Genomic DNA, 107,354 nt, shown 5'->3' with positions numbered 1-107,354 from the left:
GAAAGCCCATAGCTTGACTAGACGGACCTTTGTTGGTGAAGTAATGTCTCTGCTTTTCAATATGCTATCTAGGTTGGTCATAACTTTCCTTCCAAGGAGTAAGTGTCTTTTTAATTTCATGGCTGCAGTCATCATCTGCAGTGATTTTGGAGCCCAAAAAAATAGAATCTGACACTGTTTCCACTGTTTCCCTATCTATTTGCTATGAAGACATGGGACCAGATGCCATGATCTTAGTTTTCTGAATGTTGAGCTTTAAACCAACTTTTTCACTCTCCTCTTTCACTTTCATCAAGAGTCCTGTGGGAAATGGGGAAGTTAGTGAAGGTAAATAAATGAGCTGATTTGACCCAGGTTTTCGAGATCCCAGTCTTGAGTCTAGGGTGGACTGACTGGGGGATGCCTGAAGGCTGTCACAACTGTCCAGGGGAGGGTAGTAAATTCCATTTATACATATTTTAAATTGATATGTAATAAAAGAAATGGAAACGAAAGAAATAAACTAGTTGATTTCAAAGTTACCTTCCTGATCTAAAGCTCTGTGGTTTCATGATTCCATTTGTTCTCCCAATGGGATTGGGAATTATACTTTAGCTACTAGGCCTAGAATAAAAAATTGTATTTGCTGTACTCCCAGTAAATGACTAAATTCTAATTTCCCCTACAGGAGTCCCAGAGAAGGAAATGGTAACCTTCTCCAGTATTCTTGCCTGGAGAATTTCATGGGCAGAGGAGCTGGGCGGGCTACAGTCCACGGGATAGCAGAGAGTTGGACACGACTGAGCAACTAACACTTACTTACAGTAAATGACTCATAAAAGAAGTATTTAGATAAACAGCTACTAAAATTTTTATTACTATTTCCTCCAACATATACTAATAAACCTAGTGTTTTCCCTTACAAAAGCAGACTATAAAAGCAATGCCATACTTTTTTGTAACCTAGAAGCAGCAAAACTCCTCAGACTGCAGACTTAGAAGAACAAGCAATGCTTGCTGTTAAGCTTTTCTTTTTTTTTTAACTTTAATAAATTATTGGACTTTGAAGTTAAAGTCTATAGCGTCAGGCATTCATTTCTAGAAAGGTTTTTATACGATCTTAACAATGCAAAGTAAATTGTACAAAAAAAGAAAAACACTCAGTAAAACATAGGAAGAAAATAAGACCCTGCAAAATGCATTGGGGACATTTATATAATGCAGCAAGAACAGTGATCGAACAGGAATCATCATCTTTCTACTTGTTAAGGCTGATCACCAGCCACCGAAAGACAAACTCCTTAAACATTTGTTCTGCTTTGTTCTAATAATTTTTAAAATTTGTTTCTGTTGAAGATCTATTTTAGGGTTTGCTTTTTAAACTGGATTTTTTTGATTATATGAAAAACACTGACACAGTTCCAGTTCCTAACTATTTAAAAATGTATTAAAGGCTCAGTCTCACTGCCGGTCCTGTGCCCTCCACCCCCTGCCACTCTCTCCCCACAGGCCATTTTTATTAGTTTCTGGTTTTTTCTGCTAGGTTTTGTAGGAAAAAAACAACACAAACAAGAATGCATATATTTTTATTTCCCCTTCTTTTATACATAAAAAGTAGCATTTTAGATAGTGTGTGAGCTTTATTTTTTCCCACAGGACACTACTAGTCTGGAAATCAGTACGTATCAGAATGAAGAATTTGTGCCTCCTCTCTCGTATGGCTGGAGAGGAGCCCACGGAGTGGGTGACCGGTGCCATTCATCCGGCTGTCCCCCTGCAGACATTCAGGTGCTCCCAAACCTTTGCTATTCTCATGCCTCCATGAATAAACTTGTATGTATGTTGTTTCGTATCTGTAGAGGTATGTCTTTAGCAAAGATGCCTAAAGAAGTATTTCTGGGACAAAGAATAAATTCTTTTGTTATTTTGCTGGTTATGGCTAAATTCCCCTCCAGGGGTTGTGAAATTTTGTATATTATGTATGAGAGTCCTTGATTCTCCACAGTCTCACCAACAGTGTTGGTGAAACTTCTGGATTTTTGCCAATCTGATAGGTTAGAATTGATACCTTGATGTGACCTGAATCTGCATCTCTCTTATTGTGAGTGGAGTTGATTATCTTTCATATAGGTAGTGTTAGTCGCTCAGTCGTGTTCGACTTTTTGCGACACCATGGACTGTAGCCTGCCAGGCTCCTCTGTCCGTGGAATTCTCCAGGCAAGAATACTGGAGTGGGTTGCCTTAAAAAAATTTTTTTTAATTAAGTTTATTTTTGAATTGAAGGATAATTGCTTTACAATATTTTGTCGGTTTCTACCAAAAAACATGATAATTTTTAAATTCTGAAGTCATTGTAGACGCTCATGCAGTTCTAAGAAATAATACAGAGAGATCCCTGGACCCGTTACCCAGCTCTCCTCCCTGCGCTCACATGGTGCAAAATTATAGTGCAACGTCACAGCCACCAAACTGACATCCACACCATCAAGTACAGAAGAGTTTCTGATCTTCCTTTTTACATGACGTTTTTTTGTGAGTTGGACAAATTGAGGTAAATACATCCCATTCACTTCTCCCACCAATGACCAAACAACAACAATGAAAGCCTATCGAAAGATTCTGAAAGGTGCGGTAAGGAAGACCAACTCCCCGGGGATCCAGAGAATCAAGTAACTCAGCCATGAATCCTGGGCGTTCTTTACTTGCCTCTTCATTAGATATCCCAGCCTGGGTGCTAAAAAGGTCAGCAACATAACTGACCCATGTATAAAAAGCCCCACAGGAAAAGCTTGCTGTCCTCAGCCTGAGAATCTAGAAGGGCGCAGACCAGCAGGCACCATTCAACCATACTGTCTATTCTTCAGAACAGCACCCCAAGAACAGCCAGGACGCTCCCCACCCCCACTGGGGAGCAGTGGTGGCCAAACCTGTTCCCCACCAGCACCCACCCCCATGCCCTCTGTGGTGAGGAGCCTGTGGGGGGAACTCTGGGGACTCCCCTCCTGTATGTAGCCTAAGACTTCTGCCCCCTTTTCTACTGGGTTTCCAGGTAGGTTATAAAATACACAGGGCTTCCCTGGTGGCTCAGTGGTAAGGAATCCGCCTGCCAATGCAGGAGACACGGGTTCAATCCCTGGTCCAAGGAAGATGCCACATGGGAAGAACAACTAAGCCTGTGTGCCCATAACTATTGAGCCTGAGCTCCAGAGCCTGGGAGCCACGAGGACAGCCCTTGCATGGAAGCTACTGAAGGCCACGCACCCTAGAACCCATGCTCTGCAAAAACAGAAGCCATCGCAATGAGAAGCCCATGCACCACAATGAGAGAGTAGCCTCCACTCACTGCAACTAGAGGAAAAGCCTGCACAGCAACAAAGACCCAGCACAGCCAAAAATAAATACAATTATATAAAAAATAAAGGGATAAGGGGTTGGCCACTATGAGAAGCCCTTGGCAAGCATCTCCCCTACTTGGCTATAGTCCCCTCAGGGGAAGGAACCTGGTCTTATTCACTCTCACGCCACCAGCACAGCCCGGTGCCTGGGACAGAGCAGGTGCTTAATAAATGGCCTAAAATATTGGGATCAGAGAGACTAGAGACTAGGCTGCCAGAAGCTGCTACACAGACTGAAAGACTGCAGTTACCCTATGCCAAATGACATTTATACAAGGTCAAGGGATACAGGAATAAAGGGGCGGTCTGGTTACCATAGCAACCCTGTTCTGCCTGAACAAAAGTACTCGGGGGATTTCGTTAAGACTTCAGAGAAACTAACAGCCGCCATCCGCCATGATGTTTCCTGATTCTAACAACGATGGTGATGGTGGAAGAAGAGAGAAGAGCAGGTAAAGGAAGGGAAGAAGGGGAGGAAAGACTGTAAATGAAGCAAATCCTTGGAAACGAACTAAGTAAACTGGGAATAATGTTCCAGACATATATTAACACCTTCTCTTTGATAAATCAAGCAGGTGTTTTCAGCATCTGCCCTCAAACTCTTTCATCACCATATCTGTGCCTTGAGACATTTATTTTACAGTGGGGATGACTGTCACTTTCCTTGTTAGATTTTTTAATTTAGCAAAAATTATCTTGGCAGTAAATTCTTTGCTGTTTTTTTTGGTTTTATAAACTAATCCATTTTAATTTTTTAAAACTTAGTAAATTTTTTTTTTAATTTATAAATACATTGGATGAAAAGATGAGCTTCTCTATTCAGGTAAATCTGTAGGTGGAACAAAACACATTCTGACAATGACTTTTACTAATAAGGTACCGATCCTACTTAACACAGTTCAGTAAGAGGGTGACGGGTGTGCATTAATGAAGCAATCACTGGTAACGCTGCCGTGGGTTCTGCTCTGTTAGATGGTAAACAGTCTCCCCTGACAGAATCACTCATTCACTGAGCATGGACCTAGACGCTGGGAGCACAGAGATGAACTGACACAGACACCTGGGAGTCTCTGCACACACCTGGGGGACCATGTGCTCAGCTTTGCAAATACAAGAGATCATCTGGTGTATGTGGCTATTTATTTACAACTGAACAAAATGAAAAATCCAGTTCCTTACTCATACCTGCCACGTTTCAAGTGCTGAACCGCCATGCGTGGCTAGTGACTGTCATACAGCAATATCACAGAACACTTCCACATCACAGGATATTCTGCTGGGCAGTGCTGGAAAGTGTCCTAGAAAGTGAATTACTGATCAGAGCAAAGAGACGGGAGGCAGAAAGGAAGGCAGAAAAAGAAGGCTCTTCCAAGAAACTGAGAAGAGAATAAGTGAAGAAGCCACACCCAAAGGGTAGGAGAGAAATAGGAGGAGTTCAGGCCCAGGTGGAGGCTGAAATCCTTCAGCTGTAAGAGAGAAAACTACAGAATCCTTTCCACGAGTTCAGTATTGTAACAGGTGCTTGCCATGTCATCTACTTAAGATCAACAACAAAGCCTGATTCTCACTTGCCATACATTTCTCCTCATGACTATTATCGCCAAGTTATAATTGTGTACTTTCGTCAGTCTACTAATTGTTTACATACATTCTCATGCACAGGGTAGTCACTGACTTCATTTCCTAGCAGAATTAAGGAGCATGGTCTCATTCTTACAATATGATCCAAGACAATTTGTATGAAAAGAATTTCACTCTGAAACTGGAAACTGTCTTAATATAAGCCAAGTTTGTGCGCGGAGTCCAGCACCGTGTTACGTTCTGTATTAGAATTAGTTACTTTTTTTTTTTTAATTTTCTTTCACGTTTACTTTTATTTTTTAACTTTACAATATTGTATTGGTTTTGCCATATATCAACATGAATCCGCCACATGTATACACGTGTTCCTCATCCTGGACCCTCCTCCCTCCTCCCTCCCTGTACCATCCCTCTGGGTCATCCCAGTGCACCAGCCCCAAGCATCCAGTATCGTGCATCGAACCTGGACTGGCGACTGATATGATGGTAACAATAACCCTGTATATGAGACAGCAAAAGAGACACTGATGTATAGAAAATAATTAGTTACTTTAATCATTTGAATGACCCTTGGGTAGTTCCCTCATCCTCCATAGAGACCAAGAAATCGAGGGCCACAGTGGTTTAAAATTTTGCTAAAATTTCCCAGGTGGCTCAGTGGTAAAGAGTCTGCCTGCTAATGCAGGACACACAGGAGACATGAGTTGGATCCCTGGGCTGGAAAGATCCCCTGGAGAAGGAAATGACAACCCCCTCCAGTATTCTTGCCTGGGAAATCCCATGGACAGAGGTGCCTGGCAGGCTACAGTCCATGGGGTCACAAGAGTCAAGACACAACTCAGCAACTGAGCACACACAGCTAATAACAGTGAATCTGTGAATTCAAACTCAATTCAGTCTGATTCCAGAGTCTTCACTTATAACTACCACCTTTCAACAAAGTTCTGCTAAGAGGTAACTGCAAATCAAGGTCCACAGTTGCAGAAAAGCAATTATTTCAACTATCCTTCTAACATGTACTGTTTCCAGCAGAGAAATGCTCTATTTTTGACTTTTTTAAAAACTTATTTTATATTTTAGTATAGCCAATTAACAAGGCTGGGAGTTTCAGGTGCAAGGTAGAGACTCAGCCGTATATATAACATGTATCCATTCTCCCCCAAACCCCCTTCCTATCCAGGCTGCCACATAACATTGAGCAGAGTTCCCTGTGCTCTACAGTACATCCGTGTTAGTTATTCATTGGCTAAGAAATATTCTGTACCTGGAAAAAAGTTGCTCCTTCAAGACACTCCGTTGGCTCTCTAATATTGCATGAGTGAACTATACAACTGATGTCTGCAGAGGGCACAATCGAGCACTTCACTTGACAGGAAGATCCCCTGGAGAAGGGCACAGCAACCCACTCCAGTATTCTTGCCTGGAGAATCCCACGGACAGAGGAGCCTGGCAGGCTACAGTCCATGGGGTTGCAGAGAGTCAGACGTGACTCAGTGACACATAGATTTTCAAGTGTCCCACTCTGTCAGTTTTACAGAGGACAGTAAACTCCTTGAAAGTAGTTAATGTCTGATGCTTCTTGGAGATCTTCCAGAGCACAGACTTCAGCTGTAGGAGTTGGGAAGATTAAATTAGCTATGGAATTCAGGTCCACCAAAATGTATCTTAGGAATGCGCTGAGAAAGACACAAGTTTTACTTTTTTTTTTTTTTTTTTTGCAGTCAATAAGAAATTTACTTGTTTTAAAAAAATCCAAATGCTGGCATTGTCCAGAAAAATTTAACAGGTTTATTTATAATTGTTATAAAGTTGAACTGCTGAAACTTGTTCACTGAAACATTTTGACTTTCATTAATGCTTCATGTCCCCGCATTTATATTAAAAATTCACACACAAATGAAAATGGAAAAACTGCCAATACCTGATTTCTGTCCCCTATTTTCCACTTGCAATCATATACTTAGGTACCTTTTGACCCCATGGAAAAAAAATATCTAACGTTCAGAACTACCAATAACAGGAAGAAGAGAATTTTTTTTTTTTTTTTTTAAAGAATGAAATGTTTCCCATCATAGTGGATTCTTAAGCACGTTCTCCACGTATGCGGCGTGCTAGCTGGATGTCTTTTGGCATAATTGTTACACGTTTGGCATGGATAGCACACAGGTTGGTGTCTTCAAAAAGGCCAACCAGATAGGCCTCACTTGCCTCCTGCAAAGCACCAATAGCTGCACTCTGGAAGCGCAGATCTGTTTTGAAGTCCTGAGCAATTTCCCGCACCAGACGCTGGAAGGGAAGTTTGCGAATCAGAAGTTCAGTGGACTTCTGATAACGTCTAATTTCACGGAGTGCCACAGTACCAGGCCTGTAACGATGAGGTTTCTTCACCCCTCCAGTAGAGGGCGCACTCTTGCGAGCGGCTTTTGTAGCGAGTTGCTTCCTCGGTGCTTTACCACCGGTCGATTTGCGGGCAGTCTGCTTTGTACGAGCCATGGTATAGAGACTTCCTTACTTACCCCCCTTCTCCTTCGGCTGGAGCTCGGCGAGCTAGAGGCGGCGCTGGCGTTGGAGAGCGACGGCGGCGCGGCGGCGGCTGCGAACACCACAAGTTTTACTTTTCAACCCATATATTTTTCTTGTATTAATTTGTGGGTGATACAGGACTATCTTTTCTGAAGTCACTTAAATCAAGTGCACCTTAAGAAGCACCTTTTCTAAAAAAATAACTTTGGTCCAGAATATCTCCACAACCTTAAATCGATACAAGGAAAACCCTTTCTTTTTTCCTTTTCTTTTGCATCTATATGAGATGATGGGTGTTCAACTAAATTTACCGTGGTCATTATTTCATTATGCTGTACAGCATTATTCAGACAGTGCTGTATGTCAATTGTATCTCAATAAAATTGGGGAAAAAATAAAGACAACAAAAAAATAAAACCATTAAATCATCAGAGGACACACTAATACTATAGGTAGGAACCTGGGGCAGACTAAGCAAACTCCATTTTCTGGCTTAGCAGGATTTGAATACCTAAATGATTATGATTTAATGACTGGCTGTGTGATGTTTAGTGACAATATCCCAGTAAGTCACACTATGCATAAAAATTAATAACACTGAGAATTCATTACACAAATAATTCCAATTGACAGAAGTCATGATCTCATGATCTAGTCCCAAATGCAAATCCAGTCTCAAGGTATTTCTGAGATTTGACTGCCTTAAAGATCTTCAGATTTCTGCCTACAACACACCAGCTTACTGAAGTTGTGCAGGGAGAAGAAAGTTATGCCAAAAATGACTTCTTAACTATTCATATTGATACAGTAGATTACTAATTGTATTGATGAACACTATTTAAATATCACTGTGTGTCCTCTGAGGTCCAAGCTATGAGGTCGTGTCTAAATGTATTTAAGTGACCCTGCTGCAAAGGTAGATGTGATCACCTCATGCTTACAGTGTAAATTCTAGTACAACCACAGCATTCAGCAATAGTCCACCTGAAAATCAGGAACACAAACACAACAAAACCCCAGACAACCCCAAAAACAGGTCCTGAGAAAATAATCACATCATCACACAAGGTCTTTAGAACATTATATTTCATAAAAGACAATGATAAAAAAGTACAAACATTTCCATGAGAAGCAAAAAAAAAAAAAAAATGAGAGTACAAGAAATTACTAGCATTTATTTCAGTGCATTTATATAGAAGCCTTTTAGATCTTAATAAATAAAATAATCTTAAGTACACTTCCTTTTTCTGATAAACACTATGACCATTTCAGTTCTCTCATTGGCATATTTGCAAATACAAGATAATACATCTAGAGTACCAGTATTTGTCTGAAAAGTACACAAAGAAATATAACCGAGACAAACAAAGGCCAAATCAAATGACACACAATCTGCTTTGACTTGTACAGAACCTCCAAAATGAAGGAGAATATTGAACTGGTATTTTTCCATTTTGTTTTAAAATGGGTATCAATACCTTGGCTAGGAAAGGAGAATAAGCAAGTTTTAACACATAATTTTGTATTTACATAATATTGCAAATAAGGGTTTATTTTTATGGAACACCTTTTCACAAATTACAAACAGAAATTTATATTTAGACTGAAAAAATATTCATTAAACCCCAGTTTTGGCAAAGACTTAAATGACAATCTGAATGAGAATTGAGACATAATGTTACAGCAAATGTGTACACTTTTTCATTTTCTTTTCTACAAACAGGCCCATTAATCATTCCTACTTTCTCTAGTCGAAAGGCACTGTATAACTTTCCCAGCAGTGCTATAGGGAGCTCGGAATTATGTCTATCTATATACATTTCTTGCCTTTGAGACTAAAAAATACAATGCATAAGTTAACAGAAGACGTTTTCATAATTTTAGAAAGGTTTTAATCTGCTTGACTTGATTTGTTTAGAACGGAAATGTTTTCTTTGACATACCTGGCACTGCACCTAATCGAGTAGGTAATCAACACATGCGCGCTAACAAAGCCACCGAGCTATAAAGACAGTCTGCATTTGTAATGTATTTGTTAATTTTTATGGGACAGAGTTACAGGCTGGCGGCTGTAACTGGTGGCTCGGTTGGTAAAGACACCGTCTGCAAGGCAGGAGATGCAAGAGACCAGGGTTCAATCCCTGGGTTGGGAAGATCCCCTGGGGAAGAAAATGGCAACCTATTCCAGTATTCCTGCCTGGAAATCCCATGGACAGAGGAGCCTGAAGGGCTACAGTTCATGGGGTTGCAAACAGTTGGACACAACTTAGGTCCTAAACCACCACCACCACCAGGGGACAGAGTTCTTTTTATACAGGTAATTGGCAAAGCTCAATCACATATATGCAAACATAAAAGTTACTATTTATATGCAAAAATCAATTTGAGGTCTGCACTTAAAAAGCAAAACAAAGGATAAAAAGCAAACTAATGAGATGGTTTTCACAGGATGCCACACTGTATCCAAAACTAAAAAAAGCAAAATAGTCATGGCCCTCACTTAAAACAAAATTACTAGTAGACTTAATCCAAGAAAATAAGGCAAATCTAGTTGAAGGGAATTCTCTTGAAACTATAAAAATGTGTATCAAAATGAGAAGATTCCAAAATGTGGGCAGCTCCATATTAAAGAGAAAAATATGTTTTCCTAATAAGACTCAGAAACAGCCCCAATTTCCCCCATGACTAAAATATTTAAGTATTATTGGGTTAATTATGCTCCTATGCCCCTACAATCTTGTTAGTGATCAACAAATGTTAACTTTTTCAATCTACTTTCTTTCCTTTCATCAAATTAAAAAACTACATGGGCTTTGAGAGATAGATACACAATTTAAGAACAAACATCTTGCTTTCCAGAAGGTTTGACTTTTCATCAAAAAATGAAAAACAAATATTTTGGAAATATTTCTAAGAAATAAATGTAGAAAATTTGTTTAACAGAGAACTATCAGTTTTCTCAAAGTGTAAGAATTTCAATTATTTTATGGTTTTGTTTGCAGTCATTTGTGTTATCAATATTTGCCACAGAAAATGACAATTTAAAAATTAAACTTACAACCTGAGAGATAAATAACTATATCTGTGTCAGGTGAATAATCCATTTTGTTCCTCGATATTGAAGGTTTGTTTCATAGATATATAATTTTTTGTTTTAATTTGTGAAAATATCTTAAGACATTTTAAAGAATCTTTGGTCAATCATAATTGATAATTTTCAAAGTAAGGATACTGTTTGGTTTTGTTATGAAAATGCCATCCAAATTCAAGATTAAGTAATTGATGTCAGGTAGAGAGACCTGTTTTTAGAGAGGTGTCTTAATAAAGCCAATGTATTTAAATAATTGGTAATGTATCTTAATATAATTCTATTAATTTATGTTTTAGTGAGGAAATTTTAACACCAGAGATGTAATAACTTATAAGTGAAAAAAATACACGCAGTTTGAATGAAACCAGCCAACATTAAAAAGGGTCCCTTCCAAACTTGAAGTTCTATGAGTCTGATAATTAAACTTAAAATCTGCTTTTATCTACTAAGCATTTATCTTCATAAAAATAGAACATTTAATTTTTTATCTAATAGTATAATTCATTTGTATGTTTTAAGTACTACTGGGTTTTCCATAACTCAATCTTTTAAAAAATTGTTTTGCTTTTTTCTTAAATGAAAGTTTTTTTTGGCTCTTCTGAACTGGAAATAATAAAAGTGCTATTCACTGTGAATTAAAAAAGTACAGTGTACAACCACACGCGACCTTGGGAACATTTTTTGAGGCACAAAATCCCTGACACTTACACCAGAGGTACATGAGAGACGGTTAACAAAGAGCTCCTTTATATCGCGTCACATCACAACTTTTAAGATTTTCTTAGTAATACTCATGCAATATGCATAAATAATATGGTTGTGATTTAGCAAAACCTGATGAGATTGCAAGCAAGGAAAAGAAAAAGTAATTCTGGTAGGAAGAAAAGCTATTTAAGTCCTCTCTTCTTACCCTTAAAAACCCTACAGAAGCTGTGACTTCTTCCACAAAAAGCTGAAGGTCTAAAGCTCAAAACTAGTATAACAGTGTATTTATTAGTTGGTTGTCAATTATTGACAGTTCCTTCATTTCACACAAGGTTAACCTTTGTTTAGTGACATAAATTTACAGGGTTTTATTCCATGCAAATAAAAAAGGTTTATAAAAGTCCCATAAAGGCATCACCCGTTACATGCAAAACTGCAACACATCTTATTTTTCAACAATTTGAACACATTAATTTACACCACATATGTACAAAATATGTTTAAATGGAAATAAAGCATTCTCTTGAATTAAATTATAGATTTTAGTATAAAAATTTTCTCTTCGTAGGGAGCTCCTGTAACTGCCAGACTTAACTGCATCTGGTCTCTGCAGTGCTCGCCAGGGGGTGTGTCTCGGTAAAAGATGGGTGGGTGGAAGAAGGCTGACTGTATACAATCCCACAAATAAACACTGAGAACGCAGGCTCTTCTCACCACCCAGAGCACTGTGACGCATCCATTCACTGACCTCCGCTAGGGGCGCACTCCCAGTTTCCGATCCAGCATTGCGGTCTTGCCATGAAAGCTACTTCCTTTAATAGTCTTCGATTGGAGCTAACTCTGGCATGAGGTTTACAGATATATTTGTATACAACCTATCAACCAGTACTTTTGGCGTGTATACTAAATTGTTCAACCCATCGATGTACTGGCGCTCTTTTGAGTATCTGAGTAATTTATACCTACAGCATTAAAGAAAAAAATTAAAAGTAACAGAAACATGTTTCAAAAGAAAAACATGAGAATATGCTCAAGGTCATTCTTACCAGTAAAGCATTTAAAGCTCTTTACAATTTTGGGTTCTTACACATAATTAAAAATCCTTCTACACCACATTCTAAATTAGCATTTTTACTAGTCTTAAAATGCTATCTGAAAAATAATTATTTTGTACTTGTACAACTTAGATATCCTTAAGAAATAAAATGCGTTAGGCTTTATGCTAAGGAAAAACTTTTTACATAAACAATTAACCAGGCTCTTTAATATATAGGTGTGTGTGTGTGTGTGTGTGTAAGTATACATACATGTGTATGTATCTTTTCAAAACAAGCACAAGGACTTCCCTGGTAGCTCAGTGGTGGAGAATCCACCTGCCAATGCAGGAGACACGGGTTTGACCCCTGGTCTGGGAAGATCCCATGTATCGCAGAGCAACTGAGTCCATGTGCCACACGTGCTGACCCGGCATGCCTCAGAGCCCGCGCTCCACAACAGAAGCCACTGCAACTGCAGAGCAGCCCCCACTCGCCACGACTAGGAAAAAGCCCACACAGCACCGGAGACTCAGCACAGCCAAAAATAATAAATAAATAAATAAAACTATTTTAAAAAAAGCAGCACAAGAATGCTTTACTTTTATAAAGAAAAATGATATCAACAGACAATTCCCTTCAAAAGTATTTTTTTTTTTTTGTGGGGAATGTGATGCATTTTCAAAAAGATCTTTCATATGTTAAATAACTTTGAAACCTCGCTATCTAAAGATACTAAACTTACCGTCCTAAGAACTGGACTTCACCTCGATGGTGATGAGGAATAGACTTGTATTTTCCCAGGTCCCCCTCTGGTCTTGTTACATTATATCCAGCATAGTGAACCCTAAGATACAATGTACGGAAAGGAAAATACATTAAGAAATAAAATATAAAAATAATTACTTGAGTTCTATTTAAAATACAACAGAATGCTCGAGTGTACGTGCTGTCAGTAATTTATGAAACAAGAGAAAAACACAACACAGGATTTAGGAACCACAAAGATTTTCCAAAAGAATCCTTTCCTGGGATAGAAAGGAAATTATTAGAAATTCCAATTTTAAGTAATTTGTACCTCAACATACCTATTCCAAAGGTCATCGTCTTCCCCTCCCCAGCCCCAGAAGGCGTTAGGAAAACCATTGATCTTTCTGAACTGTTCCACTGTCAGTCCACTTACACCACCAAAAAACTCTTTATAAGGAAGACTACAAAAGAAAGCAGAAAACAGCATTCTAAAAATGAAATCAAGACAGTGTGCCATATGAAGTTGACTTTTAGATCTTCTACGTGCTTTGCAAAATATACCTCTATTTCCATATAAACAATCATGCTGATTAAATCATATTTTTGGAAATATAAAGCACACCAAGAAACAAAGCATCTTCATATTCTAGTGAAATAGGTACACCTAACTGTGTTACATAAAACACTTGTGGTAACTGAAATTCACTATTTAGTATTGTTACTTTGTAAGACTCAAAACCTAGGGTTCAAAAAATGGTCTATTTTCACACCAAAAGTAAACTTGATCAAATACATCAATAGCTGCTAATGCAATGTTAGATGTTACCAAGCTAATTTCCTAAATTAATTGATCTTTATTAAATATATTATTAGATAGATGAGGATAAATATAAACTAGTAAAAGCAAGTCTAGCATTTAATTTTGAAAAAACTAGCTGCCTATTCCTGCAATGCTCTTCCAAGATACCCTATGAACCCTGGGATTAGTCTGTATGCTAAGTCGCTTCAGTTGCGTCCGACCCTGTGAAACCCTATGGACTGCAGCCCACCAGGCTCCTCTGTACATGGGATCCTCCAGTCAAGAATACTAGAGTGGGTTGCCATGCCCTCCTCCAGGGGATCTTCCCCATCCAGGGATTGAAGCCATGTATCTTCTGTCTCCTGCACTGGCTGGTGGTTTTGTTTTTTTTTTTTTAATTATTTATTTTAATTGGAGGCTAATTACATTACACTACTGTAGTGGTTTCTGCCATACGCTGACATGAATCAGCCACGGGTGTACATGAGTCCCACACCCTGAACCCCCTCCCAGCTCCCTCCCTCCCCATCCCGTCCCTCAGGGTCATCCCAGTGCACCAGCTTTGAGTGCCCTGTTTCATGAACTGAACTTGCACTGGTGATCTATTTCACATATGGTAATATACATGTTTCAATGCTATTCTCTCAAATCATCCCACCCTCAGCTTCTCCCACAGAGTCCAAAAGTCTGTTCTTTGTTTCTCTTTTGCTGTCTTGCATATAGGGTCATCGTTACCATCCATTAACGCCACCTGGGAAGTCCTAGGATTAGTCTAGGTAGATAAGATGACTTTATTCATTAGAAATTAATATTTTCAAACAAAAATTGAGAATTCTTCATTTCTATGACACTCATTACCTTTTATCAAAAATCTTTACTAAAATTTATTAAATTTTAATTTATAAGATTAAATAAAAATCTTTAGTAAAATTTAGTAAAAAAAAAAAAACAGATTTTTTACCAGCTGAGTCACAAAGGAAGCCCAAGAATACTGTAGTGGGTAGCCTATCCCATCTCCAGCGGATCTTCCCGACCCAGGAATTGAACTGAGGTCTCCTGCATTGCAGGCAGATTCTTTACCAACTGAGCTATCAGGAAAGTCTTAGCAAAAATCAATTCCCCTGATTTTAATGTGACTCTAGCAGATTGACCAAAATTGAGTTTCTAGAAGTGCAAAGAATCAGATCCTGAACCAGGGTGATCTTCCCAAGGTAATGCCAGACTTGGATTTCTGATACCATGGTAAAAAGGAGATTTTCTAATAATGACAATGACCAGTTTTAAAAACAAAAAGCACTCTTCTCATTTCTGAGCTGATTTGCCAGGTCCTTATCACAGAGACTTCCTGCTTCTCGAGCTCTGCAGGTCAGGCAGCAGGTGAAATGGTGATGGAGCCGATATCTCCCTGCTCCAAGCTATTTTCTCTCCTCTCCACTTCCGTTAGTCAATAAAATCTGTGATCTCTTTCACAGATCAGGCCTGCTTGCTTAATGTCAATTTAAGTTTACTGTCACAGCTCCAATGATGATATCATTTCAATATATTTCCCATCACAGAACAAAAAAATGTCTCTTAATATTAAAGGCAGGTCAAGAAAACACAGCTTCAAAAGAAGAGAAAATGGGCTGCAGAAGAGAGGGCTTTCCCTGCACTGGAACATCCCTGGAGGAGGGGAACACAGGGGAGCCAGCCTGTGCCCTGCTCCTGCCTGCGCAGCTCAGAGCCTGGGAACTTGCAGAACCCATGGGTGGGTTCTCCTGCTTCCTGAACAAGGATACCAGCGTTCAGAAATGCATGTCCTGGGACAACCAAGCCCTCTAACTGCCAAATGTAAAAGCCAGAAACTGGATCCACACTTCCTTGACCATAGAAACCAGGCTTTCTTTCCTACCACCCCACACTGAAACCTGTGTGTGAGGAAGCACCGGGATAACAAGCGACTCTATGTACCAGCTCCCTGTGAAGGTGGGCTGGAGTGACAGGTATTCTCTAGGCTCCTGGGCCCCCTTAGATCCAGGCACATAACGCTGCTTCCACTTTAATGATATAATTTTGCAGGTATGTTGCACCGCATCTGGCTTCCCAGGTGGCTCAGATGGTAAAGAACCTGCCTGCGAAGGCAGGAGATGGCAGGCTCAGTCCCTGGGTCGGCAAGATCTCCTGGAGGAGGGCCTGGCAACACACTCCAGTATTCTTGCCTGGAGAATTTCATGGACAGAAGAACCTGGCGGGCTACAGCCCATGGGATTGCACAGAGTTGGACATGACTGAGCGCGAACATGTTGTACCGTATCAGGAACACTGCCGTTACTCACATATACATGTATTTATCCAGCTTGGCTGCAAAGTGACGTGGCATTTCTCCACATCCATAATAGTTTCGGTCATTTTCAGGTAGATGATCCACATCGTGGAAGATGACACAGTCCCAGACGCTGTCTTTCATGGCCTCTTTGAAGCCCACGTTGAAGAGCATTGCTCGGTTAAAAGGCTGTGTGCCAGTCTACATGGAGAGAAAAACAGAAATGTACTCAGGCTCTGCCATGACTTTTTTCTGTAGCTTTCTAACTTGTTGAATCATGGTCAAATAGCAAAAATAAACACATCCACATCAAATAGATAAATGCTTTAGGATTATCAAACATAATGTTTGAATTATTACTTTATTTTATACTTTGGTAACACACGAGAAAACACTGTTATTATCAAGTCCACTGGGAGATCATCACATTTATATAATGATGTAATTCATGTTGCTGTTTTACTTCAAATACATCAGGATACAAGTTATTTATGACCAGGAAAAAAAAAAAGCCACTGAAAATAATACAGGTTGCATTTTTTAGTGAAGCTTTCCATATGGTGTCAAGACTAAAAGAAGTGGGAAACAAAGTTAATCAAGAAGCAGGGACCCTTCTCTTACATAATAAGGCCGGGGGAGGGGGGCTAACTCTGTATTGCTTATAATAGACACAAAGGCATTTGTAGAGACAAAAACAACTGGAACTTACTATACAAAACCCAACTACCTTTCTTAAAACTATTTTCCTTTCAGTTAAGTTGCTCAGTTGTGTCCAACTCTTTGCAACCCCATAAACTGGAGCATGCCAGGCCTCCTTGTCCATCACCAACTTCCAGAGCTTGCTCAAACTCATATCTTTCAAATGGGTGATGCCGTTCAACCATCTCATCCTCCATCGTTCCCTTCTCCTCCTACCTTCAATCTTTCCCAGCATCAGGGTCTTTTCTAATGAGTCAGTTCTTCACATCAGGTGGCCAAAGTATTTACTGGAGCTTCAGCTTCAACATCAGTCCTTCATATGAATATTCAGGATTCATTTCCTTTAGGATGGACTGGTTGGATCTCCTTGCAGTCCAAGGGACTCTCAAGAGTCTTCTCCAACACCACAGTTCAAAGGCATCAATTCTTCAGTGCTCAGCTCTCCTTACGGTCCAACTCTCACATCCATACATGACTATTAGAAAAACCACAGCTTTGACTATATGGACCTCTGTGGGCAGAGTAATGTCTCTGCTTTCTGCTTTTTAATATGCTGTCTAGGTTGGTCACAGCTTTTCTTTCAAGAAGTATCTTTTAATTTTATGGCTGCAGTTACCATCTGCAGTGATTTTGGAGCCCCAGAAAATAAAGTCTGGCATTGTCTCCATTGTTTCCCCATCTATTTGCCATGAAGTGATGGGACTGGATACCATGATCTTAGTTTTTTGAATGTTGAGTTTTAAGCCAGCCTTTTCACTCTCCTCTTTCACTTTAATCAAGAGGCTCTTTAGTTTCTCTTCACTTTCTACCATAACAGTGGTGTCATCTGCATATCTGAGGTTATTGATATTTCTCCTGGCAATCTTCATTCCAGCTTGAGCTTCATCCAGCCCATTTCACATGATGTACTCTGAATAGAAGTTAAATAAGCAGGATGACAATATATAGCCTTGACGTACTCCTTTCCCAATTTGGAGCCAGTCTGTTGTTCGATGCTCAGTTCTAATTGTTGCTGCTTGATCTGCATACAGATTTCCCAGGAGGCAGTGAAGGTGGTCTGGTATTCCCATCTCTTTAAGAATCTTCCACAGTTTGTCATGATCCACATAGTAAAAGGCTTTAGCGTGGTCAAAAAGAAGTTGTTGATGTTGTTCTGGAACTTTCATGCTTTTTCGATGATCCAATGGATGTTGGCAATTTGATCTGGTTCCTCTGCCTTTTCTAAATCCAGCTTGAACATCTATCTGGAAGTTCACGGTTCACGTACTGTTGAAGCTTGGCTTGGAAAATTTTGAGCATTACTTTGCTAGCATATGAGATAAATGCAACTGTGCGGTACTTTGAGCATTCTTTGGTATTGCCTTTCCTTGGGATTGGAATGAAAAAGGACCTTTTCCAGTCCTGTGGCCATTGTTGGGTTTTCCAAATTTGCTGGCATACTGAATACAGCACTTTCACAGCATCATCTTCTAGGATCTGAAATAGCTCAACTGAAATTCTATCACCTCCACTAGCTTTGTTGGTAGTAATGCTTCCTAGGGCCCACTTAACTTTGCATTCCAGGATGTCTGGCTCTAGGTGAGTGATCATATTGTGGTTATCTGGGTCATGAAGATCTTTTTTGTACAATTCTTCTGGGTATTCCTGCCACCTCTTCTTAATATCTTCTACTTCTGTTAGGTCCTCACCGTTTTTGTCCTTTATTGAGCCCATGTTTGCATGAAATGTTCCCTTGGTATCTGTAATTTTCTTGAAGAGATCTCTAGTCTTTCCCATTCTGTTGTTTTCCTCTATTTCTTTGCATTGATCACTTAGGCAGGCCTTCTTTTCTCTCCTTGCTATTCTTTGGAACTCTGCATTCAGATGGATATATCTTTCCTTTTCTCCTTTGCCTTTTGCTTCTCTTCTTTTCTCAGCTATTTGTAAGGCCTCCTCAGAAAACCATTTTGCCTTTTTGCATTTTTTTTCCTTGAGTCGGTTTTGATCACTGCCTCCTTTACAATGTCACAATCCTCTGTCCATAGTTCTTCAGGCATTCTATCAGATCTAATCCCTTGAATTTATTTGTCACTTCCACTATATAGTACCCAGGCAAGAGTTTCTATTTTTATTATTCTTGTTTATGATACAGACCAAGAACATTATAAGAGACAAACAAAGTGGGAACTTACCACACAGAATCCAACTTCCTATATTATAACCACTTCCCTTTACTTACGAGGGAAATTATATAAAGGTACATTGACAATAAAAACTTTCATTCTACAGCTAAAGAAAATTAGAGCGAAATTACCTATGCCTTAGCTATATTTGTTAGCAATCATTTCCAAAACTTAAAACAAAAAAAGAATTATGATGGAAGCAAATGAGATACACAATGCAGTCATCACCAGAGTGCTCCCTCAAGAGTGCAAAAGTACTAAGTTTTAGTCCTGAGTCCTGCATTAACTTGAGATAACAGAAATCACTTTATTTTTTAAAGCTTTTCCTCACCAGTAAGATGGAGAGGATAAAAACAAAAGGCAGTTAAATTACAATGTTATTACTGGTACATCCTCGGTTTGAACAAATGACTTTCCTTTAAGATTTTAAAAAATTGTTTTTATTAAATGTAGACCTAATACTTAATGGCTTATAATAAAAATAAGTTCTGTATCTAACCCCCCTTCATCTTTCAAAAGCAATACATTTATATACATCTAGAAGTTTATTCTAGACTCACCTCTATATTTCAAGGTAATGCAAGTTCTGATATCCTCTTGCCTCATTCACTTTTTAGACACTATTGATTTCTTATCATGGTCACTGAGGATTTTTACCTCCACACTCACTGCCCCTCCCTCCACTCTCCCAACAGAGTTATGTCACAAATTTGTGTTTGCATTACTACAACTATGTAAATATTTGTGTAGAATAAATTACGATTCTGTTTTCTTCCTCAAACTGGGATTAATTACTATCTTCACTTTTCTTAACTTAATATATAACTGTTATTATTTTGCACAAAAGCCCCAATAGGCATGCCGTGTTTATTAATAACTGATGCAATCATTCACATACATGAAACCATCTATCACTTCCTCCTCCACCCTCCAAGCTCAGCTCTAGCTCCCAACTGCCCTCACATCTTGCTCCAGTCTGGCCTGGTCTGAGCAGCTGTGGCCATCATCCTGGGCCTCTTCCTGCACCTACATCAGCTGTGTCCTTCACTTGGCTCTGTCAGTTTGTTGAGGAACTTCCTTCAGCAACTTCCTATGTCCGGATCCACAGGGGAAAATTAAATATATATATATATGCTATGTAAATATAGCAATGTATATATATATGGTGTGTGTGTGTGTGTGTGTGTGTGTGTGTGTGTGGACAACCCACTCCAGTATTCTTGCCTGGAGAATCCCATGGACAGAGAAGCTTGAGGGCTGCTGTCTATGGGGTCACACGGAGTCGGACATGACTGAAGTAACTTAGCAGCACATATATATAGATATATATAGACAGAGACAGAGAGAAAGAGAGAGAGGGTTTCCCAGGTGGCTCAGTGGTAAGGAATCCACCTGCCAATGCAGGAGATGGAGATTCCATCCCTGGGTTAGGAAGATACCCTGGAGAAGAAAATGCAACCCACTCTGGTGTTCTTGCCTGGGAATTCCCATGGACAGAGGAGCCATGGGCAGGCTACATTCCACTGGGTTGCAGAGAGTCAGACAGGACTAAGTGACTGAGCACACACACACATATATATGTATGTATGTATATATGTATACGTGTGTGTGTGTGTGTGTGTGTATTTAGCTAATGAATGAATGAAAATGCCATCAGTCTACTTGCACACTTGATTGATATACTGACTGGGTAAAAAACTTCTAGGTAAAAATTACTTTCCCCTAGAGTTTTAAAGGCATGTGGCTCCACAATCATCTAGGTATCAGCACTGCTGAGAAGGTTCATATGATTCTGACACATAATCACGAGCAATTGTTCCTATAGAATGTTTTTGTTATCTTCTAAGTTGTATTAAACAAATTTTAAAGTAATATGTTTTATAGATCTGTATTTTATTCATGGGTACATGTGGACCCTTTTAATCTGAAGACTCATGTCTTTGCTTCTGGGATATTCTTACATTACGTCTTTGTTGTTTTACCCCTCCCATCCCCATTTTTTTTTGCTGTATTTTTCCAGAACTCTGATTAGGAAATACATTCTCATCAACTGATGTGGAACAAATCGCAGCAAAACCGGTGGTTCATCACACCACAGCACTTACGATGCTCAAAGCACTGTGATAGGAAACTCTGACAAAGATCCCTGATCACTGCTCCGTGATGTCTGGACTTCAGCTGGCAGATCCACTTCCAAAATAGCTAAGTCACATGGCCAGTTAAGGTAACGCTAGCAAGTCAATTTTCTCCATGGGGTTGCCTGAGTATCTTCATGACATGGCAGTTGGCTTCCTCAAGCGCAAGAGATCCAAGAGACCACAGCAGAAGCAGCGATGTCCTTTATGACCCAGCTTCGAGAGTCACACACTGTCACTCCTCAGTGTGCTTCCCACGGTCACTGGGGCAGGAGGCCACACGAGGAGGCGGGGCTAGTCAGGGACCACCTTGGAGATGGTCGCCTCTGTGCTGTACTGGTACCTTCTTTCTTAACTTCTCCTGTCTGATTCTAGTTTAAGAGTTATCTTCTTACGTTTGTCTACTGAAAGCTTTGTTTCACTTATCCCATTTTCTTTTCTAACTTTTTCTGATTCTCTCTCTCTCTTTTTTTAATGAAGTCCTGTTTTCATTTCATGGGCTCATTGTCTTTCCTTTACTCTCTGTGGATAGTGATTATGAATTTGTATTTCTATTAATTTCTTTTTTTCAAAAATGTTCTCTCTTCCTTCCACTGTGTCCATTTTCTATAATCCTTTTTGTTAGATTGGCTTTGTCTCCTCTTGTGGGAACTCTTGGCTATCCATCATGGTTGAGAGTAAGGCACTAAAAAGCTAAGGGGAACCTCCACAGAGGTACATGAGATTGTGGCACAGCACTCACACTCACACACACACGCACACACATGCATATGCTTGAGCAAATCCCTAAACCAAACTGAAACAAAAACAGAAGCCCCACTTCTCCTCACTAGTATTCTGTGTGCCCAAAGCTCAGAAAATGGCAACACCCTTGTTCAAGACAAAAATGTTGCATCCTGGTTGACCATTCTCCATCACTCAAAATGCACATCTGATTCAACAGCAAAAGAAGGAAGGGACAGAAATATGTGTACTATCCTTCATATATAACTGGGGGCTCTGAGCTGCTCCCCAAAGGATTGGCTCTTCTAGGCACCAGTCCAGCAGGAAAATAATTCTTCACATTTCCTACATGGTAAAGATGTTACTAGCTCAAAGCCCCACACTATCAAATATACAAGCCTGAATTAATATTGATCAAGGCTGAGATTCAGACTTAAGAGGTTTAGAAAATAAGGATCTTAGCTGCTTTGCAGATTTTTTCATCACATACACAAAGTGATTCAATTGTGTCAGACTCCCAGACGAAAAGCCTTTAAGACACAGGTAGGTATAGGTAACTCATCGTCCACATTATGAAGACTGATTCAAAAAAGGAAACCAGAAGTTGGTAAAACAGGCCTAGAAGCTTGGCTCAGTTGTGTGCTCAGTTGTGTCAAACTCTTTGCGACCCTGTGGACTGTACCCCACCAGGCTCCTCTGTCCGTGGGATCTTCCAGGCAAGAATACTAGAGTAGGTTGCCCTTTCTTTCTCCAGGGGATCTTTCTGAGCCCAGGACTGAACCTGTGTCTCTTATGTGTTCTGCATTGGTAGGCGGATTTTTTACCATCACACCACCTGGGAAGTCCCACATCTACCAAGAAAGTGGCTAAAATTTTTAATTTACTATCAGGTGAAAAAAGTTAATTTTGGTAACATAGGTAGTTGCATTAAAAAGCACATATGCACAATATATTAATACATCATCATATGAGCAGGAAACAGACCTTAAAAGGGTGACTTACATACAGACCAAGTTTAAGTTATATTAAATACCAAGTATTTCCAGGGTGGGAAATGTAGGCAGAAAAGCTAAGAGTGAAAAATATAAAACAAAAAAAGATGGAGAATCACCCATAAAGAAGCTGGGAAAACACACTAAATGGAACCATCTTAGGAAGAGAATTTGAATATTTACTAATATTTCAAAAACAAAAAATCAGAAGCATCTAATATAAACTAGGTCACTTTCTGTCTACTGATAAATAAGGAAATATGCTTTTAGTCAGATTTAGTGAAAAGAAGGAACAATCAGGATAAAGCCAGGTCAACAATGTTAAAACCAAAAGTATCCAAATTACAATGTATTCAAAACATGAACAAAGTGCACCATTTTAGAAACAGTATATAGAAATCAGTGATAAAATTCAGCAAGGACTCTAGTGTTTGGGAAGTGAGATGAGGGAAAGAACAAGGAAGAAATCCAAGATGACACCTTAAGCACAAAACTAGGTGATGACAGAAGGAGAAAGACACAGACGTACAGAGAATATTTCCAAAAGGTTTAGGACCAAAAGAAACTGTAAACATTTGAATCCCCAGACAAAAACATTTACAGAGAAAAAAACGAGCTGATAGTATGAAGAACAGTTACGTGTATATTTCACTTTAATAGGTAAGACTTTAGATTATTAAAAATGATAGAAGCATATCAACTGATAAATGGATTAACCAAATGTGGTATACATAATCCAAAATGGAATCGTATCCAAATATAAAACCAAGGTACTAAGCATCTCTAATCACACAATATCTAAGAGTTTATTAAGTTCTAGTAGACCTAGTTACCATTTTTAAAATTATTCTCACCTGTTCAATGACATAAAAGGCAAATTCCAGCCGCTGTTTTTGGAGCATCGGGATCAGATGCAAGAAAAAAATTGGAAGATGTTCGTGGCGATTGCGGAAAGGAATGAGGACTGCCACCTTTAAAACAAAATAGTCACATACATAAATAAATACAGCAATAAGCCCCAGAGGTAAAAGATTAAAAACTGACTCTTGAAATCCTCTTATGAATTTCCTCACCAGAGATTCAACAGTGAACAAAAACAAACATGGCCCCTGCTTGTGCACCATTTATGCTCCTGTGAACCTCTGGTGGTATAGACGGGCCATCTAAGGATAGCGGTCTTTCTCCCATGAAAACCACAGAAGTCATGGGAAGATTTGAAAGCAGAGATACGACCACCTTTGGTGACAGCAAACACTACTGGAGAGAGCAGACTGGAGAAAACCAAAAACAGACTCAGGGAGCTGGTTAGAAAATAAATGCAAAGTCAAGACAAAAGGTAATGGGAGCTTGAGAAGGACTAGAAGGGTAGTAGCCCATGGATTTTTGAAACATTTAAGAGGCAAAGTACCAGGATTTGTTCATGGATTGGATATATAAGCAGTGAGTGAGAGGGATGTGTCAAGACTAATTCTAGGTTTTTAATTAGATCATAAATAATAACTTTATGGATTTGAAACTGAATTTAGAAGAAATTCCACTTGAATATCTAGTATCTAATATGGCTTATCTGGCCTAGAGATATTATTAACAGACATAGCATGGAAATAAATGAAGTTTGATAATTATATTAATATTTTTCATTTAATAAAAAGGCACAAGATATTGTAAATCAATTATAGTTCAATAAAAGGATGCTAAACAAATAATAAATTCCAAAATCATGAGATTTTCAAAGAGTATGAGTCAAAATATGTCTAATAACAATGCTTATGTGTCATTCTATATTCTGAGTTTTTTAATAAAGCCTAATAAACTGGTTAAAGAGAAAATCGGGGATTTATTAAAACTTCAACTATACCAAATACATTTTACTAATGAATGAACAGATGCAAATAATTGACAGTACATAGGTTTAAGATCTAATCCTACTTGCAGAATCATGACATAACATTAGAGTCATAGAAAATAGTAATGTTTACCTGTGCATTTTACATTACCAGGATCATACATGAGATAAAATTTCAGATTATTAAAATAGTTTTATTTTAAAAGAGAACAAAAGATGGTTTCAGAAAATTGAAGACATCTGAACTAAACACTACACCACTAATTTTTCCTTAATGATGACAAAGACAGTGGAAAAAGAAAGAGACCTATGTCTGCTGGAAGCTAACATTTTCATGTCCACACTGTGCCAGGCTTGGTATGTGGCAGGAACTAAAGAGGTTCTGGCCTATCTGCCAGCTGCACGTTGGGCCCCATTCTCCTTTGGTTTGCTCCATAAGGAATCTCTTGGCTTATCAGCCTAAGGACCACGAGGCTGCCAGAGCAACTCGGAACCCAGAGCTAGGGGGTCCCTTCAGTTCCACACACAATGGTCACTGCTCGTACTGGGTGCTCCCTACTGACCCAGGACTTGCTGATGGGCCTCAGGATCGACTGCTAACATATTTACAGAATTCCCAAATCTGCACAACTCACAGAGCAGTTTAGGAGCCCCTAGGTTTACTCCCAGGACAGGAAACTGTTATGAAAGGTAAAAGGAGAAAAAGGAGGTGGATGGTTGAGTACCGACCTCTACCACTGACCTTATCTGATATGTATCAGTGCAGTAACTTCTTTGGGATTTCCTGGTGGCTCAGATGGTAAAGAATCTGCATGTAATGCAGGAGACCCGATTTCTAGCAAATTAGGCTTGAGCTTGCCCTTTTTGGTTTTGAATTTGGCCACAGGTTGGCAGCCTATGATATAAATGGGCTATAAAAGCAGTTAAGGTAAATTACAGATATGGCTGCAGTCCATGAAGTCGCAGAGTCGGACACAACTGAGCGACTGAACTGAACAGATATTTAAGGAAGGAGTAGTGGTGTTAGTCGCTCAGTCGTGTCCGACTCTGCGACCCCACGAACTGTAGCCTGCCAGGCTCCTCTGTCCAGGAGGATGAATTCTCCAGACAAGAATACTGGAGTGGGTTGCCATTCCCTTCTCCAGAGGACCTTTCAAACCCAGGGATCAAACCCGGGTCTCCTGTGTTGCAGGCAAATTCTTCACCATCTGAGATACAGGGAAGTCCTATATTTAAGGAAAGAAGCTATTTTAAAAATGTAGAGTCAAATTAAAGACAGCTCGTATTAATTAAGTACAATTAGGCTGAGTAATCAATTGAACGTAAGAATAGACAAAGGTAGTCATGGCCCCTAACACAGTAATTTCTCCAACAGAACATTTAAAATACTGAGTTTTTTTCTTTCTTAATCTTATGTGGAAACTGAGAGTTTATAAGAGGAATAAATGCCCCATTGTCATGGCAAATTCAAAGTTAAACTGACATTTTTATAACAAATACATGCCTGTATTTTAATGAGGCAGATATTAAAGATTTTGAGTATGCCTGAAATTTTTATTAAAACAAAGCTAAACAGCATCTAAAGATTCATTTGGTATGTCCCTTCCTGTGGCTTGGAATGACTCTCAATAGTTTATAGCTCACTTTCTAGAAAAAGAAGCTCTCGGTATGCAGCGGTAATTTATTTCGAAGTTTGATAGCCTTTGTTTCAGGAGATTCTTCCTTACATGTGCCCTAATTTGCTGCTGGAGCCACTTTCCTGTTGATGCATCTCCACTGGAGATGGAGAACATCTGATTATCATCTTCAGAAAAACAAGTCATCTTCGTGAATCTCTCCACATCTCTTTAAAACTGCTAAACTTGCTGAATTTATGCACCCATTTTTCTTCCCTGCTCATTTTCTCCTACACTCACCATGAAGAGATCATCAAGAAAAATGTTGACTACATACATTGTCCCCACCAAGATTTTGTTCTACTTTCAGACTTTAAGCACACCTCCCGCTACAGGGTCCCTAAATGACTTGGCTTCCGATTTGCCTACCTTAAGGGAGCACTAGCTGTCTGCGACCAACTGAGACGGAACAGAGCAGAAGCTGGCAAGCCTTCACTCAGAATGTCTGAGGAAGGAGCTCAACAATCTTCATTTTTACCAAACACCCCAGGGAGCTCTGGAGCAGGGTCAAGACCCATTTTTGAGGAACCTCAGACTAGAAACACAATTCTAGGCCTCCGACCAGATAAGCCCAACAAGCAGCTGCCTGGTTTTTTAAAGCCTTCAGGTTTTAGACCCGAGTGGTTCGGGCCTCCACCTGGACCCTGAATAGAACACAGGTAACGTCATAGGTAAACACTTTAATGATCTGAAAAGCATTACCTTCCCCCTCTTTCAACCTCCCTTTTAGAAACCACCTTGCCTCCATAAGGCATCTGTCCTATGCTAAACCTTCAGTGGGGACCTGTGGTGTTCAGAATACCTAGGAAGTGCTGAAATCACTAGTTTTAGCAGATCTCAGTTCCAATTAACTGGCCATCAACAAACTGAGTTTTTTTTTTTTTTTTTCCTTAAAGACAACTTAGTTGTTTTCTTTAAAAAAAAAAAAAAAAACAATAAAAGATCCTCAAGTATTAAGAATCAACTTGGCAGCAGATGTTTCACATAAATCTAGTTGCGTCTTCTCTCTCACCTCAGTTCCAAGATTAAACTGGGACATTATCAGAATGTAAACAGGGGGTGGGGTCGGGGGGAAGGTTATTTGATTAAAAATGGCAAGTACAAGTCATCTCTGAGCTATCTCCAAATTTCCTCCCATACCTTGAGCTGCATAGCTCAGAAGCTGAGACTAGACATAACTCTAATAAGACCAACAGTACCATATAGTTCTTGAACAAAAATAAGCTAATTTTTAGAACCCTGAATTAGCTGGCTCCTGAAACTCCACTTTCAATAGTGTTACCTACCCATCCACTGGAGTTTACTAAAATCTGTAAGTAGGAGCTACCTATGTGTGATACATACCTCTCTCCCAGAAAATGAGAAAAAAACAAACCCTAAAACACTTTAAAATGCAACATCTGATATAGACCACTAGAGATAGGACAAAATACTCAATTCTTCTGACCCCAAGTCATCCTATGATACCACACAATGCACACCTGTATTAACACATCTGAGGACCAACCTCCACGCTTTCCCACAGCCTCTGTGACTGAGGACACTTTTTCCATTAGCATTCAACATGCATACTCATCACCCAAATAAGAAAAATAATTTATTTTGCCCAGGACATTTTAAAAAGTAGTTATTATGTAAATTGGGCCATATTTTATATACAAACATGATAAAATCAATCATGAAATTCATTTATTATCTGAATCTGCTCTGGAAAACAGCATAAGGCAACTGTAAAACAGAATGTATTGCCAACATTTGTACTGGAATCCATTTCAGCAGTTTTACAACTTTTTTGAGGGAAAAAAAATTATTTAATAATTTATAACAAGGCATTTATCTGTCTCATAAACTCAACTCAGCAAAGCTGGGTTTAGTGCTTACCTTACACAAGAGACTGGTATCTACATTAGGGAAGCCAACATGAATTACACAGATCCCCAACACCCCCAAACACAAAGGATTCAAGGCCAGTTAAGTCAGACAGCTTTCATCAAAAGCCTAACAGCATACAACTCTCCTTCCCAGGAGTGATTATCGTTTTTTGGTACCAAAGGAGAAATATTTTAACAAAATACTAATATTTAAAAGAAGAACTGAAAAATGTTCCCAGATTAAGGCTACATCACAGCCCTTCAGGATATAACATCCAATTTAATCATACATCTGATTTAATCATATGCAGTTTTCACTTGAATTGCATAAATGCTACGTTCTATTCAAACATAACAACATTACATGGGCATGCACTTATTAACCAGTTTCACAGTGTTGAGAGCAATTCTGACTTAAACCACGGTTTTCTTTTTTTTTTTTAAGCAGCAGGGGCAGGCTGACTCCCTCACAGTTTTTCAAACACAACATTAAAAGTAGGATTTTGACATATCAAAAAGATGAAAAGCTTACACTCTGCTTTCTGAAATAGAGGCAGAAAAGGGCCCAAAGTTGTTTTGTGTGTCCTGCAGTGACCGCCAAGCAGCCTCTTTAGAATCCTGGGACTCAGGAACCCCAATGCTAGACCCAACTGGAAACCACTGGCTCCAGGCCTCAGTGGGGATATGTCTGCAGGTGTCAGTAACCATCAGGTGCAACAGTGGGAGGCAAAGAAATCATTGCCTCTCTTCCAAACAGAACAGAGCAAACATTTGTTTCCCAAGCCCGTCTCAAGTGAGGAACTTATCAGCAGGATCTCTGAGAGACTGAACACAGGAGCCTGGTATTTGCATAAGCACAAATGTAGCTCATCTTCACAGGTAACACAAACTAACCCACATTTGAACTGTCAATACTTAAACACTAAACACAAAATTGTCTTGATTTATCAAGCCAAAGGGATTTCACTACATATTCTGAATTGAAAACACTTTTCTCGAATGCACAGTAATAGTCACATAATTTATGAAAAAATGGACCTCACCTTCCACCTGGCTTTACAGTCTTTAGGCCTCCAGTGACCTCCCGGCTCAATATCTAAATCCTTGGAGAAGAGCTGATGAATTTCATCAAAACTGACTTCACTTACATTGACATTGAGGAATCCCCCTAGAAGGTCAAAAAGGTGAAGAACCACTTAAATATGAAGTCAGACAAACAACAATCAGCAGTGTGCTGGCACAGCGTACTTGCTGGCATAGTACCCTTTAGTCCTGTTTTCACCATTTAATTGTTAATACCACCTTTCAGTGTTACTGTGGATGATAAATCATACGGTTACCCTACTATCTTTGGCAAATCAGCCAAAGAAAACCAAAGCACTTAAGCTTTTTACTTTTGAAGAGTTGACTCATTGGAAAAGACTCTGATGCTGGGAGGGATTGGGGGCAGGAGGAGAAGGGGACGACAGAGGACAAGATGGCTGGATGGCATTGCCGACTTGATGGACATGAGTTTGAGTGAACTCCGGGAGTTGGTGATGGACTGGGAGGCCTGGCGTGCTGCGATTCATGGGGTCGCAAAGAGTCGGACACGACTGAGTGACTGAATTGAATTGAATTGAATATGATGAATATTATAGTATTCTTTAGTAAGTGTTTGCAGTCATGACAGTATAGCTTATCATTTCAATTTATTCAACTATTTAAAAACCATTTTTAATTTCAACATAATCAGCATAGAAGACATGAACGCCCAGTATATAAGAGTTAATTAAGCAGTTAGTTTGGGAGCTGAATCCTAGCTTCTATGTCTTAGGGAAATTACCTAACTTCTTTGCGCCTCAGTTTTCTTATTTGTAAAAAAAGATCTGCTTCCCACTGTGGTCATATCCCATTAGATGCTGGGCACAAAGGTACACAGGCAGGAAATTTAGCTGTTACTACTGTCATCCAGATTACTGACATTCCTTAAGAGAGAATCTGCAAACACAATTCAACAAATTTATTTTGAGCACCTACCATGCATTACCTTGACATGCAAAATGAAAACTATAAACTTCTAAGATGTTCCTGGTCTGCTAGGCACTCTCTCTTCGAGATAACAAATAAATGATATTCCTGGAGCTGTTTTACTAATAGTTTTTCTAACATATATCATGGGAAAAGGAATGACTCTTGCATGGGAAACCATTTCCATTAACTCAATCAATACCAACCAAGAACTACGGATGTATACATGTATCTATTCTTCCCCAAATTTCCCTCCCATCCAAACAGCACATAATACTGAACAGAGTTCCCTGTGCTATATGGTAGGTCCTTGTTGGTTATCCATTTTAAATACAGCAGTGTGTACATGTCCATCCCAAACTCCCTAACTGTTCTTTCTCTCCATCCTCCCCCCTGGCAACCATGCATGGATGGTTGAGTCCCTTTGCTGTCCACCTGAAATTATCACAACACTGTTAATCAGCTATACCCCCAATACAAAATAAAAAGTTACAAAAAATAAACTTAAAAAAACAAACAATAACTAAGGACTAACGACTACGTTCTTTCACCTCCTTGTCTCATAAAACGCAAACCAACAAATATTGAGGCTTCCTATTTCAAGGTATCTGAGCTCAGTGGCCATGATTCCACACATGCAGTCCACCAGCCCTCTGTATCCATGAGGCTGGCTGAAATCTGTGAATGCAGAACCTAATGTGGAGGGCCGACAGAGTAAGGGAAGGACTTGAGCATCCTCATACTTTGGCCCTTGATCCAATGCCCCTCAGACACCGAGGGACAACTGAAAAACACGCGGTCGCTCTTCAAGAGACCCCCTTTCCTTTCCTCCTGCTACTTTCTATTCTGTAAGATTTCACAGCCGCCCATCTTCCCATCTCCCTCCTCATCCTAACTAGGCAGGAACATAGTCACTACCATTAAGCACTTAGGCATTACTTGTTTCATTTTGTTGTGTGCATTCTCAGTCATGTCTGATTCTATGCAACCCCATGGACTACAGTCCACCAGGCTCCTCTGTCCACGGGATTTTCCAGGCAAGATACTGGAGTGAATTGCTATTTCCTACTCCAGGGGATCTTCCCCACCCAGGGACTGAACCAGCATCTCTTGCATCTCCTGCATTGGCAGGCATACTAGAGAGAAGTATTTCAAAATGCAAATGGCTTTGCTACATAGAGTAAGCCAGGAAAAAATCTGAAATCTTCTCGTCTGTTCCTCTAACCTGTGCTGTCTTTTATAACCAACTACCCACCCTTTCCTGTGACAAGATATGCAAAGTAGCTAATCTTAGAAAGGTCAGATTTACCTAATCTATGAATTTGCAGAGAAAGGACAGATCAAACATAAGATCCATCAGTCGACATGAGCACAGACTCTTATGACTCAGCTGACAGAAACAGAATCTATTAACTGTAATCAGATAAAATTCACACAAGTAAATCTGATGCATTTCTTGGTATGCATGATTCCCCAAATGAGAGTAATTAGACTAAATAAGCATTCATATAAGGAACCGAAGTTGGTATTCTTTACGCACTGCTAAGCCAATTTTTTTGCCTTTTGCCCAGCTTTCTAGCTTCAACAGCTGCAATCACCATTATGGTTAGCAGTTTGCTCCAGCACCATTTGTAGTTTGATTTTCATTTTGAACACACGTCTGCCAGCAAATTAAGAGGTGGGCCTTATATCTTTATCCTCAGTGGGGGAGGGGGCTCCAGTGCCCATCACTTAGCAATCTCTGATGTCTGAGGCACCCGAAGTTCACCTTCTTCCCCCCAGTAGCCCCCCATTCACATTCTTCAGAGACCCTCAGCATCTTTTCTATGTGCTTATTGCTCTTTGCTCTGAAATCTTAATATCTTACGGGCTGAAGGCCAAACATGACCCAGTGGCATGAGGCTGTCATGCCAGGAGTAAAAGCAACCTCACTACTCGGGGGTGGGGATGAAGGGGTGGGGGACAGGCTCCAGGACAGATACCACCACCACTGAGAACAGCAAGAGTGTGATCAGAAAGAGAGAAGGAAAAATAAACACTGATTAGTGGAGGTGGGGTGGGGTGGGTTGATGAGAAAAACCAACTTCTGTTTCTCTGAAAACACAGCCATTTCTTTCCGAGTCGCTGCCTGTGCGTTTCACAGTGTGATAACCCTGCTCACACCCGGAGTCTGGACATTTAGATAAGAACTTGAGTGCAGGATGCCCATCACTCAAGCGCCTACTCCGCTTTTCCTGGGGAAGCTTCTCAGATAAACACTCAAGAGTTAAGCCTCCACCCCAATCACCTTGTAAGTGACAGGTGTGTGTTGTCCCGCTACCCATCCGCTGGCTGGTGACCTGGGGGGAGGGCACCCCCACCCCCCAGCTCCCTGGGCCCTGGCCCCCCCTGGAATCTGTGAGTAAATCTTGAGACTCTACTTCCTTCTTGTGGTGTACTGAAACTGCACCTTCCATCAAATGACCCCCAGGCTCTACGTCCCCCAAGTGGGAGCTCGGATGCTAAGGGAGCCACCTGCCAACCAGTATGGGTAGCGGGTGCCCCCTCATTCAGCAGGTCATCATCTGCATGTTATTAATACACCAGCTCCAGCTGCTCAATACACTTGAGAAGGAGGATCGGATGGTGGGTACGGTTGGGGCCCCATACTCCCAGATGCCTAGGAGCTGCAAACAGCTCTGTAACTTCCTCCTCCAGATTGTTCAGTCTCTTGGGGAAGGAACCACTGCTGGCTGGAGGTCGGCTCCGGAGCTCTGAGTTGCTGTGTGTCGCCGATGGCAGAGAAACCCCCTGGCAGAGAAACCCCCTACCCGTGCTGAACTGCTGGTGCTGTGCCGGGTCAGCTTCCCCAGCAGAGCCCGGCCAGCAGCCCCCAGGCTGCAGCACCTGCTTCCCTTTATTCTCTGAATGAGACCCCACCTGGCGTTGGCTGTGGAGGTGATCGGCTACAACCACCTGTGGAAGTCTGGGTGCTGGATGGTAGGGCTCTGCCTCTGTCTCTGGGCAGGGGTGGAGGCATGGGCTCTGAGGCTGTAGGAGCCAAGGAGAGCTCCCTGGAGCCAGAGCGGGGAGCTCTGTGTTGGGACCAGCTACGGGGCCCCGCGTGTTGGGTCAGGACTGGATGCTGAGCTTGGAGAGCTGCTCTAACCCTTGAGGTGGGCAGCTCTACCAGGGCCTTCACGGCACCCAGGAGGCAAGTGCATCATTCGTTGTTGAAAGAGGGGTCCCACGCCCTGGGCACCAGCTCCTCCCAAGTCCCCAGAGGAGGTGAAAAAACTACTAGAGGGACTTCCCTGGTGGTTGGGTGGCTAAGACTCCACACTCCCATTGTATAGAGGATCTGGGTTCAATCCCTGGTCAGGGAACTAGATCCCACATGCCGCAACTAACACCCGGCACAGTCAAATAAATAAATACTAAAAAAAAACTACTGGAAACTTGTAAGAGCCTCATGGTCTGGGCATTACTGGTGGCATATGCACATAGCAAGTTATGAAGGCTACGTACTCGCTGCGTGGAGCTTTCCCAAATGTGTCTGTTAATGCTGTACTGGTCGAGGTGGGTCCCGACCCCTCGGTGGTCAACTGGGACCCCCTGGAATGGGAGGTGGCAGCACAGGAGTTGGGGAAGAGGTGACCTCTGCCCCAGGCGTTCCTTGTTACTATGCAGCATATACCAAAACGTCCAGCGATGGCCAGTGTGAGTGAGGCGCGGAGACACCTAGCTGTCCCATGATAGAAACGCAAGGGTTTGTTTTTGTTTTCTTTTTTAGGAAAATTCATTCAAAGCGAGAGGGAGAAGGTCACCAATTGGCTCTTTGAAGTCTTTGGAACTGGTTCTGGGCTCTGTTTATGGAGAAAGTGACCCTTCCAAGCCTATAGAGACAGAAGTAAGCAGCTCGGCCTCCCTCATGAGATGAGTGACAGGCTCCGTACTGGAGCTCCAGAGATCCAGGTCCCTGGTGACCTCACCTCGGGACAGCTGGACACAGGTTAGACGCCTGTGTCCAGGTGCTCTTCAGGAGACGGTGGTCCCATCCCGGAGGACGCTGCTGTCATGGCTTGCCGCGCTACCCCCAGAAGCAGAGCCCAGGATCCCACAGCTGAGCTCTGAGAGTGACAGCCACCAAGACCCTGCCCTAGGGACCCTGCAGGTCCCTGAACTTGTCCCTTCCTCTGGGGGATGACCACCTGTTCTCTAATTATCCAGTGGGATGTTCTCATTGACACTGGAGGCCAAACTGCATTGCTTCCCTGGAACTGAAGTGAAGGGTACCCTGTTATGAGGCATAACAAGTAGGACAACAGATGTCACTACTGACACCGTCTTTCTTAACAACCTCCTGGTGGTGGCCATCTACCCCGACCCTTTCCTGGCACAGGTATGGCTGCTCTGACCACACTCATGGAGTCCTAGGTCCCAGACCTGGTCCCAAGGAGTATAATCCCCGCCATCTTGGGTCTCACGGCACAGACATCCTGGGTCTTGCAGTGCAGCCATCTGGGGAGGACCCCTGAATTCTCCTCCTTCCCTCCACTTCCCTGCACCCAGTTTTCATACCAGGGCCCTTCAGTCTCCCTGGGAACACCCGCATCACTGAACAGAACCTCCCAATTCTTTTTCTGCCCCCTCACGTCAAAGCCTGAGACATTCATGCCATTATACTGGGAGTAGGTCAGCTACCTCCCTCAATGGGACTGAGGTGACTCAAGGTGCCACCGCTCTGGGCACAAAACAACACATCATTACAGCAAACCCCAACCTGTGAGCTGCCTCGGCCGAGCACACCGCACAGAGCCCAGCCTTCAGGCGGCAGTGAGATTCTCCAGCACAAATGGCGCACTCACTGGCCCGGGAAGAAGGTGTGTGCATGTAAGGGGCACCCCCTCTGTGTGTATGTCAGTTATTCCACACAAACTTTAGACAAACGTTCAAAAGATGGCCCAACAGGTACTAGTATTCCACAATCTCGCCTGAGTTTTTAAAATCAAATACCTACCCTAACGTTATCCATGGGCTTTATTTTTTTGGCTGGACTCCAAATAATGGAGTGGGTGGCTACAGACGGGACTGCAAACTGGCCTTTGTCTACTGATACTGCCAATGGCATTTCTGCTTTGTGTGCTGGGTGACCAACACCCTTGCCAATGGCCTTTAATATCTCCACCATTCACACAGTGTCCGTGATCTGCCCTGAAGATTAATAATGCTGAGGCATCACGGGATCAACTGTGATGAGAAAAACAACCTTTGTTTTCCTGAGCTGCTGCCTCGGCATTTCATGGTATGATAACCCTGCTCACATCCTGAGTCTGGACGTTCAGATAAGGGGTTGAGTTTGGGATTCCTGCCAAAAAACTCCCACTTTGCTTTTCCAGAGACCCCTTTAATAACAACCACTTAGAACTAAGGACAAGAAAACTCACTGACCTCTGCCCCAACCACCTTATCAGCAACAGATCCCTGGTACCTGCTCTCAACCTCCGGGGATGGCAGACCGCCCTTCCACCAGCTCTCTGTGCCCCTGCCAGTTTCTGGGATCTGTGAGTAATAAACCTTGTGACTGCTTCCTGTGTGAAGTGTATTGAAACGGCACCTTGAATCAAAACAATCCTGTGGGTCCCACTTCCCCAGAGCAGAAGCTCAGATGCTGAGGGAGCTCCCCACCAACCACTTGTCAGGGGCTTCTGCCCCTTTATTCAAACAGGTCATAATCTACCTATTATTAACTTCATACACCAGCCCCAGCTACTCAACACGTGGTATCAGAAAAAAAAACAAAAACTTATTCCTGTGCACAGAAAGTGAAGGAAAAGGGACATGTTATAGAAAGTGGCCAGGAAGAGGCACAGCGCAGGTGAGTGCGTGGTGACACAGTTTCCAAACTACCCCTGGTGGAAAGAACCTCACAGGTGAGCCTGTGGTGGGACCCCAAGTCCCTCCTCTCACGGTACCCACCGAGGCTACTCTCATCTCCTTACATACTGGGTGCCCCTCCAGGTTTCACTCAACAAAGTGTTCCACCCTGCAACACTATTGGTGGGAATGTCAACTGGTATAATTACCACAGAGAACCACAGAGTAAAAGTGTTAGTCCCTCAGTCGTGTCCGACTCTCTGAGACCCCCTGGACGGTAGCCTACCAGGCTCCTCTAACCTTGGGCTTTCCCAGACAAGAACACTGGAGTGGGTAGCCATTTCTTCCTCCAGGGGATCTTCCCAACCTAGGGATCAAAGCCACATCTCCTACACTGGCTGAGAAGTTTCCCATATACTGTTCTTCAATGTCTCTTCTAGACTATCACCCCAACTCTTCATTTTAAGTGAAACACTATTCTTCTCAAACCGTGCTCACTGCTTACTCTCTGAGATCCACAAGGTTGGGGTGAGGCAAATAAGAAAGTACACTGCAGATTGATACCTACACTTCATAAAAAATCACTACTTTCTTTTTTCATAAATTGACCTCCTTTGAAGTTTCTGGCTTTTAGCCAAACTACCTTCCAAAATGCAGCCACGTTCACCGACATTCACCTCCTTCCCTGGACATCCTCCTGGCAACACCCAACTCTGAATTCACACCCTGAGCCCCACCGTCAGCTAGAATGCCTGGCAGCGTCAGTGGTGACAGCCAGCCAGTCCTGGCTCTAAGTTCTCTCTGCTGTCTCCCCATTTTTTCTGTCTCCCCAGTCTCCTAAAAAAGCAGTAGCTAATTTTGGTGGAGTGGCTAAGGATCACCAGGCCTGCCTGTTGAGAAAGAAGGTCTTGGGCCCATTCTCAGTTCCTGTGTCAGTAAGTGGGTCACATTTGTGGGCAGCCAGCTTTACACGTCAACACATTTCAGGGCTTGCACCACTGCCCACTGTTGAGTCCTGCCTCCCAGAGGAAGAATCTAGAACGTCTCTCCCAACCTCTCAGCAGAGAGCAGCAGTCAAGTGATGAGATGCACCTGATGGTGACGCTGGAGCAGATGTGACAGTGACGGCAGAAGCTTCTGGTGTCGGGGGCCCCAGGAGCGGCACTTCTGGTCCCCAGACCTACGCAGGCGTAGCAGGAGCTGCGATCCCAGCCAAGTGGTGGCGGGAGATGCTTCCCAAAGTGGTCTGGGCCTTGCTCTGGCTGTTCAGCCTCTGAACCGAACTCTGCAGCCACTCAGGTTTTCTGCAGCTGCCTGATATCTCTTTATGGATTCCCCTTCCTCTTTAACCAAATCAAGTTACGTCCTGTGGTTGGCAACCCAGAAACCTTTCTTTATGGCTCTGAGCTTTGGCTTAGAGCAGGGGTCCCCCCAACCTCTGGGATCTAATGCCTGATGATCTGAGGTGGAGCTGATGTAATAATGGAAATAAGTGCACAATAAATGTAGTGCACTTGAATCATCCTGAAACCACCCCCCCACCATTCCATGGAAAAACTGTCTTCCACAAAACCGGCCTCTGGTGCCCAAAAGGTTGGGGACTGCTGGCTTAGAGGCCTGCATTTTTAACCCTCCTCCTCACTGCTTCTGGCACACATTGACCATCTCTGGACCACACCTGGAGCAACACAGCTCCATGAGTTTCACCCAATCACAGCACACCCGTGGAGAAACGGGCTGAGTATTTGTGGTCCTAGCCTCCAAATTCACATGGCAAAATCCTAACCCCAAATGTGACGGTGTTAGGAGGCGGGGCCTTTGGGGAGTGATTACATCATGAGGATGATGCCCTCGTGAATGGGATTAGTGCCCTTATAGAAGAGACCCCAGAGAGACCCCTCACCCCTTCCACCACATGACGACAAGCAAGAAGACAGCCATCGATGAACCAGCAATCAGGCTCTCATCAGATATCAAACCTGCTGACACCCTGAACTCAGATGTCCAACCATCGAAACTGCGAGAAATAAACACCTGCTGTTTAAGTCACCCAGTCTATGGTATTTTTGCTTTAGCAGCCCAAACAGACCAAGACACACCCAGACACTCACAGACACTGTTATTTCCCCTTCCTTCCTGACCGGCCACATCTGATCAACAATTTCCCATGCTCAAATTCATCACCTGAAAAACACCACTCAAATTCTTCCCCCTAGAAAATCAAGTAAGCACACAGATTAAACTCATTATTGAGGTAACAGTACCCAATTGATTGCCTTAAACAGAATAAGCTTCCAACAGAAACCAGTCACATTATCTGTAGCTTCTGACCACCCCTGTGGGGGGAGGGCTCTCTTGGCTAACAGGTAAGTCAGCACCTTTTAATGCATGATTTATTGACTCCACTTTGCATTCCCTACAACTACTTTTTAAATATTTACTTCTCACAGTTCAAGCTGCCCAGTCCTTCGTGGCCGCCCCCTCATATGCACGTGGTCTCTACTCTATTGGGAACATAGACGCAACAGGGCTGAGCCCCCTGGACTTTTCTCCCCCTCATCTCCAAATGGGTCTCACTCCTGCTTGGAGGAGGCGGTGCTCCTACTAGTCCCTACCAGCCCTTCCACAGGAGCACATTCTGCCTGTCACTTTCTCCAGGATCCGGGCTCCCTGGACACCTCCCTTCTCCTCCCTTCACTCGCATCTCAGTGTGTCCACAGCGTCCTCCCCCGCAGCGCTTAAAACTCACTTAAGTCCATCTCTTCCTAAATCGTTCTTCCCCTGACACCACCTCATCCACAGACTCCTTCTCCCCAGTCTCCTTCCCTTTCCCACAAAACTTCTTTTTGGTCGTGACCTGAGGCGTGTAAGGATCTTAGTTCCCTGACCAGGGGTTGAACTTGAACCCCGCTGCATGGAAGCGCTGAGTTCTAACCAATGGACAGCCAGGGAAGTCCTGAACTTCTTTGTTTTAAACCAACTCGTTTTTACACGCTTCTGGGTCAGGATATCTGGCCTTCTAAGGACAGGATACCTGGCTTCTCATGTCACCACCCCACTGAAATCATGCTGACTATGGTCCCATGAGTGTAAGACGTGCCCAGTTCAACAGCCTCTCACAGACACTCCCTTTACTGCTCTGAGATATGGGACAAGGCAGAGCCCTCTCCTTGTCCTTCGGGACACATCCACTGACCCCCCAGTCCCTGGCTTCTTTCCCCTCTTTGCTGACCCCTCAGGCTCTGATGCTCTCCAAGGGCCCACTCATATGCAGCCTTCTTCCAGGCTCACTTGCTACCACCTCCAGCCCAGATCTCCCTGAAAAAATTCAGGCCCCAAAGTCTCCTGAGCTTTCAACAGAACAAGCCCAACACCAAACTCATTCACTTCCCCGTTCTCCCAAGTGTGAGGTTTATCCTGCAATCCGCCTTTCAGTTAACCACCACTGAGCCAAAACCTAGAAATCAACCCTGATCCCTCAGTTGGTCACCACATCGGACCAAAAGCATCTCCTCTTCAGCACCACTGCCCGGCACGTACCGCAGCCTCCAGGCCGTGCAGGTAGCTCCATGTGGCTCTTCCAGACCCTGGTACTTCCCCACTCTTTCTGAAGTCCTGTCCTAGCCCCACCATGTATCTACTGAAAGCAGGTAAAGGTTACATTTCCCAAAGTGGTGTTTCCCGCTTTGTTTTACCCTTTTCTGTCCCTGGATTCTTGGAAAACCATGCACCTTTAGAGATGCACCCCTGGCTGGAAGTCAACCCTCTGCACACACACTCAGGGCTCTGCTCCCCCAACGCCCACCTCATGGATGCCCAGTGATTCATGGGACCCAGGCAGCCCTCAGACTGGTGAGTCCTTAACACAGTGGCTCAGATGGTAAAGAATCTGCCTGCAATGCAGAAGACCCTGGGTTGGGAAGATCCCCTGGGGAAGGGAATGGCTATCCACTCCAGTATTCTTGCCTGGAGAATTCCATGGACAGAGGAGCCAGGCGGGCTACAGTCCATGGTGTCGTGAAGGGTCAGACACGACTGAGTGACCGACACTAGGACTATTTCACCTTGCTGTGCGGCCTTACCTCCTACACGTCCCACAACACACCCACCCCGGTCATAGCCGACCACTCCCCACTCTCAGGATACAGAGCCTCCTGTGCCTGCAAACTGCCCCTTCAGCTATCTGCTAAACCATCCTGCAAGACCCACTTTCAGCGTGCCCCCTCTCTCTGAAGTCTCTCTTTCCTTACAGAAGCAACTGCTGTCTCCCTTTTGTCACAACCCCTTCTCTGGGTGTGTCGCCTGCTCAGCTGGCAGGCACGTACTCAGCCGTGCTTCTCCCCACCAGCCCCCCTGAACAATAGAGGCCCTGCTGCAGGCGGCTCATGACTCTGCAATGGCTCCCATGGCTTTTGTCTTCGATAAACACAGGCATGACGGTTTGTTACCATAAGCATTACTCGAGCTTGTCTGAAGTTTATTTGCTTATCTTTTCCCTCTCTGCTGATTTTTCATTTGAACTATTTAAACTCATCTCAAAAAGTCCTTGTGGCTTTTGTTGTGGTCCTAAGGCTAGCAACCATAGAAACTATCAACGTTAAACCACAAAGGCAACTATTCCAAAAACACTAGGACGAAATGCATTAAGGGGTCACTATAGAGGCACTGTCTTTGAATAGGAATTGAATGACAGGAAATCCACAGGTAAGTCTGTCTTCATTTTAATGCAGAGTGCACAGCTGACATCTTCCATCACTAACCTCACACAGAAAAATCAAAGCATCCATACTAAGCATTATTTTTCAGCTCCAGATAAAGTGAATATTATTAATACGGAGTCCTTGCTCAGGTGCTCAGTCGTGTCTGACTCTGTGACCGCAAGGACTGTAGCCCGCCAGGCTCCCCTCTGTCCACGGGATTTTCCAAGCAAGAGCACTGGAGTGTGTAGCCATTTCCCTCTTCAGGTGAGTACAGAGAGTCTCCCGCAAATTTAATAAAGCTGAAAGTGGATTTGCCCTCTAGAGAATCTATAAACCCTAACAATAAAGAAGGATTCATTCACATTGTATAAATAATATCTAAAATAGATTTCATAATGTAATTGACTGAATGTGAAATAAATGCTGAAACCCATGCAGTCAACTGTACGTGAACTGGAGAAGTTCACTCTTTACCTTTATGGTAATCAGTGCCAGAAAAATCAAAAACGTTACAGCCAGATAATCAAACACCAATTTTAAGCCCTAACCTTATTTTCAGTCATTACAGGGAAATTCAGTATCATTCTTACGTGAATGGTTTTCATCTAAGTAGATCATCTTTTGACACAGCCTCTCCTTAACAAGGCTTCCCTGATGGCTCAGACGGTAAAGCGTCTGCCTATAATGCAGGAGACCCGGGTTTGATCCCTGGATTGGGAAGATCCTCTGGAGAAGGAAATGGCACCCCACTCCAGTACTATTGCCTGGAAAATCCCATGGACAGAGGAGCCTAGTAGGCTACAGTCTATGGGGTCGCAAAGAGTTGGACACGACTGAGCAACTTCACTTCACTTCACTTCTCCTTTACTATTATTTGGGGGAGGTATGGAATTCAATCACTTTGTGTGACATTATGACAAGATTTTTCTAATTAGGTATTTTCTTTTCTCTGTCATTGATGGGAAAAAAATCTGCTAATTTAAAAAAAATTTAAGGATGCATAGATATGTAAAAATAAATGCCTTCACTCTATACATTTCTCCTAGGTTTCTTACTCCCCTGATTATTGTAAAATCTGGCTCCATCATTCAAGGAAATGAGGAAAAGGAGAGGGAATAGCAAATTAACAACCACCAAGCTTCAGGTGCTGTGCTTCTCTTTATCCTCACGAAGTTGACATATGATTCCAGATTTTACAGACAAGCAAACAGGCTCGACTGTGCAGCGGTCACACAGCTAGTGAGGGGGTCTCTGCAGTGGCTCACACCAGCCCTCTTGGCAGAAGCCTCAATGTGGTGGCTGCGCCCATGGCCCCCTCCTCAGGAGTTTCTGCATGTGACCATGTTTCTATTAAACATCCCATCATGCTGGCCACAGCTAACGGACAAGGGATTGGAGCTGGACCCAAAGCCGGCAGAGCCCTGAGGAGTCCTTCTGTGAAAAGGTGGTTGGACAAATTGATGTGATCCTCTTCTTCAAAAGAATGTAAGACTGATGGAAGCAGAGGGAACGAGCAGGAGAACCAAGACATTCTGCGAAAGGCAGGGAGGGCAGCTGTGACACCATCCTTCAAGCCCGTGACAGGAGCATTCACGAGTTATGGCGCTGGGGGACAGGGCGGGGAGAGGACGGGGGACAGGACGGCCTGGCCGGAAGATGCTCTGAACAAGACTTCAATTAGCACCCACAAAGCACTAATTAAGAAAGTGGCAGCTAAACCAAGAACAGAAAGACTTCCTAAAACTCTCAACCCCTGAATATGCAAATTATGAAAATGAAATTATTGTAATCAATATTTCAACAGAGCATCACCCAGTAGTTTCAGTACTGCACAGACAGAAACATTCATTTTTAGAAGGCCTAAACTGCAATGACAAAGTTGACAAACATACAGGCACAAAAACCACACCTTCAGTCCCTACTATGGGGCAGTAAAGGAGGTTACTGGAGAAGGCAACAGCACCCTACTCCAGTTCTCTTGCCTGGAAAATCCCATGGATGGAGGAGCCTAGTAGGCTGCAATCCATGGGGTCACTAAGAGTCGGACACGACTGAGCGACTTCACTTTCACTTTTCTCTTTCATGCACTGGAGAAGGAAATGGCAACCCACTCCAGTATTCTTGCCTGAAGAATCCCAGGGACAGGGGAGTCTGGTGGGCTGCCGTCTATGGGGTTGCACAGAGTCGGAAACCCACCGCAACGAGAAGCCCAAGCTCTGCAGCTACAGTAGCCCCCGCTCACCGCAACTTGAGAAAAGCCCTCACAGCAACAAAAACCCAGCACAGCCAAAAATAATTAAAAAAAAAAACAAAAAAACACTGAGGCCTCACATCCAATTAATAAAAATCAGAAACTTAGGGGTTGGGCCCAAGAATTACGAAAGCTCCCCAAGCTATAGCACAGCCAAGATTGATTCCAGATTAGTGGGTCTGTGGCCCAAGGATCACCAACATCAACGTGACCTGGCAGCTTGTTAGAAATGAGACTTCTCAGACCCCACTCCACATCTACTGACCAAAACTCTGAAGGTTGGGCACAGAAATGTGCACTTTACAAGACTGTCCAGAGATTCTGATGCACCCTAAAGTGTGAGAACCATGGCCTTAGATGACAATAAAAGGTGACTCTTACTTTTAATTATAGTTATATAATATCTATCAAAAATATACTGAAAAATCCTACAAATACGCCAGGCTAACTTCCTCAATAAAGAAAAGTTATAGAAAGACATAAAAAACACACTTACTTAGGACATTAAAAATAAGCAATTCAAAATAATGTTTACTTAAATTTTAACTATATAAAGATCAAGATACTAACTTATATGTATGAAGTATGCTTAAAATCGGGGCGGGGGGAGGTGCAGACACAAACAATGAAAAACTGCAAATAATAGCTCCATGGCTTCTGACTGATTATAGAGCTTTTTTTTTTTTTTAATGATAATGTATTATCTTTGTAATTTTGAAAAAAAGACATATTTAAAATACAGTATCTTGACCTTATATTATACACAAAAATATAAAACAAAATTATTAGAAGTAAATAAGAGTGTATTTGTATGGCTTTTGGGTAACAAGGAAAGCTTTCTTGAGACCAAAAAAAGTGAAAGCCTTAATGTGATTGATACACTTAGAAACATAATTTTAAAATAAATAACTCCATAAACAAAATGAAAAGACAAGCCAATTACAACACAAATAGCAGAGAGTAGGACACCGCTAGAATATATAAAGAACTCCCACGGATCCACACAAAAATCTAACCAACCAATACGGAACCAATACAGCAGTTACTGAGTCACAGGAGAGAAAACTCAAAACTACTCACAAACACAGGAAAAGTCACCCAAGGCTGCTAGTATTGAAGAAAGTAAACACTTAGACAAGATACCCTTTTAAATTTATCATAATAGCAAAAAGTGTTTTATCCATAAGAAAGGCAAAAATCTTAAAAGTCCATCAGTATCAGAGTAATGCATTCGTGCTTTGCTCCTGGGGATATCAATGGGGATAGCTGCTGGGGAGTGCAACCTTGCCAGCCAGCCCAGCAATTATACTTCTAGGCACATGGAAATGCCTGATGCTGTCCTTATAGTGCTGCTTTGTGATACCAAAATATTAGAAACAAACTAAATTTTCATCAGCAGAGAGAAAGGTAAGTGAAATATCATACATTTATTCAAAAATATACTATACAGTGGGCTTCCCCAGTGGCTCGGTGGTAAACAATCCATCTGCAAGGCAGGAGACACAGGAGATGCAAGTTTGATCCCGGGGTCGGGAAGATCCACTGGAGAAGGACATGGCAACCCACTCCAGTGTTCTTGCCTGGGAAATCCCACAGACAGAGGAATCTGAAGGGCTACAGTCCATGGGATCGGCCACAAATGAGCACATCCCTACACAGTTCACTTTTTTATACTGCACCATAGTTAATGACAATAAATAGATCTCTATGTATCAACATGGACAGTTCTCAAAAAATAACTAAGAAAGCAAGTTACAGAAAAAAATGCAATTTTAAAACCACTTATATAAATTCTTAAAGCCTTTGAAATATTTTAATTTTCTATCCATATAAAAGATATTAAAATCACTCTAAGAGTAATTTTAAGAATATACATGAAACTCACAACAGAGGTTATTTCTGGGTAAGTGAAAAGCTTTTCTTCAGTTTTTCAATCCTGCTCCCCCCTACAAAAAATTGCTCTGCACCCCTCAAAAGTCAAATATAATTACATGCTACACGATATGAACATGAGCACCCTGATAATGACCTGAGGGTGGTGTCCTCAAACCATGTGAATTTTATTATGTTATTATAATACAAGCACATAGCTGAAGTGAAAACGAGATGAAACTTACGCATGTAAGGCAGTTTTTCTGGGCAGGGGAGGTATGGTGAATATGTGAAGTTTTCCGGAAGATATGTTGTTGTTTGAACAAGATAATCACTTGAATTATTGCCTTCAGGATAATCTTAGAGAGAGAGAGAAAAAAAAAGTTACGACCAAAAAATTGCCTTTTGCTTTGCTCCTAGTATGAAATATGTCGCTGTCACTGTGTAAACACTACACTCTGCGATCCACAGCAGCACTTAAAAGCCAATTATCTAGAAAGAACTAGGGAAAAGCAAACTACACCCGCCGGGACTGCTCTCCCGTTCACCCTTCACGGCTGCCAGAAGGGACCTCTCAGCATGATTTCCCAGGGGACACTGGGACGAGGCTGGAGCGGAGCGGCCAGATCCGCGCGTGTGCACACACAGCAGACTCATTTGCCACCAGCAGAGAACACCTGCTCCCATCCCTCTCCGAGCTGAGGCAGATGCAAAAGGGGAGTGAAAGTGTACCAGGGGTGCGAGAGCGTGGGCTCAGCAGTGTGGTGCACGGGCTTAGTTGCCCTGTGGCATATGGGACCTTCCCCGACCAGGGATCGAACGGTGTCCCCTGCACTGGCAGGGAGATTCTCAACCCCCTGGCCAAAGAAGCCACCACAATGAGAAGCCTGTGCACCACAAGAGAGAGTAGCCCCTGCCTGCCACAACTAGAGAAAGCCCACGTGCAGCAGTGAAGACCCAGCACGGCCAAAAATAAAATACAACTGTATATATGTGTATTAACATATATATAAAGAAAGTGCTCCAGGGGGATCATCTCCACTATCAGGCAGCCCAGGGTGCTCTGGACACCCACATGGCCACAGCACGCTGCATTTGCAGCCACAGAGAGCAGACGGTAGGAGTAATGTTTTCTCACTGCCTCACACTTAAGAAACTGAGATTTACCCACTCAACTGACTTCTGCAATACAGCCCAATTAAAAGTCTTAAATTAGTCATACCCAACGCGTGGGCTGCAGTTTCTGGAGCACCCTGGAGCTATTATTACATTAGGTCTATTATTTTTAGAGTCAGCAAATTATGGAACACAGAGGTACTGGTTTAGAGTGCCAAGATCAAGTACTGAGTTCAAATCCTGCACCAACATGCACTAGCTTGGTGGCACAAAGCAAGGGAAGAAAAGTTTCTCTTCTGCACCTGCCTCGTGTCAGATTTCAGAAAGATAAGTGTACAAAGTGCTCAGAACAACCCCAAGTCCATATGCATATTCAGGAACTTCAGCTAGGAGTGACTGCTTTAGAAATGAGCCCCTCAACCTGCAACAATCAAGAGCCTTAGGAATTTTTTAACTTGGAACCGAGGAGATCACATCTCAGTCCCTTTCTGGAACAAAGTTCTGAGAAATTCTGAGATGCAAATCTGGGAACCATGACCTGATAGCTTCCTGCTATGTAAGAGGAAGCTGGTGTAAGAAAATGAGACCAGCACCCAGTCAATAAGAGACGAGAAATGGAAACGGCTGATTACACCAGTCTGTCTTCTGGATCACAAACTTTGTACCCACAGGAAATGAAGTTCCAGCAGCCACTCTGGAGAAGATGAAGACTTTACTTCAGACCTCAGTAATCTGCTCTAATGAAAAACGCATTCCTATAAGAAGTGGCCAGCAAGAAGAGTTAGGAAAAGGGAAAACGGACGTATGACTTAAAAGGGCGGTCTGCCTACCAGCGACCAGCAAGCACAAGACTGAGGGTCAAAATCACAGGCTTCAGATCAGATGAGATCAGTCGCTCAGTCATGTCCGACTCTTTGCGACCCCATGAATCGCAGCACACCAGGCCTCCCTGTCCATCACCAACTCCCGGAGTTCACTCAGACTCACGTCCATCGAGTCAGTGATGCCATCCAGCCATCTCATCCTCTGTCGTCCCCTTCTCCTCCTGCCCCCAATCCCTCCCAGCATCAGAGTCTTTTCCAATGAGTCAACTCTTCGCATGAGGTGGCCAAAGTACTGGAGTTTCAGCTTTAGCATCATTCCTTCCAAAGAAATCCCAGGGCTGATCTCCTTCAGAATGGACTGGTTGGATCTCCTTGCAGTCCAAGGGACTCTCAAGAGTCTTCTCCAACACCACAGTTCAAAAGCATCAATTCTTCGGCACTCAGCCTTCTTCACAGTCCAACTCTCACATCCATATATGACCACAGGAAAAACCATAGCCTTGACTAGACGAATCTTTGTTGGCAAAGTAATGTCTCTGCTTTTGAATATGCTATCTAGGTTGGTCATAACTTTCCTTCCAAGGAGTAAGCATCTTTTAATTTCATGGCTGCAGTCACCATCTGTAGTGATTTTGCAGCCCCCAAAAATAAAGTCTGACCGTTTCCACTGTTTCCCCATCTATTTCCCATGAAGTGGTGGGACTGGATGCCATGATCTTCGTTTTCTGAATGTTGAGCTTTAAGCCAACTTTTTCACTCTCCACTTTCACTTTCATCAAGAGGCTTTTTAGTTCCTCTTCACAGGCTTATTGAACTGCAAAAGTTAAACCTCACCGCAGACTCCTGGAAATTGAATGTGAAGCACATGAGAAGAATCAAAGAAACTTAAATACCTCTGGTCCATGTCATGACCTAACAAACATTCATGCATCATCAAAATACAATAGATGAAGGGAATTCCCTGGTGGTCCAGTGGTTAAGATTTCTTGCTTTCACTGCCAAGGGCCCAGGTTCAATCCCTGGTCAGGGAACAAAGATCCTGCAAGCCACAGGTGTGACCAATAAATAAATAACAAAGCAAACTGAAGACATTCTTTAAAAAAAAATACAGTAGATGGAGATGCAGCCTGGGAGCCAGGAAGACACTTTGGAGCAAAGACACACACCCTTCAGGCCTACCTGCTGGAAGGGGCCCTGCAGACCAGAGCCCCTTATAAATAAGTGGCAATTCCTCATGAATTTGCAACTTGTCAGTCAGGTTTGAAGGTAAGTGTATTACCAGAAAACCTCAACGTGACAAATAGGGCCCAGTGACAGTACAGTGGCTAAGACCTATTCCACCAGAAAGTGAGAAAGCCTCAGTAACAAAGTCCTCCCCCACTCATGCCTTTCTCCAAGGAAGCCTGCAGAGCGTTTGGTAAGGAAAGCCCTCTAAGACAGAGGGCAGAGGGGTTCAGTGGACATTACCAGTTTTTATGCCAATACATGCAGGGACAGACAAAAACCACAGAAACAAACCCCTCTAGGAGACCACATCTGTGTCTCATCCATAGATACCTGAAAGATTTAAAGATATGAAGTTCCAGATGTTCAAGCTGATTTTAAAAAAGGCAGAGGAACCAGAGATCAAATTGCCAATATCCGCTGGATCATCGAAAAAGCAAGAGAGTTCCAGAAAAACATCTATTTCTGCTTTATTGACTATGCCAAAGCCTTTGACTGTGTGGATCACAATCAACTGTGGAAAATTCTGAAAGAGATGGGAATACCAGACCACCTGACCTGCCTCTTGAGAAACCTGTATGCAGGTCAGGAAGCAACAGTTAGAACTGGACATGGAACAACAGACTGGTTCCAAATAGGAAAAGGAGTACGTCACGGCTGTATATTGTTACCCTGCTTATTTAACTTCTATGCAGAGTACATCATGAGAAATGTTGGGCTAGAAGAAGCACAAGCTGGAATCAAGATTGCCGGGAGAAATATCAATAACCTCAGATATGCAGATGACACCACCCTTATGGCAGAAAGTGAAGAGGAACTCAAAAGCCTCTTGATGAAAGTGAAACAGGAGAGTGAAAAAGTTGGGTTAAAGCTCAACATTCAGAAAATGAAGATCATGGCATCTGGTCCCATCACTTCATGGGAAATAGATGGGGAAACAGCAGAAACAGTGTCAGACTTTATTTTTGGGGGCTCCAAAATCACTACATACAGATGGTGATTGCAGCCATGAAATTAAAAGACGCTTACTCCTTGGAAGGGAAGTTATGACCAACCTAGACAGCATATTCAAAAGCAGAGACATTACTTTGCCAACAAAGGTCTGTCTAGTCAAAGCTATGGTTTTTCCAGTGGTCACATATGGATGTGAGAGTTGGACTGTGAAGAAAGCTGAGCGCCAAAGAATTGATGCTTTTGAACTGTGGTGTTGGAGAAGACTCTTGAGAGTCCCTTGGACTGCAAGGAGATCCAACCAGTCCATTCTGAAGGAGATCAGTCCTAAGTGTTCTTTGGAAGGACTGATGCTAAAGCTGAAACTCCAGTACTTTGGCCACCTCATGCGAAGAGTTGACTCACTGGAAAAGACTGTGATGCTGGGAGGGATTGGGGGCAGGAGGAGAAGGGGACGACAGAGGATGAGATGGCTGGATGGCATCACTGACTCAATGGACAGGAGTCTGGGTGAACTCTGGGAGTTGGTGATGGACAGGGAGGCCTGGTGTGCTGCAATTCATGGGGTCACAAAGAGTCGGACACGACTGAGCGACTGAACTGAACTGAAGCATGACATAAGTGTGAGTGCCAAGTCACTTCAATCATGTCTGTCTTTCTAAGACCCATGGATTGTAGCCTGCCAGGCTCCTCTGTCCATGGGATTCTCCAGGGAACAATTTTAGAATGGGTTGCCATTTCCTTCTCCAGGAGATCTTCCCAACATACAGGGAACAAACTCTCACCTCCTGCAATGGCAGGCAGGTTCTTTACCACTAGCATCACCTGGGAAGCTTCAAAATAAGTGTCAGGAAGTCCAATAAAGTTCTGATTCTTTTCTCAAAATCCTTTAAAAACTATAGATATATGTATCAGATTTCTAGTAAAAACAAACAAACAAACTCTTCTCCTTTTACTGGGGACTCAAACTATAAACTATGCCAGCCACGCATCTACTCTGTACTGTGCATTTGTAGGAGCTGAAAATAGAAGATAAATAAGCTTGTCCCTGGGAGTCCACTGCCTTTCTGTGGTCCAAAGGCCCATTTTCTTATAATCCCGAAGAAGACAAGTATTAACACACAGTCCTAAAGTAATTTCTTAATGTCGTATAAATTTAAATAAGAGCATTTTCTTACTATACATAATTTATTAATTCTTGTCATTAAAGCCTGGGCCCCCTCTCTTAGCCACAGACTCTGATTCTAAACCCACATCCAAGTCACAAAGGTTTAAAGCTCTCCAGACCTCTCTGCAAAACAGACTGTTAACACGGCTCCCTTTGGGGAGTCTCGTGTCAACGGGAGGGCTGGAGGATTGTTTTCACTGTTTATTTTCAGGCTAAAATGACTGAATTTGTCACGAAAGAAACCATGGATCACTTTTATCAGTTTATAAAGAATCAATTTTAAAAAACCCTCAGAGACATGCAGTATCATTATATTTTATCCTTTAAATACAAAGTTTTTTAGCTAAAACATGTGACTCTTGGCAACGTCCTTATAAATGATCACAAGACCTCAACTCATTGTCAGGCTAATAAAAATGTCTGTACCCTTCAGTAACGCATCCAGCGGTAGTTACGTCATCCCAGTGTGTTGTGAATATAAGAACTATGCACCCCCTTGCCATATGTCTATAAATCTCTTTTAATTGAAATCAAATTGCCTTTGATTTCTAGCATCTAACACAGCATCTACAAAACAGAAGATACTCACTACAAAAGAATACTTCACAACTGATAATGAGGCCAACAATGATTTAAACTCTGGGAGACTATGATGTAATAAACCCACAAAACTGTTATTCCTACCAAAGTGCTGAGGCCCATGTAGCACACCCCCAGCTCAAAACCCAGGAGCTTTAAAAGATGACGCATGACAGATGCTCCAGAGGCCGATCTACCACAACCGCTGTAAAATGCAGACATTATTTCATCTAATGAACGGATGAAAACACAGTGAGACTTGGGCCCCTGCCTTCTTCCTCCCTTTCAGAGCTACACCGGAAAAAAAAGGAACCCAGAATGAAAACTGTTAGACAAACCCCTCCGTGGCTCTCACTGGATCTTAAGAGAACAGGCCAAATGAGCCCTCTCTAGGGCTTTGTTTCCCCTGCGGCTGAAAGCAGGTAACAGAAACCCAGTCAGCGTTCTGGCCTGTTTACTGCTTGCCGGGTCAGGCTGGCCAAGTCCGAGGGCCTCCATCCACGCACCCGCCGAATGAGGAAGTGTGCCGGCTTATTTCTAACAAGCCTACTGGCTCTAACAGCACGTGACCTTTGTCATCTGTTCTGATAACTGCTCACTGAATAATACATTTTGTTTTCTTAATTTGACTGACTCCATGAGCTACAAGGCAAGGTACCATTTGATTATAAAAGTACATGATTTCTTTACAAAAATTTTATATAAATCTCTTTACACTTGATGCTTCAGAATGTCAGGCACATGGTTAAAAAGTCCTATTTGGAATCAAAAGTACTTAGAAATATCACAATTTGCCACTACGTGTTAAATATTATGCTTTTTGCTAACTAGTTTTATTGGCATATAACACTGTATTAGTTTAAGGTGTACCACATAAGGATTTGATACTTGGATATATTGTGAAATGATTACTACCAGGCTAATTAATTAACATCCATCACATGGTTACACATTTTTTTCTTGTGATGAGAATTTTAAAGATCTAATCTAAGTGATAAATTTTCAATGAGTCAATACATATTTCTCAACTCTTCCCTGGAGCCCAATCAGTCCTTTGTACACCTTACTGACCACTGTCTCCTTTGGGGCAGATTTTATCTGTACCTGCACAGAAATAAATCACTGAATTATAAGTAGCTATTTACAGTTCCATCTCTCCCAGAAGCCTAGAGATCTTCCATAAAATGAAGATCTTTTATTCTTTTTTTGGGGGGTGGGAGGTGGGGGAGGTAGGAATGCTTTATTTTTGAATTGTACTATCTGCCTTTTGGGCTTTCCTGGTGACTCAGTGGTAAAGAATCCCCATGCCAATTCAGGAGATTTGGATTCAATCTCTGAGTCAGGAAGATCCCCAGGAGAAGGAAACGGCATCCCACTCCATGATTCTTGCCCAGGATCCCAAGGACAGAGGAACCTAGCAGGCTATAGTCCATAGGGTCGCAAAAGAGTTGGACATGACTTACAATAATATCTGCCTTTTACAGTGAATGCTACATGCCAGATTTTCATTTTAGTCTTATAATTCTATGAAACAAGGTAAATGAAAAAGCTGGGCATAAAGAACTTGCAGAATCTTTTAAATATTCACAGGTTAGTTGGTATAAGAACAAGTACTAGATCCAGAATCCTTTGATCCTTAAACCAGAGAATATCAGCAGTCGGGAAGACAAGCTCTCGCCCTGGTTGACCAGTTACAAGCTGTGCAGCCTTGGGTTGGTCACTTCATCTGGGCTCTGTTGTCTCAGATGTATAATAATGGGGTTGAAGCAAGTGATCTCTAATGGTCCTTCTAGATCTAAAGTTTCAAGATTATTTCCCCTAGAAAAAGTAATGTGGCAATGTGGGAGAAAGACCATGCTGTTGGAAAGCACAGTTTTGAAAGGATGTTTTTCTTCATGTTGTATCTCCAATATCTAGCTGAGTATTAACTATACTAGCTGCTCAATATAAATGAACACGGCAGTGCTTCATAGTTACCTATTCAAACTCCACTTTCCCTTTATTAGTAGGTAAAATGAAAGTGTTAGTTACTCAGTCGTGTCTGAATCTTTGTAATCCCATGGACTGTAGACTGCCAGGCTCCTCTGTCCATGGAATTTTCCAGGCAAAAATACTAGACTGGGTTGCCATTCCCTTCTCCAAGGGATCTTCCCAACCCGCATCTCCTGCATTGCAGGTAGATTCTTTACTGTCTGAGCCACCAGGGACAGAATCCCAATTTCATTCAGAGCACCAGAAGCCCAGCTCAAAGACTATCATCCCCAGTCGCCCTCACAATTAAGTGTGTCACTTTGCTGACAAAGGTCTATATAGTAAAAACTATGGTTTTTCCAGTGGTCATGTACAGATGTGAGAGTTGGACCATAAAGAAGGCTGGGCACTGAAGACTCGATGCTTTTGAACTGTGGTGTTGGAGAAGACTCCTTAGAGTTTCTTGCTTGGACTGCAACAAGATCAGACAAGTCAATCCTAAAGGAAATCAACCCTGAATATTCACTGAAAGGACTGAAGCTGATGGATGCTGAAGCTCCAATACTTAGGCTACCTGATGCAAAGAGCCAATTCATTGGGAAAGACTCTAATGCTGGGAAAGACTGAAGGCAAGAGGAGAAGAGGGAGGCAGAGGATGAGACAGTTAGATAGCACCACTGACTCAGTGGACATGAATCAGAAAATTCCAGGAGATAGTAAAGGACAGGGAAGCCTGGCATGCTGCAGTCCATGGGGTCGCAGAGTCAGACACGACTAAGCAACTGAACAATGAGACATGAGTGGATTACCATGTGGGACTTCTGGGAAGGACCTTTACCAAGGGGGGACTCTGTTTCTTTTCCCTTTCTTCCACTGCTCCTTCTAATGACCCAAGAGCAAACATGAAGCCCGGAGACCCCCAGCGCCTTAGCCTGTGAAACATGACAGAGCAGAAGGGGGAAAGTGTGTGAAGAGTTTCTCAACAAGAGGAAGTTATCCAACCTCCAGATCTGATTTACACAAGAACATAAGCCTCGTGTTTAAACCACTGCAGTCAGCTTTCTTTTACAACCAAACCCAATTCCTAACTGACAATGACAGTCTCCCGAGAAGAGCTGCACCATCAGTAAAGGAACCAACTGAAAGGCTTCCAAAGGTTCATAAAAAGCAAACTTTAACCAAAGGACACATTGGTTGTTTGGTCTTCACTGAAACTCTGATTCAGTGAGGGGAGGAGGGAATTTCTTTTCAGTTGTGACGTATTGCAGTTGGGGTTGGAGGTGGGGTTCATCTTGCTGAAATAACTAATTCTCCTAATGAAGCACAATATTCACACATGTAACTTATTCACACCCTGGGAAAAGAACCTGATTATACACAGATTTTATAAGCACTCACTTACACAAATACAGTAACCTAAAGATGCTTAATACTTCTGTTCAGTTGAACGAACTTCTAATGAACACTTTAACAACCAACTTATTCAACCAGGACAAATCCCAGTGAAGCTTTTAAAATGTTTCAACTTCTCTAAAATTGACCTATTATTCAGAAGACTAATTCAGGCAGAAGACCAGTTCATGAGACTTTCGCTGTACTATTAAAATACCAACTCAGATGAGACCATCCTTCTGAAGGAAATTTCTTTAAAGTTAAAAGAAGAAAATTAAGAGTGATTAAAAAACATTGATTGGTGGCATCATAACACAAATTAGGCAAATAACTAGAATAGATTTTGTAGAAGCATGTGTGACACTGAAATTAAGAATCAATATGCAACAGTCTTGACATCTGCCGCTGCTAAGTCACTTCAGTCGTATTCGACTCTGTGTGACCCCATAGACGTCAACCCACCAGGCTCTCCTGCCCCTGGGATTCTCCAGGCAAGAACACTGGAGTGGATTGCCATTTCCTTCTCCAATGCATGAAAGTGAAAAAGTGAAAGTGAAGTCGCTCAGTCGTGTCCGACTCTTAGCGACCCCATGGACTACAGCCTACCAGGCTCCTCCATCCATGGGATTTTCCAGGCAAGAGTACTGGAGTGGGGTGCCATTGCCTTCTCCGCTTGAGATCTGAGACGGGTCTAAATCTATTACCCACCTTAACATACATTTTAAGAAAATGTACCTATGACTGGGAGGGACAGGGACTTCCTATTAGCAAGTTAGGTGTGTGTGTGTGATTTATAGTGACACAATGAATGAAGAACTGATGACATAAGTTGAATCTTGAATTTTAACTGCTTAAAATAAGAATACAGTGGATGCAACAACTGACAATCAGCCGCATCTAATACAGCTTCCAGAGACAATGTGGAAAACACTGCTACAAGGAGCACACGCATTCTTCCACAACAGTTGAACCTACTCACATTAGCTCTACCATCATTAAATCATGAGTTGCGCCTATTACTTAGGCTTTAACTTCCTGTGATTCTGATGGAGACCCTTCTTCTAAGTTATATTTTAAAAAGGCAAGAGCAGCTACTGATTTCCAATGTTATATGATTTCTTCCTTTCGCTCCTAAAAAGGCCACACAATGATCAACACTCTTCTGTAACTGAAACAAGTATTTTCTACACAAAGTTGGCAGATCATCTTAGGAATTAAAATGGGCATGAAAAAAGATGGCAGCATGGCTAAGATGCATAAATGACTCTCTTTGTGATTAATTTGTCTTTACTATGGAAGGTGAATTGAAAAATACAAGTTATCTTTCATATTTTGCTTATGCTTTCAAGAATTAACCTAAGTGTCTTTATACAAAACCCCATCACCTTGGCGATCACACCTCTGATGTCCTAGAATACTTGACAGTCCTGATAGTGAAGGAGCCTCCTGGAGCACTCTGGAGACCTTCCTCATTAACAGGAAGTTACTTGGAGGCAGGACAAAGATGAAGAGATTAGGTTTACTAGTTTATGATGACAAGGCTAAGAAGCAGAAGTGAAGCAAAATTAAAACCGGAAGCAGCCTTACCTGTGCCGTTGAGCGTGGTGTTTTTATTTGTGTACAGCCTGATCATATGTCCTATTGTCTTCACATTTTCTCTTAACATTATTCCTCGAGCTTGTACCATAAAGAGATATGTGTTGGCTATAAAAGATGAAAAAAAAAAAAAAAAGAAAGATGACATGACTCAATTAGCTTTTTTAAATTAAAAAAATAATATTCAGAATTGAGGAACTGCTCAATAGACCCGAACTGATTCAATTAGTACATCAAATGGGCAAACAAATATAAAATTACTATTTCCCATTATCGAAAACTCACAAAAACAAACTCCTTTTAAAAAACAATCAAATGAAAAATTAAAAGTAGTAATATCCATCCGTCAACTAGAATGAGACTAAATGGAACAATCCAAAATATCATAATTCCTTTATCCACATATGATTTTCTACTACAAAATATACTCAGGAATTTCAGAAAGGCATTCTTTACCACATTCAACCACATAATCCTAAAATTCATTTTCTCTAATTCTATATTAATACCCTCGAACCAAGGACTCCACAGAGATAAGAATTCCCTCATGAATCATAAACATATGTCACAAATCACTATGTCTAGTCTGGATACAGATCTTTCAAATTCTCAGTGTTGGGGGCACACGCAGGATGATCTAGAATCACAATCTCTTTTGGCAATTTCTCTTGATTACTTGAAATTTTACACTCTCAATCAAAAACCTACCTACCAGGATTGTAAAAGCAGACAGAATCAAAATCAACGTGGCAGCGCTATTTACAATAGCCAGAACATGGAAGCAACCTAGATGTCCAATGATAGAGGTACAGCTAAAGAAGATATGGTACCTATACACAATGGAATATAACTCAACCATCAAAAGGAACACATGTGAGTCGGCTGTAGTGAGGTGGATGAACCTAGAACCTGTTACACAGAGTGAAGGCAGTCACAAAAACAAGTCATCTATTATCATCTATAATATCATCTATTAAAGCATTCATATGGAATCTAATGGAGAAGGAAATGGAAACCCACTCCAGTATTCTTGCCTGGAAAATTCCATGGACAGAGGAACCTGGCGGGCTACAATCCATGGGGTTGCAAAGAGTTGGCCACGACTAGCACATCAGCATGCAATCTAGAAACAGTACAGATGAACCTATTTACAGAGAAGAAATGGAGACACAGATGTAGAGAGTGGACTGTGGACACAGCGGGAGAAGAGGTGGGACAAATGGAGAGAGCAGCACTGACACGTGCACATCACCACGTGGAAAAGACAACTAGCCTGGCGCTCGATGACGACCGAGAAGGGCGGGATGGTACATACATAATCACAACTGATTCACATTCATGTATAGCAGAGACCTCCACAATGCTGTAAAGCAATTGTCCTTCAATAGAAAAAAAAATTTTAAGTACATCATTAGTGGTCTCATTTTAATTAAAAAAAAAATCAATGTGGCATTTTCAAGTTGTTAATTTCAATCTCCAAGGTAAGTGCTTTAACCTCTGGGAGAAACTGGTAATTGGACAAAGATTACAAGAGTCATTGCCTTTTGAGATGCCAGGCCTCCTCAGAAAAGCACGGAAGTCGCAGGACCCTTTCTTCCTTGGTCCTGGTTCTGCTAGTGCTGGGCGTAACTCTGGACAGCACACCAGATCTCAGTTCCCTCACCTAAAAATGGCAGTACACACCAGGTTTCTCGGAAGCCCCTTCTACACTAAATGCTCCAGGCATAAAGCTAAAAATCATAAGCTCCATTCAGACAACAGGAGGCGGCTCATTTTCACAGCAAAACCAAGAAACTGCAAGGCTTGGTTAATGACTCTTTCAATTTTAAGATAAGCTGTCTCTCAACACACTAATGGCACTCTCAAAAAATGAATGCTGAGTGAAAAGATAAAAAATGCCAACTCATTTTCTGGGCCCAGTTCTGCTTCTTTGTGATGGCACAGGGAGATGAGCAAAATGTTTGCTACCTCCTTTCTCCTTTTATTGAAATTTGAACTTGCTCGAAGTACAAATGAGCAGAGAATAAATAGAACAGAGAAGTGGAGTAAAATCACACTTTTTTTTTCACCTTTAATCCATAAGAGAGAAATGCAGGTTTCACATAAGCTCCAGCTCAATCGTTTTTAGGCGCCTGTCCAGAACCTGCCTGCCAATGCAGGACATGTAAGACATGGGTTCGATCCTTGCGTCAGGAAGATCCCATGGAGAAGGGCATGGCAACCCACTCCAGTATTCTTGCCTGGAGAATCCCATGGACACAGTCCACGGGGTTGCCAAGAGTCAGACATAACTGAGCCACTTAGCACACACGCACCACACCCTCTCTGGAGATCAGTCCTATAATTAGATCTAACTTGTTTAGGCTTGAGTTTATTAAACCAGGCTTATAAACCCCACAAGTTTCTATTAATTTTTGTTTTTTTAGTGGACTTTCAAAGACAGATGAGACAAAGTGAAAAATGAAACTAAAGAGAACAGCCAACCAAAAATGTGGGAAAATGTTCAAGAAAAGCCAAAGTAACATTAGCAATTCTACCTAAACCAAGATTTCAACTGAAACGACACAGAGAAAAAAAATGAAATGGATTATGAGTACCTACTGTACAATTATCTTGGATCATTTAATCCTAAAATTATATATGAAATTTGTTATCAGTGGTGTAAATAGCCTATACTATTTGTTATGCACCAAACTTGGCGGAGGGGAGACCTGGAGAAGGAGGACTGAGTCAAGAGTAATTAGGCCAAGACCAGTACTGGGAGAAACAATACTGCCCCAAACAAGGATATACAAAGTAAGAATACATGTGTGTCCTGGAAACAGAATTTCCACAAACTACAGTTTTTTCTTTTAATTAACAAACCTACTCTAACAGAGAAAACTGCTTGAATCTTGTGTGCTTAGTCGCTCAGTCGTGTCCAACTCTTTGCAACCCCATGGACTACTGCCCGCCAGGCTCCTCTGTCCATGGGATTCTCCAGGCAAGAATACTGGAGTGCGTTGCCATGCCTTCCTCCAGGGGATCTTCCCCACCCAGGAATCAAATCCGAATCCTGAAACCAAGTCAAATTTAAGAAACAAGGACAATAACCAGCATAGAAAAGGACAATCAAAGTCAACTTTTCCTAAAAACTTTCAAAATATCAGGTAACCAAACTGTTAAAAAAAAAAAAAAGATTACTGATGGCACCTGCGACAAGGGTGATTTACCAACATCATGTATTTACTCTGCGTTAGACAGATGGAGAAAAAATAAAGGTGAGACACCAAGCTCTCCAAACGGAAAACATATTAGTTTATTTTCAATCATTCACAGCTAATTGAGTTACATTCCTTAGGTTAATGGTCCTCATGGGTTTAATCCCTAAAGATCAAAACCCATTAAGGAATGAAGCTGTATTTAAATAGAGGCATTGTTAACAGGAGGAAGGCCATGTGTCAAAGTGTTTCAAGGCATAAGAAACCAGCATGGAATAATCCAGACTGACTACCAAACATCATAAAACTATAGTAACCCACACTCAGGTAATTCTACATGCCTGCTAATAATCATTATTGTAAAATAGAATGTCTTATTGGCAAGCCAGGAAATACTTGTCTAAAATTTCTATTCCAGGGACTACCCTGGTGGTCAGGTAGTGAAGACTCTGTGCTTCCACTCCAGGGGGCTATGGGTTCAAACCCTGGTAGGGGAATAAAGAAGCCCAAATGCTGCAAAAAATAGTTTTTTTTTTAAAAAAAGAGATTTTTCTATTCCATCTTACAAGCAACTACATTTCAGAAAATAGGGAATTTTTTCCCATGCTTGCCCTTTGGTCTCAAGACAACTCGAAAGAACACTAAAAACCAGTACTGCTTCATTAAAATGATGTTACGTTCTCTAATTTAGTTCATTTGCTATTTGCCTCTGCATTGTGAGACATAAATTTCACTTATTTACCTAGTCTGTCTTCCAGGGGTTGGAGAGGAAGCTATACCCTAAGGGGAAAAAAACTTCAAAAATCAACAGTTTACAATAGCTTGTAGGCATCTTACCCTGGGTTTATGAGGAAAGAGATTTATGAACATGCCTCATTCTCAACTTGAGAAAACTAGGGAATGTATCTGCTATAAAGTTGTGTCTCCACACCCTTTTCCACATGCAGCTTCGCTCCTTCAAAGCACAGAACAGATTCAAGTCCAGGAGCTCTGTAGTCTGCAGTAATCTGGCAAAGGCTTCCTAGGCTTTGAAGGACTCAAATACAACATCCCTCTGATCTCAACATCCTTGTTCCTGACTGCCACAATCTCCAGGTCCTTTAACAAACCAGAAGTCAACTGCACAGCTGATTCTGAGAGGGAGACTGTGTTGTTAGACATTCTCACACACAGTGCTAGAGCTAAGAAGCGGAGAAGGCAATGGCACCCCACTCCAGTACTCTTGCCTGGAAAACCCCATGGACGGAGGAGCCTGGTAGACTGCAGTCCATGGGGTCACGAAGAGTCAGACATGACTGAGCGACTTCACTTTCACTTTTCACTTTCATGCATTGGAGAAGGAAATGGCAACCCACTCCAGTGTTTTTGCCTGGAGAATCCCAGGGACAGAGGAGCCTGGTGGGCTGCCGTCTATGGGGTCACACAGAGTCGGACACGACTGAAGCGACTTAGCAGAAGCAGCAGCAGAGCTAAGAAGAGTGGGGTACAAATACAATTGGGAGAAACGTTCATACAAAAGTAAAAGTGGGAACCATGGCGATGAATTACCACAGGAAAAATTATCTAGAAAGGAGATAAGAAGGTGGAGTTCAGACCGCAAATAGAAGATATAAAACTAAAAGACCTCAAGATGAATGAATCTGAGCTGAAACATGGTGAAGAAGCCACTGGACAAACGAAAAAGGGAATGGTCAACCATGACAAATGTCAATACAGAGGAGAAGAAGACAGACAATAAGGAAAAAAGAAAAAAGCTTAAAAATGAAAAGCTAATACCTAGCACTTACTCTAATGGGTAGCTTTGCTGCTGCTGCTGCTAAGTCACTTCAGTCATGTCCGACTCTGTACGACCCCATAGACGGCAGCCCACCAGGCTCCCCCATCCCCAGGATTCTCCAGGCAAGAACACTGGAGTGGGTGGCCATTTCCTTCTCCAATGCATGAAAGTGAAAAGTGAAAGTGAAGTCGCTCAGTCACGTCTGACTCTTCTCGACCCCATGGACTGCAGCCCACCAGGCTCCTCCATCCATGGGATTTTCTAGAAGTTCTTTATATAAACTAATTGACAACCCTGTAAGGTAGGTAGTAATATTCCCATTTTACAGATAAGGAAAATGGAGTTAAGTGATTTGCTCAAGGTCATACAGTAATTTATTAGCAAGTGGTGGAAGTCGGATTCACCCCCAGCAGATAGCTCCAGCAACCCAACTCTTCATCACCATCCCAGTCAGCCCTTTAAAATAATATTAGAGGGACTTCCCTGGTGGTCCAGTACTAAGATTCTGCTCTCCCAATGCAGGGGCGCCTGGGTTCAATCCCTGGTCAAGGAACTAGTTCCTACACGCTGCAACAAAGATTGAAGATCCCAGATGCCACAACTAAGACCCGATGCAGCCAAATAAACAAATGTTTTTTAAAACAAATAAACAAAAGTGCTATTAGATCCTGGTCAACTTTCAAGAGAGCAGTTTCACCCAAATAATGGGGAAAAAAAGAAATTAGTAGAGAGTTGAGTGGACAGAGTGAAAGCAGTCTGGTGTCAGAACAGGGAAGTGAGAGCAGGTCAAGGGGCGTTTCCTTGGGCAGGAGGGACCTCAGCATGACCTGAGTAGAGCAAGGAAAGAAGGACTTTAAAGTGAAGGCTCTAAGTGAGTAAGAGGAAAGAGGGAGAAGAACGTCTCCACCGATGGGACGGCACAAGCAGAGGCTCTGGGAGGCACAGCTGCAGAGGACACTCGGGATAAGCCATCCAACTTGAGGGCGCCGGCAGCAATGGACAGTACGTTGTAACGGTCCCAGTAGGAAAACGGTGTGAAGAAACAGAAAGGCGAGGAGAGGACAGATGAGAAGTAACATTAACGGGGACTTCTCTGGTGGGCCAGTGGCTAAGACTCTGTGTTTCCAATGCAGGGGACCTGGGTTTGATCCCTGGTCAGGGAACTAGTTCCCACATGCCACAACCGAGAGTTCACATGCAACAACTAAAATAAATAATTTTTTTAAGTACTTCCCTATGACCAGTTAACTACATCATTCTCAACATTAAAAAAAGAAGTAGTAGTAACTCAGAAATCATCCCAGGGTGTGGAATGTTGGAGGGCGTGGGTTTCTAAAGAGAAGGGAAATGAATTAACATGAATTGAGTACCTCCATTCATCAGGCACTGAGCTAAATGCTATGTATTACACTTCATTTAATTCTTCTGTAGCAGGTTGAACAGAGACCCCCCAAAAGATGTGTGCACATCCTAATTCCCAGAACCTGCAAAGGTTATCTTATTTGGAAAAGGAGTCTTTGTAGATGTGATTAAGTTAAGGATCTCGAGATGAGGAGATCATCCTGGATTATCTGGGTTGGGCCTAAATCCAATGAAAGTGCACACACAAGAGAAAGGCAGAGTGAGACTTCTATACACACACACACACACACACACACGCACGAGAAAGTGAGGACGAAGGCAGATTAGAGTGGCCAGAAAGCAGCCTAGGAAGCCAAGGACTGCCAACAGGTACCCAAAGCTAGAGACAGCGGAGGGTCTTTCAGAGCTTTCAGAGGCTGCACAGCTCTGCCGACTCCTTGATTTTGAACTTCTGGCCAACGAACCTGAGGGAATGCATTCCTGCTTTAAGCCACTCAGACTGCAGTAATTTGTATCTCAGCCCTAGGAAACAAATATACCATCTCAGGATACAGGCACAACTTTCCGCATTGTAAGACCAGAAAACTGACTTCCCTGGTGGTCAAGTGGTTAAGAATTCACCCTCCAATGCAGGGACATGGGTTCAATCCCTGGTCTGGGAAGATCCCACATGCCTCAGAGTAACTAAGCCCGTGCACCATAACCACTGAGCCCACGTGCAGCAGCTACTGAATTGCACTACAAGCCACAACTGGCTCAGATGGTAAAGCATCTGCCTGCAATGCAGGAGACCCAGGTTCGATCCCTGGGCCGGGAAGATCCCTGGAGAAGGAAATGGCAACCCACTCAAATACTCTTGCCTGGAAAATGCCATGGAAGGAGGGGCCTGGTGGGCTACAGTCCATGGGGTCGCTAAGAGTTGGAGATGACTAAGCGACTTATCTTTCACTGTCACCACATTGCACTGCAATGAAAGATCTCACATGATGCAAAGACCCCACATGCTGCAACCAAGACCTGACGCAGGCAGATAAATATTTTTAAAAAGAGATCAAAAAACAACAGAAGTTACACAGGTAGAATTTTAAAAACTCAAGATTCAAGGACTGCTCTAAGTGACTCTGAGGCAGCAATCTGGTAGAAGCAATGATTGGAAGTCCTACAGGAGAGAGAGAGACTAAGAAAAAGAAAACTCTTCAATGCAAAAAGTTATGAGGGAAGTGACAACAGAGGGGGTTAACAGACTGCAACCAATGCAAGGAGGATATCAGTAGCAATACTTCAAAGTCACAGGAGAGAAAATGGTTTCCCATATAATCTACAGAACAACATAATGAAATAAACAACATGGAAAAAAGCAAACCACTTCATATTTTTGTTGTTGTTCAGTCGCTAAGTCATGTCCAACTCTTGGTGACCCCATGGACTGCAGCCCACCACACTCCCCATCCTTCACTATCTCCCCGTTTGCTCAAATTCATGTCTGTTGAGTCAAAGATGCTGTCTAAGCATCTCAACCTCTGCTACCCTCTTCTCCTTTTGCCTTCAATCTTTCCCAGTATCAGGGTTTCTTCCGGTCGACTCTTCACACCAAGTAGCCAAAGCATTGGAACTTCATCAGTTCTTCCAATGAATATTCAGGGTTGATTTCCCTTAGGATTGATTGGTTTGATCTCCTTGCTGTCCAAGAGACTCTCAAGAGTCTTCTCCAGCACCACAATTTGAAAGCATCAGTTCTCTGGCGTTCAGCCTTTAGAGCCCAGCTACATATATACATCCCTTGACAGTAACCACAGACACTTGAATCATGTATTCTATGAACTTCTAAGAACTCACAATAACCTTTCAAACATCTATTTCACATGCCTGTAAGTTTTCTTCCTTCCACATCTAGCCCCTTGTTCAACAAGTTCCCAGAAATTACTCGTCTGAGTCTGTAAGAGCTAAATATATTATCTCTAATAATAATGCCATAAACTCCAGGATGATGACATATGAAAAAGAGTTCATTCTTTGCCTAGAACCAAAGCATTGCTTAAGTTAAAAACAAAACATAACAGACTTCTAGGCTTTGCCAGGCTGCAAAACAAATGATTCCCTTTATGTCAAAGCACTATTTAAACAGACTCTTCTACCATGGTGATAATAATTCAAAGTCAAGTATGGGCTCAAGAAAATCTGCAGAGCAAGTAATTACTAGCCTATAATATCCTCCTCCCCATCCTTCCAGTAAATCACAGACTAATAAGTAGAATGAAAGAATTCTGTGCTCAGAATCCCATTTTATCAAGCAATCATGAATACACTGATCACATACAGCCCAGATCTATTTCAGATCTTAGCCAACAGCTCAAGCTTTGCTGATGTAGGCACCAAAAAGTAACAAGAAAATTCTTTCCAACAGGTGTTTTTTTACCACTTCCACTCTGCAGTTTAACAGCTTTGAGTTATTTGAGGATGACTTTTTCTAACAGTCTTATTAAAGATGTTCAAGGTGGAGACATGTGTTTATTTACAATAAATTTGTGTTGAATAGCCACCAACTGCCAAGCAGTATCAGCAGCTAAGGAGCCATGGGACCCCTCTGTAAAAACCAAAATCCTAAGAAAGGGCAAACTGCCTAAAACATTGGAATTACTTCTACAACAACCAGATGACCAGCTCAGCCTGGTTTAAACTTAGCTGAAAATTCAAAAACTAGACTCTGAACACATGACCTAACACATGACAGCTTTCAGCACTGTCCTTTGTTAATTCATTGTTACTCACTTAAACATATGGCTTCTTTAAAGCGTGACTGAAGCCTAAAGAGTCAAGAGTCATAAACCACATGGGAGAAAAGTAGAATCAGGCAGAAATGAGGGAACCAGGAAAGGAAAAATGCAGGCAATTACATTTTTAATCTAATCAGTAAGGAAACTTACCTAATGAAATTACAGACTAAAGGACGAACCCATAAATAAACACACCCAGGAAACATTGTAAATCTGCTGAAAATAAATGATTTCAGAATGCATTTAAAGTGAATGAAATGAACCACTACCAACTTGAGAATGCTATTGTAATGAAGAGGACATAAAAGGGAGACCTATGTGAACTATATGCTTTATAATTATCCACAATTTCCCTGTGTTTTCAAAATTAAAATACCGTTCATAATCTCAACTTACTTATTCATAAAAGGAGAATGACTCTAAAACAAGCAGGAGAGAAGGGAACACAGCATGGAAAATCAATTTCAATGATTTCCAAAGCCAGAGCATACTTTCAAATTAAAAAACAAGGCATCTTTTAATTCTCTACCACCGGTCCTCTTGAGACAAATGAAAATGAAGTCTGAGTTCTCTTCCTCCAAGTCAAGCTGGACATTGCACTATGATTAGAAGTCATAATATCTGAGCCATTGACTTAATTACCAAGAAGGCAATACATAAAACATGATTTCAGTAAAGAATTGTTAACACTAGCAAGCCTCAAATACTTAAAAAGAGATAATATTTCAATCAAGGTGTGATGTACAGTGACAAACTTCACAGAGCTGCTTAACTATGAACATGTTATAAAGAGATTTTTATAAGTCTTTTGTTTTGAAATTATTTCCACTGGCTAACATGTAGGGCCATCAGTTCAGTTCAGTTGCTCAGTCGTGTCCGACTCTTTGTGACCCCATGGACTGCAGCACCCCTGGCCTCCCTGTCCATCACCAACTCCTGGAGTTCACGCAAACTCATGTCCATGGAGTCAGTGATGTAATCCAACCATCTCATCCTCTGTCGTCCCCTTCTCCCACCTTCAATCTTTCCCAGCATCAGGGTCTTTTCAAATGAGTCAGCTCTTCACATCAGGTGGCCAAAGTATTGGAGTTTCAGTTTTAGTCCTTCCAATGAAAATTCAGGACTGATTTCCTTTAGGATGGACTGGTTGGATCTCCTTGCAGTCCAAAGGACTCTCAAGAGTCTTCTCCAACACCAGAGTTCAAAAGCATCAATTCTTGGTGCTCAGCTTTCTTTATAGTCCAATTCTCACATCCATACATGACTACTGGAAAAACCATAGCCTTGACTAGACGGACCTTTGTTGGCAAAGTAATGTCTCTGCTTTTTAATATGCTGTCTAGGTTGGTCATAACTTTTCTTCCAAGGAGCAAGTGTCTTAATTTCAAGGCTGCAGTCACCATCTGCAGTGATTTTGGAGCCCAAAAAATAAAGTCTTTCACTGTTTCCCCATCTATTTGCCATGAAGTGATGGGACCAGATGCTATGATCTTCATTTTCTGAATGTCGAGCTTTAAGCCAACTTTTTCACTCTCCTGTTTCACTTTCATCAAGAGGCTCTTTAGTTCTTCTTCACTTTCTGCCATGAGGGTGGTGTCATCTGCAGATTTGAGGTTATTGATATTTCTCCCAGCAATCTTGATTCCAGCTTGTGCTTCTTCTAGCCCAGCATTTCTCATGATGTACTATTTATATTGATCCTATTAAGTGAATTACAATGTATCTAATAATTAAAAACAGTAACAAATTCAGGATCAACCTATAGCTCAATCACACAGTGGGTTCATAAAGAAACAATGTGGTCGCACAGAGTCAGACATGACCGAAGCGACTTAGCAGTAGCAGCAGCAGCACACAACTAAGATCTAATGCAGCCAAATAAATAATTTTTTAAAAAATCAATCAGGATCCCAATTAGATTCTCTAATGATAAGACCTGGGTTGCCTTAAATAAGGCTTGAGCACCTTCGTGTTTGAAAACCACTGCTTGTAGTAATTCTCTAAACATTACTAACATTTATAACAGGTAAAAAAATAGAAGTCTCCTTTCACAGTTTAACTTGTATAAATACATCTTCTTTTACACAGCTTCCTAATTTATGCGCAATTCATTCAGACAATGAAAAATCTATGTTTCATCCTTAAAGAATATACAACATAAAGACTGCATTGAGAGCCAAAGACATTTACTAACTTGACTATTTAATCATGAAAACCAAAATGTAAGTAAAAAGTCATATCTATTAACCCTCTGGAGGAAAAAAAATTAATTACAATTTAGATTTAAAAGCACTAAGTTATGTTTTCCTCAACATTTTGCCATGCCACATAGCCAAAAATAAAACATTTCATAATTTCAATTTACTTATTCATGAAAGGAAAATGCCTCTAAAACAAGGAGAGAAGGGGACAGAGCATAGAAAATGAATTTCAAAGATTTCCACAGCCAGAGCATACTTTCAAACCAACAAACAAGGATAAACATCCTTTCTTGCCTACTTTTAACTGAGGAGGGTTTTTGCTGTGGCTTAAACCAAACACCATTAAGTTCTGCTACAACCAAAAACAAGTATGCCCATGAAACACAACAAATCAAGTTGGCCCAATGTAGGACATACACACTACAGAAAAATAAAATTGGAATGCTACCTGAAATTCTCCGATGGGTCTAAGACATGAGGAAAAAATACCTAATAATAACTGGAGTAAAACTCTTGATTTCCCAGTGGCATGTTAATGGCCTTGTAGGTATTCTCAGCAAACCTACTTTTAACCTTCAACTGACCCAATCTTCAACTCTTCAACTAATCACAATATTACCCATATATTATTCTGTTATTATCCTGAGAAAAGGCAGAAACAGAAAGATCTTTTATATACTCAATCACTGGGTCTTTCGGGAATTAAGAAAAAATGATTCAGAAGAAAAAGGAGAAAGGAGAGAAGGGAGAAGGAGCTGGGGGCAGGCTGCTCTGATGGAACTGGCCAAGGGCAGTCCAAGAGCACTCAGTTTGGTCTCAAGTGGCGAGGGAAATGGGCCAGAGGGAGAAAACTGGAAATACACAAGGTCTGCGGGGCTCTCCACTGGCCAGGAATGCCCAAGCAGGACCTAGGAAATCCAAGTTCTAGAACAATCTCTCAGAAATGGATACAGCAGGGGAAGGAAAGGTGGGATGAACTGAAAGAGCAGCACTGAAACAAATACATTACCACACGTAAAACAGACAGGAGTGGAAAGTTGCTGTGTGACAGGGAGCTCAACCTGGTGCTCTGCGACAACCAGGAGGGGTGGGACAGGGCGGGAGGAGGGAGGGAGGTTCAAGAGGGAGGGGACGCATGTACACTTATGGCTGACTCACACTGCTGTAGGGCAGAAACCAACACAACATTGTAAAGCAATTATCTGCCAATTACAAAAGAAAACTTACTCATAAAACACTAACATGGAGAATGGTGTGAAGCACTGTCAGACTTCAATAAATTCATTTTCCCTTTAAAACTACCTGATTCCTCACAAGGTCATAGAATTGAGGTTCACTTCTGCTGCAACAATACAGCTGAGTTAACATATAGGCTCAAGAATGGTGGCCAGAAAATAAAAATAAAATAATAAAAGAATGGCAACCTGATGGAGGTAAGCAATTTCTGAGACGGCTCCCCAGCCGATGACTGTGCACTGGCCCAAGATGACTCTTTTCTGACAAAGACAATATGGCCAAAGTGATGGGGTTGTAAATACCCAGTGGAGAGGCTCCGGGGCAAGGAACTGAGTGAGGTCTCCAGCCAACTACCTGCAAAGAGCCGAGGTTCTCAGTGCAACCACCCTCAGGGGGCAGAATCCTGCCCGAATGCACACGGCTGAACCTGGAAGTGGATGCTTCCCCAGTGGAGCCTCCAACCACAGCCCTGACCTACGCTCTGTAGGCTGAACCAGAGCCATCCAGCCAAATCACACCCAGATTCCTGGCCACAGAAACTAGGAGATAACACGTTTGTTTTTTTAAGCCCCTAAATTTGGAAGTGATTCCCTGGTGGCTCAGTGATAAAGAATCCGCCTGCCAATTCAGGAGACGTGGGTTCAGTCCCTGAGTTGGGAAGATCTCCTGGAGAAAGAAATGGAAACTCACTCCAGTATTCTTTCCTGGAGAATCCCATGGACAGATGAACCTCCACGGAGTCACGGAGGAGTCAGACACGACTCACAGCGACCAAACAACAGACAACACACTGACGGACCCTGGCATCTTCACTCTTCCTCATCTCCTGCCAGCCCCTCCATATTCTCCCGAGGGGTCTAACATCCAACACCAGGATGATACTGATGGGTGGGCTGGGGAGAGAAGGAACTAGAGCAGCCACACCAAGAGAAGTGATTAATTGGAAAGACTCAGTCACTCAACAGCTCTTCACTAAGCCTCCAGTATGTGCCAGGGCAGAAAACAAATCTCTGAAGCTGGTTGAGCAAACACGTTACTCTATACTAAGATTTGTTCACAAGAACAGAGCCCCTCTAAGCAGCTCAGACACCCACCTTATCAGATATGAATGTCCTCGGCCTCCCTCTCTATATGCATCCAAATTTTGCTATCAAGAGCATCTTTATCTACTCTCCTACCTCTAAACTTAATTCCCTTATACACTTGACCCTACTCCCTCTACTTGGTATCCCTCATTCCAGAACTGCTGTCTTAATCCATCCACACCAACATAGCGTAAGTATTCCTATAAAATGCGAAGCTGATCACGTCACTGTATTTAAAATCTAAACTCAATGGTTTGACATTGTTCTCAGGCTAAAGCCCAAGTTCTCAAATCGAGCTTACAGGTGTCTGTATTTATGTCTCTGGCTTTGACCCACGCTCCCCTAAAATTTTTATGCCTTAGCCTCTACCTTTTTGGTTATTTTTTAAACTTTCCACTTCTCTCCCACTTCTTAACCTTCAACTATACTATTCCTACCTGAAGCACTTTTCCCCAGGCCTTTAATTACCTAACCCATGAAATTAAAAGATGCTTTATTCCTTGGAAGGAAAGTTATGACCAACCTAGATAGCATATTCAAAAGCAGAGACATTACTTTGCCAACAAAGGTCCATCTAGTCAAGGCTATGGTTTTTCCAGTGGTCATATATGGATGTGAAAGCTGGACTATGAAGAAGGCTGAGCAATGAAGAATTGATGCTTTTGAACTGTGGTGTTGGAGAAGACTCTTGAGAGTCCTTTGGACTGCAAGGAGATCCAACCAGTCCATTCTAAAGGAGATCAGCCCTGGGATTTCTTTGGAAGGAATGATGCTAAAGCTGAAACTCCAGTACTTTGGCCACCTCATGCAAAGAGTTGACTCATTGGAAAAGACTCTGATGGGGGAGGGATTGGGGGCAGGAGGAGAAGGGGATGACAGAGGATGAGATGGCTGGATGGCATCACCGACTCGATGGACAAGAGTTTGGGTGAACTCTGGGAGTTGGTGGACAGGGAGGCCTGGCGTGCTACAATTCATGGGATGGCAAAGAGTCGGACACGACTAAGCGACTGAACTGAATCAGCCTTTAATTACCTATAACCTAAGCTTCTGGCCTTAGGTTCTCCCTGATGCCTAGACTAGTTTAGTGCCCTACTCATCCACCCAGCCAGTGCCTCCACAGCAAACTCGCACAATCTCCTAGAATAGTTACTCTGCCAACTATGTGAATTTCCCACTGGCTATGAGCTCTATGAGGGGCTTTCCAAGTGGCACTAATGGGAAAGAACTGCCTGCCAATGCAGAAGACATAAGAGCCTTGGATTCGATTTTTGCATCGGGAAGATCCCCTGGAGAAAGGCATGGCAACCAACTCCAGTACTCTTGCCTGGAGAATCCCATGGACAGAGGAGCCTGGCGGGCTACAGTCCATGGGGTCGCAAAGAGTCGGACACAACTGAAGCAACTTAGCATGCATGCTTCAGCTCTATGAAAACAGGGACCATGTGGATCCTGTTCAGTGCAGAACCAGACAAACATGTATGGAAGAGTAAATTGATGCTTTCAAACTGTGGTCCTGGAGAAGATGCTTGAGAGTCCCTTGGACGGCAAGATAAAATCAGTCAATTCTAAAGGCAATCAACCCTGAATATTCACTGCAAGGACTGATGCTGAAGCTGAAGCTCCAATACTTCAGCCACCTGATGCAAAGAGCCAACTCACTGAAAAAAGACTCTAAGGCCAGGAAAGAGTGAAGGCAGAAGGCAACGACAGAGGATGAGAGGACTGGATGGTATCACCGACTTACTGAACATTATCTTGAGCAAACTCCGGGAGATACTGATAGACAGGAAAGTCTGGTGCGCTGCAGTCCACAGGGTCGCAAGGAGTCAGACACAACTGAGCGACTGAACAAGATCACGTCATAATTTGTTCCCTTCTTCAAATCTTTAAAGCATGTCCTCACTCCCTGAACATCCGCATAAGCTCAGGTCTTCCCATCTTATAAGATCCCTTTGATCCCACTTTCCTGGAAATCAGCCATTTCATCTGACTTTATTAATACTATCCAACCTCAGGCAGTCTTACTGATGCCCTCTAACAGCACAAAAACAGGTCCCTTAGCGGCCATCACAGAGTTCCTTCTTACCAAATCCATGATTCTCCTTCCAGACTTTACCCTACTGAATTATAGCCCACTGCAATGCTTGTCTTGTTGATCATCATTTTTACTTATTGACGGATCCATTTTTGCAAAGGCCTCTAACTCTCTTCACTTTCATGGTACCTCTCTCCCTTCATTTTCCTGTTTCTATTTCTTCACTCACCCTAAGCTGATGGATTTCATCCCTGGCTACCTTGTCTTCAGCCTCCACAAGCTCTCCTTGGGTGGCCACTGGAACTTTTACAGTGTCAATCACACAACCCCCTTTTGGGGCCAGGGAGTGAAAAAGGTAACAGAGCCTCATGGGAAATCCTTCAAACTACACTTGTTTAGTCACTCAGTGGTGTCTGACTCTTTCAAGACCCTGTGGACTGCAGCCTGCCAGGCTCCTCTGTCCATGTAAGTTTCCAGGAGTGGTTGTCACTTCCTCCTCCAGATGACCTGCAACTCCTGCATTGCAGGCAGATTCTTTACTGCTGAGCCACGAGAGAAGCCCTCGAACTACACTCGAGCCTCCATCATATTCCCATTTGACACCTATTGTTCCATATTTACGAGTAACTAACTTAGTGAGTCACTTGCATGAGTTAGTTTTATTAACTCAGGTGTGTAGGGCGAAAACGTACATATCATTCACCTATACACTGATGACATCTCTCTCCTGTTAGACCTCTGTCGTGGGCTCTAAGCCCTTTTTCCCATCTGCCCACCTGCTGACAAGTTCTTCCTCGCTATCCTACAAGCATCCCAACTCAATTTCTCTAAAAGCAAAATGACCCCTTCAAAGCACCTGCCTTTCTACAGCCCCTTCACCCCACTAGAATACAAGTGTCTAGGCCGCAATACAAGCATTGTCTTAAAGCATCTCCCTTTCCTTCAATTCCACTGTCCACATTTTTCAAGTCTGCCTTGATTAGGTTCAAGTCTTCTATCACCTTAGCCACTGAAATAACTTCCCGCCTGGTACTTCTGTCCTGTATAAACTGTACTCCAGGCTAGAAGAACTGCTCTAAACAAAGGATTCCAGCATTCCCAGTTTCAGAATGTCTGATGTCTCCTGCTACTCACAAGACAAAAACATTAGCCTGGGAAGCCTGACCAGTAAGAGAGGCCCACAAAAAAGAAATGCCCAACATGTGGCCCAACCAAAAGAATCCTCAAAAGGAGTCACAGTGACCAGAGAACTTGGTGAGGAAAATAACTAAGAGGAACTGTGAAATACCAAGCAAAGTGTAACAGCTAAAAAAAAAAAACACAATCAGGCTCACCCCCAGGAGGGTGAAAGGCTGTGATGAGAAACCTACAGGGCAACAAACAAGCTACTCTCTGAGCAAAGTGACAGAAACCAGCCAGAAATGTCAGGGAGGCTCTGAGCAAGGCCCTACTAAGCCACACCCTCCCACAACACACCCTCCATGCCCCGCCCACCCATCAACAACTCCACCTGTCCCAGCCAGGCATCCACCCACTTGAGACCCCACAAGTGAGGCACAGAGCCCAGAAATTCCTCGAAGGGCCCACAGGAATTCACACCAAAGTGATCCAACCAGATTCTTCCTCTGCTTAAAGAATGAAAGAGCCTATCAGCAAGTCAAGCAAAGGTCAGGATGGCTGGTGAGTCAAATGGACAGCGAAATCCCCACTCCCAGGGCAGCTGAACAATCTTCCCCACAATACTGCCCCACTGAGTCAAGGCACGTCAACTTCTTTCTTTCAACCGCTTTCATAAACCTGTGCAAACCGAGGCCAGTCACTCTCAGCCAGGAAGTTTAGGGACCTAAAGAGCCAGAACACCAGGCTGAGCAGGGGAGATCTGGCCAATCCACCACCCCACACCTTAAGTGGTATCAGACAGAAATATTCCTACTTTCTGGAACCTACCTTTGTTCCTGCTGTTCCCTCTGACTAGAATCCCTCTGCTCAGTCCAGATAAATCCCATCTGTCACCTCCTCAGGAAACCCTTCACCAGCCTGCACACTCCATTGCGTGCTTTCTGAGGACTGGCTGCAGCCCTTGCAGGGTACTCACCCCATCACATGAGGGAAGGTGGCCTGTCTTAGTCATCTGTCTTCCTCAAAGTCTAGCCCATCCAAGGTGCTCTATTCATGTTAGGTGAATGAATCTAAGTCACTTCACCTACTCCTCTGATGGCAGGAAAATGACAATGCTCTGTTATATTGGAAACATTTCCATGCTAAATGGAATTCCAGTTTTAATTCAGCCAAGGCAAGACCTTTGAGGGAAACTTTGCTCATCATTTTGCAATCACAAAGGAAAAAGGGGCTTCCCAGGTGGCTCAGTGGTGAAGAATCTGCTGCCAAAGCAGCAACACGCGTTTGATCCCTGGATCAGGAAGATCCCCTGGAGAAGGAAATGACAACCCACTCCAGTACTCTTGCCTGGGAAATCCTATAGACAGAACAGCCTGGTGGGCTACAGTCCACAGAATCGCAAAGGGTCGGACACAACTGAGCAAATGAGCACGCGTGCACTAATATCTGGTACTAGAGAGGGAGGGAGGAACACAGGGGATGGAGACTAACAAGAGTCAGTAAAATGACAGGATTGTCTGGGGGAACGCACACAAGAAAAATGAGTCTCTGGGCAGAAAACTGAGGAAAATACAACTGATGGCTACTAAACAGGTTGATGTGGATACAGCTCATACAGATTTTTTTAACAAAAGAGATTTGAAACATTTCAGATCAATTAAAAAATGCTCTCTTATACAACATGTATTTTAGTCATAAGAAAATTCTGCTCCAAGATGTTAACCCAGGCTACAATGGGAATTATTTCCAAAAGAGTCTATGGACATCTAATGTAAACTAGCTATAAGAAACTACTTAGTTTGGGGTATATCTCATTAATAAGATATCTGTGATGCAGAAGTAGGAAATCAAACTTATGGTTATCAAGAGGGAAGGAGGAGGGATAAATTGGGAGATGGGGATTGACATATATACACGACTATCTGTTGGGTTGGCCAAAAAGTTCCTTCAGGTTTGCCCCAACGACCGTTTTGGCCAACCCAATATCAACTAGATAACTAATAAGGACCTACTGTGAAGCACAGGGAACTTGACTCAATACTCTGTAATGACCTGTATGGGAAAAGACTCTAAAAAAGAGTGGACATATGTGTATGTGTAACTGATGCACTTTGCTGTACAGCAGAAACTAACACAACATTGTAAATCAACTATACTCTAATAAAAATTAATTAAAAACAAAAGAAATCTCTGATGAAATGGGAAGCACACGTAAGGCATTTCAGCAGCACATCAAAGGACCGTGGTTATCTTGAAAATCAAACCGTGTAATAGATCATTGCACTGTGAGCTGAACTAGCCACATTTTTCTCGTGGAACATCATTTTTACTCAAAGGTACAACTGAAGAGTCTACCTGATGGCTCAGTGGTAAAGAATCCACTTATCAACGCAGGAGACATGGGTTTGATCCCTTGTTCAATAAGATCCCACGTCTTGGAGCAACTAAGCCCATGGGTCACAACTATTGAGCCTGTGTTCTAGAGCCCAGAAACCACAACTACCAAAACCCACACACCCTAGAGCCCATGCTCCAAAACAAGAGAAGCCACCACAATGAGAAGCTCGTGTACCGCAGTGAAAAGTAGCCTCCAATCGCCTCAACTAGAGAAAAGCCAGAAGAGCAACGAAGATCCAACACAGCCAAAAATAAACTAAAAAAAAAATTTAATGTGACATCGCTGTTTTTTTTTAAAAAGGTATGACTGCAAAACTATGGTGATTTAGATTTCTGTATTTGACCTACATTTTCCCAAAAAGCAAGCAAAATGAGCTTGACACTGTCAGAAAAACTGATAGTATGTGTTACCAATGACAAAATCCGAGCTTTCAAACAAAAATTTGAATTTTGGAAAACTGCTTCTCAATGATTAAAAGATAAGCGGGCTTTTTTTTTTTTTTTCCGCTGCTAAGTAATACTAGTTTGAGAAAGAGAGTCAGTTTAACAAATCGTTAACATTAAGTTTTGGTTTTCATTCTTCTTACTGGTTTCAATCAATCTTTTTAAGAATAAATTAGAAGACCCACAAGAATAATTTCAATCTAGTTGCCTAGAAGACAAGTGCCAAAATTTTCACGACTTACCAGCAGCTGTTCTACGGTCAACATTCAGCACGCAAATAAGGAAAACGTCTAAGTATTTCACACCAACAGAACTTTAAGAATATATACACGACACATTAATACAATAACCAAAACTGGCTGATTATGAAGTGAAAAATGGAATTCTGAGTGCCTTTGGTTAGCTTTTTGAGTAACATAATTGTAATGTTACTCAAAATACCAAGAAAGTAACAAAACTGTTAGCTCACTACAAAAAAAAACCTTTTTTCTCCAAAATCTCTCAAAGCTGAAATATCAGATAACATCCCCCAATGATGTCCAATCTTTAAAGAGCTACAAGTAAAAAAAACTGCTGTAGAATGAGTAGTTAATTGATAAGATTTCCAAAATGGCAGAGGATCTTAAGAAAAAGCCTGCTGAGTATTTTGGCTAACAACTCTGGAATCCACTGAGCTACCACTGTCATTTCTGCTACAGGCTTCAGGAGGTGTCTGATTTAGCCTAAAGCAAAAAAAAAAAAAAAACAAAAAACTGCATTAAAAGAAAATACTATGTTAAAATATTCACTTTTTTTTTTTTCAAACTTTTAACCTCAAACTTCTATCTTGGGTTATCAAGGTTTCAACAATTTATGCCTTCTCAAGTATCATTCTGAGCCTATACATCTTACTTGAACCTGAAATTTTAATCAAGAAATGTCACAGTGATTTTTAGGAAATTCAATAGTCCTGATGAGGTCTGGTGATGGTCTATTTCTTATGAGAATGCCACATTGGTACCTTTTCAATCAAAGGTGCTGAGAAACTAGGATATTTAATAAAGAGGTAATTCAAGCAGATTATACAAAAGTGTGTTTTGGACCAGAAACAAACAAACAAAAAACTAAATAGTTAACATTTTAAGCTATTTTGCATAATCGTTCTTTTAATTAATAATGTATTTCAGAATTCATCCTGACAGGTAGCAGAAGCTACCTACGCTTGAAAAACAACCCAAGCAGACGAAATAATGGAGCATTGTTTTTAATAGACAGCTCATCGCCTAAAAATTCCTGAAGTGAGGCACAAATGTTCATTGACCCCATTCTAAAAAAGTGACCTGGAACACTACACCAGTACATTCTTGAACTCACATTCCTTACTGTGGGTTTCTCCATCGTATTTACAACCAGTTAACACAGCTGAGAGTATTTGAATAAAATTACAATTAAGCACTAATTTTAAGCTTAAAAACAATATTAAATGGATAAAAGTGTCAGGAATACTCAACAAAGCGTCCAGGGGTATCTCAGGTCCATCAAAATGAGGTCCATCATACCTCATTTTGCTCTGTCCATTTAACGCAGTCTTTTAAGTTAGTTAAACGTTCATTAACAAAACTCACGTGCCAAAACCATGCCCCAAAGCGGGTTATGTGACACGTCTCATTTGAAATAAAATGCTTTCTGCCGGGCCCCGGTCCTACCATACAGCTTCCCAATCCCATAAGTAACATGCTACACTTCCTTTACCGCTACCGTGGGAAGGGAGGGTGCCTCGGTGCTTACCGATGCCCGGAGCCACATAGATGAAGTAGAGGCAAGACGAGGACAGGGAGAAGAAGAAGATGAAGGCGAGGAGCGAGCGATTGGAGACCCGCATCATCCGCTTAAGCACAGGCATCTTCCTCTTACCGGCCGGCAGCTCGGGCTGCACTCTCAGGCCGGACTTGGGGGCACCGTCCAGGCCCTAAACTTCCATGAATGTGCTAAAAAAACACCACCACCCCGAGACTGCAGCGGGGCCGCGCGGGGAGGCTCTGGGGAAGCGGAAAGGAGGAGAGAGGAAGGAGTGGACGGAATGAATGAGAGGCCGGGAGGATGCGGGGCGGGGGAAGGGAGCAGACGCGGGGCCCGGGTCCGGGGACCAAAGGACCCGAGGAGGCCGTGGAAGGGCGAGGAGCGGCGTTCTACGCGCCCGGTGGCGGCGGGAGGAGGGGCTGCAGGTGGGGAGAGGCGCCGGCTGCGCGCCGCGGCGCCCCTGCGGAGAGGGCGGCCGACTGCAGCACGCGCTGCTCCCCCACGGCTCCGGCTGCCTGCGCCCGCCGGGGTCCAGGTCGCGAAGCCCCCGCGCTCGGGGTCCGGGCCGCCCGCGCCAGGCAGGCCTGCGCCGCCTCCTCCTCCTCCTCGGGGCCGCGGCGTCTCGTGCCTGCGCGGGGCTAGCGTGGGCGCCGGGGCCGCAGCCGGCGCGCGCGACGCGCGGGGGCCCGCAGGGGCCCTGGGGGCCGAGGAGCTGGGCGCTCGCCGGCGCACAGCCTCCTCCTCATGCCGCGCGGGGCCCCGGCGTCCCCCGGCGGCCGCGGGAGCCGAGCACAGGCGAGGGCGGCGTCCCGGCCAGCGACGAGCGCGCTCCGACTCCGGCTCCTGCCTCCGCCCGCTGTCCGCCCGGCCGCAAGGGCGGCAACCGCAGCAGCATTACCGCCGCCGGCCCGGGGTGAAGCGCCCCCGCCGGCGCCGCCCCCGCACGGCCCGCGGACACCAGTCGGAGAGCCGCGGGGCGACTTGCGCTGCAGACAGGGCCGAGGAGCCCAAAGAGACTGGGGGGCCGGAGCCGTCGGAGCCGCGTCCGGGTCGCTGAAGAGGCGAACTCCAGAGGGCGGGGGGAGCCGCGGAGGAAATCGGGCCCGGCGACCCGTCCGGAGACCCCTGGGGGCTCCGCGCGCTCGCTCGGAACTGCAGGCGGCGCTGCGCCGGCCGCGAGGAAACCTGGCGGCCCCCGCCCACCCTGCCCCTCCCCTCGCCCGAAACACCGCGCCTCCTGATTGGCCCACGCCGCCACCCCCGCTCCCCGCGCGAGGACCCGCGCCCAGACCGCGTCCTGCGTCACCGCGGCCCCCGCCCGCGCGCGGGGTCCCCGGCGCTCGCCGCGCTCCCGGGGGCCGAGGGACCGCTGTTGAGCCTCGGATACGTTCCACCCTGGGGATCGATAATGAACGATGCTGTGCTTGTATCTCAACGCGGAGGCTTCAGTGATGTGCGTTCCTCCCGAAATATACTCTCCGGAAACAAGGTGTTTTCTGATCCTGGATTAATGAAACCTCCCATCCCGCACTAACTATAGAAATATTATCGTCGGGATGTGATAACGATCTGCTTATCTCTCTCATAATAGAACTTGCCTTCTGCTCTGAAGGTGAGCCCTGGGTAGCCCTGCTTTAGCTGTATCCGTACAGGCGGCACAGAAAAGACTTCTGTGCAACCAATATGCCCTTAAATGCTGCAGCACCAGCCAGCTTCAATGGGCAAACTGCTTTACTGCACCTCCAAGGTCGTGGTCTACCTTTTGTTCAAAAGCTACTTTTTTCCTACTAGCTCGTCCTTAGCTATATCAGATTTTTCCAAAGTGTGTTTGTGGGTGTTTCTTTTGCGACTAGTCACGTAGGAGGTGGCTGGATGCCCCCTGCTGCCATTACTTGCTCAGTATTTCTAGATGCAGTGGTATTGAATTACCACTTGATTGCCAGCAGATTTAGTACCTTCTTAGCAAGAGGCCCATGCCTTCCATCGACTCTGATATAGCTCTATGCTCTGTGGAGCCCAAAACACCTGAGTTTATAATTCTGCCAAGGCCTTTTATTAACTGTAAAACTTATGCTAAGCCACTACCCTCTCCAAGCCTCTCTTCTCAGTCTTCAAATGGTGGGTGTGATACCAGCTTGCAGGTTATGGGATTAAACCTGATAACTGTGCAAAAAGCTAAACATGAGTTCTGGCACCTAAGGGCTTTCCTTACATCTCTTTAGAAGGTCGGCTGGATAAATCAGCAAATTCATCTTCATTTTGCTTTTTGGAGTACTTACAAGTTATTCAACTTCTCTGGCTAATTTGATATTTAATGTAAAAGTAAATGACGTTTGTAACAGTTTTGTAACATTTTGTAACATCTGAAATACAAAATGGAGCAATATATAAAATAGATTAAAATCTCTTGTAAAAAAATTACCTATACAAGTGAGAAAGAAATCCATGATTAGTGAGAAAGCAAAATTGTCTTGTTTGCCTCTCTCACTCTGCTGACTTTTATCTGTCTTTATTTTCACCAGGTCAACTACTGTTTACAGTGCTTAATACCACTAAAACCAGCTGGTTTGGCCATGGATAATTCTCAGGGAAGATTGGGTTTTTGAAAGGGAAGTTTACTATAAAACTGAATGAGAAGATTAACATCTTAGAAATTAATGATTAATCTTATTTTAAGAACTCTGAAGTCTCTGTACAGATGGGCTTGGCTGGCATAGACTACTGCCATTGCTATCTCTCCCAGGTTCATCGCAGTACTTGTTAGAACTGATTAGCTCTTCCCTGGATTTGAGCAAGTACTAGAAAACCAGTTTAGTCGGTGTGCTCTTTAGCACCTTTGGTTACCAGCCACACAGAGAGGTAACCATGCCTCTTGCCAAGCAGCCTGGGGTTGAATCTCAGTCATTCTGGTCAAGTGACCTCAAAGGTTACTTAAAACTCCCTGTGCTTCCACTTTCTCATCAGCTAAAGAAAATAACCATAGTACCTGTTAGGATTGTCGTGAGGATTAAATTGAGTGAGTCAGTGCTTTAAAAAGCTTGAGAGAACCTGGTACCTAGTAAGCACTATTTGAATATTTGTTTAAAAAAATTTTTTTTAGTCTTTCCTTTAGATCACTCTGTCCCAACAGTTACAAGTTGTGCTGGTCTATTCCTGTTTAAAAACACCTACTGAGTCAGCCTTGAAGTCTCAGTCTCTAATAGTCTGAAGTATGCCTCAAGGTCTCAGCTTATTTATAAAGCAAAGAGCAATGAAATACTCAGAACCAAATCTTTTCAGCCCAGATTATCACCAGATCCTTTCTCAGGAGCCCCTTAAGGCCCACAGCAGAAGAGTGAGCTACTCAGTTTCATTTTATGATACCAAAGAGACCTTAAACTTAAGGTGGTAAGACATAGTAGCAAGACCCAGTAAATTTCATGTTAGCTGTTTTGAGCTGAAGTGAAATGAAAGTCGCTCAGTTGTGTCTGACTCTTTGCAACCCTATGGACTATACAGTCCTTGGAATTCTCCAGGCCAGAATACTGGAGTGGGTAGCTGTTCCCTTCTCCAGGAGATCTTCCCAACCCAGGGATCGAAACCAGGTCTCCTGCATTGCAGGCGGCTTCTTTACCAGCTGAGCCACCAGGGAAGCCCAAGAATATTGGAGTGGATAGCCTATCCTTTTTGCAGCGGCTCTTCCCGACCCAGAAATTGAACCAGGGTCTCCTGTGTTGCAGGCAGATTCTTTACCAGCTGAGATACTGAGCTGAGGAGAGAACCAACTTAATTAAGTTATAACTAATGGTTTTCTATTTATATTAATCAAAAATATGTTACTGAGGTTGTAATTACCATGAAAAAAGGGAAAATGTACTTGTTTAATGAGATGGGTGACATTTCACTTGGTTTGTGCTAGGATAAATAATATCCATTAAGTGTTTTGGCCTTGCTCATAACCTTGGTTAAGTAAAAATCAGTAAGTTTTTTTTTCTTGTGAATTGGGGGAAAAAGAGAATGAAAGAGCACATAGAATCTCACTTCTGATTGCTTAGGGTTCAGACCCCCATATTACAATCACTGATTAAGTATAGTAATTTTATATGTTTAAGTACATGGTCTCAGCATCTAAGATTCAGTTCAAGAAAATTGTTAGGTTGATAAAGTGTGCTTAGACACTTGAATTTTTTTACTTACATAATTGGAATGTAGATTGTATGAGTTAGATATTGGCTTGATTTATAAAATGGAGTACATATTCCAAAATATTATTACAGAAAGTTCCCTTAAATAAAGCCCATTTTCCCACTGATTTCCATTATAAATGTAGTCAGAGTTCTGCTGAGAAAAAAATATTAGTCCCTATCTTTAAGTTATGTTACATTTGAGATCAAACATAATCCCCTTAAAGCCAAATTTTAAAAGTTGTGTATATAATTTTATTATTACATTATATTGTACTTAAATTTGAAAAAGAAAACCACCATAGTGGCAACAATCCGTAATTCAGCATTTGATCCAAATTTCGTACTCACCTTACATTGCCTTAATCTTTTCATCCTGAATCCAAGATCATTTTTCCACATCATAAGAATGCCCTGTAGCATTTTCAAGTATTCAAATCACTCTCCTATCATTTTCATAACATCCCTTTGGGGTGGGCATGGCAAGTATTATTAGTATGTCATTTGGGCATGGGAAAACTAAAGCTCAGTGAGGTACAATATCTGGCCTTGGGTCACGTGGTGATCAGTGGTAACAGAACTGAGGAGAGAGCCAGAATGTTAACAGCTTCATTCAGTGCCCTTTCCACAAACTACACTGGCTCGCATTTTCACACATATTTCTTTGCCTATCTGGGCAAATGTTTGATTTGGTGCATATTTTCAATTTTTCTAGATATGAATATATGCAATCCATTTTTTTCAAACTTTCTCTACCAATTTTGTCTCAGACATCTGTTTCAGGAACTATATTCATTGGATTGGAACCCACTCTAGTATTCTTGGCAAGAGAATCCCATGGACAGAGCAGTCTGAGACGCTACAACCCATGGGCTCTCAAAGAGTCAGACACAACTGAGTGTCTGAGCATAACAAGATGGTGCATAAAGTTAGGGCCCAATCGTTTAGTGCTTGCCTGTCGTCAGTTGTTAAGTCAGAATGAGAAAACGAATTGATCCTGTTGGCTCCATCCATTCTTCTTCTCAGTTTCATGCTAGGCTTAGTCCACAGATGGCTGCTGCTACTGCTGCTGCTAAGTCGCTTCAGTCGTATCCGACTCTGCGACCCCACAGACGGCAGCCCACCAGGCTCCCCCATCCCTGGGATGCTCCAGGCAAGAACACTGGAGTGGGGTGCCATTTCCTTCTCCAATGCATGAACATGAAAAGTGAAAGTGAAGTCGCTCAGTCGTATCCGACTCTTAGCGACCGCATGGACTGCAGCCTACCAGGCTCCTCCATCCATGGGATTTTCCAGGCAAGAGTACTGGAGTGGGGTGCCATTGCCTTCTCTGCCACAGATGGCTAGTTTTGCCTTAAAGGGAATCTGAGCAGCCACTGATTTGCCCCCTGAGAAAGAAGCCTACCAACGGCAATGGGATTAGAGTCTGTTTGGAAAACTTGGAGGGTAGAGACAGATGACAGAAAACAAAAAGCAAAGATAGGAGATTGAAAAAGTAGGCAAGTCACATACCAGGCAGTGCCCTGCGCCTTACGTGGAGAGGACACTATTCTGGCTTCTTCCAGGGTAAACACAGAGGCTGTCTCTGGACCTGCTTGAGGCTTCCTGTTGGGGGCCAGAGTGAGGTACTCCGCCCATGGCAAAGGTCATGAGGAAGGAGGCTCGACATACGCAAAGGCGGGATCGAGCCTCAGGAGTCCCCCTGGAAATCCCCGAGCGTCTACCCCCATAACCAGAGCCTGCCTACTTTACTACTTTGTGCTCTTACCTACACCTCTGACTTTACGGGGGGCTGTCCCCCACCACCTCTTTCGGAGAAGGAGTTAACCTAGAGCTCCAGTTAATAATAATTCCTGGGCGTGATAAGAGTGTTTTAACCTACAAACTCCTCTGAAGGTTCTCTAGCCTGCCTGACAGGCTCTCCGGCCACATGTAATTGCTCACAGCCTCCCAACCGTGAGAGGCACAAGATGCTTTAAACCCTCTAAAAACAGGTTCTTTAGAGAAGTTAGAAAACTATTAGTATAAGTATAATGGGCTGATTAGAAATTGTGTTGGTGAAGGGTTTTTCATTTGTTGAGCCAATGTTTGTTGCTAAGTCTCCACATCCCCTGCCCTTACACACATTAATGAATATATAGAATTAACCTTTGATATTAATCACGTTAGACCTTAGGCTAAGTAAATTCTTTCTTTAACTAAAACCCACTACACCCTCACCCTGTAGGAATGTAACTTTATTTGGGTGGCGTCTGTTTTGAGAATAATCAGCCCTGGAGAAATAAGTGTCCTGACTGACTGACCGCTGTCACAAGGAGAGGGTCGTAAATTGTCAGCAGGCCCCCCTGGCCAGAAGATGATGTAACACCCCTAAGACCTCTGTATACATTTGTGTGAAGCACCTGACTTTAATAAAAGTCAGGACTGCTGTCCCCACGTGACTTTTGTATAACATCTTAGTGTATAAAAACAGACTCTGGAAAATAAAGAATTGGGATCAGTTTCTCGAAATACTGGTCTCCCCATGTCGCTCTCTCTCTCACTCTGGTTGAGTCTCCATCTGGAGCGCGGAACCCACCATGCTTACTAATTTTGCCTGGGCTTCTAAGATCCGACCGGGGAGGCCTCAGTGTCTCCTCTCCTTCGGGAGAACGGAAGGACGCCTGCGGCCTACGTAAGTGGTGCAAGCTTCTTGTCTTGAAGTTTTATTGGTCCCCCGCGTAAACCAAGCCACTCAGCCTCTTTTCTCCACTGAATTTTCCTACTGAGCTATCCTTATTCTATTACTAATATCTAATTGAAGCTATCATATCCTGACCCTCGCCGACGCCGTCCCCGCTTCGAACTCCCTGGATCAGCCGAGGCTGGACCTCGGCAGCTTCCTCTGAAAGCTGAGGAAAATCAGAGTCCTGGCACACGTGTAACCCAGATACACAGGCACCTCTGGTGCTGTGTACACCAGCTGGGCAACTCATCCCTAGAGAGAAGACCCATAAACTTGGCTACCTGACAGAACAAATATACACATTCCTAGGACAGCCTAGAATTCTGAACAGCAGTTAGTCCTGGGTAACTCTGAGAAAGACCTTTCTTGTTAATATACATATCCATAATATAAAGGCTTCCCTGGTAGCTCAGCTGGTAAAGAATCTGCCTGCAGCGCAGGAGATCTGGGTTTGATCCCTGGGTTGGGAAGATCCCCTGGAGAAGAGAACAGCTGCCCACGCCAGTATTCTGGCCTGGAGAATTCCATGGCCTGTATAGTCCACGGGGTTGCAAAGAGTCGGACATGACTGAGCGACTTTCACTTCACTTCATAATATAAAGAAGGAAAAAACAAGCCTATTGCTTGATGCAGTTAAAAGAATGTGCTCATTAGAGTCAAAAGAGCCTACCCTCAGTCACTTGATTTTTGTAAAAAGTCACTTCCTGAACACGATTCTATTTTGATGATTTATAGTTATTTCCCAGGACTCAGTACAAAAGCAAGGCAGTAGATAATTAGTGAATGAATTAATTAACACAGTCTTAACTTTTACACAGTTATGTACATTCTTTTCAGTTTAGCATAACAAGGAGTACAAGTTAGTTCACCTTGTCTCTTCCAGAGGTTTTTTGTCAAAAGAGCCATCTTTATAGGTGAATGACCAAGAAAAGTAGAGGATAAAATAAATAGGTGCAAGATGTATGCTATGAAGGTGTTCTATCATATCAACAATCTTAATAGCTATGGCAGACGAAAGCTTTTTAAAAAATGAAATTATGACATAGAATAGCTTTTAATGAAGGACAGTGATAGACCACTTTCTATCCATTTATTTTCACGTTTAACATATGCCTCACAGGATTTTCTGTCTGTGACTAAATCATTCTGGGAAAAATACTGGTTTCAGAGCTTAACTGGGTAAATGTTGAAGTGATAAATAGGTCTCAGGTAAATTCAACAGAGGATTTGTGTCTCTGAGTCTGGAAAGGGAATTTTGGAATACTGAGGTCCTAGCACGCTGAAATCCCTGAGTTCATATTCACATGCTTGATGTAAGTTATTGTAACAAGACGTGAAAAAGGAAGAACTTGAGATACATCAGAGCTTACTAAAAGGAAGAAAGAAACCAAAATATATTCATCCTAAAAAGTATGAATAATACTAGCTTACCATGACCAATAAGGAATGCCTCCGAAATGCAACAACCTGGCAACATTAAACAAATTACTGACAGGTTAGAGAAAAAAACACAGTGTCTTTTTTCAATAGGTGAATGTATAAATATAGCACAATTTATTTACCTACCTGTGTGTTAGTCACTTTGTGACCCCATGGACTGTAGCCTGCCAGGCTCCTCTGTCCATGGAATTCTCCAGGCAAGAATACTGGAGTGGGTTGCCATTTCCTTCTCCAGGGGATCTTCCTGACCCAGGGGTAAAACCCGGGTTTCCTGCATTGCAGGCAGATTCTTTACATCTGAACTACCAGGGAAGGCTATTAATTGTTAAAGGACATGGCTTTTCAGTTTGACTCAATTATGAATAAAAATATATTAACATATACACATACTATTGCATTTCATTTTGGTTATATACCTAGTAGTCAAAATTCTAGATTTTATGATATGTGAATGATCAGATTTCAGAGACAATGGCAGACAATTTCCCAAGATGATTACACCAGTTCACAATCTTATCAGCAGCATTTGAGTTCAGGTTGCTCACCTCACCAACACTTAATATATTCAACCCTATTAACATTAGCATTTCAGGTAGAATGTGATGAGTGTCTCATTTTGGTTTTAATTTGCACTTTTCCTGAGGGCTAGTGGGATTGAATAATTTTTCAGAAATTTATTGATGTACAATGTCTCCTGAAGCTTGAAAAGCATTGGATACAATGAAACAATTTCTGATGTTGAAACTCTTCATAAAATAAGGATGAAGATATGTTCTAGTTTGTAAAGAGCTATTGCAAGCAAATTGCATCAGTATGATTAATGTAGAATCATACTCATTCGAGTCACAAAAAGATTTGGATTGGAAAGAATTATCCAGTGCACTTGGATAATAAAATCAAGTGCTAAAAATAGAAAGAATGTGATAAAAATTAAAAGGAAAGATATTCACATCTGAATGCAGAGTTCCAAAGAATAGCAAGAAGAGATAAGAAAGCCTTCTTCAGCGATCAATGCAAAGAAATAGAGGAAAAAAACAGAATGGGAAAGACTAGGGATCTCTTCAAGAAAATCAGAGATACCAAAGGAACATTTCATGCAAAGATGAGCTCGATAAAGGACAGAAATGGTATGGACCTAACAGAAGCAGAAGATATTAAGAAGAGATGGCAAGAACACACAGAAGAACTGTACAAAAAAGATCTTCATGACCCAGATAATCATGATGGTGTGATCACTGACCTAGAGCCAGACATCCTGGAATGTGAAGTCAAGTGGGCCTTAGAAAGCATCACTACGAACAAAGCTAGTGGAGGTGATGGCATTCCAGTTGAGCTATTCCAAATCCTGAAAGATGATGCTGTGAAAGTGCTGCACTCAATATGCCAGCAAATTTGGAAAACTTAGCAGTGGCCACAGGACTGGAAAAGGTCAGTTTTCATTCCAATCCCAAAGAAAGAAAATGCCAAAGAATGCTCAAACTACCGCACAATTGCACTCATCTCACACGCTAGTAAAGTAATGCTCTAAATTCTCCAAGCCAGGCTTCAGCAATACATGAACCGTGAACTTCCTGATGTTCAAGCTGGTTTTAGAAAAGGCAGAGGAACCAGAGATCAAATTGCCAACATCCGCTGGATCATGGAAAAAGCAAGAGAGTTCCAGAAAAACATCTATTTCTGCTTTATTGACTATGCCAAAGCCTTTGACTGTGTGGATCACAATCAACTGTGGAAAATTCTGAAAGAGATGGGAATACCAGACCACCTGATCTGCCTCTTGAGAAATTTGTATGCAGGTCAGAAAGCAACAGTTAGAACTGGACCTGGAACAACAGACTGGTTCCAAATAGGAAAAGGAGTTCATCAAGGATGTATATTGTCACCCTGTTTATTTAACTTCTATGCAGAGTACATCATGAGAAACGCTGGACTGGAAGAAACACAAGCTGGAATCAAGATTGCCGGGAGAAATATCAATAACCTCAGATATGCAGATGACACCACCCTTATGGCAGAAAGTGAAGAGGAACTCAAAAGCCTCTTGATGAAAGTGAAAGTGGAGAGTGAAAAAGTTGGCTTAAAGCTCAACATTCAGAAAACAAAGATCATGGCATCCGGTCCCACCACTTCATGGGAAATAGATGGGGAAACAGTGGAAACAATGTCAGACTTTATTTTTCTGGGCTCCAAAATCACTACAGATGGTGACTGCAGCCATGAAATTAAAAGATGCTTACTCCTTGGAAGGAAAGTTATGACCAACCTAGATAGCATGTTCAAAAGCAGAGACATTACTTTGCCAACAAAGGTTCGTCTAGTCAAGGCTTTGGTTTTTCCTGTGGTCATGTATGGATGTGAGAGTTGGACTGTGAAGAAGGCTGAGCACTGAAGAATTGATGCTTTTGAACTGTGGTGTTGGAGAAGACTCTTGAGAGTCCCTTGGACTGCAAGGAGATCCAACCAGTCCATTCTGAAGGAGATCAGCCCTGGGATTTCTTTGGAAGGAATGATGCTAAAGCCGAAACTCCAATACTTTGGCCACCTCATGCGAAGAGTTGACTCATTGGAAAAGACTCTGATGCTGGGAGGGATTGGGGGCAGGAGGAGAAGGGGACGACAGAGGATGAGATGGCTGGATGGCATCACTGACTCGATGGACATGAGTCTGAGTGAACTCCGGGAGTTGGTGATGGACAGGGAGGCCTGGCGTGCTGCGGTTCATGGGGTCGAAAAGAGTTGGACATGACTGAGCGACTAATCTGATCTGATAGGTTAATGATTACCATAAAAAGCATTAACTGGAAAACATATTAGATCTAATAGAGATTAACAAAGAGCCACTCAAGAAGTAAGTCAGAAGGAGAAAAACAAATATATATTAATGCATATACATGGAATCTAGAAAAATGGTACTGATAAACCGATTTGCAGGCCTAGAATAGCAATACAGACTTGGAGAACAGACTTTGGACATGGCAGGGGAAGGAGAGGGCGGGACAAACGGGGAGAGTAGCATTGACATGTATACCTTACCATGTGTAAAACAGAGAGCTAGAGGAAAGCCACAGTGTAGCACAGAGAGCCCAGCTTGGTGCTCTGCGGAGACTTAGAGGGCTGACATTGCGGGGTAGAGGGAGTCTCAAGAGGGAGAGGATACATATGTATAACTATGGCCGATTCCCATTGTTGTGCCGCAGAAACCGACACAATATTGTAAAACAATATCCTCCAATTAAAAATAAACGTTAAAAATTTTTTTTAAAAATACAGTTGAAAAAATAAACAGCCACATACATATATATATACATATATATATATATACACACACACACACACACACATACACACACACACACACACACATATACACACACAGTTCAGCATGGGGATACATCCCTAAATATTAGAGCTCTAACTGGGCTTGATTATACAGAGTCCTGTAGTTCCTATGGAGAAGTATTTTAAGCATTATATGTAAGCAATTGCCCAGTCATCTCAGCTTTGCTTGTTTAGGATGTCCTTCAAAATGTCAAAAGATTTCTACCAGTCTCCTAATTACCTTTATCCTCTGCTTCCTGAAGCATTTCCTTAAATCATCATATGCCTAGTCCTTCACCCTTTTCCTTTTTAGTACGTAGAGTACTATGGTCCCATAAATTTGGAAGTCAATTCGTGTCAGAATTATTTACCAGAACTCAAAATAAATCCCTGGAGAGGACAGAGCAGAGAAAACAACATATACAATAGAATTATTCATCTCAAGACAGCTAGGACATCCCTCACTGTTTATGTTTAGCAGCAGTGTATTCCGCTGGTACCTCATAGGGCTAACATATGACGGCACTCAGAGCATAGAGAAAGCCTTAGTAACAGGATGATATGATGGATTATTCTATATCCAAATGCATTGTGTATATATATATAGCCTATGTATAACATATGCTTTTAAAATGTAAAGACAGGGAATTAATTCCCTGGTGGTCCAGTGGTTAGGACTCAGTGCTTTCACTGCCAGGGCCCTGGCTCAATCCCTGGTAGAGGAACAAAGATTTCTCAAGGCATGTGGCACAGCCAAATAAATAAATAAAAATATAAAGATGAATAGCAAATGGAAGCTATAAAGTACCTGATTATATTACCAAAATAGATAAAATTGAATCAAATTACCTGGCACAAACATCAACCTTTGAAATTATATAATAAATACACAACAACAAAAAGAACTCAAGAACAGCAGCAAATACATGTAAGTAATATTTATAAATGGACTTCCCTGGTGGCTCAGGTGGTAAAGAATCCACCTATAATGCAGGATACCTGGGTTTGATCCCTGGGGCAGGAAGATCGCCTGGAAAAGGAACTGGCAACCCACTTCAGTATTCTTGCCTGAAGAAATCCATGGACAGAGGAGCCTGGCGGGCTACAGTCCATGAGGTTGCAAAGAGTCAAACATGACTGAGCAACTAACACACATACACACACAATACTTATGAATAAACTGTAAAGGAAATGCATAAAACTAACATGAAGAAAAAAAATGGAGACTAGACTTAAAGAGCTTAGAAATCACTATTCTGTCCCACCAACGAGCAAAACACTGAACGCACTGAAAAAAATAAACAACTTTTCTTGGATTCTTAAGAGAGATGAGGATACACGACAAGCTACTATCCCCAAGTTTGGAGAAACAAGCAAATACAGGGAGTTAGGACTTCCGGAGGCAGAAAGTGATAAGCAGAAACCATCAAGGGAATCAGTGCTGGTGTAGGAAAACCTGATGGTAACTATTAATAGCAAATTGCTAGCAGCTCTGTGGGCTTCCCTGGTGTCTCAGATGGTAAAGAAATCTGCCTGCAGTGCAGGAGACCTGGGTTCAATCCCTGGGTCAGGAAGATCCTCTGGAGAAGGGAACGGCTACCAACTCCAGGATTCTTGCCTGGAGAATTCCATGGACAGAGGAGCCTGACAGTGGGCTACAATCCAGAGGGTCACAAAGAGTCAGACAGGACTGAGCGACTAGCTCACACACACACACACACACACACACAAACACAGGCTCAGTATGAACAAACCTGAGGGTTAAAACCTCTAGGGGACCAGTCATGGAGGACTCCACACTTTTGTGACTGTTGTCTCCAGGAGCTCAAACATGTTCCCATAATAAATATCAGCAAAAAATCTCCTCATGATTACAGGAAGGCATTATGTTCTTAACAAGGCATGCCCCTAGGAGAAACTAGCTAACCGAAGTCTGACTGATTGAGGCATTATCAGAGCCTAACTGTCCTGGGAAAGGGAACTGTCCAACTCCAATCAGTTCCAGTCATCTGGTCCCACCTAAAGGGGAGGAAAAAAGCTGAGAAACACTTGTGAAGTTCACAGCCCAGAGGCATCAGATCAGATCAGATCAGTTGCTCAGTCGTGTCCAACTCTTTGCGACCCCATGAATCGCAGCACCCCAGGCCTCCCTGTCCATCACCAACTCCCGGAGTTCACTCAGACTCACGTCCATCGAGTCAGTGATGCCATCCAGCCATCTCATCCTCTGTCGTCCCCTTCTCCTCCTGCCCCCAATCCCTCCCAGCATCAGAGTCTTTTCCAATGAGTCAACTCTTCACATGAGGTGGCCAAAGTACTGGAGTTTCAGCTTTAGAATCATTCCTTCCAAAGAAATCCCAGGGCTGATCTCCTTCAGAATGGACTGGTTGGATCTCCTTGCAGTCCAAGGGACTCTCAAGAGTCTTCTCCAGCACCACAGTTCAAAAGCATCAATTCTTCGGTGTTCGGCCTTCTTCACAGTTCAACTCTCACATCCATACATGACCACAGGAAAAACCATAGCCTTGACTAGACGAACCTTTGTTGGCGAAGTAATGTCTCTGCTTTTGAATATGCTATCTAGGTTGGTCATAACTTTCCTTCCAAGGAGTAAGCGTCTTTTAATTTCATGGCTGCAGTCACCATCTGTAGTGATTTTGGAGCCCAGAAAAATAAAGTCTGACACTGTTTCCACTGTTTCCCCATCTATTTCCCATAGACTCCCTAAAAGACTGAGACCTAACCATAGGGCTACAGAACACTTTCCCTTCCCCCACACCACTGCATTACTACAGACCTGTTTATAGTAGTTCCTTTTATGTAATACATCATGTCCAACTATCAAGAAAAAAACACTAGGCATATTAAAAGTTAAAAAATGTAACTTGAAGAGACAGAGCAAGCATCAGAATCAGACATGGCGGGATATTGGAATTATCAGACAGGGAATTTAAAACAACTATAATTAATAGGCTAAGGGCTCTAATGAATAAAGTAGACAACATGCACGAACAAATAGGCAATGCAAATCCTAAGAAGTAAGCAGAAATGCTAGTGACAAAAAATACTTTGAGAAAAATGAAGAAAGTCTTTCATGGTCTTTTTACTACAATAGACACAGCTGAGGAAAGAATCTATAGTCTTGAAAATATATCAATAGAAACCCTTCCCCCCAAACTGAAAAGTGAAGAAAACTAAGACTGGAAAAAAAAAAAAAAAAACGAAACAGAATATCCAAGGACTGTGGGACAACATACACATAATGAGAAAACCAGGAAAAGAAGAAGAAATATTTGAAACAATAGTGTCTGAGAATTTCTCCCAAATTAATGCCAGATATCAAACCACAGATCCAGGAAGCTCAGAAAACACCAAGCAAGATAAATGCCTAAGGAAACTAACCTAGAGATATCATTTTCAAACTGCAGAAAATCAAAGGAAAAAAATCTTAAAAGAGCCAGAGGGAAAAAGTACCTTAACTACAGATGAACAAAGATAAGAATCATCTTTGATTTCTGCTCAGAAATCAAGAAGAGAGTGGAGTGATATAGTTCTTGAAAGATACTAGCTACCAAAACACACACAAGAAGAAATAGAGCATCTGAATAAGCTTATATCTATTAAAGAAATTAAATCAATAATTAATAACCTTCCAAAACAAAAAGTATGAGGCCCAGATAGGTTCACTGGTGAATTATGCCAAACTTCCAAGGGAGAAATTGCACCAATTTTGTACATTTTCGTCCAAGAGGTAGAAGCATAGGAAATACTTCTTAATCCATACAATGTGCCCAGCATTATCCTAACTCCAAAACCAAAGACATTACAAGACAAGAAAATTACAGACCAATATCTTTCATGTCCATAGATGCAAAAATCCTCAACAAAGTATTACCAAATCAAATCCAACAATGTCTAAAATGAATCATGTGCTATGACCAAGATAGATTTATCCCAGGTATGCAAAACTAGTTCAATATTTATAACTAATGTAATCCATCACATCAATGGGCTAAAAAATCAAAATTACAGATTATATCAATAGATACAGAAAAAACATTTGACAAAATCCAACACTAACACCCACTAATGGTAAAAATTAATAAAAAAAAAAAAAACACCTCTCAGTAAACTAAGAATAGAGGAAAACTTCCTCAACTTGATAAAGGTTAGCTACAAAAAAAAAACAAAAACCCTACATCTAGCATCACATTTAATGTTGAGAAACTCAAAGCTTCCCACTAAGATCAGAAGCAAGGCAAGGGTGTTCCTTCTCACCATGCATTTTCAGCATCATACTGAAAGTTCTAACTAATGCAACAAGGTGGAAAAAAATGATATAAACGATATACAGATTGGGAAGGAAGAAATATAACCGTCTTTTACAGATGACATGATCAATGTAAAAAAAATCCAAAAGAATCTACAAAAAGCAAGCAAACAAACATTTGAAACTAATCAGCAATTATAACAAGTTTATGAGGTACAGGGTTCATATAAAAAAGCCAATTACTGGACTTTCCTGGCGGTAAATCTGCCTGCCAAAGAAAAGGACACAGGTTAGATCCCTGCTCCAGGAAGATTCCACTTGCCATGGAGCAACTAAAACCCATGAGCCACAACTACTGAACCTGTGTGCTACAACTACGAAGCCCGTGTGCCCTTGTGCTCTGCTACAAGAGAAGCCACCACAATGAAAAGCCCATGCACCACAGTGAAGAATAACCCTTGCTCACCACAACTAGAGAAAGTCCATGCACAGCAACAAAGACTCACACAACCAAAAATAAAAATAAATTCTTTTTTAAAATCACTTTCCTGTATACCAACAATGAGCAAGTGGGATTTGCAATTAAATACATAATACCATTTACATTAGCATCTCAAAAATTTAAATACTTAGGTATAAAATTTAACAAACAACGTACAAGGTCTATATGAGGAAAACTACAAAACACTGATGAATGAAATATAAAAGCTAAATGGAGAGATATTTCTTCTTCATGGATTGGAAAACTCAATATCGTGAAGATATCAGTTATTCCCAAATTGACATACAGACTCAATGTAACACCAATTAAAATCCCAGCAGGTTATTTTGTAGATATCAACAAACTGACTCTCAAATGAAAAGGCAAAAGACCCAGAATTGCCAACACAATATGGAAGGAGAAGAACAAAGTTAGAGAACTGATACTCCCCTACTTCAAAACTTATTATAAAGCTGTGATAATCAAGCTAGTTTGAAATTGCCAAAGAACAGACAAGTAGGCTCACATAAATTTAATCAACTGAAATTTGAAAAGGAGCAAAGCAATAAAATAAAGCAAAGACAGTCTTTCCAACAAATGATACTGGAATAACTAGACATCCACATGAAAAAAAATTAAGCTTATACTCTTCACAAAAATTAACTCAAAATGGACCAGAGACCTAAATGTAATATGCAAAACTATGAAACTCCTAGAATAAAACATATGAGAAAAACTAGAATCCCTTGAATTTGGTGATGACTTTTTAGATACAACACCAAAAGTATGACCCATAAAAGACATAATAAGCTAGACTTAAAAAAAAAATCTTCTCTGCAAAAGACAATGTCAAAAGGATGAGAAAACAAGCCACAGTCTGTGAGGAAATATTTGCCAAAAATACATCTATCAGATGTATAATGACCATTATACAAAATACGCAAGGAACACTTGGTGCTTACCTGGTGGTCCCTTGACTGAGAATCCAATTTCCAATGCAGAGGACACGGGTTTGATCCCTAGTTAGGGAACTGAGATCCCACATGCTTCAGGGCAACTAAGCCCGTGAGCTGCAGCAAGACACAGTGCAGCCAAGAAAACAAAACAGAATATACAAGGGACTCTTAGAGCTCAATGCTAAGAAAACAAACAACTCAATTAAAAATAGGGCAAAGACCTTAATGGACATCTCTCCAAAGATTATAGATAGCAAATAAGGATATGCAAAGATGCTCTACATCAGGTATCATTAGGAAATGCAAATTGAAAAACAAAAAGCAACAAGATACTAGTACAAACCTATCAGTCAGTTCAGTTCAGTCGCTCAGTCATGTCCGACTCTTCTCAACCCCATGAATCGCAGCACGCCAGGCCTCCCTGTCCATCACCAACTCCCGGAGTTCACTCAGACTCACGTCCATCAAGTCAGTGATGCCATCCAGCCATCTCATCCTCTGTCATCCCCTTCTCCTCCTGCCCCCAATCCCTCCCAGCATCAGGGTCTTTTCCAATGAGTCAACACTTCACATGAGGTGGCCAAAGTACTGGAGTTTCAGCCTTAGCATCATTCCTTCCAAAGTAATCCCAGGACTGATCTCCTTCAGAATGGACTGGTAGGATCTCCTTGCAGTCCAAGCTCAGGAGTCTTCTCCAACACCACAGTTCAAAAGCATCAATTCTTCGGCACTCAGCCTTCTTCACAGTTCAACTCTCACATCCGTTCATGACCACAGGAAAAACCATAGCCTTGACTAGACGGACTTTTGTTGGCAAAGTAATGTCTCTGCTTCTGAATATGCTATCTAGGTTGGTCATAACTCTACAAACCTATAAGAATGTCCAAAATCCAGAACACTGACAATGCCAAATGCTGATGAAGATATGGAGCAACTGGAACTCAAATTCACTGTTGGTGAGAATGCAAAATGGTCCAGCCTCTTTGGAAGGCAGTTGGGCAGTTTCTTGCAAAACTAAACACACTTTAACCATATGACACAGCAATCACACTCCTTGATATTTACCCAAAGAAGCTGAAAACTTAGGTCAACACAAAAATCAGCACACAGCTACTTACAGCAGCTTTCTATTTATAACTGTCAAAACTTAGAGGCAACCAAGATGTCCTTCAGTAGGTGAATGGATACATAAGCTGTGATCCATCCAGACAATGGAATATTATTCTAGGCTAAAAGGAAGTGAGTTATCAAACCATGAAAAGGCATGGAAGAAACTTAAGTGCATATTACTAGATGAAAGAAGTCAATCTGAAAAGGCTACATACTGTATGATTCCAAAACTCTGAAGACAGTGAAAAGCCCAGTGCTTGCCAGGGTTGAAGAGAGGCGAATGAATGAATAGGCAGAGCACAGAGGGTTTTTAGGGCAGTGAAAAATACTCTATTATACTGCAGTGATGAATGAGTGTGTGTGTGTGCATGCTCGCTCAGTCGTGTCCAACTCTTTGGAACCCCGTGGACTGTAGCCCACTCAAATCCTCTGTCCATGGGATTTCCCAGGCAAGAATACTGGACTTGGTTGCTATTTCCTTCTCCAGTAATGATGAATATATGTCATTATGCATGCCTGCTAAGTTCCTTCAGTCGTGTCCCACTCTTTTCAACCCTAAGGACTGTAGCATGCCAGGCTCCTCTGTCCATGGGATTCTCCAGGCAAGATACTGGAGTGGGTTGCCATGCCCTCCTCCAGGGGATCTTCCCAATCCAGAAATTGAACCCGCGTCTCTTTATGTCTCTACATTGGCAAGTGGGTTCTTTACCACTAGGGCCATCTGGGAAGCCCACATGTTATTATACATTTGTTCAAACCAATAGACTGTACAACACCAAGAGTAAACCCTAATATAAACGATGGACTTTGGGTGATAATGATGTGTCATTGGAGGTTCATCGATTGTAGCAAATGCACCACTTCTGGTGGAGGATGTTGATGATGGAGGAGGTTGGGGAGACATGAATAAGTGGAAGCTGAGAGTACATGGAGAAATCTTTGTACCTCCCTCTCAACTTGTCTGCAATCTTGAAACTGCACTTGAAAAGCAATTTAAAAAGGCCAATCTCTTAAAATAAGGGGCCAATTTAAAAATCAGTTTAGGGACTTCCCTGGTGGTCCCATGACTGAGACTTTGCACTTCTAATGCAGGGGATCCCTGATCAGGGAACTGGAGCCCACGTGCTGCAATGAAGGTCAAAGATCCCTCATGCTACAGCTAAGAAGTGGCACAGCCAAATAAATAAAAATAAGTTTAATTCATGTTGAAATCAGATTTTTTTAAGTTAATTTGCTTCCCCCCAAATGGAGATCAAATATAAGGCTTGAAAATGGAAAGGGTGGGAAATTCAATATGATAAAGATATGGATCTCCTTAAATGTGACAATGAATGTTAGAGAATGACCAGGTTAGAGAGTTACAGCCACTTCTCCCAAAATAGATGCTTTAAGACAGGACACACAGAAATAAGCAGGCCTCCAAATCAATAGACAACTCTCAAGATGTAATGTAACAATATTCATGCGTTCATGCATGCGAGCATGCTAAGTTGCTTCAGTCATGTCCGACTATTTGCAATCCCATGGACTGCAGCCCACCAGGCTCCTCTGTCCATGGGATTCTCCAGGCAAGAATACTGGAGTGGGTTGCCATCCCTCCTCCGTGGGATTTTCCTGACCCAGGGATTGAACCCACATCTCTTCTGTCTGCTGCATTGGTAGGTGGGTTCTTTAGCACTAGCGCCACCTGGGAAGCCCAACAATATTCATAATCACGACCAATTATGTTTCTTGTATTATTCATCTGACAAGACAGGAATGATATGGTTATTGTGAGGGTGAGAAAGAGGATTGATCTATCTTTAAATAAGTGGAGTTGCTCCTTCAGGAAGCTGTAAGGTGAAGAGGATGGAGAAGGCGATGGCACCCCACTCCAGTACTCTTGCCTGGAAAATCCCATGGAGAGCAGAGCCTGGTAGGCTGTAGTCCATGGGGTCACTAAGAGTTGGACACGACTGAGCGACTTCCCTTTCACTTTTCACTTTCATACATTGGAAAAGGAAATGGCAACCCACTCCAGTATTCTTGCCTGGAGAATCCCAGGGACGGGGGAGCCTGGTGGGCTGCCATCTATGGGGTCGCACAGAGTCAGACACGACTGAAGCGACTTAGCAGCAACAAGGTGAAGAGGAAGCATTTCCCAGCTAATCAGCTCAGGTGTCTGAGATGGAGAAGGTCAGCACTTGTAAACAACACTTTGCCTTTCTAGGTGGAAGCATTATTGCTTGCACTAAACATAATACCCCTTTGCTCATTATCCAGAGCACAGATACATCCCCAGCAAGACTGGACATCTTTAAACACATCAACCTTTTCAGGAGGCCAGAGGATAGAGAATGATTGCTCATAGTCTCTCCAGACTTTCCAGTGGGTTAAAAGAGACAAAGTACCAAGGAAAGTACCTACGTGAGTTCAGAGTCCTTTACTGTAAGATCTTCCCTAGGCAAATAAGCATCCATAGCGTTTTGTTTTGTTTTTTAAGATATTTTTGATGTGGACCCATTTTTAAAGTCTTTATTGAATTTGTTGCCAAATAACTTCTGTTTTATGTTTTGGGTTTTTTAGCCATGAGGCATGTGGGATCTTAGTTCCCTGACCAGGGATCAAACCTGCACCCCCTGCATTGGAAGGCAAAGTCTTAACCATTGCACTTCCAGGGAAGTCATCATCTGCAGGGTTTTTGTTCACATGGATATTCACAACAACCGGCCATTATTACTGAGTTATTGTTGATTTAGGTTCTGGTCCTGATATAAGTTTTTTTTTAGAATAACTTGTTTCAGTGGAAAGAAAAACTCCCTATTTTGGCTTAACCCCAAATCCCACATTACCACAATAATATGCAGAACTGTGAAACTGATAGGATGACATGAAAGAACTGAAATGTACCTTTCCACATTTCACATCCAGGCATCCCCACACCTCACATATCTTTAAACTGTAAATGGTAGAAGAATTTTATCAATATGAATTTCATGGCCGTTAATAAAGACACTTAATTTTAAACACTCTCATTGAATTCCTGACTCAATCCTATTTAAAATAACATTAAAATCCCCTAGGAGCCTTTATTGTGTACGGCAAGTCTCAAGAACCGTGCAGTATGTGGAGAGGGAATATCAATACCATGAAATTTAAATTTCATTAAAATAAGATGGCCTTGACTTTTTTCCTATCTTTGAGAAAAAAATTCTGGTCAACCCTTCTCCACTGCCACAGAGAAAAGGGGCTGAAGCAATAAAAATATTATACATGTAGCAGAAAGAAAGCTCGTTATTAAAGGCCAGGCTGGCAGAAAGAAGTTTCCAGTGTAAACCAATAAAATGAAAACAGTCTGCCACCTCTCCAGCCTGAAATCAACCAAAAATAACAAGGAGTACAAGAAAAATCTTCACTGATGCTGGAAAAACACCTAAAACTCTGAACAAGCCTATAGGAAGAAAGTCTGGGAAGACGATGCCCCATCAGAGAGAATGCTGGCAAAGGCTTCCTGCTTGGAACGTTTGAGACAGAGGTGTCAGAGCTCGGAGTTGTCTGAGGCGTGGAGCCCTGAGAGGCAAAACCAACACTGCATCCGTGGAAGGCAAGCTGGTGCCAGGACACAGACACAGTCTCTCTGACCTCTTCTCACAACATGGCAGGGGAAGTGTTCAACAGCAAAGTACAGCCACACCATTTCTCTAAGAAGCAGGCTGTCGGTGTGGCCTGTGGAGACAAAACCTTGGATGACTTGTCATCCTGAGGTGCCAATATTTTATAATCTGAAGAGTTCAGTTCAGTTCAGTCACTCAGTCGTGTCCGACTCTTTGCAACCCCATGGACTGCAGCACGCCAGGCTTTCCTGTCCATCACCAACTCCCAGAGCCTACTCAAACTCATGTCCATCAAGTCGGTCATGCCATCCAACCATCTCATCCTCTGTCATCCCCTTATCCTCCTGCCTTCAATCTTTCCTAGCATCAGGGTCTTTTCCAGTGGGTCAGCTCTTCACATCAGGTGGCCAAACTATTGGAGCTTCAGCTTCAGCATCAGTCCTTCCAATGAATATTCTGATTTCCTTTAGGATTGAATTGTATGATCTCCTTGAAGTCCAAGGGACTCTCAAGAGTCTTCTCCAACACCACAGTTCAAAAGCATCAATTCTTCAGCGCTCAGCTTTCTTTATAGCCCAACCTTCACATCCATACATGACTACTGGAAAAAACATAGCTTTGACTAGATGGACATTTGTTGGCTGTAATATCTCTGCTTTTTAATATGCTGTCTAGGTTGGTCATAGCTTTTCTTCCAAGGAGCAAGTGTCTTATAATTTCATGGCTGCAGTCACCATCTGCAGTGATTTTGGAGCCCCCCAAAATAAAGTCTGTCACTGTTTCCATTGTTTCCCCATCTATTTGCCATTAATTGATGGGACTGGATGCCATGATCTTCATTTTCTGAATGCTGAGTTTTAAGCCAACTTTCTCACTCTCCTCTTTCACTTTCATCAAGAGGCTCTTTAGCTCTTCTTCACTTTCTGCCATAAGAGTGGTGTTATCTGCATATCTGAGGTTGTTGATATTTCTCCTGGCAATCTTGAGTTCAGCTTGTGTTTCATCCAGCCCAGCATTTCACATGATATAGTCCACATATAAGTTAAATAAGTAGAGTGACAATATACAACCTTGACGTACTCCTTTCCCAATTTGGAACCAGTCTGTTGTTCCATATCCAGTTCTAACTGTTGCTTCTTGACCTGCATACAGATTTCTCAGGAGGCAGGTCAGGTGGTCTGGTATTCCCATTTCTTGAAGAGTTTTCCACAGTTTGTTATGATCCACACAGTCAAAGTCAAAGGTAATCTGAAGATTGGTAAACGCTAAGCTACACGTAAGCATACTAGGAACTTAGATTATACAGAAATTCATGAAAAAGCAATGCAACATCTCCTAACCTGGGTTAGAATCATGCCACAGGGCAAAATGCCTCATGAAAGTTTTTGTAGGGAACACCTGGTCATGTAGCTCCTCCTCAGGTGCACTCCTTGACCCTCACCCCTGCTAGGCTGAGAGTGTGTGCCTACTAAGTCCCCTCAGTCGTGTCCTGCTCTCTGCAATCGTATGGACTGTAACCCACCAGGCTCCTCTGTCCATGGGATTCTCCAGGAAAGACTACTGGAATGGGTTGCCATGCCTTCCACAGACTTGGAGTAACTCCAGACAAAAGAGGATTGATCAAGAATGGGCCAGTATAAAACACAAGAAAAACAGGAAGGGGGGAAAAAAAACAGAAGTGTGCAAGATTATATCATAAAAGATTATACTGTGAATGAGAACAGTATAGATTTTTTTTTAATTAAAAAGAATGTTCATACACACATCTGGAATATAAATAGAGAAAGAAATAAGAGTCCAAAGAATGATTCCAGGCTTCTCCTTAGGGACACTGACCTCTTCAATAATTTTCAGAAGTCACCAGGGAAAGAAAATACCGTGCACTAATTTTATACCCAGAGAGTTTAAAGTTTTAAACACAAAAATATAAAAAGTGAGATGGTAAAAATACTGGAAGAAAGAAAGGTGAATCTTTGCTATAGAATGAGCAAGGTCTTTGTAACTGAGACATTAAAAGAGATGATTAAGAAGTGCTACTAAACAAAATTTCAAATATCCCTTAAGCAAAGATAAAAATCAAGGACAGGGCTTTCCTGGTGGCTCAGTGGTAAAGAATTCGCCTGCCAGTGCAGGAGACACAGGTTTGATCCCCAATCTGGGATGATTCCACATGCCTCGGAGCAACTGAGCCTGTGCACCACAACCATTGAGCCTGTGGGCTGTGGAGCCCTGGAGTTGCAACTGCTGAGCTCATGTGCCGCAGCTACTGAAGCCCACGAGCCCTAGAGCCTGTGCTCTGCAACAAGAGAAGCCACTGCAAGGAGGAGCCTGCACACCGCAACTAGAGAGCACCCCTTGCTCACAGTAATGAAGACCTGGCACAGCCAAAGAGAAATAAATGAAATAAAGAATTTTTAAAACTCAAGGACAATCTGAAAATAAATATTTGAAACACATAAAAGAGATAAAGTATTAATTAGTGTATTAAAAAATCACTTACATATCAATAACCGATATAAGGAAAGGAAGTTCTCACGGGAAAAAAAAAAGTTTTAAATAACCAGAAAGTTGTTGTCTTTTACTCAAAATTTAAAAAGTGCAAATTAAAATGGCAATGAGATACCATATTCCAATTACTAGTTTGAGAAAGAATCAACCGTATTAGCAAGTGGCAATATAAACTAGTGCAAACCTCTACAGGGCAAATGTCAGCATTATATTAATGTCTTAAATGCATATAGTTTTTGGTACAGCAATTACTAATTTTGAAAAGTATCCTCCAATCCTACTTGTACATATGTGCAAAGAAATGAACACAAGGATATATATTTGTAGCAACGTCATAAGCGTAGGATGACTGGAAATAACCTGCCAACAATAATGGATTGGGTGGACAAATTATATCAGTGCAATTGAAAATTACGCTTGTAAAGGCCTAAGATCAATTTCATATGAGTCAATACAGCCTGACATCAAAGCTCCTAAAACTCATGCATTTGGTGCTCCCATTTACATCTTCAGGATTCTAGCAGGCAACACTCAAACTGAATATCTAAGGAGTTTTCAAAGGAAACTGCTTATACATTCTGGATGGGGGGTTCTCTAGAAACCCCTAGAGGTAGTACTACAAGGCACAGTATGACCACAAAATAGGCCTGAAGAGGGGAAGGAAAGGCCCAGTTACGTGAACTGGAAGGAGAAAGTGGTTGGAGAGAGCCACCAGGGGACCTTAGGAAGCCAGGCCAAGGCCCCGTCTCTCTCTCCTCTCTCTCACTTAGATCTTTCAGCCGGAAGCCAGAGGTGAGGAAGTCTGAGGATGAATCCATTACAGAGCTCTAATGAGTGAACGAAAAGTCCAGAGTAGATCTGGAGGGGGAAATGGGAGATACGCAGAGCTCTGTTTTCTGGAAAGTAGAGTTATACACATACTTAAGCACCCAAAAATCTGGCATGAGGGGCCTTTGGGAAGGAGAATCATATAAAAATAAGAGTCTTTGGTCTTCCTTAGTGGTTGAGCGGTTAAGAAGGCACCTGCCAGTACAGGGGAACAGGTTTGATCCCTGGTCTGGGAAGATCCCACATGCCAAGGAGCAACTAAGCCTGCTCATCACAACGACTGAGCCTGTACACCCTAGAGACTGTACTCCACAGCAAGAGAAGCCACTGCAATGAGAAGTCCTGGCACCACAACTAGAGAAATCCTACAAACAGCTACGGAGTGCCAGCTCAGCCAAACATAAAAATAAACAAATAAAAATTTAAAAAAGAATAGGAGCTGTTGAAGTATAAAAGAAAATCATACTTTTTCTGCATTCTTATTTTCATTTTTATGTATTTTTTATTTATGGGTGTACCTATGGCTAATTCTTGGCAAAACTCTATTAGTCTTTGCCCTGCTTCATTCTGTATTCCAAGGCCAAATTTGCCTGTTACTCCAGGTGTTTCTTGACTTCCTACTTTGGCATTTCAGTTCCCTATAATGAAAAGGACATCTTTTTTGGTGTTAGTTCTAAAAGGTCTTGTAGGTCTTCATAGAACCGTTCAACTTCAGCTTCTTCAGCGTTACTGGTAGGGGCATAGACCTGGATTACTGTGATATTGAATGGTTTGCCTTGGAAACGAACAGAGATCATTCTGTCGTTTTTGAGATTGCATCCAAGTACTGCATTTCAGACTCTTTTGTTGACCGTGATGGCCACTTCATTTCTTCTGAGGGATTCCTGCCCGCAGTGGTAGATATAATGGTCATCTGAGTTAAATTCACCCATTCCAGTCCATTTGAGTTCGCTGATTCCTAGAATGTCGACATTCACTCTTGCCATCTCTTGTTTGACCACTGCCAATTTGCCTTGATTCATGGACCTGACATTCCAGCTTCCTATGCAATATTGCTCTTTACAGCATCGGACCTTGCTTCTATCACCAGTCACATCCACAGCTGGGTATTCTTTTTGCTTTGGCTCCATCCCTTCATTCTTTCTGGAGTTATTTCTCCACTGATCTCCAGTAGCATATTGGGCACCTACTGACCTGGGGAGTTTCTTTTTCAGTATCCTATCATTTTGCCTTTGCATACTGTTCATGGGGTTCTCAAGGCAAGAATACTGAAGTGGTTTGCCATTCCCTTCTCCAGTGGACCACAATCTGTCAAATCTCTCCACAATGACCCGCCCATCTTGGGTTGCCCCACGGGCATGGCTTAGTTTCACTGAGTTAGACAAGGCTGTGGTCCTAGTGTGATTAGATTGACTAGTTTTCTGTGAGTATGGTTTCAGTGTGTCTGCCCTCTGATGCCCTCGTGCAACACCTACCATCTTACTTGGGTTTCTCTTACCTTGGGCGTCGGGTATTTCTTCACAGCTGCTCCAGCAAAGCGCAGCCATTGCTCCTTACCTTGGACGAGGGGTATCTCCTCACCGCCGCCCTTCCTGACCTTCAATGTGGGATAGCGCCTCTAGGCCCTCCTGCGCCCGCGCAGCCACGGCTCCGGGTAACTCCTCTTGTCGCCCCCACTGGCCTTGGGCGTGGCAATTGCACTCATCTCACACGCTAGTAAAGTAATGCTCAAAATTCTCCAAGCCAGGCTTCAGCAATATGTGAACTGTGAACTTCCTGATGTTCAAGCTGGGTTTTAGAAAAAGCAGAGGAACCAGAGATCAAATTGCCAACATCCACTGGATCATGGAAAAAGCAAGAGAGTTCCAGAAAAACATCTATTTCTGCTTTATTGACTATGCCAAAGTCTTTGACTGTGTGGATCACAATCAACTGTGGAAAATTCTGAAAGAGATGGGAATACCAGACCACCTGATCTGCCTCTTGAGAAATTTGTATGCAGGTCAGGAAGCAACAGTTGGAACTGGACCTGGAACAACAGACTGGTTCCAAATAGGAAAAGGAGTACGTCAAGGCTGTATATTGTCACCCTGCTTATTTAACTTCTATGCAGAGTACATCATGAGAAACACAAGCTGGAATCAAGATTGCCGGGAGAAATATCAATAACCTCAGATATGCAGATGACACCACCCTTATGGCAGAAAGTGAAGAGGAACTCAAAAGCCTCTTGATGAAAGTGAAAGTGGAGAGTGAAAAAGTTGGCTTAAAGCTCAACATTCAGAAAACGAAGATCATGGCATCTGGTCCCATCACTTCATGGCAAATAGATGGGGAAACAGTGGAAACAGTGTCAGACTTTATTTTTCTGGGCTCCAAAATCACTACAGATGGTGACTGCAGCCATGAAATTAAAAGACGCTTACTCCTTGGAAGGAAAGTTATGACCAACCTAGATAGCATATTCAAAAGCAGAGACATTACTTTGTCAACAAAGGTTCGTCTGGTCAAGGCTATGGTTTTTCCTGTGGTCATGTATGGATGTGAGAGTTGGACTGTGAAGAAGGCTGAGCACTGAAGAATTGATGCTTTTGAACTGTGGTGTTGGAGAAGACTCTTGAGAGTCCCTTGGACTGCAAGGAGATCCAACCAGTCCATTCTGAAGGAGATCAGCCCTGGGATTTCTTTGGAGGGAATGATGCTAAAGCTGAAACTCCAGTACTTTGGCCACCTCATGCGAAGAGTTGACTCATTGGAAAAGACTCTGATGCTGGGAGGGATTGGGGGCAGGAGGAGAAGGGGACGACAGAAGATGAGATGGCTGGGTGGCATCACTGACTCGATGAACGTGAGTCTGAGTGAACTCCGGGAGTTGGTGATGGACAGGGAGGCCTGGTGTCCTGCAATTCATGGGGTCAAAAAGAGTCGGACACAACTGAGCAACTGATCTGATCTGATCTGATGGCTAATTCTTATTGGTATATGACAGAAAACCACAAAATTCTATAAAGCAATTATCCTTCAATTAAAAAATTAAAAAAAAAGAAAACCATACTTTCTCTGCATTCTTTTTATTTTCATTTTCATGTATTCTATTTTTATTTATTATTTTTATTTATAAACTCATTTTATTTATAATTTTATATTTATTTATTGTTGAATTTCTGGTAACTATATGTATACATATATATGTGTGTGTGTGTATATATATATATAAAACTGTTGGTAGGTTATCTTGGCTGAAGAAAAGGGTATCAGGAAGGCAAAAAAGAAAGACAAAGAATTAAAAACAAAAGAAAGATTATTTTCATAACAAAATAAGAATCATTTGGAGAGGGCAAGGGAATCCAAAAATAGGTAGACAATACGGAGAAGTGAAAAATTCGAAGAGAAATACAGGGGCCCAGAAAACGCTGGGTGGCTGAGCCCAAGGAGAAAGAAGACCAGGACGAACCAGAATTAAAGAACGGGGTCTGTACACGCCATTTTGTGTTACCCCAATCCTTCAGAAAAACCCTGTGTTTATGCTGTGTGGATAGGGTAGGTGGGAGAGATTAAAGGAACGGGAATTCTGTTTGCTGTTCTGGCTGCTTTAGGATAAGAGTGAAAAAGAATTACATATGGATAGACAGTAAAAACAAATTTCATCCTAAACCAGATACAGGACGAGACTTTGAAAAACATAAGCCCCTAAAAAGTCTTCATCAGTACCACATTTAAGGTCAGAGATCACACCAGTATTAAGAGGGAGCCTATACAGCTGGAGCTCTGAGAACACCTGGGGAAGCTGTGTGATATAAATAGAATCAGGTGAGAGCCAAATAAGTGTATTCAAGGACAGACCTGACTCGGGTGTATTTCGTAAATGTCTAAGAATCCATATGGAGAAATATGTAAAGCTCTGAGCAGCTAATTTGCACTGGCTCTTTTGCATATTGGGCTTCCCTGGTGGCTCAGACTGTAAAGAATCCATCTGCAATGCAGGAGACCTGAGCTTGATCCCTGGGTCGGGAAGATTCCCCTGGAGAAGGGAATGGCAACCCCACTCCAGTGTTCTTGCCCAGAGAAATCCACGGACAGAGGAGCCTGCTGGGCTACAGTCCATGGGGTCACAAAGAGTCAGACATAACTGAGAGACTAATACACTTTTTTTTTTGCATAACAGTAGGGTTAAGAGATTTAAATATTATTCTGGGGGCTGAGAGTCAGTGCTTCATGACTCAAGATAACGAACTACCAAAACTTTTCTGTCATAATAAATCATGTACTCAGGCCCTGGGACTTTAATCCTTCTTTGTTATCTTTATTTTCAACAAAAATGATGATGTTAATGACAATGACAAAAACTGAATGTGAAAAACTAGCCCTACAAGTTTTGCAGTAAATGATAAATCAGAACATCAAATACAAAACATTAATAATAATTTTACAATTAGTTAATAATCCGTAGAACTTAGAGGACTTTAAGATACATAGAAAAAATAGAACTGGATGAGCAAAACCAAGACAGCTTATAAAGGGGAATAAAAGAACTTTTTCATATCAAAAAAGGCCTGCATCCTTCCTTACTGAAGTTTTTTACATGACTTGTCCCAAATATATAAAATCTGATAAAATCAAGTATTTGGACTTAATTTTCTAAGAGTGATGATGGATTGCATCTTTAGAGGACATAATATGTAGGTTTTTGCTCTCTCCTCACCACTTATACATATTTGTGAATTAACCAATTGGTTTAGGAATGCAGACAATGGTTATTGAAGAGTTTTTTATATTA

The 107,354-nt window shown here is 42.3% G+C and overlaps 2 protein-coding genes across 4 annotated transcripts; both read right to left on the bottom strand.

Annotated features, from left to right (window-relative positions):
- Positions 1–1,549: 1,549 nt before the first annotated feature.
- Positions 1,550–7,558, bottom strand: LOC147345975 (histone H3.3A). The gene has a single exon (XM_086372880.1). The coding sequence runs from the start codon at positions 7,446–7,448 to the stop codon at positions 7,038–7,040; it is 411 nt and encodes a 136-aa protein (XP_086229006.1). The 5' UTR covers positions 7,449–7,558; the 3' UTR covers positions 1,550–7,037.
- Positions 7,559–11,543: 3,985 nt separating this feature from the next.
- Positions 11,544–77,308, bottom strand: B4GALT6 (beta-1,4-galactosyltransferase 6). 3 transcript variants are annotated; one of them, XM_086372877.1, is made up of 9 exons: positions 77,174–77,308; positions 55,765–55,881; positions 45,198–45,311; positions 29,307–29,431; positions 23,725–23,841; positions 16,173–16,360; positions 13,397–13,519; positions 13,054–13,155; positions 11,544–12,236 (listed from the first exon to the last, which is right to left on the bottom strand). In XM_086372877.1, the coding sequence occupies exons 1-9, from the start codon at positions 77,286–77,288 to the stop codon at positions 12,089–12,091; spliced, it is 1,149 nt and encodes a 382-aa protein (XP_086229003.1). In that variant the 5' UTR covers positions 77,289–77,308; the 3' UTR covers positions 11,544–12,088. The 3 variants fall into 3 exon arrangements, with proteins under 3 accessions (XP_086229003.1, XP_086229004.1, XP_086229005.1); XM_086372878.1 differs by lacking the exon at positions 45,198–45,311; XM_086372879.1 differs by lacking the exons at positions 29,307–29,431; positions 55,765–55,881; positions 77,174–77,308 and having other exon boundaries at positions 45,198–45,305.
- Between the last annotated feature and the right edge of the window lie 30,046 nt (positions 77,309–107,354).

The sequence above is a fragment of the Bos grunniens genome, chromosome 24 (assembly GCF_055505025.1).
Source record: "Bos grunniens cultivar Pamir isolate PY7600 chromosome 24, Bosgru_T2T1.0, whole genome shotgun sequence".
NCBI classification, from domain to species: domain Eukaryota; kingdom Metazoa; phylum Chordata; class Mammalia; order Artiodactyla; family Bovidae; genus Bos; species Bos grunniens.
Note: the sequence above shows the minus strand (reverse complement) of the source record. Positions and strands in the feature narration are given on the sequence as shown.

Coding starts and splice junctions, on each gene's coding strand:
- LOC147345975 (XM_086372880.1), bottom strand. CDS start 7,448: ATGGCTCGTACAAAGCAGACTGCCCGCAAATCGACCGGTGGTAAAGCA.
- B4GALT6 (XM_086372877.1), bottom strand. CDS start 77,288: ATGCCTGTGCTTAAGCGGATGATGCGGGTCTCCAATCGCTCGCTCCTC. Junction 45,312..55,764: donor CACCACGCTCAACGGCACAG/GTAAGGCTGCTT, acceptor TCTCTCTCTAAG/ATTATCCTGAAGGCAATAAT. Junction 16,361..23,724: donor CCTTTTATGTCATTGAACAG/GTGAGAATAATT, acceptor CTCTCCATGTAG/ACTGGCACACAGCCTTTTAA.